The sequence below is a fragment of the Thamnophis elegans genome, chromosome 7, assembly GCF_009769535.1.
Source record: "Thamnophis elegans isolate rThaEle1 chromosome 7, rThaEle1.pri, whole genome shotgun sequence".
NCBI classification, from domain to species: domain Eukaryota; kingdom Metazoa; phylum Chordata; class Lepidosauria; order Squamata; family Colubridae; genus Thamnophis; species Thamnophis elegans.
In genome coordinates, this window is record NC_045547.1 from 73,370,476 (window position 1) to 73,514,654 (window position 144,179).

General features: G+C 43.5%; 1 protein-coding gene and 1 long non-coding RNA gene across 2 annotated transcripts; both read left to right on the plus strand.

The window, feature by feature from the left end:
- The first annotated feature begins 16,494 nt into the window (after positions 1-16,494).
- ATXN10 (ataxin 10) lies at positions 16,495-95,192 on the plus strand. The gene is made up of 11 exons (XM_032221989.1): positions 16,495-16,886; positions 20,836-21,027; positions 25,410-25,492; positions 40,571-40,667; positions 42,825-42,989; positions 44,870-44,950; positions 51,401-51,545; positions 54,781-54,889; positions 63,714-63,880; positions 75,156-75,219; positions 94,908-95,192. Exons 1-11 carry the CDS (start codon positions 16,741-16,743, stop codon positions 95,096-95,098), a joined length of 1,440 nt encoding a protein of 479 aa, XP_032077880.1. The 5' UTR covers positions 16,495-16,740; the 3' UTR covers positions 95,099-95,192.
- Positions 95,193-124,864: 29,672 nt separating this feature from the next.
- Positions 124,865-128,601, plus strand: LOC116511836. The gene is made up of 2 exons (XR_004255777.1): positions 124,865-125,041; positions 128,254-128,601. It is a non-coding gene; the product is annotated as an uncharacterized LOC116511836 (long non-coding RNA).
- The last annotated feature ends 15,578 nt before the right edge of the window (positions 128,602-144,179 follow it).

Genomic DNA, 144,179 nt, shown 5'->3' on the forward strand with positions numbered 1-144,179 from the left:
TACCTATCTTGGAAGGATGGAAGACCGAATCAACCTTGAGCCAGTCAGGATTGAACTCCTGGCAGTGGCAGTGAGTTAGCCTGCAGAACTGCAGTGCAGTACATATCTCGAAAGTTTTCTTGCTGTACACAAATAACATACATCTGTGAGAAGAGAAGTTGATGAAATCAAGAGGCTTACATGGTTTGTGTGCATCAGGAAAGTCAAGATGGTGGCTAGGAACACACAACCCAAACCCCACTCTATGAAAACAAGGAAAGACCTCCATTTATACTGGAATTTCACTTCCAAGTGTAGTGAGCAGGAAATATACTTCCAATAATCCAGTGACATTCCAAATTTCAGGCATAGGATCAGTGGTGGCATAGGATTACCGGGTTTTAAAGCTGTCAGTGTTTCCGTGCACACGCATGGCACATACAGCGCCTGCGCGATGCTCCGCTGAGCAACTGGAGCAACTGGAGCGTCGCAGAGGCTAGCGGAAGCATCATTTGACCTGTGGGTGGCTCCGCGGCCGTTCCAACCATACTGGTTGGAACGGAATCCGGAACCCACCACTGCATAGGATGGCGCTGTTCCAATGTTTCAGAAACCCGCAGAAAGGAACTACACAACGTTTCTCTGTCAGAGACTATTTGCAGAGGCGAGAAAAGATCAAAATGGCCCCATTAAAGACAAGCCAATTCATTACTTCTTCCTTTCCAAACAAAAGGGGGAGAGAAAGGGGGAATGCGTTCTCATGAGAAACTGTATGCTTTTCTTTAAGAGAGAGCACTTTAGATCAAGGATAGACGAAAATCTGTATGATGTACTGGTTACTAAGGCAACGATGCATTTTTATGAATACCTGAGCAAACAGATGAATAAACCTCGGGTCAATCATTAATTCATATTACTATTTTTTGAGTTGGGGTAGAGCGATTTAGATACCAAACTTCCTTTTTATTTGGAATTTCAAATGGCATTATTTGATTTTAAAGTAAACACTCGGCTGCGCTTTTAAAAAGAAAGAAAAAAAAACCGCATTGCCTTTCTTCCCCTGTTACACTTTTCCTTGAAACAGCAAATTATCCATCATAAGGATTGTTTCGAGGAGGGGGCGGTTAAGCCACCCAAAGTGGTCTCTGATTCCACAAGGTAAAGAACGAGAGCGTTCAAATTTCCCCCTAAAATAGACAGAAGGGCCAGGTGTAACGTCAGAATAAATGGAGTCGGCCTCGCTCAGATTCCATTGTGAAGATATGTCCAGTTTTGGAACTGTCCTTTAAGAACGATTCAGACACATTAGCAGGGTTGGGTTGCTGGGCATTCGCAGGGGTTCGGGAGAACCTCTAAGTACGATTCTCCGCAGTTTGGAGAACCCCCCCAAATCCCACTCCTGGCTGGCCCCACCCACCTTGCCCCTCTGATCCCAGGAGGCCCCACACCAGAGGTGGGTTCCTACCAGTTCGCACCTATTCGGTAGAACCGGTTCGTCAAATCTATTGAAGTCCTGGCTGCTCCAGCAGGCCGGGGGGCTTGTGAAACATCCAGCCCCACGGAAATTGTGAATGTTGCGTTTTTAAAGTGTTGTCTGTTGTCTTTGTCTATTTATCCCCCTTCCCTTGTCTATTGTGAGCCGCCCGGAGTCCTTCGGGAGTGGGCGGCATACAAGACAAATAAACTAAACTAAACTAAACTAGAAGAGATTCTACCAGTGGACCCGGAAAGCAGGCCACACCTACAGAAGAGGTTCCAACATTTTTTGAAACCCACCACTGGTCCTTGGATAGGATTATTCTACACTATCATGCTCATATTTATAAAACTCAGTGCCTCTGTGAAAGGTAAGGATGACTACTGCGTTTGTGGTGCAATCAGAACATTGCGTGTGTTGAAGTTGTTTTAACGCAAACCAAAGATGCCTTTTAAAAAACAAGTTTACATCATATTCTTATGCATGCCAGTGCTGTGTGTGAGGTAATTTAAGGTGGTTCCGACAAGTGTCGTCGGCATCTTCATATCCGGTCACATGGGCGGCAAGCCACTCCCATCCGGTCACATGGGCAGCAAGCCACTCCCACAAAGGGGGCCACACCCACAGAGTAGGTTCGAACAATTTTTGAAACCCACCACTGCCCCACACGGCCCGTTTCTTATGCAGGTAAATGCAGGGTGTGCATGGAGGCTTGGGGAGGACAAAAAATGGCCCTACCGTAAGTTCAGGAAAGCTGGAAATGAGCCCGTTTCCAGCCTCCGGAGGGCCTCCAGAGCTGTGGGAGGCCATTTTCGCCCTCCCGGAAGCTTTTTGCCCAGAGAGGGCAAAAACACCCCATCTGGTGCAGGAGGCCAACTAAGCCATGCCCTCCATGGCCACGCCCATTCAGCAACAGGGTAGAGAACCCCTTGCTGAAATTTTTGAAGCCCACCCCTGCACATTAGGGCAGGCTTGGAGCAGGGAGAGCCTGAGGTTTGCCCAAAATCTTATAAGGAATCATTGAGAGATGCAGGCATGTCTTTTCCTCTTAGAGCAGAGCCGACTGAGAACAGTACAGGTAAGTTCTGCACTTGTAACCATCCACTCAAAGTTACAATTTCACTGCAAAAAAAGGAACTGATCACCAGTCTTCGTATTTACTGTATGACCGTTGCAGCCTCTCCAATGTCAGATGATCAAAATTCACATGCTTAGCAGAGTTGGAAGCAACCTTAGAGGTCTTCCAGTCCCGCTCTCTGTTCAGGTAGGGAGCCCTATAAATGGTTGTCCAATCTCTTCTTAAAACTTCCAGTGTTGGAGCATCCATAACTTCTGAAGTCAAGTTGTTCTCACCGTCAGGAAATTTCTCCTTAGTTCTAGGTTGATTCTCTCCTTGATAAGTTTCCATCTACATTTGGGACCTTCTCTTGCCCCAAGAAGAATTGAGGTAGTCTTTGACATAATAGAATAACAGAGTTGGAAGGGACCTTGGAGGTCTTCTAGTCCAACCCCCTGCTTAGGCAGGAAACCCTATACAATTTCAGACAAATGGCTATCCAACATCTTAAAAACGTCCAGTGGTGGAGCATTTACAATTTCTGTAGGCAAGTTGTTCCACTGATTAATTGTTCTAACTGTCAGGAAATTTCTCTTTAGTTCTAAGTTGTGTCTCTCCTTGGTTATTTTCCATCTATTGTTTCTTGTCCTGCCCTCAGGTGCTTTGAAGAATAGTTTGATTCCCTCTTCTTTGTGGCAGCCCCTGAGATATTGGAACACTGCTATCATGTCTCCCCTAGTTCTTCTTTTCATTAAACTAGAGATACCCAGTTCCTGCAACCATTCTTCATATGTTTTAGCCTCCAGTCCCCTAATCATCTTTGTGGCTCTTCTCTGTACTCTTTCTAGAGCCTCTACATCTTTTTTACATTGTGGCAACTAAAACTGAATGGAGTATTCCAAGTAAAGTGGTATTAACACTTCACGTGATCTACTGAATCTTGATAATGAATCTTCCTATCATAGTTGTAAGCCGTAATAATTGAAAAATGCTTTTTAAATGATTTTACAACTTTTTTTTTTTACAAATCTGTTGTTATGCAAGCACGATAGTTCTTAAGTCAACCATTGTTTATAAAATGTGGTCAGCAAGTCAAGGCAAATGGCCATCAATGTAACCGTGTGGCTGAGCATCTGAAATTCGGGCCCAAGATTGTGGTGGGAGCAACCATCAGAACTTCGAATTTGAGTGGTAAAGATAGGTCTGTTGTAACAGTCACTGAACACCTGGTTGTAAGGACTACCTATACAGCAATAAATTAAGTCAGAAATGGATAGATGGACTAGTCCGTATCTCTTAGCCCAACCCATCTCACAGAATTGTTCTTGTGTGTGGGGAAAAAAGAGGAAGGGTTATTATGTATGTTCGGCACCTTGAATCTATCTATATCTTTATATGTATATAAAAATGGCTGTGTGTGTGTATGTTTCAGCATAACTCTGGAACGCGTCAAACAAATTCAACCAAATTTGGTACACAGATGACTTGTTCTTTGGAAAAATATACTGGGTGGGGGAGGTAAGACACCCCTAACCCTCCTCGGTGTGTTTGTTCTGTTAAGATACAGCCTGTTGTGCCTTAAAATGGCTTCTACTGTACAGTGCAATGGAGTTGCCATGATAACGGCTTCACAGTATTCCACAAGGGGGCTCCTCTGGTAAGGGGGAAAATCCAACATTAGAAATTACATGGTCCAAACATTTTCCTCCTATAAATAAATACCCGGGCAATGCCGTTTTATCGGCTACATGATTATAAAAATAAAAAAGGCAGGATAGAAATCTGAGAAATGAAATAAATTAATCATTTAAAAAACATATAAAGTTGATGCACTTCTTGGATCAACACTGCTCATCTTCTGCTTTTGGCTGAGGACCTGGCGACTTTTTTGACAGATCCTTCACTCATCAAGTAAGCAGGTGAGCAAGATTTTACTTGAAACCCTAGACAACGCTGAATATTTCTCGGTGCCGGCAGTTAGAGGAGCCAAGGACAACTTGCCTTTGCTATTCCTAATGTACTGCTTGGACAACATCATCACCAACAGAAGAATAGAGCTTTTCATTTTTTTGCCCCGGTTTGTGATTTCTCTCATTCAAAACTTTTCTGAATATTGAAAATGGATCCAAATAGCAGCTTGTTCCAAAAGAGAGCTTTGTTAAGTGAGAAATTAGAAAGAGATGCCACGTAGTCCCGGACATTCTTAGGTGACCCAATTATCTGGATCACATTTCTCCTGATTTCCTGCAGGAAGAAAGACAGCTGGAGGTCCACTCCATTGGTTTCATACATTGCCGAGTACAATAACTTGCTGCAGAATCTGATATAAGGACCAATTTTGCTCCCAGTTAGATTCCCCCCACCCCGCCCAAAGGTGGTGATGTGGGAAATTGGCTGTACTAGAGAGAGCGTAGGAAGGAACTATACATAGTAAACTGCAGTGACTACCATTTGGCAGAAAGGAAGTCCTTCGTCAAACCTGACGGGCAGGTAACACAATTGCTGCTGTTCTCACCTGCTTTCATTGCCAAGAACTGAGTCCTGTAGGCTAATCCAAGTAGCCCAAGAGGAAGTTTTCAAGCTGCAGGGGGGAAAAAGATTTTATTTGGTGGATAGAGGTAATGAACAGAATCACTGGGGGAGAGGAGGGGAGAGCCTAAAAACCGTCAAGCTAGTGGGTGTGTCCAGGAGGTGAGATTCTATTGGTTCGGACCGCTTCGGGCGAACCGGTAGCTCCGACTATCATCTGGGAGAGAGCCAGTTCACTCTAACTTTGAAGTGGGCCCACCCGCCTGCTGCTATACTCACCTATATTTCCTTTTCCGGAACTCAGTTGATCAGCATAGCAGAGTGGATTGCTGCACCTCAGCTGTTTTCCTCGCCAGCAGTAATGCGGAAGGTGAGTTTTCTGTAAACTGCACACGCATGTGCAGCAAAGTGCGTGAACCAGTCGTTAAACTGGTAGGATCCCACCCCTGGGTGTGTCCACATGCTCAAAGCCCTACCCCCTTTTGATGCTGACTTTTGGAAAGCCCTTGCACTCTCCCCATCTTCAATTCATTGGCACCTGCCTTGAATCTGTGGTGGAAGGAAAGGTAGAGATGGACTCACCAAAGGTGGTTTCCTACTGGTCCAGCCTGGTTTGGCTGAGTAGGTAGTAACTAAGCCGGCCATGCCCCTGAACCGGTTCTATCGGCGACGCCTACAGCACCGCCATCTTCCCTCCGGGAATAGGGCGGCATACAAGTTCAATAAATTGAATTGAAAATTGAATCTTGTTTTTTTTTACCATTGTGGATGTGTGTGAAGCGCGCCTGCGCAGCACATCCCTGAACAAACTGACAGTAACAGAAGCTGGAACCCACCCCTGGGACAAGTGGTGGGTTTCAAAATTTTTTAGAACCTCTTCTGTAGGTGTGGCCTGCTTTGTGGGAGTGTCTTGCCGGTCATGTGACAGGGTGGGAGTGGCCAACTTGTAAAATGTGGTGAAACTCACGTAACAACGCTCTTGCTTAGCAACCAAAATGTTGGCTCAGAAACTCTTGACATTTGAAGCACACAAGTCTTAAAGCTGTCAAGTTACAAGACCCTTGCACCCCCAACCGCAGGGGTGTTCAAACTTGACAGCTTTAAGACTCCCAGAATTCCTCCTCTCGCTCTTCATCTTGATGATGTGCAGACGGGCGGGTGGAGGGAGCTGGAACCGGTTCTAAACGGCACTGTAGATTTGTGGAACCTCTTCTATAGAAGAGGTTAGAACTGGCAGGAACCCACCCCTGCCTGGGACACACCATTAGGACAGGAAAGCTAGGGTGAATTAGAGGTCCAGCAGTCCAAAAACTCTCACTGGGACTGGTGATGTAATCCAGAAGAACACCTGTATCTTTAACAGAATAACTGACCCAAAATCATAATTAATAATTCAGTTGACATAGCCACAAAGGCAATAATAACAGGATAATTATTTTTCGTGGTTAGGAATGTGGTTAGCATCACGAAGCAGGTCACCTGCCTTCTTCTTTTCTACATAAAACTTCCAAGGTGGCTAACACAACATAAACAAGATAAACTTCCAAGGCGGCTGAAACACAACATAAACAATTAAAAATTAAACCTACTTTTATTACCTAGAGAACTTCGTTATTAGTCATTATGTATTACCTTAGAACAGAAAAAAAATGGTTTACTTAACAATGTGGCAAGAAAAGTCGTAAAATGGGGCAACACTCACTTAACAAATTTCTCACTTAGTAACATAAATATGTAGGGCTCAGTTGTAGCCGTAAGTTGAGGACTACCTGTATTGTGATACTTCAGAAATAACCCTGCGGCCTTGAGCTCTTAAATCTCTTAGAATCCTAATGGTTACATGCTGTCAATATGTGATGGGTTTTTTTTTGTCTCTATAACCAAAATCTATACTACTGCATCAGTGTTCCATCATTCAGTTTTGGTTTTTTCTTACAACTATGTAATCACAATACCCCTTTTTTTATTCACAGAGTCAAAAGGCTTCCAGTTGTCGTTCTCTGGGCAGTTAATTTTATTTACAAGAAATTCTGTCTGTCAGTCATCCCTGAACGAGACAAATGCTTTTAGTAAGAGTGCAGCAGGAAGGACAATTCAGTTGCTGTCAACATCTTGATGTGATCCAAGTGTAAATTACTGAGGCCTTACTTTTCAATACACATTATTATGCTGAAGATTCCTTCAAGGAAATGAAACCAAATCCATGTTGTGGAGACATATTTTTGCATCACACTGGCAGGGTACTAATGGCGGTATGCTCCAACCCTGGCCAATGTTTGATTTTCATCAACCTTTGGCAGTAACTTGAGTTCTGAGTTTTGTTTCAGCTTTGACAATGCTTGGATCTCTTTATCTATATCTACAAAAATAGCTATGGGGGGAGGGGAAAGAGGAAAAAGTGTTATGCATATTCGGCATCTTGAATCTATCTATCTATATAAAAATGGTTGTCTGTGTGTGTATGTTCCAACATAACTCTGGAACGCCTTGAGCAATTTCAACCAAACTTGGTACAAAGATGACGTACTCTCTGGAAACAAATACCGTGGGGGTGAGACACCCATAACACCGCTCGGGGGTGTGTGTGTTCTGTTAAGATACAGCCTGTTGTGCCTTAAGATGGCATCTACTGTACAGCACAGTTGCCATGATAATGGCTTCACAGTACTCCACAAGGGACCTCCCTCTGGTAAGTGGAAAATCCAACATTTGGAATTACGTTCGGTTAGGGATTATTTTTGAGGAGAAATGTATGGATTAGGATAAAAAAATACCCGGGCAACGCCAGCTTATCAGCTAGTGGGTTAATAAAATGATGCCTTCCGTGCATGCGCTTTGGCTTGAAAACGTGCTTAAATAGGATGGCATAGAAATGAGGCAGTGAACCAGCAGTAACGCCGACAGCAACCCACCCATCTACCATCCACTGGAGTCCATTGAAGCTCATGCCTTCTGCTTCAGTGACTCCATCCAACCACCTCATTCTCTATCGTCCCTTTCTTCTTTCGTCCTTAAATAGTTCCCAGCATTAGGCTCTTCTCAAGTGAGTCCTTCCTTCTCATTAGGTGGCCAAAATATTTGAGTTTCATCTTCAGGATCTGGCCTTCTAAAGAGCAGTCAGGGCTGATCTCCTCTAGGACTGAACAGTTTGATCGCCTTGCAGTCCAAGGGTCTCACAGGAGTCTTCTCCAGCACCATAGTTCAAAGGCCTCAATTTTTTGGCATTCAGCCTTCTTTACCAGCAGAAAACATTTGCAATTCTATTTGAGAACATAGGTGGAATGGTGAGATTTGGAAACCCGTTAGGCTCAGGCACTTTAGAATAAGATTATTACATGCTGTATACATCACAGAACTTTGAAAGAGGAAATTAAGTGCCACACTTTGGGGGAATAAATGCAGATATAAAGTAAATGAAATAAATATAAATAGAAAACAGTTAAAATGTATAACTCCCTCCCACAATATCTTTCTATTATGAGCAATTTTATACTTTATTTTGTCCAGAAAAGATTATACAGGACATTGCATGCTTTGCAATTTTGCATTTCTATATATTTCTACAGCGCCAACTGCACCTATAATCTAGGGACATAATATATATTGTGCCATAGCTGTCACGTTTTCAATTGTTTCCTCTTTGTGAGGGACATGTGTTTTATTATTTTCAGTTCAAGGAATTAACTGGTAAGGATAAACTGCTTTTTAAAGAAAGCAGAAATACCGTACACTTCAGTAGTGGGGTTCATTTTGTTTTTACTACTGGGGAAGGATACTGTAAAATCTCCATTCCCACCTCACTCCAGGGGAAGGATACTGTAAAATCCCCATTCCCATCCCACTCCAGGGGAAGAATACTGTAAAATCCCCATTCCCTCCCCACTCCAGGGGAAGGTTACTGCAAAATCCCCATTCCCTCCTGATCAGCTGGGACTCAGGAGGCAGAGTATAGATGGGGCGGGGCCAGCCAGAGGTGGTATTGACCAATTCTCCAAACTACTCAAAATTTCCGCTACCGGTTCTCCAGAACTGGCCAGAACCTGCTGAATACCACCTCTGGTACACTTGCAAAGGAACCAATACCATTCATTCGTGAATTTCATTAACTGCATTCAATATAACGGGAAACAAAGAAATGCATTATTAAATGAAACACCTATTCATTTATGATTTGGTGAGCTGCAAGAGTAGGGGTTGAAGAACCTGAACTCTGAGAAATGACTGTCCTACATGTCCTTCACACAATACTAATCCCTGTTCCTCATGTTGATTATGGAAGATTTCCTTTTGCCTGAAGTCATCGTAGCACTTGTCTGTTTACTTAGCTCCGGGTTGATTGAGATCTTGCTTGTTTGTTTAACATTTCTAACAACCAGGCTCCATCTAAAAGCTCTTACAACAGTAGACAGGCTTTTATTTATTTATTTATTTATTGAAGAAAACTGGAATAATCTGAAACAACCACACATTCTTTTCAAAGCTAGAAATATTAAGAGATAACCAAGCTGCAGGAACCAAGTGGGGTTAGGAACAGCAAGTAAATGCCAGACTTTTTTCAGGGATGTAAAAAAAGTATATATTAAAAACGTGTCCTTATTCTAACACATTTAACATGTATTTCTTGGCAGTTCTCCTGTGAATTTAAAAGCTAGATGGCAGGCAGGCATACAATATGTGGCTTTCATATCTTCCCAATACTTCATTAAAGAAATAAATATCCTGTTGTATATATGACAATTATGTCACATTTATTATTTTTGCACCAAGGGCAATACATATTTTGCATTTACTTGGGCTGCACCTGCTTTAACTTTTCTGCATCTGAAATCAGAAAATGAACACATTCCAAAAGAAGGCAGGGGCCAGTGGCTTTTGTAGAAAAAAAAAGCCCAAGAAAACCCCATACTTATGTGTTCACTTACTCACCAGAAACAGAATTTCTCTTAAGAGAAACGTACTAGAGAAATCTGATCGGCTTTTACCCTGTTTTCCCGAATATAAGACTTCCCTGGATAATAAGCCCAATCGGGCTTTTGAGCACTTGCACTAAAATAATCCCTCCCCGAAAATATTGCAACACAGCAGCAGCCATGAAGTGATCTTCTGCTCCTCAAAAATAATAAGACCTCCCCGAATATAAGGCCAAGTGCTTATTTCAGGAGTCAAAAGAAAATAAGATGCTGTCTTATTTTTGGGGAAACACGGTAGTCCACCGGGAGTTTGGTAAAATCCAATACCAGATCAGGTAAAAAACTTGGCGTGTGACTCCTGAGAGCAAAATGGTGCTGTTGACACACTAGGCCAATCACAAAGCAGATATTTAGCCAAAGTCACATAGAGGAGATCCTTCTCTGTCATCTCTTCACATTGCTCTGTGCTAGTCAGGGATGGGCTTCAAAAATTGCGGCAACAGGTTCGCTGCCTTGTTGCTGGGTGGGCGTGGCCTAGTTGGCCTCCTGCACCACGGTGGTGTGTGTGTGTTTCATCCTCCCCAGGCTCCGGAAGCTTTCCTTGAGCCTACGGAAGGGTGCAAATTGCTTCCCCGGGCTCCGGAGGCCAGAAACAGGCCTGTTTCCATACTTCCGTACAGGGGTGGGCATGGCCAGCCAGAAGTGGCATTTGGGAGTTCACTGAACTGGGCACAATCCTAGCTAGAGGATTGCCAGAATCTGTGCGAACCCCCAGCAGCCCACCCCTGCTTCTAGCCCCACCTGCTTTTTAATGTCTAAGAATGGGGAATTTTATAAAAAAGGATGCAATAAATTAAAGGAAAAATTGCAGGGAGCTCACTTTCCCATTTCCTTCAGTAAAAAATATTAAAAAGAAATAGGCAGAGGTACCAGTGGTGAAATTCAATTTTTTAAATTACTGGTTCTGTGGGTGTGGCTTGGTGGGCGTGGCAGGGGAAGGATACTGCAAAATCTCCATTCCCTCCCCACTCCTAGGGGAAAGATAATGCAAAAACTGCATTCCCACCCCACCCTGGGGCCAGCCAGAGGTGGTATTTATCAGTTCTCTGAACTACTCAAAATTTCTCCAGAACCTGTCAGAACTTCCTGAATTTCATCCCTGCGAGGGACTCTGGTGATCATAACAGGCATTTCTGCTGGGCTCTAGAAGGCAAACGACAGCCATGCGCACTTAAGCCAGGCCCCTTTTTTGTACATATGTATAAAAATGAGACTACAGCACAGTGAAGGCTGCCATTATTATTTTTACTTTGCTTCTCTTTCTTGGCCTTTTTAGTGTTTGGTGTTCCATATTATTTCAGAGTGCATTGCTTTTTATTGCATATTGTTATTGCATATTATTACTTTCAGTGGTATAGAATACATGGAATAATTGTAGCGCGATACCGAATGGTTGTGCAAAAGTGTTTGAACTGGCAGCATCATTTCTATCTTACCTGAGAATAAAATGTGCAAGGAATGCAAGATATTTGCATGGATTTTCACCTTAGCAGATCACCCAACCCCCTCCTCTTGAGATTGGAATATTCTTGTTTTAATATATTATTTCACATTGGATATTCCCAGGCTTTTGGCCACTGTTGATCAAGGAAGATTCAACCTAGAAATAAGGAAGAATATTCTGACAGTGAGAACAATCAACCAATGGAACAGCTTCAGAAGTTGTGGCTGCCCTATCACTGGACGCTTTCCAGAAGAGACTGGACTGCCATTTGTCAGAGATGGTATAGGGTCTTCTGCTTGGGTGGCGGGAGTGATGGTATTGGACTAGGTGACCTGCAAATTTCCTTCCAACTGTAGTTCTATTGGGTGCACAGAGGATGGTGCAAGAGGGGTAACTGCTGGCGTCATGAGATGACAACATAACTCAAATAAGCGTCGTATCTAATGTTTTATGGTGAATGTATTTTTACAATGACTATTTCTACCACTATTGTGGTATGTACACTGAGAGCCTATTCACCAATTTCCTTGTGTGCCTAATCACACTTGGCAAATAAAGAATTATGTTTCTATTTCTATTCCTATTCTATTCTGTGCTTGCATTTTGATTGCTAATACTAAATCGGTATCTTTAAATGTCTTCATTTTTGTGCAGTTTTCCATTCTATTCTAGTCTAAATTCTGATTCTAGTCTAGTCTATTTTTTTTATTCTATTCTATTCTTATTCTGTTCTATTCTAAATTCTTATTCTATTCTATATTCTTATTCTATTCTTTTCTTATTCTGTTCTATTCCAAATTCTTATTCTATATTCTTATTCTATTCTTAATTCTTATTCTATTCTATATTATTATTCTATTCTACTCTTATTCTGTTCTATTCCAAATTGTTATTATTTTATTCTAAATTCTTATTCTATATTCTTATTCTATTTTTCTGTTCTAAATTGTTATTCTATTCTATATTCTTATTCTATTCTACTTATTCCGTTCTATTCCAAATTGTTATTATTTTATTCTATATTCTTATTCTATTCTTCTGTTCTATTCCAAATTGTTATTCTATTCTATATTCTTATTCTATTCTACTGTTCTATTCTAAATTAAGGTGACCAGACGTCCCGCTTTTGGCGGGACACCCCCGCTTTTTGATGCATTTTCCCGCGTCCCGCCCGCTTTTTAAAAAGGCACGCTTTTTTTGGCGCTTGCAGCTCCCGCCCATCAGCTGCTGGGCTGGCTCATCGTTCTGTTCTATGCTACCACCTACAAATTTAAGCCAGCCCAGCCTGCCGCTCACTGATTTGATTGGCTGGACTCCAGCCAATCAGTGAGCTGGCCAACCAGCTCACTGATTGGCTGGACTCCTTAGCTGAGGACGCATGCGCGAGTCTCCATTTTATTTCGTCTTTGTTTTGGGCAGCTGCGCTTACTCACTGGTGGTGAGTAAATCATGTTTTGTATTAAATTTGGTACCGTGGGAATCGGGAGGCGCTGGGCTGGGGGAAGGAGACAGCCCCCTTGCGGAGTTCGCAGCCAGCCCCTGTGCTGCGCTGGAACGGGCGGCAAAACCTTTGGAACCACGTGGAAGTTCTCGGGCGACTGCTCCCAGCTCTCCTGCCCCGGAGGGAGCAGCCGCCGGCGGCGGCGGAGGAGGAAGCAGCCCGGTGTCGCTGCTCGCCGCGCGCTCCCTCGCTCGCGGCCAGGCTTTGGTGCTGCCTTTCCCGCTCTGTGCGTGCTGCCCAGACCAGATCTCTCTTCCTTCCGTGGAGTCCGTTCGTGAATCCATGGGATTCGCCGCGGAAGGAAGAGAGGTCGGGGGAGCGGCGCCGCCAGCAGAGAACGTCCTCTGGCTTCTGGGCCTCCCCGCTGCTGTCCCGATCTCTCTTCCTTCCGTGGAGTCCGTTCGTGAATCCATGGGATTCGCTGCGGAAGGAAGAGAGGTCGGGGGAGCGGCAGACGCCAGCAGAGAACGTCCCCTCGCTTCTGGGCCTCCCCGCTGCTGTCCCGATGTCTCTTCCTTCCGTGGAGTCCGTTCGTGAATCCATGGGATTCGCCGCGGAAGGAAGAGAGGTCGGGGGAGCGGCGCCACCAGCAGAGAACGTCCTCTCGCTTCTGGGCCTCTGAGAGCGTGGACGCAGCGGCAGCTGCCCGCAGACAACTTCCACACGCTCCCGGGGCTCCTGTTGCTCGGCAGAAGCTCCTGAAGCGTTTGGAAGTTGTCTGCGGGGCAGCTGCCAGCGCACCCACCTCTCCTCCTGCCTCTTCGTCTATGGGATCGCCGCCTCCGAGAGCGTGGACGCAGCGGCAGCTGCCCGCAGACAACTTCCACACGCTCCCGGGGCTCCTGTTGCTCGGCAGAAGCTCCTGAAGCGTGTGGAAGTTGTCTGCGGGGCAGCTGCCAGCGCACCCACCTCTCCTCCTGCCTCTTCGTCTATGGGATCGCCGCCTCCGAGAGCGTGGACGCAGCGGCAGCTGCCCGCAGACAACTTCCACGCGTTCCCGGGGCTCCTGTTGCTCGGCAGAAGCTCCTGAAGCGTTTGGAAGTTGTCTGCGGGGCAGCTGCCAGCGCACCCACCTCTCCTCCTGCCTCTTCGTCTATGGGATCGCCGCCTCCGAGAGCGTGGACGCAGCGGCAGCTGCCCGCAGACAACTTCCACGCGCTCCCGGGGCTCCTGTTGCTCGGCAGAAGCTCCTGAAGCGTGTGGAAGTTGTCTGCGGGGCAGCTGCCAGCGCACCCACCTCTCCTCCTGCCTCTTCGTCTATGGGATCGCCGCCTCCGAGAGCGTGGACGCAGCGGCAGCTGCCCGCAGACAACTTCCACGCGCTTCCGGAGCTCCTGTTGCTCGGCAGAAGCTCCTGAAGCGTTTGGAAGTTGTCTGCGGGGCAGCTGCCAGCGCACCCACCTCTCCTCCTGCCTCTTCGTCTATGGGATCGCCGCCTCCGAGAGTGTGGACGCAGCGGCAGCTGCCCGCAGACAACTTCCACGCGCTCCCGGGGCTCCTGTTGCTCGGCAGAAGCTCCTGAAGCGTTTGGAAGTTGTCTGCGGGGCAGCTGCCAGCGCACCCACCTCTCCTCCTGCCTCTTCGTCTATGGGATCGCCGCCTCCGAGAGCGTCTCTTTGGTTCCCTTCTCCTCCTCCTCCTCCTCCTCCTCCTCCTTTCTGGCGCCCCTTCCTTAAAGATTTGGTACCAAAGCAATGGCGGTGAGGTCATGAGGAAGTTGTGTCTTTTGGATTTTGCTGCACTGTTGTCTTTTCAATGGTTCTCAGACTGGTTGAACCTTTAGCAGCTGGGGTGATATTCTTTACTGTTAAGGTTACAATTGGATGTGTTGGACGAATCTTAAAAGATGAAACTTTTATTAAAACGTTTGACTTAACTAAAAACGTCTTCCTTTTTCTTCTTCTTCTTAAATATGATTTATTTATTTATTTTTACTTCAGAAGTTTGATGACTGTTGTACAAACTAATCCAACCTAAATGTAGAGGAGGAGAAGAAGGGGGGGGATTTAAAAAGAGCAGAGGAAAAAGAAAAGAAAGCATGAAGAAAACATAAAGAAAACATAAAGAAAGGGATGTGAGGGAGGGAAGGAAGGAAGGCACTTTATGTTGAAACAGAAAATATTATATAAGGAAGAAAATGGAAATAACTTAGGAAGGAAGGAAGGAAGGAAGGAAGGAAGGAATTGCACTTAATATTGAAGGAAAAGAGAATGAAGGAAAAAGTATTGGAAGGATTGAAAGAAGGAAGGAGGAACAAAGAATTACACTTAATATTGAAATGGAAAAGAAAATATAATGAATGAAAGAAGAAGTATAGGAAGGAAGGAGGGAAGGAAGGAAGAAACAAAGACTGTTGAAACAGAAAAGATAATATAAGGAAGAAAATGGAAAGACGTATAGGAAGGAGGGAAGGAAAAAAGGAAGACAATGTTGAAATGGAAAAGAATATAAGGAAGAAAATGGAAAAAATTATAGGAAGAAAGGAAGAAATGTACTTAATATTGAAACAGACAAGGGAATGAAGGAAAAAAATATTGGAAGGATTGAAAGAACAAGGTTTTCCTTGTATGGGATTGATAGTGTCATTCTTAAATTTATTCCCCAAAATTTTTCCCATTTGTCTAGTTCAATGTTATAGCCAAAGTTCTGTGCCCATTTTATCATTGGTTCTTTTACAGTTTCCAATTTCCTCTTCCATTTGATACTTCAAGAGGAATTTGTATATTTTCCCTATCATCTTTCTGTCCAGACTTTGAATAATTTTATTCAATTTGTGTGGTTCTGTTTCAATACCATATATTTTAGTGTCTTTATTGTATTTAGTTTTAATTTGGAGGTAGGTTAGCCAGTCACCTTTCATATTCTGATCTGCCAATTCTTCAATTGTTTTTAAATTTCCCTGTCTGTCAATTAGATCTCTGTATCTTAGAATTTTGTTCCAATCTGTAAAATTTGGGTGTGTCGTTCTTTCTGTTGGTGATAGCCAATTTGGGGTTTTCACATAGTGGATTTTTTTAATTTTGAGCCATTGTTGCAGTAAAGTTCTAATTAAATGATTTTGAAAGTATTTGTGCGTTTTATGTTTGTCATTCATTCCATAAGAAATTATGCCAGCCTGCCTGCAGGTCATGACCATTTTTCACACTTAGCGACCGTTGCGACCATTTTTCACACTTAGCGACCGTTGCAGCATCCTCATGGTCACGTGATCAAAATTTTGTTTGGCAACAGATTCATATTTATGCTGGTTTCAGTGTCCTGGGGTGACCTTTTGACAAAAAATTTTTTTTTTAATCAAGCCCCCCCCCCCCCCCCCGTCCAAGGGCGTCCCTCTTTTCCAATCTGAAAATCTGGTCACCTTATTCTAAATCTATATTATTATTCTATTCTAAATTCTTATTCTATCCTATTCTGTTCTATTCCAAATTCTTATTCTACTCTTCTGTTCTATTCTAAATTCTTATTCTATTTTATATTCTTCTGTTCTATTCTAAATTTATTCTATTCTTAAACGTCTGCAAGAAGTCCACGCATGCGCGTCTTTCACTGCCCAAGCAGGCGAGTTAAGCGTCGCAATGGGCGCAGTTACACCACGGCAACGCGAGGCCACCGCGATTCTCTGCGCATGTGCGGGAGGGAAGACGCACGCGTCGAGAACGAAAGAGAAAGAGGTGCCCGGAGCGCCCCACGGCTTCTCTCCAGGGAACCCTCGTGACCTCTGACCCGAGCACGCAACTCCGAGGGTTGAGACGGACGCCCCCCCCCCCTCCCATTCTCTTCGCCATGACGGCGGCCGGGGAAAATTTGCCCGGGCTGGCGGCGGAGTTGAGGCGCTTTGCAGAACGCGCTTCGGAGCCGGCGATGCTGCCGGACGACGGGCTGGCGACGCTGAAGCGGGCTACGAGCCTCTTCCGGGAGGCGGCAGTAAGGTGAGGACGGCGTCGGCGGGGAGAGGGGTGTGTGTGTGTGTGTCACGTGGGGAGGCGCGCATGCGTGTTGGCGACGGGGGAAGTGGTCGCTACTGGACGGGGTTATATTTCACCCCCCCACCCCAACCACCTCCCCAAGGCAATAGAGGCTGCCTGGGCATTGAGGTCTTCTCATGGACTAGGAATGTTTTTTTTTCTGGTTTGAAGATAAATTGAGTTAATTATGGAATCTTTGGTGCTCTCTGAGCTTTCTTGCAGACATTTCATTACCAAACTAGGTAACATCATCAAAGCTAAAAGACAGAAGGGCTTGTGGAAAGGAGGAGGACGAGGACTGTGGGGTCCTTGGTGCTCTCTCAGCTTGCTTGTTTTCGCGCAGATGTTTCATTATCCAAGCAAGGTAACATCAAAGCTAAAAGGCAGTGGGTTTGTGGAAGGAGGAGGAGGAGGAAGAGGAAGATAACTGTGCGGTCTTTGGTGCTCTCTGAGCTTGCTTGTTTTCTTGCAGATGTTTCATTACCCAAACCAGGTAACATTGTGCTAGTCTGGATGATGTCTTGACTACAGCAAATGCAAATGACGGAGGAGTATAAATCCTTCCGTTTCCCACCATCGAGCTTCTTCGGTGAGAAGCAAAACACCTTCAAAGGAAAAAACAACAAGAAAGCCTAGTTGCCACCTGAAAAAGCACCTGTGGGACAACCATGACCTGGAGGACGGAGAATCTCCACAGCCTTTTGCTGTATAATTTGGGATGAGCACCCTTGGAATGGAGGGGTAGTAGGAATGGATTTTCAGAGGAAAAAAAATTGCACACTACAGGAACTATTATCACTATTCAGGTGATCCTGAGGACACAGCTATGCCTCCCAAGTGCTTCAAGGACCCTCTAAAAGGAAGCAAAGGACCAGCTATCTGCAAGGAATATAAATCATTCCATTCCCCACTGTCCTGTCAGAACTGAAGAAGCTTCTTGGATGAGAAGCGAAACGTTTTCAAAAGAAAAAAAAACAGAAAGTCCAGGTGCCTCCTGAAAAAACACCTTTTGGTCAGCCGTGACCTGGATGGCTGAGAATCTCTACAGACTTTTACCACTGATTATGTTACCTTCTTTGGGTAATGAAATGTCTCTGCAAGAAAAGAAACAAGCTCAAAGAGCACCAAGGACCCCACAGTCGTTGTTGTCATCCTCCTCCTCCTACATCCCACAAAACCTACTGCCTTCTAGTGCTGATGATGTTACATAGTTTGGATAATGAAACGTCTGTCAAGAAAACAAACAAGCTCAGAGCACAAAGGACCCCTCATGTAAATCCCAAGCTACAAATATTCTCCTTTATTAATACTTATCGCCGAGATTCCCTAGCCAGTCCGGCTAGCTGAGAAATCCTGGGTTTTGAAATCCACACATCTATGTGTATTTCTATACATGTCTGTGCGTTCCGGTATTTGACGGGCTGTTAGAAAGTGGAGTGAGACAACTTATTTTCCAAAGCACCCACAGGGCAGGCAAGGAACAACAGATGGAAATGGATCAAGGGAGATTCAGCCTAGAAAGAAGGATACATTTTCTGACAGCGAGAACGATCAACCAGTGGAACAGCTTTCCTTCAGAGGTTGTAGGTGCCTTATCACCGGAGGCTTTTAAGAAGAGACTGGACAGCCACTTGTCTTCCAGTTTCACGTGTGCATGTGTGTGAATACGAGGTGGCTGTACACCACATGTTCATGCTGGAAACTGTAAGATCATCTTCCTGGCACCGGCCAGCTGCTCTTGGCACACACATGCGTGCCAGAAACCGGAAGACCAGCATGGCCAGTGCGCATGCACACACCGAAACCGGAAGGGCAGCCGCCCATGCACACCAGGTGGCTGCTCTTCTGGTTCCGGTGCTCCCGGGTCTGTGAAGAACCCAGAAGAGCAACGGGCAACGGCTCGCGTGCCCGAAGAGATGGCTCTGCATGCCACTTCCGGCACGCGTACCATAAGTTTGCCATCACGGGTATAGGATTTCCTGCTTGAGCAGGGTGGTGGACTAGCAGACTTCCAAGGTCTCTTCTAACTCTGTTGTTCTATAAATTAGGTCTTAAAATTGTCGAGGTTGAACAACACTGATTTAGACTCTGCCTTGTGTTTCCCCCCCCAAACAAGAACTCCGTCAGGTGGGCTAAGTTGAGAGTCATGCCTGGCCCAAAGTCACCAGTCAGCTTTCATATCTAAGAGATGCTTCCAACTTGTGGCCTCCTGGTTAACCAGTATATCAAAATAGGCTCACCTGTTTAGCCTTCTCCATTTTCTACCTGACACCTCTTATTTAAACAATGGTCATATCTTCCCACTGTTTCCCCTTCTCTAGATTTCTCTTTGAGATGAACAAGTTCAAACCTCCAGCTATTTCTTACAAGTCTTTTTCTTGCAGGCCACTTTTCATAGAACAGAGGATAACAGAGTTGGAAGGGACCTCAGAGGTCTTCTACTCCAACCCCACCCTCAATCAAGAGACTCTACAATTTTAGACATGTTCATCTCAATTCCTTTCCTTGAGATAAATTCCAGTTTGGCAATCTCTTTTCCAAAACCAATGGCCATAACGATGTTCTAGGAGCAGTTGAGGAACATCGACTTCTCTCGATCTTGCCAATGTCTTTCTGTCGATGCAACTTAGGGTTTACATTCGATTTATTTTCTTTTGCAGCTTTGCATCACGTCATTGGTTCATACATTCAGATTCACTAAGAGGAATATTGTTATATGAGATTTTGTTCAGTAACACCACCCCTCCCCAAATGAATCTACACATAGATGGGCACCTGAATTAATTTTATTAAAATAAATTTGGAGGACGTGCTGCTTGGATCAGGAGAAGCCAGATTGGGCAGGTTTTGAAACCAAGCACCTAGTAGGCACAGCCTGACTGGATTGGATGAAAATGGGGCCCTTAAATGAAGGCTGGTGGAAAAAAAAATATTCACAACTTTTTGTTCTGCGTCAGGAGATTAGCATAAGATGGCTTTCTGGGAGCCAGTAAGCCTGATATATTTGTCCCAGTTGCACAAAGTGTTCCTACGTGTGGTTATACCACTGTAGATCTCGGTTTACGGTAGATAAAAGGGAAGGTAGATTTAAATCTAGTTTTAAAATCTTATCAGGTGGGCAGAGACTCGTGAATTTCTTCGAATTTCTACATAACTAGAATAGAAACGTCAACCCCATCTCCCCTCCAGAAAAAAAAATCATTTGCTAGATGTCTAAATTTCCCTCTTGACCTTTCCTTCTCCTCAAAATAAGCAATTTTGTTTTGTTTTTTTAAAGCCTTTGGCAAATTTGTTATAGAACAGGGGTGTCAAACTGGATTTCTTCGAGGGCTAGATCAGCTTTGTAGTTTTCTGCGGGCCGGGGGGGGGGGAACAGGGGGAGATTGGACAGACACCTGCAGCATTCTGCTGGCCAAAAACGGGCCACGTGGAGGCTCCTGAAGCCCCTGCACAGCCCGTTTTTGGCCTGCCCAGCTTCCTGCGGTACTCTGCCTCCCTAAAACTGACCACACAGAGGCCCCTGTTTTTGGCAGGCAGAGTGTTACTGAAGGCCCTCAAAAAAGAGGCTGAAAATCTGGGTGCGTCTTATACACTGAATACAGATTTTTTTTGCCTCCCGAAACCCCACCCGCTTCACCAAAATGGCCATGCATTGCCTTTAGGAGGCTTCCAGAGTGTTCTGGAGGCCAGGGAGGCCGAAAACGGGCCGTGTAAGGGTTGCATGGTATCCGTTTTGGCCGGCAGAGGCACTGGGGGCCGGTACTTTGATATTTCCAGGCCAGCTCCATGGGCTGGATTTAAGCACCACCCTACAAGCCAGATCCGGCTTGCGGACCTTGAGTTTCATACCCCTGTTATAGAGGTTTGTTTTGGTAATACCGTTACTTCACTTCGTGTTTGTTTTTCATTTCAGGGAAACAGCGACGGAAAGTGTGTTCCAAGATCTCCTGCAGATTTTGAAAAAAGTTTCACATGAGATTGAAGTGACCTGCCAGGATGCCAGTACATTGGGACATCTGGATTCACGGCTGCAACTGTTATCTGAATGTTTTCGGTGCCTTCGGAATGCTTGCGTGCAGTCTGCAAATAGCCAAAATATTATGAGGTATAGTTTTGGCTCCTGTGAGTGAAGCCTATACATGCATAGCTTTATTTGTAATGCTTAAATTCCATCCTTTGTTCATATTTCTGAGTTTTTATCGGATTTAACTTGGGAAGCTTGCTCTCTTTGAAATCCATCTCTCTCTTTGTTAATTCACTTCATCTTTTGTCTACTCCCAGCATATTAATAGGAGATGATTTGTCTCTGGCATTGGAATGAAACCTTGTGAGTGAATGAATTCATAGGTCAGGCTCACGGACCGATGCATAATATTGTATTTGTTTGACTCTGTTCAAAAGTATTAGATTAGAACTCATTTTGCAATCTTGGTGCCCCCCCCCCTTTGGGTGTTTGGCGGTTATTTTCTTCTTTTATGCCGTCTGAGTATGTTGTACAGTAGAACTATTCAGAGATGGAAGTTCAGTGAACTACCATATTTTTCAGAGTATAAGACGCACCTTTTTCCTCAAAAAAGAGGCTGAAAATCTGGGTGCTTCTTATACACCGAATACAGCATTTTTTGCCTCCTGAAGCCCTGCCCCCATCACCAAAATGGCCGTGCATAGCCTTATGGAGGCTTTCAGACAGCTCCTGGGGGCTAGGGAGGGCAGAAATGAGCAAAAAAGGGTCATTTTTTGCCCCCTGCAGCCCCCAGCAGCACTCTATAAGCCTCCATAAGGCTAAACATGCAATTTTTTTGACAAAAAATGGCCCTGTTTTCACGAAAAATGAGCCCTTTTTTGTTTGTTTTTGCCCCCTTCCCCCAGGAGCACTCTGCAATCCCCCCCCCAAAGCTATTCATGCATTTTTAAAAAACCGGCCCATTTTTGCAAAAAGTGGGCCGTTATTGGGAGGTTTGCAGAGTGCAAAAACTTTTTTTTTCCCTTTTGGGAAGCTCTTTAATTGATTGATGAGAATTAGATAGATAAAGTGCTGTGCCAGCAGAAACAAAGTCTTAGATGCTGCAGATTGTCAGAGATTTCCTTCTCCAGCCCATGACACCTGGAAACATCTACCTGTCTACCTTCTCTCTCTTTCTCTTTACCTTTCTACTGTATTTCTCTCTCTCTCTTCCCCCCTCTATCTATCTATGTACCTACCTACTCTCTCCCTCCCTCCCTATCTACTATATTTCTCTCTCTTCCCCCCTCTATCTACCTATGTACCTATCTATTCTCTCCCTACTATCTACTGTATTTCTCTCTCTCTATTTCTCTCCCTCTCTCTTTCTCCCTTTACCTACCTACCTACCTACTCCCTCTCTCCCTACCTACCTACTGTATTTCTCTCTCTTTCTCTCCCTCTCTATCCCTCTACCTACCTACCTACTTTTTTATTAATTTGCTTCTTCAAAACCTTGGTGCGTCTTATACTCCGGTGCGTCTTATACTCCGAAAAATACGGTATTCATAATTTTGTATTATTTTTATAGTACTTTAGTAGCTATGAACCAGCCAATAATTTATACTGAAAATTATTAGAAGCCTGCCACAGGAGCCTGAGCTATTATCTACCAAAGGCAGATCATTATAATGATTTCATTATGTTACCGTATTTTTCAGGGTATAAGTCGCATCGGAGTATTAAGATGCACCAAGATTTTGAAAAGGCAAATAAAAAAAAAAGTTTTTGCACTCTGCAAACCTCTAAAAAATGGCCTGTTTTTCACGAAAACGGGCCTGTTTCCCCCCAAAAGGCATGAATAGCCTTTAGGAGACTTGCAGAGTGCTCCAGGGGGGTGGGGGTCCCCTAAAACAAGCAAAAAATGGCTCTATTTCACAAAAATGGGCCTGTTTTTGTCAAAAAAAGGCCATGCATAGCCTTTAGGAAACTTATAAAGTGCTCCTGGGGGCTGGGGGGAGCAAAATTGAGCAAAAAATGGCCTGTTTTTGGCTCATTTGTATTCTCCCCAGCCTCCAGGAGCACTCTGGAAGCTTCCTAAAGGCTATGCATGGCCATTTTGGTGAAGGTGGCGGGATTTCGGGAGGCAAAAAATGCTGTATTCAGTGTATAAGACGCACCCAGATTTTCAGCCGCTTTTTGAGGGAAAAAGGTATGTCTTATACTCCAAAAAATACGGTACTTGTTGAAATCTAACAGAAATAACATATTAACCTAAAATATCTGGTTTTCAGGCTACATTTAATTGCCACTGTCTCTCCATTAGGTCTTGTTAAATATGCACAGATACAGTGCACACTTCTGCAAAAACATGATGTGTAGAAGGTACACTGGTGTTTCTCAACCGTAGCAAATTTAAGATGTGTGGACTACAATTCTCAGAATTTTTCAGCCACGCTAAGATTGAGAAGTACTCAGGGGTGAGATTCTACCAGTTCGGGGGTGGGGGTGGGGGTGGTGTTCAGCCTGTTGTGCCTTAAAATGGCTTCTACTGTACTACCGTAAAATGGCTTCTACTGTACAGTGCAGTGTAGTTGCCCTGGTAACGGCTTCACAGTACTCCACAAAGGGGCTCCCTCTGGTAAGGGGGAAAATCCAACATTAGAAATTACATCTGGTCCCCCTATAAATAAATACCCGGACAACCCTAGGTTATCCACTAGTAGCTTATAAAACAGGAATATGTGCCAATATTTGCCACAATGTACTCTTTGTGGTATTACCTAAATTTCACTAAAGAATAGCAATTGTGGAGACCACTTTTATGATCTCTTATTACTACTACTTGTAAAAAAAGATTTCCTAGTTTTCTGCTTCTTTAATAGTTTGTGTAAAAAATATGCAGTGAGTTCTTCATGCAAAGATGATCATGAGATATGGCTCAGCTCAGCTATTTGGATTTACCCACTAGAAAGGATAATAACTTTTTGGAACAGTACAGGCAGTGCCTCATTTGATTCTTTTAATTTAATTTCTTAAAATTCCATTCAATTTAATTTCTTAAAATTCTTACTAAATACCATACCTTAAAAAAAAAAAAGAATATTGTGGTTTTAGAGAGAGGTGAGTTTTATCTAGATATTTTAACATATAAACTCTGGCATTACTGAAAACAATGGGCATGAGCTAGAAGAATTTATTGATGTAATTCATATGTGGCAATAAACTATAATTTGTATTGCCTCATTAATAAACTGAAACAGGCCACAGTTAGGAATTGTATATTTATAATGTTTTGTGGTTGCAGATTTCAGACTTTCTCCATTTTATGGACAGTATTGTTCTCAATTCAGCTGGTGGAAGCCATTTCATTTTAATACCAATAGTACTTCAACCACTGAGAGAGTCTGAAGACTCAAAGTAACATATTTTCTTCAATATTATGAATAGGACCTCATAGTAATACTCATTTTCATAGTGTTGAATGAATCTAGCCATTAGTCAAAGTTGAAATGGCTTGAATGCCTAGAACTGGTTAGGATCTGGATGGAGATGAACAGCTTTAGCTGAATCGTAGCAAAAAGAGTGTTTTGGGGTTTGGAGACCACCAGCAACCAGAAATGGTCCATCCTCCCATATTCAGAGCCATTTGCAATCTGGTGATTCTCAGTGGTGGGATTCACTTAGGTTTACCACTGGTTCGCCACTGTGAACATTCACACACTCGTGTCACGCGTGCCTTCTGTGCATGTGTGTGATCTTCTGCGCATGCACTTTACTCACATGCATGGCATGCACGCATGCGCACAACATCAAGAACGAAGCTACATGGGATGTTTTGAAGAGAAGGCGAGTGGGCCGGCTCACCTGCAGTTTATTGCTACCGGTTCAGTCGAACCAGTCTGAACCGTCTGAATACCACCTCTGATGGTTTTCCTGGTCTCATTGATCCTGCTGGAACAGAGGGAAGAGGCTATCGCCAATTAATCTTAAGCAATTATGTTTTGTACGCCAGTTGCATTCCTTGGTTAGAAAGCGTAACTTGTAGTCATTTGTATACTTGCCATCTCAAGGTTGGACTGTTGCAGTTTGGTCTACCTGGGGCTGCCCTCAAAGACCATCCAAAGGGTTAAACTGGTTCTCTGTGCAGCTGCCTGGCTGCATTTTAAGAATCCAAGTTCAGCACCAATTTGCCATACCGCTGCGCTAAAGAGATATCCTCAATTCTGGATGCTGGCAAGCCCACCTGAGCCAGGAAGCTCACAGGATGATCATATAACACAGGCTATTAGCCTAAGATTTAATAGGTTTGTTGAGAAGGTAATAGAGGCTCATTCAGCCAATTCCTCATTTTCTTCAATTCCATCTTTTTCTGCCAACAACTTGATGCTACCACAAAGGTTAACAGTGGTAGAGGATTGCTTTGCTCTGTGTTTTCTGTTGTAGAGTATATATAATTGTGTTTTCTGAGAGTTTTATAATGTGTCTGTATAATAATGTTGCATATAACGTTAATTTCTCCATTTGTAAATGGACCTTTATAGGAGCCTGGGTCTGATTGATGCATCTATCCATATTATCCAGTTGTTACAGAAATTAGAAAATGATCTGGAATCACGCTTGATAGGTAAGTATTGGGCAACTGTAGTTACTGCACTCTTACCCATCAGCCTCCCCCAAACTTCTCTACTAAAAGCTGTAAAAGCTGCACTCACAATGTTAATTTTGTTGTGGAGGTGGCAGGGAAAAATACTGCCAGCTTCATTTTACAAAAACATTTCTTGGCAGCCTGGGTGGCATTAAGAACTACCAAATCCTCCTCTTAAAATATATTACATTCTTTATGGAACTTTATTAGTGTCCAAAAAGGTGCTTTTTGAAGAGGCAATGGGACTTTCTGGTTTTTCTTTGAAGACGTTTTGCTTCTCGTCCAAGAAGCTTCTTCAGCTCTGAAGTGTCTTGGATGAAAACCGAAATGTCTTCAAAATCCTCCCCAGAAATACACCAAATGAATGAGAGGAAGAGTGGGAAGCAGAGGCGAGAAGAAAGATAGGAAGAGAGGGATAGGAGAGAGGGCAAGAGGAGGAAGATGAGGAGAATAAGGAGGAGTGGAAAGAAGAGAGAGGAGAAGGAGAAAGGAAGGGGAAGTAAAGTAGAAAAGGATGATGGACGGAAGAAAGGAGGTAAGGAGGGGGAGGAGAGAGGCAGAAGAAAGTGGTGTATGGAGAGCAGAAGAGCCAATAATTGGTTTCTATCTTTTTTAGTTTTTTTTTCCGGGAGTTGATGGCATGATGAACTGATGTAATTATTAATTAATACAATATGATATTGGCTATGTATACATGTGATTATATGTTATGAAAATGGAAAATAAAAAAGAATTTTTTAAAAAAAAAAAAACCCAGAGAGTCCAGTTGCCTCTTGAAAAAGCACCTTTGGGACAAGCATGACTTGGATGACTGAGGACCTCCATAGAAATTGTATTAGTGGTAGATTTAAACGCTGTGGCTTGTTATTTACCCTGGTTTCCCGAAAATAAGACCTTCCTGGATAATAAGCCCAATTAGGCTTTTGAGCGCCTGCACTAAAATAAGCCCTCCCTGAAAATACTGCAACACAGCAGCAGCCATGAGGTGACCACACTCGCAGTCTCCTGGACCTCAAAAATAATAAGACCTCCCCGAAAATAAGGCCAAGCGCTTATTTCAGGGGTCAAAAGAAAATAAGATCCTGTCTTATTTTTGGGGAAACGCGGTACCTGTTCTGTAAGAAATATTGAAAAGAACCTTTACACATGTTTTATGTATTTATGGAGGTTCTGATGAAAACCAGGTTCTTCAAAATGGAGATGCTTGTCACTCTGAACTTCCCAATATAAAGAAAGAGAAGACTATTCTCTCCATTCATCCTAAGATAAAAGGAAAGCACTCTCGTTTTTATGTCCAGCACTTCCTTATTCGAAGGCCTGAGCATAATCTACTATGTCCATCCTTCTGTCATCCCTTTGATTTGCTTAAGTGTGAAAAAAGTATTTTTATGTATGCATTTACCTCCCTATTTGCACAGCTGGAGCACCCTCCCTTTGATGCTGTGGGTGCAACCTGCTTGCATTGCTTTCCAGGACATATTATGGGAATGTTTCTTGATTAGGGGTCGTGCTATGAAAATGTCAGTGGCTTCCTCATTGACAGGACATGTCACACGTTGTTCTCTACCAACAAACCAGAAGCTAAATGCCCTCCCTTTCGTGTCCTCACTCTTGCAGAGGCTGTTAGGAGCTGGATGGGGAGCAATTGGTTGAAACTACCATATCTTTCAGAGTATAAGATGCACCCTTTTCTCTCAAAAAAGAGGCTGAAAATCTGGGTGCATCTTATACACTGAATACAGCATTTTTTGCCTGCCGAAACTCTGCCCCCTTCACCAAAATGGCCATGCATAGCTTTTAGGAGGCTTCCAGAGTGCTCCTGGGGGCTGGAGAGGGCAGAAATGAGTGAAAAATGGCCCATTTTTTTGCCCCCGCCAGCAGCACTCTATAAGCTTCTTAAATGCCCTTTTTTTTGCCCCCCCCCCCCCCAGTAACACTCTACAATCCTCCTAAGGGCTATTCATGCCCTTTTTTAAAAAAAAGAAAAGGGCCCATTTTTGCAAAATTGGGCTGTTTTGGGGAGGTTTGCAGAGGGCAAAAACTTTTTTTTTAAAAAATTTCCTCTTCAAAACCTTGCTGCGTCTTATACTCCGAAAAATATGGCAAACCCTTGCAAGACCAAGTGGCTGTGGGTTTGGGGTTCATTGGCTCAGGGAGAATTGCCACCTTTGGTCTTGAATGGGTGGCACTGCCCCAAACAGACCCTGTGCATAATCTAGGGGGCTTCCTGGACTCATGACTCCTCCTGGAAGAGCAGGTGGCGGTCATGGCCAGAAAGTCCTTTGCGCAAATGCGGCTCGCGTGCCAGATATGCCCTTCCCTGGACCAACAGTCCCTACTCACAATCACTCGTGCCTTAGTCACTTCCCGTCTTGACTATTGCAACGCACTCTACATGGCGGCTGATTTTGTCATATTGTGCGGTATTAATTTATTTGATTCTTTTTGTTCGTTTTTAATTGTTTTAAATGTGGTTTTATATTCTGTAAGCCGCTTTGAGTTGCCATGGGTGAATAGGCAGCAATATAAAATAAATAAATGAATAAATAAATCAGGGATGAGCAACGTTAGGGGTTGAAGGGTCCAATTCAGCTTCCCTTCTTCTGGAGGCACCTCAGGAAGTACGGGCATTCCTTTGATTTACAACATTTCACTTTGTGACCGATCAAAGTTACAACGGCATTGAAAAAAAGTGAATTATGACCATTTTCAGACTTGTAGCATCCCCAGGGTCACATGATCAAAATCCAGATACTTGGCATCCAGTTCATATTTATGATAGTTGTAGTATCCTGGGATCATGTGATCTCCTTTTGCGACCTCCTGACAAGCAAAGTCAATGGGGAAACCAGTTTCACAAATTAACAAATGCAATGGTTCACTGACAGCTGTGGCAAGAAGGGTCCCAAAATGGGGCAAACTCACTTAGGAAATGTTTCACTTAGCCGCATAATTTTTCGGCTCTATTGTGGTTGTAACTCAAGGACTGTAATCTAGTGATGTGATGGTGTCATGGGGAAGGGCAGGAATGCTTTTTAAGGTTATTTGTAGGCGGATGATGGGAGCAGTTAGCCTGCCTGAGGTCTACCATTTTTATCATAACACTAGCCGATAACCCGGTGTTATCCAGGTATTTATTTATCGGTGGTGGTGGTGGGGAAATGTCCAGATCAAATGTAATTTCTAATGTTGGATTTTCCCCCTTACCAGAGGGAGCCCCCTTGTGGAGTACTGTGAAGCCGTTACCATGGCAACTCCACTGCGTTGTACAGTAGAATTCATTTTACAGCAGTACAGTAGAAGCCATTTGAAGGCACAGTAGGAATGCTTTTTAAGGTTATTTATAGGAAGAGCCAAAGCAGATGATGGGAGCAGTTAGCCTGCCTGAGGTCTACCATTTTTATCATAACACTAGCCAATAACCCGGTGTTATCCAGGTATTTATTTATCGGGGGGGGGGGGGGGGGGGGAATGTCCAGATCAAATGTAATTTCTAATGTTGGATTTTCCCCCTTACCAGAGGGAGCCCCCTTGTGGAGTACTGTGAAGCCGTTACCATGGCAACTCCACTGCGTTGTACAGTAGAATTCATTTTACAGCTGTACAGTAGAAGCCATTTGAAGGCACAGCTGTATCATAACAGAACCCCCCCCCCCCCGAGGTATGTTATGGGTGTCTTACCCCCCCCATATTTTTTTGCAGAAAGTCATCTGTTATTCTATACAAACTAGAGATGGGCTATATAACTACAGGCAAACATTAAATAATAATTCCATCCAGCATACAAATTATTTTTAAAAAATGCACATTTCATTGGCTGGAGAGAGGAACCCTAAATAGAACTGGGGCATGATAAGAATAATATATTTTCCTTCTCTAGAAAAGGATGATTCTGGAAAAAAAATCTCCTAGGATATTATACTAGTCAATATTTAATTGAGAAGAAATGTTAATTCATTCTGCTAAATTCTTCAAGATATATAATATTTAATGGTCAGCTTTTCCATTGCCGATTTCTGCATTTATTGTATTTAAATTTGAATTGTGCTTTAAATAGTGCATCTTACTAGTCTAAAATTCAGAGCAAATCCTTTTAAAGTAACTAAAGAAAAAACGGATGAAAATTATATTATTGTCATTGTTGTAGACTAAGTCCACAAGTCTTAAAGTTCCCAAATTTGGACACCCCTGTAGTAGACAAAAATAACCAGCAGAGTAACTATAATGTAACCTGTATCATTTTTTTTCTTAGTTACTTAAAAAGGATAGCCCTGAATTTATTTCCAACTTTAGCTTTTGTTCTTTTCTACTTCAAAGGGATTTCTGCCAGTTTTTTAGAATTACGATCAGGGGTGTAATTATATTGTCAAGATGATATTATTAAAGTATTCATTTCTGGGGATAATGGCACATGTGATGAATATATTATACATCAAAATATTGAATAAATGTATGTGTTTTATTTAACTTACTGTTGGATTCATCTTCCAAACTCTTTCAATTTTTTTTTTTTTGCCTCCTGACACTACAAATACTATATAAATTGCCATAAAGTCCACTAATAATAATATTTGGCTTTTGAGTTGCTTGTTTCTTACCTCCCGACCAGGTTATCATTGAATTAGTTGCCAAAATCAGTCATTATCATACTGCACAACTTCAAATGAAAAATAATGTTAGTTATTCCTGGAATCCATGAAAGACTTCCTCTTGAAATTTTATATTTATTATAGGCCTTGAATACCGTCAAATAAAATCTAGCATTATTGGAGCATTTATTAAACAAAGTGATTATTCCAGTGTTTCTCAACCTTGTCAACTTGAAGATGTCTGGAATTCAACTCCCAGAATTCCCCAGCCAGCATTCGCTGGCTGGGGAATTCTGGGAGTTGAATTCCAGACATCTTCAAGTTGACAAGGTTGAGAAACACTGGATTATTCTGTGCACGAGAGGGAAAAGCAAAGGATGAAAACTTGTATTACTGCAATTCTCTTTTTTTTATATTTATACCAGTGACTTAACAGTAGTAAAGAAATGGCCAATTAAGCATAGAAACTATTGCAGTACAGGCAGTGGAACACCTGGCAATAAATGCTTGTTTGACTATAGAAAGAGGAGTGAGTTTTACTGCCAGCATGGAATTGATAGAGAACGTGTTTCTGCCAACCTTGTAACTAACAGGTTTAATAAGATCTCTGAATTGTGCAGTATTGCTTTCAATTGTTCTGTTTTTCACTGATTATCAGCACTTGCATGCGGCGACCAGCTGCTCTTCCGGATTCCATCGCGTGCATGCCTGCTGGCCATGTGCGTGCCAGAACCAAGCAGCAGTCCGGCGCGCAACGGAACCTGGAAGAGCAGCTGGAGATGGCGCACTTGCCCACAGAGAGGGCTCTTTTTTGCAGTTCCAGTTTGTGATGGTGCACTTACAACGCATATTCTGCACGTATGAATGTAGAAGGGTCAAGGAAATAAGCCTTAAAAGCAAGTTTGAAAATAAAATAAAGATAAAATCAAGGTTTTATTCTTATTTAATAAGTGTGCCTTTGCCTGTGCCAAGTTCCATGCAACACACTTAGGTACTAGTTGTGTGTCTCAGGTTTCTTGAGAAATAAATAGACAGGCCTTATTTTAGAGTAAGGGTCAGCAACCCGCAGGTCTGGAGCCACATGTGGCTCTTTCATCCCTCTGCTGCGGCTCCCTGTCACTGGTTGGCTCCACAATTGATAGGGCTTTCGGTTAGGACACGTAGAAGAAAAATGACATTGTATTAGGACACTGTGGTGGGGGAACCGGACTTCCGGTCGCCAAAGGAAAAAGAATGCCACGCTAGGAGGAGACTCTATGGTGGGGGAACTGGACTTCCAGTCACCAGAGGAAAAAGAATGCCACGCTAGGAGGAGACTCTATGGTGGGGGAACCAGACTTCTGGTCTCCAGAGGAAAAAGAACACCACACTAGGAGGAGGCTCTATGGTGGGGGAACTGGACTTCCGGTCGCCAGAGAAAAAAGAATGCCACACTAGGAGGAGACTCTATGGTGGGGGAACCAGACTTCTGGTCTCCAGAGGAAAAAGAACGCCACGCTAGGAGGAGACCCTATGGTGGGGGAACTGGACTTCCGGTCGGCTCCAGAATTGAACGTGTAGCTTCCGGTTAGGACCTTTGTGGCTCTTTGAGTGTTTAAGGTTTCTGAGCCCTGTTTTAGAGGGATATTTGTGGGGACATTTAGAGGGATATTTGTGTGGCGCATAGGATGCAAATGTTCAATCAATTAAAAGGGGATCAAAAGAAAAATAGATAATGGACAGCTCGCTTGGGATAGATTCTTGCTGTTCCATTGCATTATATGAACTCTCTGTGGCTTCAAAAATCGATCAAAGGTGCAAGCAAGTTACGGGCCATGAGGACATTTAACCACAGGCCACAAATATTGTGAACTCAAAACATTCAGCACACCCCGTAGATTAAAACTGGCAAGTGACGGACGACTGCAGTTACCCAGGTTTTGATGAAAACAAAATTTAAATCAAATGTGGTCAACCAACGTTTTGCCCACTGTTCCCCTAACACGATTGCCTCTTGAAATGGCGCAATAAAACCCACAGCCTGGTGTTGGGGGCGGGGGGGGGGGAAGAAAAGGAGTTATTCAGACTGGTGAATGTTTTTTTTCTTCCTTCAGTAGCTCAGTAATTGATCAAAAAGCATAAGATTTCATACCACGATTTTGTAATATACTCTTTGAATGAAATACTAGCAAAAAAAAATCTGATGGGATCACTTTGGGAATACTCCCGAGTGATTGTTTTCATATGTCTCCGCCAATAAATCAAAATTTCTGGTGCGTTGTGCGTCGCAGAAAGTCGCAAACAGCAAGTAAAGCCTTCGAACGGTGCAAAATATTCTGCTGCTTGACAATTAAGTGGCAGGGAATCACGTGCCTCTGCATACATTTCGCTCTAATTGACTCAGGACTTGTTTTACCAGTTAGGATGTTTTTAAAGTATAGTATATTGTTGTATTTGGGTCTTTTCCCGTGTAAGATTGAGATTGTCTTGGCAACGTTTCGGCAAGGTCTCACTCACCATCCTCAGGCTGGTGTTTTTGGCTTAAAGCGTGGTCGGAGCTGCCGTCTTTCTATAAATCTTGGTGGGGGTGTGTGGAGTGCTGGCTTTGTTTCAGTAAGTGGATTGATTGGCTGTGTGGCTGTATCATGATTGGTAGATTGGTGCTGATTGCTGCTGGTTGTGTGTCCGTTGTTGTTTCGTGTTGTAACGGCCTGGGTGGTGGGTGGGGCTCGTTTGTTTACCAGGGCTGGTTTCCAGATGTCTGGCAGGCGGGAGGCATCGTCACGTTTATTCATGTTGTGGCGATACCTCTCGCTTACCAGACATCTGAAACCCAGCCCTGGTAAACAAATGAGCCTCACCCACCACCCAGGCCGTTACAACATAAAACAACAACGGACACACAACCAGCACCAATCTATCAATCATGATACAGCCACACAACCAATCAATCCACTTACTGAAATAAAGCCAGCACTCCACACAACCCCCACCAAGATTTATAGAAAGACGGCAGCTCCGGTCACGCTTTAAGCCAAAAACACCAGTCTGAGGATGGTGAGTGAGACCTCGCCGAAACGTTGCCAAGACAGTCTCAATCTTACACGGGAAAAGACTCAAATACAACAAGACCAGCATACCTACACCCGTGAAAATCTATGAAAACGTATGTATGTATGTATGTATGTATGTATGTATGTATACACACACACACACACACACAGACGCAGAGACACAGTTTCTTTGTGTTCACATGAAAGCAAACTAGTGTACCAGCATTTTAGCTGAAATAGAAATAGGGTTGGACAGCAGATGATATTAATTACAATTCTGTGAAACATGTTCCTGCATACATTATATTATACTTCCCAAAGTTCACCCCTCCTTGTTTCTTTTAAAAGTTTTGTTGGCAAATGAGACCAGATCTGATTATTGTGTCTCCTGGCGGAATGGCACGTGAAGTGGATATTTGTTTGGGTATCTTATTTTTAAGAACCAGCAACAGGCAGATCAAGGATGCTTCTATACGTTTTCGCCTCCCCCTGTCATTGGTGAATTATCCAGCGGCTGTTTCAATAGCTGGGCTGCCAAATCCTTTGCCAGGTATCTTGGGTTTAGAGTGGTGTCTCTCAGCCTTGGCAACTTTTAAGATGCGCGGGCTTCAACTTTCAGAATTGGTCTTAAAAAGTTGCCAAAGTTGAGGATTTACTGATTTACAACAGCTAAAGCCCTATTATACCTGGTGAAATGACCACTGCAAATTCTGCCAAGAACATACAGAGGGAATTTTGCTTCCACAACTTTCTGGGTATGCACAGGTAGTCCTCACAACAGTTCCTTTAGTGAATGTTCAAAGTTACAACACCACTTGGGTGTCCAATTACAGTTGGCCAATAAATAATTCTATTCCATTCCATTCCATTCTAGTCTATTCTAAAATGCGACTTACGTCCGTTTTTCACAGCTACAACCTTTGCAGCTTCCCCATGATCATGGGATCAGAATTCACATGCTCGGCAACTGGTTCACACCTATGACTGTTGCAGTGTACTTTTGCGACCGTCTAACAAGCAAAATCAATGGGGAAGCCAGATTCACTTAACAGCTGGGTTACTAGCTTATCAACTGCAGTGACTCACTGAACCACTATGGCAAGAAAAATTGTAAAGTGGGGCAAAGCTCCCTTAACAAATATCTCGCTCAACAACATAAATTGTGGTCATATGTCAAGGACTACCTGTCTTTTGCCATAAAAGTCAAGCTTTCCATCTGTGTATACGGACAAAAGTAAGGTGGTTGTGTTAAGGAGTTGCCACCAGATGGTGCAATTTACTCCAGAGGACTTTCTCCTATTGGAATGCACCTTGCTATTACATCACATTGTACTGCATTTAAAAATTAGGCGTAAAAGTGACTGTTTCCTTTAAAAATGGTACAAATATTAAAAGAATATAATTCTGAAGAGCTGTTGCAATAATACTGTTTACTTCTACTTGTGACACCTTGATTATAAATCTTAGTTAGGATGTGTGAACTTGCAGATTTCATCACTATCTGAAATGGGGAGATAGCAATGGGAGAACTTGTTCCAGAAGGAAGAGGGAAAGACCCTGATATAACATCGGCATACTTATTTTTAGAGAGATCTGTATTTCCCCCTCCAAATGCCATGCAAACACAGGAGTTGGAACCGAGTCCTTCAACCAAATCAACTTGGTTTGTTTTTGTGTTTGACCCCCAGTTGCCCCACAGGGCCATTTGCCCCATTTACTTTTAAAATGTAGACTTGTCAATTTTATATGGTTTAATGTTGTAGTTTAAAAAAAAAAAAGATTGCATGTCATTGGGACCAGTTGGGAACTTTGGCCACTAGAGGGCACTGTGATATGCTGTTTCAGAACACTCCCCTAAGTTACTATGAATTGTAATTCTGCAGCCCTTTTAACGGGACAGGGTTAAGACGCGATATTTAACTTTTTCTTTTTTAAAAAGAGACCATTTAAAGCAGTTGATCATATTACCCATTCCTCCCACCTTTGTACTGGGATCCATACTCCCTATTATCAACTGAACTGCGGTTAGTTGCAGCTTGTTCTGGAATTGGAAACAAACTGGGTTTTCCCATGCTACTTTTTGTAATCCAGGGTTAGCGATTACCTTCCCCCTGTGATGGTTCTGCTTTCTTAGTCCGATATCTGTATTGAGCAATGAATTTTTAGTTGTAAGGGTTGTTGCCTGATTGAATGTAGGTTCTGGGACAATTCTTCCAAATGAGATTACTTTCTTGGAAAGAAGATTTCTGTAATTTGTTGTATTACTTCTTGGAATACCGCGTTTCCACGAACATAAGACAGGGTCTTATTTTCTTTCGACCCCCGAAATAAGCACTTGGCCTCATTTTCGGGGAGGTCTTATTATTTTTGGGGTGCAGGAGGCGGTGAGCTTGGTCACCTCATGGCTACTGCTGTGCTGCAATATTTTCGGGGAGGGCTTATTTTTGGGGGAGGGCTTATTTTAGCGCATGCACTCAAAAGCCCAATTGGGCTTATTATCCAGGGAGGGCTTATTTTGGGGGAAACAGGGTAAAAACAAGCCATCAGAAGGATAGATCCTCATGAATCTTTTTGTTTCGTAAGAATTCATTTCTCAGTCTTTCAATAATTTCCAGAATGGTTTCAATTAAATAGCATAATTTGTGCTTTGGGGATTATTTAAATTCAGCAAAATTAGGACTAGTTGGTAAAATTGTCTACACAGTGAGCCAATATTCACAAAATGAAAGTTAAGTTAAAATCTATTTGAATATTGACTTTTGCTCAATTTCATACTGCAAGAATATGTGTGAATGTGCATTTTGGAGTCCAAGTGGATAGTCACTTAAATATGAGCCAAGAGTGTGTGGCAACAATCAAAAAAAGCCAATGCAATCCTAGGCTGCATTAACAAAGTTTTTAAGCTAGTAAACTCAGAAAAAAAAAATCAAACTTATAAAAAATGATATATTTGAAAAATACAAAATCAAAATATTTTAAAAGGGGGGGGAGATAATTTGTAGACTAGGAAATCTGGGCAACAATGAACATTGACTATATTCCTTTTATTCAAAGTTTTACTTGTGTAGCTATTTTAAACAGCACACAAATACCCCATAGTTTCTGTGTCTCAAAGCACTTGATTTAAAATGTCTTTACATGGTGCCAAAATATTTTGGGGGGCTCTTATTTGTGAAAGGTAAACAAAATGACTTTATATTGCATATTAAGATGAACACTGATGATGATGTTATCTAGTTTGGGTAATGAAACGTCCACGAGAAAATAAGTTCAGAGAGCACCAAGGACACCTCATATTGTATATTGCTGTTCTTTAGTAAGTAGCCTCCTACTTCTACTTACTCCTTGCCCCCTCTTCCTCTGTCATTTGAATTGAATTGAATTAAATTGAATTTTATTATTTGTATGCCGCCCTTCTCCGGGAGGGACTCAGGGCGGCGAACAACTCAAAAAGGGAAAAGGGGAACATAAAACAGAATACAGATAATTAAAATAAGCAAGAATCACGCCACCACACAAGTCGAGAAGGGAGGGGAACTCATCAACCCCAAGCCTGCCGGCAAAGCCAGGTTTTGACGGCTTTTCGGAAGGCCTGGAGAGAGGTGAGGGTCCGAATCCCTGCGGGGAGTTCGTTCCAGAGGGCCGGAGCTGCCACAGAGAAGGCCCTCCCCCGGGTAGTAGCCAGATGGCATTGGCTAGTAGACGGAACCCGGAGGAGGCCAACCCTGTGAGATCTAATGGGTCTGTGGGAGGTAATTTCTACGACTGTTGGAAGATGGAATCTTCAGCACTGCCTACACTGAGGATTCATTCTTTCCTGCATTCCTCATTCCTCTTGAGAGCTGACTTTAGATGTTTTTAAGGGGCGTCTTCATTCGAAGAAAAACCAAGCCCACAATGGGATCCCTGGTACCCTAATTTTAAATTGTCTTTCTGTTTGCTTCAAGAAGCAAGGTACCCAGGTCCTTCTACTACAACTCTGGCGGCTAACACCTTTTGGAGAATAGGAATTAGAATTAGAATTAGAATAGAATATAATAGAGCTGGAAGGGATCTTGGAAGTCTTCCAGTCCAGCCCCCTGCTTAGGCAGGAAACCCTACACCACTTCAGACAAATGGTTATCCAACATCATCTTCAAAACTTCCACTGTTGGAGCATTTACAACTTCTGGAGGCAAGTTGTTCCACTGGTTAATTGTTCTAACTGTCAGGAAATTTCTCCTCAGTTCTAAGTTGCTTCTCTCCTTGGTTATTTTCCATCTATTGCTTCTTGTCCTGCCCCCAGTTGCTTTGGAGAACAGCTTGATTCCCTCTTCTTTCTGGCAGCCCCTGAGATATTGGAAGACTGCTATCGTGTCTCCCCTAGTCCTTCTTTTCATTAAACTAGACAGACCCAGTTCCTGCAACCGTTCTTCATATGTTTTAGCCTCCAGTCCCCTAATCATCATTGTTGCTCTTCTCTGCACTCTTTATAGAGTCTCAACATTACACTGGATGCAGTATTCCAAGTGTGACCTTACCAAGGCATTATAAATATAATGAGTATATAATACCCATTACAGTTTTCGGGTCCTGGCAATCAACACGTCCAACTGTTTCCCTAATATCTGACTGTCTATATTTTAATAGGTAATTAAATGCCACTCTGAAACAAGGGAGAAACTGAGGATTTATTGATTCCCCCCCCCCCAGCAATGCCCTTTGTGTTAGTGTTGTGGGTGTCTCCAAAGTTTGCTTGTTTGTTTGATTTTTAGAAGTTGTCGTCCTAACTTTAAATCTATTGGCCTTTCATTGATCAAAGCTACTGAATGAACCTTTTTTTAAAAAAAACCGAAAATCAATTTTTTAAAAAAACCCAAATCATACAGAAAGGAAGATTTATATTAATGTATGTAATATCTGAAAGTAGCATACTGGATGCATTTGAAAGAAAGGCAAATTCTGGCGATGGAATATGCGGGCTTCAGTTTTCCCGTATGGAGATCTGAAGGGTGTTGAGTTCCTTGACTGCAAATTGCAGCGGTTTGCCAAACTGTCTAAAAATAAAGAGGGTAGTGAGTGACTTCAATATTTTCCCTTTTAAAATATTGCTTGTTTTACACCATGCAGCCTATAAAGATCCTGTTCCTGCATTGGATTTCTCCTTTCCTTCCATTGTCTATTTGCTCACTTGTCCATGTCACCGTGACTGTCAACGTTCTGTCTTGATTTAAATAATTCGTTGTATCAATTTTTTTATTGGGGGGGGGGAACTTTTAAGAAAATGATAAATTATACAGTGTAGAGACTTCACAATGTTTTGTTGCATGGCTCAACTTGAGAATCCCCCCCCCCAAAAAAGTTTTCCTTTCAAATGAAAAAGGAGTCACTTCTGATGCTGTTTTACAAGTAAAACATATGTTTATAGAATAGAATAACAGAGTTGGAAGGGATTTTTGAGGTCTTCTAGTCTAACCCTCTGCTTAGGCAGAAAACCCTACACCACTTCAGACAAATGGTTATCCAATCTCTTCTTAAAAATTTCCAGTGTTGGAGCATTCACAACTTCTGGAGGCAAGTTGTTCCACTGATGAATTGTTCTAACTGTCAGGAAATTCCTCCTCAGTTCTAAGTTGCTTCTCTCCTTGATTAGTTTCCACCCATTGCTTCTTGTTCTACCCTCAGGTGGCTTGGAGAATAGTTTGACTCCCTCTTCTTTGTGGCAACCCCTGAGATATCGGAACACTGCTATCATGTCTCCCCTGGTCCTTCTTTTCATTAAACTAGATGTCCTGCAACCTAGTCTTGAATTAAGGCAATATCTCTATTAAGATAAATCAGCAGTAATAGCTTCTGCTTAACATAAATTTTAAATAAATCTAGCATTACTTAAATCTGCGTGCACCCATGTGAGAGAGTCACTGTGTTATATGTTATATGCAGTACATGTTTGAAATAGAACAGCTCCAAGTTCTTTCTCTAGGCCAGGAGTGTCAAACTCACGGTGTCATGTTGTCGTCACGTGCTCGTATTGTGACTTTCACCCCGCTTCGCTAAACCGGAGTGGGCGTGGCCAACGCGTGATGCATCTTGCCCACGAGTTTGACAGCCCTGCTCCAGGCATTGAAAAAAGGAGTCATTTAGGATGTATTTTGGGGTCAGCCTGAGCATGAATCAAAACACAGACTTGCAAGGATTGTCTTCTCAAGAAATTCTCATCGTAATCCCACCTAGCTGGGCACTGGTTTTGATGACCCTCCTAGCATTAGCTTTGAATTGTTATAAAAAGTAAAGGTAAAGGTTCCCCTCGCACATATGTGCTAGTCGTTTCTGACTCTAGGGGGCAGGGCTCATCTCCATTTCAAAGCCAAAGAGCCAGCGCTGTCTGAAGACGTCTCCGTGGTCAAGTGGCCGGCATGACTAAACGCCAAAGGTGCACGGAATGCTGTTACCTTCCCACCAAAGATGGTTCCTATTTTTCTACTTGCATTTTTACATGCTTTCGAACTGCTAGGTTGGCAGAAGCTGGGACAAGTAACGGGAGCTCACTCCATTACGTGGCACTAGGGATTGGAACCACCGAACTGCCAACCTTTCTGATCGACAAGCTCAGCATCTTAGCCACTGAGCCAGCACATCCCTTTGTTATAATTATAATTGTTGCAATGGAACCCAATCCTTGACTGCATTCCTATTTTAAAGTGGGTTTGTCCATTATCCCTTTTACTGAGTCCATTCCTCTACTTTCTTTTTCAGGAAGAAAGAAGAAGAGGCAATGAGTTAGTCTGATAAGGACAGACCAATAATTCATGAAGTATAAAAGTGGGTTCTGTGCATTACATACCGTGTTTTTCGGAGTATAAGATGCACCTTTTTCTCCCCAAAAAGAGGGTGAAAATCTGGGTGCGTCTTATATGCTGAAGACAGAATTTTTGGCCTCCTGAAACCCCGCCCCCTTCACAAAAATGGAGGGTTTGTGAGACCTGCAAAATGCTCCTGGGGGCTGCAGAGGGCAAAAATGAGCGAAAAACAGGATGGTTTTTTGCTCATTTTTGCCCCCGCCAGCCCCCAGGAGCACTCTATAAGTCTCCTAAAGGCTATGCATGACCTTTTTTTGACAAAAACAGGCCCATTTTTGTGAAAACTCTCTGCATGCCCTGTTTTTCACAAAAAAATGAGGTGTGCAGAGGGTTTGGAAGACCTGCCGAGTGGAAAAACTTCTTTTTAAAATTTACCTCTTCAAAATCTTGGTGCGTCTTATAGTCTGAAAAATACGGTGGTTGATGAACTTGCTTCTAAGCGTGACAGACCAAAGGCTTGTGGTTGGTAAATGGGGTAAGGTTATTAGGCCAGGCTGTCCTAATAATTCCCTTTTTAATATTAGGGAAGTGCTTAGAATTCCTTAATATAAAAAATTTTCTTCTTTGACACGTATCTTTTTTTCCTCCCTCTTCTAGCTTTTCGTTGTAGCCTCCAATTTCTCGGAAATATTGCAACAGGGAACCGTGAGTCCCAGAATTCAATATGGAAACTTGCTTCCCCGTCTCTTTTCTTGTAAGCATTTGCAGGTGTTGTCTTTTTTTTTCCTCACAAAAAGGGTAGAGTTGCTTGAAGGTGCTTTAATTGCGCTTTATTTTAAGCTTCACTGTCCTCATTGGCAAGTCTTCAATTTTTTTTGGAGAAGAAAAAAAAATTGGGGGAATAAGGGATTTGGGAATATATTCTGTGGCTTTCTTCCTCCACGTTAACTTCGAGAGCTAAAACGAGAGTTTCTGTTTTAGATTGGGTTAAATTGGATTGCAGGACCACGAGCTTTTTCTCTGAGGCTTAAAAGATTTATGTTTAATCAAATTCAGGTAGGTGGTTTCTCCATCTTAGGCAAGATCTGCTTTCTATCATCTGCGGATGCAGAAGTTGAAATTCTTTCAGGTTTGGATGTATCCAGTGAATACCTGGACTAAATAAATAAGTAAAAATGTCAACAGAAAACAGATTTTTTGTTTTAAAAAAAGACTTAATTTGCAAATGAAAAAGGAACAAGTGTACTTGGTTAGCAGGGCCTTTGAGTCAACATTGATTCCGGGCAACAATCTATAGACAAGTCCATGCTGTTTCCCCAGCAACTTTTTCTGAAGTGGGGTTCCCTTGCTTTCTTCCTGGAGCTGAGAGAGAGAGAGAAGGATTGGTTCAACATTGTTCAATTGGCTTCGTTACTAGGGCAGGATTGGAATGCACAGACTCCCAATTTCTAACCCAATGCACTTAATAGCTGTCCCAAGCTGGCATTGAGCAGGTATCTACTCTCCTGTCGCTTCGTTCTCCCACATCCTGCATTCAGGAAGGATAGATGCGGATGACCCATTTCAGATGTTTGAAGAGTGATGAACTGTTACGGCAGGGGTCCTCAAACTTTTAAAATGGGGGCCAATTCACGGCCCCTCAGACAATTTAAGAGCCGAGGTGGCGCAGTGGTTAGGGTGCAGTACTGTAGGCCACTTCAGCTGACTGTGATCTGCAGTTCAGCGGTTCAAATCTCACCGGCTCAAGGTCGACTCAGCCTTCCATCCTTCCGAGGTGGGTGAAATGAGGACCCAGACTGTGGGGGCAAGTTGCTGACTCAATTTGCTAAAAAAAAATCTGTAAACCACTTAGAGAGGGCTGATAGCCCTATGAAGTGGTATATAAGTCTAATAAATAAATAAATAAATAAATAAATAAATAATTTAGCAGTCCATTAAACAATACACCTAAATTAAATGTTGATTTTTTTTTGCTCCTGGTGGAAAGCAGGCAGCAGGGATGTGGCTGCCTGGGGGGTGGGGTGGGGTGAGGGACTTCCTTTTGTGTGTGTATGTGTCTCCCTCTCTCCCTCCCTCTCTCTGTGTCTCTCTGTAGACTGGGGGCCCATTTTTGGCCTCCTGACACCTCCATGCACCCTGTTTTTGGCCTCCTCGGCCTCCAGAAGGCGGGTGGGGGATGGTGGGTAGTTGGGGCAATGTGGGTGTGGCAGCCTCGTGGTCCTGCACGGGTTGGATTAATGGCTTCGGCGGGCCGTATTCAGCCCACGGGCCGTAGTTTGAGGACCCCGGTGTTATGAGGGCTGTTGGGTTTTTAAAAGGCAATTAAAGTGGGTCTTAGAAGCAGAGACGTTGTGAACTATTCCCTCTAATAATTTGGTGGTTGATTGAAACTGAGTTATTTCGTTGATCTCAATTAAATTGTGCTTTGTACTATCGCAGGGGTGTCAAAACTTGCTTCGTCACGGCGTCACGTGATATACACAATTCCCTCCTCTTCGCTAAACTGGGCATGGGCGTGGCCAACTTGTGACGCATCGGGGCCGCGAGTTTGACAGCCCTGTACTATAGTATTCTGTTGTCATTGATATTTGCATATATGTTAACCCTATTTATAAAAGTAGGGTTTGTGAAATACTCAGTGTAGGTATGGATTGGAGCAATGTATAACCCTAGCAAATAGATAAATTGATGTTCATCCCTCAACATTATTTCTTACTGCTAAACTCTCTCACTTCCCCCATTCTCTTCTTGCTGACAATTTCCCAGCCTACAATCATTTTAATTGTCCTTATTTGCATCTCTCTCATTTGGTCAAAACGTTCCATAATAACTTTGGTTGTAAAAATATTATAGTTTAACCACCGCTGCCACCAGTGACTGTCGTTTTTCCTTTCCTTTCTTTCTTTTAAAGGAATTGTTTAAATCATCAAGATGAGAAAATCATTGATTATTGCTCTATGGTTCTTTTCACGTGCCTTAATCAGGAACGAATCAAACAACTCCAGGAACAAAACAACTTGAACATTGCCCTCTCTGTTCTCCGAGCTTCTAGAAGATGCCCAGAATTGGAATGGATGTATGTATTCTGTTCAGCTTTTTCAAAATGGTAACAAGGGATCTTGTTTAGCTTTTGATAACCTGTTCTGACCGAGACTTCCCAAGAGCATGAAGGAATTCCTTCTCCCAACAAAAGCCCCTTTTGTTAATTAACAGTGAATTCTGCTCATTTGCATCCAGCAAAGTCTTTCAAGGGAGGAATTACAGTCACAGACCTTATCTAGCTTGGAGAGCTGCCAGGCCGATATCTGCAAAACTTGGCAAGGAGTCTCGGAGAGTCACAAACTAATTAAGTGAACTAATTGTCTCCTGCAAACTCCACTCCCCTTTCGCTCCTCTCTTATTCCCTCTGGGAGGGGCCATTCATCGTACACCTGTAGCCTTACTCCCAAGTCAACCCCTGTTCTTTAGCTGTTCCCTTTGTCTGGCAACTCTGCGCATGCGCACACTTGGGAACAGGGCTCCAGCTGTTCATCTGCCTCACTGATGTCTGATTCTGAAGGCAGCTGATAACTGTCAGAGGGCCCTGGCCCCCTCTCTGCCTCCGATACAGAGCCCTCATCAGAGCCTTCCCCAGATTCCAGGACTGGCCCATGTTCCTTCTCAACCTCCTCACTGTCCGAACCTACTGCCTGCTTCGCTGGCTGCTGGCAGGCCACAACATAACCTTCCATTCTACAGAGTATAAGTTACAGCTTCTTTTACATTCTTTTTAACCCAGGCACTGTAAAAATGTTATATTGATAGCGTGTAACTGAGTTGCATCCATTCAGCCTCTTTTCATCAACGATAAGACCCCAAATCGCATGTGATATTGGCATTTTCTGACTTTTTATTAGTAGCGCCTGGCTACGCTGCTCCCAGGTGCTTCTGTTGTTCTTCCCTGTCCCGCCAACTGCAGACACGGGTATGGGGAGGAGGAAGAAAACACGGAGAAGCACTTTGCTTCATGGAAGAGCTATTTTACTTATCTGAAAGGAAGCTGGATTCTAATGATGGAGCTTATGATCAGAAATGCGATTCAGATTAAGGGCCAATTTTTGAATTACACCAATGAGGCTTCATCGGAACCATCAAGTGTCCCCAAAAGTCTAAAAAAGTGTTATAGCCAAGTGATGGTATTCAGGCAGTTTGGGGTAAACCGGTAGTGGCGATCTGTGGGTAGTGGTACACTATGCTGTCCTATTTAGCCACATTTTCTAAGCCACATGCATGCTTGCAAGCCGTGCGCGAGCAAAGTGCTTGCATGGAAGGTTATGCGCATGAGCAGAAGGTGCAAACACATGCTCACAGTTTTTGGCGCACAGCGAACCGGTGGTAAAATAACGTGAAGCCCACCTCTGGTTATAGCCCAAGCGATGTAGTTTATTCACTTTACAAATTTTGGAGTGGCTTTTCAGACTCCAAAATATTGGACCCGTCTTAAGGCACATATTCGGGAGAGTGAGAAATTCCCTGAGAATAGACTCCAGCATGAGTCCGAAAGCTTGGAATAATAAATCTCTGGTCCTGGTGATCGACTCGGATTGGATCCTGTAACATCTTAAAGCTTTGACCATCGCACAGCTTGGGTTTGGGTTTGGGGGTTCTGTTCTATCCCTCTGTTTATGCAGCCTAGAACTGTGTTGGCTTTTTTAGCAGCTGCTGCACACGGCTGGCTCATATTTAAATGGTTGTCCACTAGGACTCCCAAGATACCCTTCACAGTCACTACTATTGAGCAAGGTACCACCTATACTGTACCTGTGCATTTCGTTTTTGTTGCCTAAATATAGCACCTTACTCTTGACTGCTATCAGTGTAAACTACATTAATACAGTGGAGAGGTGTTAACTATGTTGTTTATTTATAACCAACAACAATATGTCCTACTTTTTGTGCGCTTTTTCCTCATTCCAGGACCTTGATTGTTACCAACCATTTGCTGAAGTGCCCCGAGTTGGTCAAAGCCCTCTATGCCAAACTGAGCGATCCAGAAAGGTAACCCCAAAAACCAGTGTGGGTTTTAGTAGTTAGCATACCATCTAGAGTATCCTGTTCACGTGGTATTTTTTTTTTTGGGGGGGGGGGGAGAGAAAAAAACGGTGTGGTTTTATAGTTGGCACGGAATCCCTAAATACATGTTTCTGTGTCAGTAATGGTTTTAAATTGGTTGGTTAACATTACAAACCAGCCGCAACTGGCAAGGATGTGGATAGGAGTCGCAGGATTCAGGTTGGCGCCCTGACTTTCTAAAGAAATGCGCAGGCTGGGGATAAACGAAGAGAAGATTTCATGCTTGGGCCCTGATTTCATAAGAGTATCGTTCCCTGCTGCATCGAATGATTCAACCCAACCTCTCATTTCGTAGCTAGAGTGGAACACCCCCCCCCCAAAATAAGACACAATAAAGTGTGTATCTGCCAAATCGTTTCAGATACCTTCAACCCTCCAGCCAAATGAAGAGCAAGGTAAATCTCCCCCCCCCCCCCCCCACTTGCCATCAGCAATATCTCCTTACAAACAAGCTGGCACATGAAATGAAATTTGAGAGGATATATTAGCAAAGTAAAAGAAATATCAAATAGGATGTTTTGGGTATCAGTAATGTACATACTCACTGGAGAAGAGCCTAATGCTGGGAAAGATTGAGGGCAAAAGAAAAAGGGGACGACAGAGAATGAGGTGGCTGGATGGAGTCACCGAAGCAGTCGGTGTAAGCTTCCTGTCCTCTACCATCCTCTGGACAGGAAGGCCTGGAGGAACATTGTCCATGGGGTTGCGATGGGTCAGACACCACTTCACAACTAACAACAACAATGTGCATGCTTTGCTAATGTGATTGTATTTTTCTCTGACTAGCTCCATCGCAAAAAACAGATTTAGTAAAAACCATGATAGGGATCCTTCTCCTTATCCATCAGTATTTCGTAATTATAGTTTGAAGGAATTAAATGGAAATCGCGATTTTGGTTCAATAAGTGTGCACAGATTTTAACTAGGATTATTAGCGCATACTGTGGGATAGCATGAACCGAATAATAAATAAAAGCATCATAACCTAACTTAGCCAGTCATTAGCTTCTAACCAGGGTTTGCAAACTGTCCAGATGCTGGTTTCACTTCTAGTTCATGCAAATGGTGATATGTAACTTTAACTGTGGTTAAAAACACGGGAATCCCAAACGATGCATGTTAATTAGGAAATACTTTTAAAAACATTAACCATCCAGAGAATTAAAATTTAAAATACAGTTATTGTTAGTTGCAAAGTTATGTCTGATCTATTGCGACCCCTTGGACAATGCTCCTCCAGGCCTTCCTGTCCTCTGTCAACCTCTGGACTCCATTTAAGCCCACACCGACTGCTTCAGTGACTCCATCCAACCACCTCATTCTCTGTTGTCCCCTTCTTCTTTTGCCCTCCATCGTTCCCAGCATGAGGCTCTTCTCCAGTGAGAAGATACGGTAAGAGAAATATGGTATGACAATCTATAACGTATATTTGTTCCTTGGTCTACGCAACTGTACCGTGTGATACATTGGGGATAACCTGAGCACAGCTCCAGGTGTGGGGTCTTATTTTCAAAATCCTGCAACGCTTGGACTAGAAGACCTAAGCGCTTCCATGGTCACGTTGCCAAGCCCATTCATGACCATCTTAACCTGAGGCAGGGGTCGGCAACCTTAAACACTCAAAAGAGCCACAAAGGTTGTAACCAAAAGCCCCCTGTTCAATTCTGGAGCTGACCAGAAGTCCGGTTCCTTCACCATAGAGTCTCTTCCTAGCGCGGCATCCTTTTTTCTCTACCTGTCCTAACCAAAAAGCCCTATCAATTGTGGAGCTGAACTGGTGACAGGGAGCCGCAGCCGAGGGATGAAAGAGCCACATGCGGCTCCAGAGCCATAGGTTGCTGATACCCAAAAGTAGTCAGAAAGCCTTCCTACCTAGGACTGTTTGTGTGGAAATCATTGATGCATGCTCTGTGTTTGTGGGTGGGGAGCCCATCATATACGTTCTCCTCTCCCCTGGCTTTCTGCAGAGGGTTGCAACCTCCCTCGTTTACTCTGATGCCAAGTCTGTGTGCAGACCTCCTTACCTCTGCAAGATTCAACCCTGGTTAATGTTTCTACAAAAAGGAAATTGGGACTAATGGTGTGGGCGGACCGGGATTGGCTCTGGAGCAACATGCCCCATCCCCTGATGTGCTCCTAATGATAAAGCAGGAGTTGTATGCTAGTTCTGCAGCTGGTGCACTCCTGTCGCTTGCAGTGAAAGGGAAAAAAATATTTCCGCAAACAAATCGAAACATAAAAGACGGGATGGAAAATACTAGTTTTCCTTTCTTTGTGCCAGCACAAACCCAGAAGGGCCTTTGATGGAATGGTTTGTTCACTTCACATCTCCCTACTGTGCTCAGTAGGATTGCTCTTGTTAAAATATTTATTCTGATTTCTTTTTTTAAAAAAAGAATCAGCATTCTCTGAATATTGGGAACTTTTTAACCACCACAGAAATTTCATCATTTTTATATTAGTGGTAGCTCTGCGCCTTTCACGATGAATGCTGTAGTCCAGTGTTTCTCAACCTTGGTGACTTTAAGTCCTGTGGACTTCAACTCCCAGATTTCCCCAGCCAGCTATGCTGGCTGGGGGATTCTCGGAGTTGAAGTCCATAGGACTTAAAGTCACCAAGGTTGAGAAACACTGCTGTAGTCCACAACCTTAACATCTCGTTTAATGGAATCCTTGATGGTCTCTGACCTTGCTTGGTTCGTTACAGACTAGGTACATAGAATCATAGGGTTGAAAGGGATCTTGGAGGTCTTCTAGTCCAACCCCTTTGCCCACGACGGGAGATCTTAGACTATTCTGGACAAAATGGCTCTCCCATCTCTTCTTGAAAACCTCCATTGATGGAGCACCCACAATTTCCATAGGCGATTTTAATTTAATTTCATTAAAACATTAAAAACTTACTCTGCTAATTGCTTTTTTTTGGTAGCTTGAGTAATATTTATACCTCCTTCTGGTTACAGTAGCAAACAAGGGCTACCTGTATTATCAAATTCCTCCGTACCTCTTGTCAAAGGTATACAATAGTGGCCAAAATTGTGGAAATCTTTTGGGAAAAGTGTATTTTTGATGTTTGATGGCTAATAACACACTTTTCTTTGGAGTAGTACCATAAAATTATATATCAATGGAAAGATAAGTTAATCAACAATGTAATGCAACAAAGTCTGTTCAATTATCTGTATTCTATAAAAAGGTATAGCCAAATATAGCCAGCAACAAAACCCAGTCAATCATTCAATCTTGATTTCACATTATAACAGCTGAAGAACTAAAAGATTTGGTTCACTCCATGGGAAGATGTTGTAAGGCCATAATTCATGCGAAAGGTTACCCAACTAAGTATTAACTGACATGCTGATAATTTTTGCATATCTCGTTTTTTTCTATGGTGATAATTTTTGTTTATATCATTTTTTTCTAGGTGTTTCACTTTTCTTCTTTATAGCTGCTATTCTAATAGCAAATCCTTCATAAAAGTTGTTGGATTACATTCTTGATTAAATTATCTTTCCATTGATATATAATTTTACGGTACTACTTGCAAACAAAGTGGTGCTATTAGCCATCAAACCACAAAAATACTGTACACTTTTCCCAAAAGGCTTCCACAATATGGGCCACTAGTATATACACCAGCCTGCCTATTAAGCTTTTGATAACAGCAGAATAGTTCTTCTTTCATCATATAAAAGCTTAACAGTTTCTGTTTTGAAGAATGATTGTTTCAAAAGTTAACAATTTTAACAATATGACTCCTCGAAACTACCAGACAGTGCAAATAGACATTTCCCTAAAGTCATAATAATATATTTTTTTAAATTTATATCTTACCTGACTCCCAGCATTATTTTAATACAATGATTATTTTGGATTAGAAAGTTTATATTTTTATTCCGCGAGTTCCAAAAAACATGAAATTCTCTTAAGTGCTTATTATAAACTGAAGCTGCCGAACATTCATCCGCTACTTTTCAGATCCCACCACTGACATCTCCCAGGGTACATTCACAATTTCTTTGTGGGCAGAAGGTTAGGTTGGAAAGAGCAGCTGGAAGGAGTGCATGTTAAAAAAAATGATATCATGTAATAGACACAAATGTTTGCAAGAATAAGAGGTTTTCTTAAGTCTAGACTAAAAGTATAAGTATAATCTTTATTGTCATTGTACTTAAATGCAACGAAATTGGTTTTAACCTCACTGGTGCAAAATTATAGCAGAAATGAAAAAAGAAAGAAAAAAAAAAAAAACTAGTGTGTGCATGGAGTGATTGTGCTTGTATTTAAAAGTCTCACAGCCCAAGGATAGAAACGATCTTTAAACCTGTTTGTTCGACTGGCTATACTTTGATGCCTTCTGCCTGATGGTAGAAGTGCAAAGAGACACTGACCCGGGTGGGAATCATCTCTGAGTATCTTCCTTGCTCTGCTAAAGCAGTGAGATCTGGCGATGTCATCCAGTGGTGTCAGAGGGCTACCAATGGTTTCTTGTGCCGAATTGATCACTCTCTGTAGTGCCTTCCTGTCCGCAGCTGTTAAACCAGAATACCATACTGTAACACAATATGTGAGGACACTTTCTATGGTGGATCGATAGAAAGAGGTCATCAGCCGTTGTTCCACCTGATTTTTTCGCAGGACTCTAAGGAAATTAAGTCTCTGTTGGGCCTTTCCAATCACCAGAGACGTGTTGTTTTTCCAGGTGAGATCTTGACTAGTAAACACTCCCAAGAATTTAAAAGAGGAAACCCTTGCCACACAGCCCCCCTCGATCTACAATGGGGCAGGTTCCTTTTTAGTCTTTAAAAAGACTAAAAGTCTAAAAGACTAGACTAAAAAAGACCATAATTTATTCTTAATGTAAATTGGAACTGAGGTTGTATATCCCCTCCCAGGTATGCTTAGATTAATACAGCCCTCTGAGTCTTGCTGTAACTGCTGATCAGCTCCCAGTTCTACCAGCATCAAGTTTTCTCTCTTACTCCTAACTATGGAACTGATATCCATTCTGCTTGATGGCAGGAATTGTTGTTAGGGATTCATGTCTTTCTTTCCTGGGGCCTTAGCAATAGTAATAGCATTTAGACTTACGTACCGCACCAGAATGCTTGTTTTGACCGAGGCTTCCCAAGAGCATGAAACAAACTTCTTTTCCTGGCAAAAAACTCTTTTATTAATTTACCGGGAGTTCTGCTCATTCACAGCTGACAAACCTTATCTGGCTTGGAGAGCTGCCAGGCCGATATCTGCAAAACTTGGCAAGGAATCTCGGAGAGTCACGAACCAATTAAGTGAACTAATTGCCTCCTGCAAACTCCACTCCCCCTTTGCGCCTCTTTTATTTCCTCTGGGAGGGGCCATTCATCGTCCGCCTGTGACCATACTCACAAGTCGACTTCTGTTCTTTAGTTGTTCCCTTCGTCTGGCAACTTTGTGCATGCGCACACTGGGAATACGCTCCAGCTGTTCTTCTGCCTCACTGATGTCTGATTCTGAAGGCAACTGATAACTAGCATACGGCTCTGGCCCCCTCTCTGCCTCCGACACAGAGACCTCATCAGAGCCTTCCCCAGACTCCAGGACTGGCCCACGTACCTCTCCAACCTCCCCACTGTCTGAATCTGCTGAGGGTGAAAATCTGGGTGCGTCTTATACATTGAATACAGCATTTTTTGCCTTTTGAAACCCCGCCCCCTTTGCAAAAATGGCCATGCATAGCCTTTAAGAGACTTCCAGAGTGCTCCTGGGGGCTGGGGAGGGCAAAAATGAGCGAAAAATGGCCCGTTTTTCACTCATTCCCCCCCTCCCCAGCTCCCAGGAGCACTCTATAAGCCTCCTAAAGGCTATGCATGCCCTTTTTTTCCCACAGGTCTGTTTTCGCAAAAAATGGACTGTTTTGGGGAGGTCTGCAGAGTGCAAAAACTTTTTTTAAAAAAATCGCCTCTTCAAAATCTTGGTGCGTCTTATACTTTAAAAATATGGTAATTGGTGCAGCGTGAGGGGCTGGAGGGAGGATGCAGAGATGGGAGAGATTCAATCCAATGATTTGTGATCTTTCCTGCTGGCTTCCTCATTGGCCTTTGGGGAAGGCCATCAGGGATGTTTGCAGATAGGATCCCATGATCGTGGGGCGCTTGGCAACCGATCGTCCGTGCAAACAGATCGCCAAGCACCCAGATCATGATCACATGACGATGAGAGTGCGTGGATGGCTGGAACTCTGAAGTCCAGCTATAACAACCATTTCTTCAGTACCATTGCAACTAGGAATGATAGCTGACCGAATGGTCATAGACTGAGGACGATCCAAATCGACTTTGTACCTCAGGCTCTGTAACTCTTTATCAGCAACACTTCCCTTTTTTTGTTCCCTAGGACTTTCTTGTTAGAACTCATCCTGTCAGAAATGAAGGAAAGTAATGTCCCCATCGATGAAGAGATGGCCATGTTCCTTGCAGTGTCTTTTGAAAAGAAGTGTCAGTCGGTGCTAACATTGGTTTCTGCCACAAATGATGAAGAGGTAAATGTCTCCACTCTTACATTGTGTTCTGACCTTGGCTTCCTGATACAGTAAAAAGCACACGCTTAGTCCCCAAAACCCTCTTTTTATTTCAAAGGCTGTGAATTATGTTCACGCACAGCCTTTAATGAGTCACTAATAGTTTGTAAAGAGTCCAACAGAAGTCTGCCACGGTCCTTCGGGATAAGGCTGATAAGCACCCACCTTTATCTCCCTTGAAACACTGCCAAAGATATAATTGGCAATGAGCTTGGCAAGGCCACACGGAGCACAGAGTCAAAGTGGAGCTTCAGAATGTAAGCCGAACAGAACGAACAAAGTTGCTTCCTGCAAAGACTCCCGTGCCTTTGCTCCTCCTTTATGTCTTATGGGAGGGGCCAATCACCTCCAAGCCTTACTCCGGAGCCGTCCCTTTTGTCTTACCTGTTCTTGCCCTCTGGCAGCTTTGCGCATGCACGCACTGGGAACAGGGGGAGCCTGTTTCTCTGCCTCGCTGATGTCTGACTCTGGAGGCAGCACATAACTCCCAGATGGCCCTGGCCCCTTCTCTTCCTCCGACACAGAGCCCTCATCCGTTGTTCCTCCTCAACCCCAACACATTGAAAGGCGAATTGTAAAATATAGCCTGAACTTCTACTTGGGACACCTGCCCAAATTCTGGCAGCGTGACGGGCCCACATAGCAAAGGGGCAGCCCTTCATTCACATCGTTATGCCTGCCATCTTATGGATTTTGACCCTAACCCCCTAAGACCACCTCTGACTTTGTGGCAGTTCAGAACTACCCCTTGCACCAGCCACACTTCGGTGGATAAATATTTCACCAGTTTTCTCTTCCCTCAGAGCTCTCTTGGAATGTGAAGAGGTTAGACAAACGTTCTTTGCACATATTTACCTACTTACAATACGGTGTCTAAGCCATCATGTGTCTGGTGTGGGGGAAAAAAAGTCCTCTAGTGAGAGTTTTTCTGTACAATCAAATTTGTGTGATCAATTTGCTCAGTCAGTTAAATTGAATTAAAAATTAAATTTGCTCACGCCAACTCAAGTCACAAAGTAACGCACATCAATTGCAAAGATGTTGATGTTTACTGCAAGAAATGGGAAATTGCTTTGTTTTCTTGCTTTCTAGCGAGGAGGCCCTGAAACCAAGGAAAAGATTAGAAGACTCACATTTTTTGAGGTGGGGGTACGACAAAAATGCAGGTGTGACTGCCTGATACAAGGCCTGACACTTTGTTGTCTAGGACTCATAAAAAAAGAGTGGCAATCTGGTTGTGTGATCATGGCTGCCATCTTGACATCTCCCCCAAGCAGTGGTGGAATTCATTTTTTTTACTACCGTTTCTGTGGCCGTGGCTTGGTGGGTGTGGTGTAGCTTGCTGGGCGTGGCTTGGTGGCGTGACAAGGGAAGAATACTGTAAAATCTCCATTTCCTCCTGATCAGCTGGACTCGGGAGGCAGAGAATTGATGTGGATGGGACCGGTCAGAGGTGATATTTACTGGTTCTTTGAACTACTCAAAAATTCTGTTACTGGTTCTCCAGAACTGGTCAGAACCTGCTGAATACCAACTCTGCACCCAAGTCCCCTTGGATAGCATTGCTAGGGAGGCCAAAATTTGTAACTTTGTTTGCTGTCTGTATGCTTAAATGGGTGTAGTTTAGCAATAATTTAATCAAATCACATGCTAGCTGCATAACGTGCCTTCTTTGGTTAAAAAAAAAATGTTGGACCGAACTTTTTTTTAGTTACTAGCTAATCAGTCCCAAGCTAATTCTTAGAATATTAAATAACAAAAGTCCTTAATAATTAGATAAAATTGGATAAAAGCTGTACTGTGGCATAAGCCTGTGCAAATTCAGCCTTTATTTTTAAAAGTCTTTTTTTCCCCCTGCAAATGATAATTTGGCAATTGATAGAATTGGCATATTTTAGTCCAGGTGTGGTTAGGCAATGCCAAGAATGATTTAGCAGTTGCATAAATAAATAAGAATTTATCCTGTTTCCTATATTCTAACACTGGTTAGACAGAAATATTTTTTTAAAAGCCTTCTCATTCAAAAATACTCTTCAACATACCAATTGAATAGTTATTAGAAGCCTAATATAAATTATGGTAGTTCAGCTATACAGATTCTTAATGATCATAAACTGTGATCTTGGATCTGTGGGTTATCTTAACGAGAATTCCAGTATATTATCTTAGAAACAATTTAGTGTCTATATTAAATTCTTGCTGATTTTTTTTAAAAATAAATTTATTTATAGGCCGCCCTTTTCCCTGAGGGGACTCAGGGCGGCTTACAACGTATAGGGAAGGGAGTACACACAATGACATATAAAAACAGTACGTAATTAAAATAGAAGCAACATTCATTCATCATTCGGGAGGGGACGGATTATAATCTTTAACCCCAGACCTGACGGGATAGCCAGATCTTGAGGGCTGTGCGGAAGGTCTGGAGGGTGGTGAGGGTACGAATCTCCACGGGGAGATCGTTCCAAAGGGTCGGAGCTACTACTGAAAAGGCTCTCCTCCGCGTAGTTGCCAGTCGACACTGACTGGCGGATGGAACTCGGAGAAGGCCTAATCTGTGTGATCTAATAGGTCGCAAGGAGGTAATTGGCAGGAGGTGGTCTCTCAAGTACCCAGATCCACTACCATGGAGGGCTTTATGGATGGTAAGTAGCACCTTGAAGCGCACCCGGAGATCAACAGGTAGCCAGCGCAGCTCGCGGAGGATAGGTGTTATGTGGGCGAACCGAGGTGCACCCACAATCACTCACGCAGCCGCATTCTGTACTAGCTGAAGTTGCCGGATGCTCTTCAAGGGCAGCCCCATGTAGAGCACGTTGCAGTATTCCAGCCTGGAGGTCACAAGGGCACGAGTGACTGTTGTGAGAGCCTCCCGGTTCAGGTAGGGTCGCAACTGGCGCACCAGGCAAACCTGGGCAAATGCCCCCCTGGTCACAGCCGACAGATGATGATCAAAGGTCAGCTGTGGGTCCAGGAGGACTCCCAAGTTGCGAACCCTGTCTGAGGGGTATAATATTTGGCCCCCCAGCCTGAGTGATGGAACACTAGCCAAATTATTGGGAGGGAAACACAACAGCCACTCGGTCTTTTCCGGGTTGAGTACAAGCTTGAATTTAAATATCAAAGAGGAGTTAAAGCAGATAATTTAATCATAAGTGCATTATCTGGTTTCAAACCTATTGCCTCTTTTCTGTAGGAAGCCCTAGTTGCAATTCGTCTCCTCGATGTTCTTTGTGAAGCGACATCAAATCCTGGAGATTTGCAGCCTTTCCAAGCTTGTCCCGATTTGCTTGAAGTAGCTATCAGTAAGTGGGATTTTTTTATTTCTTAATGATTTCAAAACAGTGTCATTGAAAGGGAACATTTGTTTTTAATTTTGCTGGAAAATAAAAGTTGTACCATTGCTAAGTAAGTAAATACCGATAGTCCTCGACTTACAACAGTTCATTTAGTAACCATTCAAAGTTACAGCAGGACTGAAAAAGGCGACTTAGGACCATTTTTCACTCTTACGACCATTGCAGCATCCCCATGGTCATGTGATTTACGTTTGGATCAGAACAGAGCTGGAAGGAAACTTGGAGGTTTGTTTGTTTGTTTGTTTATTGGATTTATATGCCGCCCTTCTCCCAAAGGACTCAGGGCGCCGTACAAAATTTAAAAAACAAACACATATTACAAAAGTTAAAAAAAAATTAGAGTATCCAAAAAACAAACCCAATTAAGATTAACAGTAACATTTAAAAAATTCGATTAAAATGAACAATAATCAATCATTTATTTTATTTTGTTCAGGCCAGGCCGGCTTGCTGGAAAAGCCAACTTTTTAGGGCGCGTCGGAAGGACCGGAGTTCGGGGATTATGCGAAGCTCCGGGGGGCAGCTCATTCCAGAGGGAAGGCGCTCCCACAGAGAAGGGTCTCCCCCTGGGGGTCGCTAGCCGACACTGCCTGGCCAACGGCACCCTGAGGAGGCCAACTCTGTGGGATCGCACTGGACGGTGGGAGGCAACCGGTGGCAGTAGGTGGTCTCGCAGGTACCCTGGGCCTAAGCCATGGAGCCCTTTAAAGGTCATAATTAGTACCTTGAATCGCACCCGGAAGACAACCGGCAACCAGTGCAGGCCGCCTAAAAGGGGCGCAACATGGAAGCACCTAGGTACCCCCATGATAACCCGCGCAGCCGCATTCTGGACCAGTTGAAGCCTCCGGGTGCTCTTCAAGGGCAGCCCCATGTAGAGAGGACTTCTAGTCCAGCCCCCTGCTCAAGCAGGAGACCCTATACCATTTCAGAAAAGTGATTATCCAGTCTCTTCTTAAAAACCTCTTGTGATGGAGCACCCACGATTTCTGGAGGCAACTTCTGTTCCACTGGTTGATTGGCCTCACTGTTAGGAAGTTTCTCTTTAATTCCAGATTGCTTCTCTCCTTGCTTAGTTTTCATCCATCGTTTCTTGTCTTGCCTTCTGGTGCTTTGGAAAATAAGTTAACCCCCGCTTCTTTGTGGCAGCCCCTCAAATACTGGAATACTGCTACCATGTCAACCCTAGTCCTTCTTTTCTTTAGACTCCTGCAGTGATTTGCTTAACATACGTGGCAAGAGAAGTCGTAAAATTGGGCAAAACTCACTCAACACACTTCTCCCTTAGCAGTATGAATTTTGGGCTCAATCGTGGTTGTAAGTCAAAGATAATCTGTACTGAGCAATAGCAGGGGGCATTATTTCTGCCCCTTCATTTACAAGACCTTTGAACATTTTTTTGAACACGCTATAAAGAGTTGCATTTTATGTCTGCAGGAGACTTTCTTAAATGGGAGCCTGTTAGGGGTATCTCCGTTGGGAGACAGAAAGTTGTGCAGCGTAATGTACAGCTAGAGAGAAGGAACGTTGCTAGTAGAAGAAACACACGAATAGAGTCTCAGACACTGCTAGTAAAAACAAGTAGCTTTACTACTACTAATAGCTTCACAAGCAGTGATAGTAGGTATTTGTCCAAACACAATTCAAAGAACAAACAATTGCTTACAGTCGCAGTTCACGTTCCAGTCATCAGTCGAGCAAGTAGTTATCAAGCATAGGACAAGCAGAGAGAGAGAGAGAGCTTTCCTGACTCCCTCTTATTGCAAAGTTAATTACATTTGATTGTAAAGTTAATTACCCATTTAAAGCAACATCGACCATTTGGTATTGTATATGAAGCTATATTGCCTACCCAACACTAGGAGTATACTCCCAACAGAGCCTGTTACTTGTGGTCAAAAGTAGTTAGAATACAAAAAGCATGGGGAAGGGTCACTGTGAGTCAGCATCCTAGAATCTCTGCTTTTCAGCCTTTCACCAGGGATACCTGGCTCTTCCCACAGGGAAGACTTGGAGTGTATGAGTACCTTTGAGTTCATCTTGGCTCCTGAGGATTACCTAGACTAGTCCTGTTCTGACCTAGGCTCCCTGAGAAAGCATAAATCCCCCAAACCCTCTTTTATTTAAACAGCTGTGAATCATGGCCATTCACAGCCCATCATGATTCACATTTAATCTGTAAACAGTCCGACAGATGTCTGCTCGGGTTGCCGCAGTCATTCAGGGTAATGTTAGTAAGCACCCACCTTTCTCTCCCTTGAAACACTGCCAGAGACCTAATTGCCAATTAGTTTCGCGAGACCAAACGTAGCACAGAGTCAAACAGGACTTCTCAGAGCTTGAACAGACTAGATGAACTGATTGCTTCCTGCAAAGGTCCACGTCCGTTTGCTCCTCTTTTATGTCTTATGGGAGGGGCCAATCACCTCCAAGCCTTATTCCTGAGTCGCCCTTTTTGTCTTAACTGTTCTTCTGGCAGCTCTTGCGCATGCGCACACTGGGAACAGGCTCACACTGTTCTTCTGCCTCACTGAGTGTTAAGTATTGGTTAATTATTCTTGCTGTCAGTAACACCCTCTGGCTCTCTGATTGGCTGAGGGCTCCAGAGGGTGTTGCCGACGTAATGTTATTGTTGATTGGCCGAGGGACTGACGTCAGCTGTTGCTGTCTCGTCCCTGGCCGGTGATTGGTTTAAAAATAGTATAAATACCTTGGCGCGAGTTTTCGTTCTTTGAATCGCCTGTACTGAATAAAGAGTTCTGTTAAGTTGAACCCTGGCTTCGCGTCGTCCCTCCGTCAATACTTAAAACTGGCGACGAGGTGGGATTCGGCGATTCCACGCAAGCCTAGGTTAAGAACAGAGAAATTATTTCAGCTAGCTGCTGTAAGTCGCTGTCCGCGCCAGCACCGAACGCTGAGGGAAAAATTTCCTGTCACGATCTCAGTCACTCCGCTCCTCACAAGTGAGCTTAATATGAATCCATTACCGCCTTTCGCTCCTTTCGGCTCCGCCGGTGAATCCTGGGAAGGATTCATGGAGCGCTTTGAAACTTATTTAATCGCTACCAAAAATCAGGCTCAAACGGATGAGGAGAAGTGCAGCTTCTTTTTATCATGCTGCGAACCCTCAATGTTTGCCTCAGCCCGAGCTATGGCTGCTCCCAGACCCGCATACAAATTGGGCTGGGACAACTTGATGGCGAAATTGAAGGGGCACTATGCCCCAACACCGTCCAAAATTGCCCGCAGCTTCGCGTTCAGGAGACGAGTACAGAAGCCCGGGGAGACTATCAGTCAATTTTTGGAAGCGCTGCGCACTGTGGCGGCCCAGTGCGATTTTTCGAACCTAGAAGAAAATCTAGTCGAACAGTTTGTGTGCGGAGTGCGGGATGTACACTTAAGAAGCCGCATGTTCCGCCATCACGACATTACACTTCTCCAGGCAGTCGAGATCGCCAGAGCAGCTGAGCTCTCTGAGCAATCAACAGCAGATTTGGAGAGGCTACAGCTGTCAACTAACCCGGCACCGGCCTCACAAGTGCATGACATTGACTATGATGATTTTACACCTTGTGAGGTCCGGGAGCAAGACAACATCGACCAAGTCCGTGCCCAACCACGGCGGAAGCCACCTGCTCTATCTACAGCCGCACCGCGAAACGCCAGGGTGCCTTGCCTTAGCTGCGGAGGCCGCCACGACCGCCAAACTTGCCAATTCAAAAACGCAATCTGCCGCCGTTGTCAGAGGCAGGGGCACCTCGCCCAAGTGTGCCGAGCCTCTTTGCCGGCCCCTGCATTCTTCCAAGCTACTGAGAGAACCAAGCAGCAACAGCGCCGCCAGCAGCCCACGAAACCAGCTCGCAGAGGAGATGACTGCCACACTGTTTCCGAACCGCAGGAAGTGGAGACTTCCATCAATCAGGCCTCTTCAGGCAACCGAAAAATTACAGCCAATGTCCACCTGGCAGGTCAGCCTTGCCAGATGGAGGTGGACTCTGGCTCCTCCCGATCGTTATTGTCATGGGACATGTTCTCCTATCTCTGCCCTACAGTTTCCCAAAATAAGTTAGCCCCCTCCCGGGTACTCTTAAGGGATTACCAAGGAAAGTTGATCCCAGTTCTGGGATCCTTTCCTATTCCCGTTAGGTATGGCAAGTTTGAGGGAGAGCTGCCAATCATCATTGTTAAAAATGATTTGCCGGCTCTTCTTGGCCTTGACTGGTTTGAGGCACTGGGACTGTCCATTGGGGGGGTACACCAAGTAAAAAATTCAACAATTGAGGACGTCCTACAGGAGTTCTCTGATGTGTTTGATGGACAGCTTGGGTGTTATAAGGGAACCCCCATCTCCCTTAGCTTAGATCCTCAGATTGCTCCTATTAGGCTGAAAGCCCGCAGGGTGCCTTTTGCCTTAAGGGCCAAGGTTGACGCCGAACTTGACAAATTGTTGGCGCAGGGTGTCATCGAGCCAGTCGATCATGCTCCATGGGAGACACCCATAGTTCTTCCGGTCAAGCCGGATGGCTCGGTGAGAATCTGCGCCGACTACAAGTCGACGATCAACTTGGCCCTTCAGGCAAACCCCTATCCAGTCCCTGTAGTGCAACACCTGCTCCATTCCCTGGGGCAGGGTTGCATATTTGCCAAACTGGATATGGCGCAAGCCTATCAACAGCTCCCGGTGGATGACGATGCGGCGGCTGCCCAGACCATCGTCACCCATCGTGGGGCTTTTCGTTGTCGCCGCCTACAATTCGGCGTATCCGTGGCCCCGGGGATCTTCCAAAGTCTCATGGAGCGCCTGCTCCATGGACTTCCGGGGGTAGTTCCATATTTCGATGACGTTCTGATCGCTGCTACGAGCCGCTCAGAACTCATCGAAGTATTAAGGAAGGTCCTCTGTCGTTTCAGGGGCGCGGGATTAAAATTAAAAAGCAGCAAATGCTCATTTGCTGTCCCTAGGGTAGAATTCTTGGGCTTCTTAATAGATGCCCAAGGCATTCACCCTACACCCTCTAAAATTGCCGCCATTAAGAACGCCCCTGCTCCCACCTCCAGGGCGGAGCTACAGGCGTTCCTAGGGCTGCTCAATTTTTACGCCCCCTTCATTCCTCACAAGGCGTCACTAGCCGAGCCGCTGCATCGGTTACTCGACCGATCCGCGGCCTGGCGCTGGGGAAGCCGCGAAGCGCATGCGTTCGCGGCTGTCAAAGAGACACTGACGTCATCGGCAGTCCTCATTCAATATCATGATGGGATGCCTCTGACGTTGGCGTGTGACGCCTCCCCATTCGGAGTAGGGGCTGTCCTGAGCCATATCCTCCCTAATGGCTCAGAAGCCCCTGTGGCCTTTTATTCCCGGACACTCTCCTCGGCGGAGCGCAATTACAGTCAGATCGACAAGGAGGCTCTGGCTGCAGTGTCCGGGATTAAGAGGTTCCACGACTACCTCTACGGTCGGCACTTTACCCTTGTCACCGACCATAAGCCACTCCTTGGGCTTTTGGCGGGGGACAAGCCGACCCCCTCCATCCTATCTCCCCGCATGACTCGCTGGACGGAGTTCCTCGCAGCGTATTCTTATACGCTGCTGTACCGTCCGGGCAAACAGTTAGGGCATGCAGATGCCCTCAGCCGTTGCCCACTCCCGGAGACGGACACCGCCCCCGTTCCCTCTCTCTCTGTCCTATCCATTGCCGACTCCGGGTTCCCACTCTCTGCCGCGGACGTAGCGGCCCACACAAAGGCCGATCCGATCTTGTCCCAGGTCTCTTCCTGGGTTCTAAGAGGATGGCCAACGGACAAAGTGGCAGAGGGCTTCCAGCCCTTTAAACATCGCCAGGCGGAGATCTCCCTCCACGGGGGATGTCTCATCTGGGGGGATCGGGTGCTGATCCCCACAGCACTCCGGCCACTAGTTCTGGATCTGCTCCACAAGGACCACCCGGGCATAGCACGGATGAAGGCATTGGCCCGTAGCTATGTCTGGTGGCCCTTGCTGGACACAGAGATAGCGGCCCATGTAGGCCGCTGCACGACCTGTCAATTATCCAGGCCCAACCCACCAGCCGGGCCTGCTCGTGAGTGGGAGGCTCCGAGAGGCCCATGGTCTCGCCTCCACATCGATTTCGCCGGTCCTTTCCACGGCCAGAATTTCCTAGTAGTGGTGGATGCCTACTCTCGGTGGGTGGAGCTAGTCCTCATGGGCTCTACCACAGCCGAGAGTACGGTCAGGGCCCTGCGGAAAATGTTCGCAACCCATGGGTTGCCGGACGTGGTGGTCTCGGACAATGGGCCCCAGTTCACATCCACCACTTTCCAGGAATTTTTGGCCGAGCAAGGGATCCGGCATGCGCCCATAGCCCCGTATCACCCGGCCAGCAATGGCCGGGCAGAACGGGCGGTCCGCTCAGCTAAGGAGGCACTGAGCCGCATGGACCGGGGCGACTGGCAGGCAAGGGTGGCGGCTTACCTGCTAAGCCAACATTCCACCCCCTGCCCAACTACCAACAAAAGCCCCGCGGAGCTGTTGATGGGCAGGCGTCTGCGGACTCCCCTGGATAGGCTTCATCCGCTCTATTCAGGGGATCAGCCGAGCAATCTGGGGGTCCTCCCTCCCCGGTCCTTTAAGCTAGGGGATCTAGTGTGGGCTCGGTCTTTTACGGGGGAACCAAAATGGGTGCCTGGTGCTATCGTTGCCCTGACCGGCCCCTGTTCTTTCAGGGTCCAATTGGCTGATGGATCCCAATGGAGACGCCACCTGGATCAATTGAGGAGGCGTCTCCCGTCGCAGGCTAGTGGCCGCGAACCCCTGAGCGACAACACTGCAGCACCGGGGTTGCAATGTGAAGCCTTCGCCACTCCAGGCCTTAATCCGCACCAAGCACAAAGCCCTCAATCCGAGAGACCACAGCCATGGGCCTTTGCCACACCAGGCCCCCTCCTGCTTCAACAACAACAGCGTTCTCAAACCGGCGGTCCGCAAACGAGGGCCTTCGCCACACCAGGCCCTGCTTACCCAAGCGCCACCCAAAGGGACGCCAGCCCAACAGCTCAATCCGAGGAAGTTGCCCAGAGGATTCCCCCCACGACAAGTGACGCGCCCCCACGGCTACACCTACCGTTGCAGTTGAGCCCGCCTTCTGGGCCTTTCCGAAAGGGCGTGCCTCGGAGCTACACTCCCTTCGGGGAGGAGCTACCACGAGGAGGTCCTCCTCCGCCGACGACTTTCCCTGCAATGAGAAGATCTGGGCGGGTCCGGCGCCGCCCTGCGTACCTTAAGGACTACGCATGCTCCGTTTCGGGCATGCGCAGAACTGGGGGGAAGGGGTGTTAAGTATTGGTTAATTATTCTTGCTGTCAGTAACACCCTCTGGCTCTCTGATTGGCTGAGGGCTCCAGAGGGTGTTGCCGACGTAATGTTATTGTTGATTGGCCGAGGGACTGACGTCAGCTGTTGCTGTCTCGTCCCTGGCCGGTGATTGGTTTAAAAATAGTATAAATACCTTGGCGCGAGTTTTCGTTCTTTGAATCGCCTGTACTGAATAAAGAGTTCTGTTAAGTTGAACCCTGGCTTCGCGTCGTCCCTCCGTCAATACTTAAAACTGAGGTCAGACTCGGGAGAGTCTGGAGGCAGCACGTACCTACCAGATTTCCCTGGCCCCCTCTTTGCGTCCGAGGCAGAGCCCTTGTCCGAGCCTCCCCCAGACTCCAAGACTCGCCCATCTTCCTCCCCAACCTTCTCACTGTCAGTTGCTGCCAGCTCCGCAGGTTGCCGGTGGACCACAATGAGTCTCTACAGTTTTCTTGGCTAGATTTTGGCTGTGGTTTGTCGTTGCCTTCTTCCTTGGGCTATCAGAGAGGGACTGGCCCAAAGGCGCTCATCTGGCCCAAAGCAGAACTAGAACTCATGGCCCCCTGCTGTCATGAAACTAGTTCTACAAATAGATGCTTCATGTTGAGGAGAATCGAAATACATTTAATTGATTGAGTGTGTTTTCATTTTCTATTTCTTACTTTCTATCTTGTTTTGTATTATTATGTTGTTGGGTTGTTGATTTTTGACTTCTGAAGTGACACGCCGGAGAACTTGGCCTCTCCTTTTTGACAAGGCCACTTGTCGAGTTCAAAATATGTAATCTTATAAAGCCCTCCATGGTTTTGGACCTGGGTACTTGAGAGACCGCCTGCTGCCAATCACCTCCACTAGACCGATTAGATCCCACAGATTAGGCCTCCTCCGAATTCCATCAGCCGGCCAGTGCCGACTGGCGACTACCCGGAGGAGAGCCTTCTCTGTGGCTGCCCCGACCCTCTGGAACGAACTCCCCGTGGAGATTCAAACCCTCACCACCCTCCAGGCCTTCCGCAAAGCCCTTAAAACCTGGCTGTTCCGACAGGCCTGGGGCTAAAGAGCTGTTGCCCCCGTCTCGAATTGGTATGACTGTTGTGTGTTTTTAAATTATGTATTGTTATGTTTTGTCTTTTATTTTCTGTCTGTACCCCCCTTCCCTGATTTGAATTGTGAGCCGCCCTGAGTCCCCTTCGGGGGAAAAGGGCGGCATATAAATATAATCAAATCAAATCAAATCAAACAATCTTCTTCCTTGATTGAGGCAAATCATTCCGGAACCCCAGATTCTTTCCCTTCTCCTTCCCCCCCCCCCCCGCCCCTTGAAACAGACTATTTCAGTGTTCCTTTGAATTGTAAGGGGAGCCAGATTGATTTTCTTTGATGTTACTACCTGCAAAAATCACCTTCTTTGTTTAGGCCTTTTGAAGCTTGTACAACTTGCTGGGAAGCAGACCACAAATATCTTCACCGTCACTTATTCCAGAGAGCAGGAAGAAATTTCCCATCCAGCTGTGGGCTTTAAATCACATCTGATTCGTCTGATTGGAAATTTATGCTACAGGAATAAGGGTAACCAAGACAAGGTAAGCTAAGAGAATCGAAACACCTTGGAGGGCCAATGACACCTGAAATATATAATGACACTATACCAATATGATGTTCTTCCTCATTCCCAAAAGGCTTCAAACCAGAACTAGGTTGCACATTTAATTACCACTGATTCACCATGTTCGCATCCACCCGCTTCACACACACGCGCCTTCCGCGCATGCACCCATTCAAAAAGGTGCCTAAATAGGACAGCATAGAGCTGGAATGGGTGAACGGGCCCACCCGCCATTTCCACTACCAGTTTCGGTGAACCGGTCCGAACCAGCTGAATACCACCTTTGCTTCAAACCATTTAATCTTCTGCTATCCAAGGTGGGATTTGGAGCACTTTTTTAAAACTGCTGTTTTATGGTAATAATCATCCAGTAGGTTTCACAATATTCATTTGTGTTTATATATCATTGAATAATGAAAGATTCTTTACATGGTTTTCATGCCATATCGTAAGATGTATGAATGTAAACCAAACATAAAACAGAATAAAAATAGCAGAAGAACAACCATGAAGTTCTTCTGGCATCAAAATGGGAATAGTGTCCTGTTCTTCGAGATTATTATTATTTTTTTACTTAATCCCTTGTATTTTTCATAGTTTTTCATCCCCACCTTTCAGGATTGCTCCTCCTTAACTTTCTGAGATCAGACAAAGTTGGCTTTGATGCTGCTAACTGCTGAAAGTGGTCCTCATTCCCCCGAAAGGAACATCTTCAGGACTCAGTAAGGCATGGGAAAAGGTTCACCCACAAATGCGCACCCGACAAATGCACGCCGACAAAACCGCCGTGACAAAACGGCGCCGACAAAATGGCGCCGACTAAAGCACGCCGACAAAAGCGCGCCATCGAAAACAACGCAAAAACAATGGTAACAACATTAACAATCCTAACCTAAAAACCCTAATCGCGGTTTTGTCGGCGCGGTTTTGTCGCGGCGGTTTTGTCATGGCGGTTTTGTCGGCGCACATTTGTCGGGCACGCATTTGTCGGGTCACGATGGGAAAATATATTTTTCTGAATGGGACTTTTGCAGCAGACCCCAAAGGTCGGTTCCTACCGGTTCAGGCTGTTTCAGGCCAGTAGGTAGTAACTTGGACGGCCAAGCCCCTGAACCGGTTCTATTTGCCGCCATATTGTTTTTTGCTTCTGTTCATGCACAAAAGCAATTTTTTTACTGCTGCGCATGCACATGTAACGCATCCCTGAGCGAACTGGCAGTAACAGAAGCCGGAACCCACTCCTGGACAGACACCCCCCCCCCCATTTGATGAGGGAGCCGGCCATATCCTCTGGTGGATGGAATGGGACAACTTGCAAACAATGGCTTCCACCAGGGCTCTATGACAATTTGCCGTGGCCAAATCACCACGGCCAACTCACTGCAGGACAATTTAACAATTCTATCTAATTATTTGAAATAAATTATTCTTTTTTTAATTTTTGCCATTCCCATTTCATTCTGTCCCTCCTTTTGCATCTTTTCTTTAATGAGTCTAGTCCACAATTTCTTTGATATTAGTGTGGTTTTTGTTCTGCAGTGAGTTGTCTTGTGACAGGTAGGCCATGGCTAGTTGTCCCTGGCGAATTGTCATAGACCCCTGGTGGAAGCCATTGTGTTAAGGTCATTGACTTAACACTAGCCCAGAAGCTATATGACCCCTTGAATCCCTGGGAGAGGGACCATTAATATTTAAGGTTATAATGGGATGAAAAGCCATTAATGGTATATTGTCCATAGGATAATGAGATGTGTTTCTTGATGAACGGCAGCTTGGTGGTTTCACGCTGATCGGGAGTTTCCTCATAATACAGATACTAGTTGCAGGAGAAGAAGGACTTTTAGTTATTAACCTTATTAATTCATGTTCCTTCCTAGTCCCATTTCAAATACTTTGGGGATTACACGCAAAGAAGCCTTTAATGTCCCATTTAGTTTGGACCCTACATGTCAGCTAACTCCTAGAGGTTAGCATGACCTCGCCTTCTGAATGTCGAAAACCATTAGTCACTGTTGTGTTTGTTCTTTTAGTTTTCAAAGACAGGCTGCTAAGTAGGCAGTTTTAGGATAAAGCTTAATCGGGCACGAAGAGTCACAACTGTGGCTGGAATATTGTCCCTGGGTCTGAAAAACCTACCAAGAAGGAATTGGACATCTATGATTATTCAGAATTCCTTTCTGGAGATCCTAGTTGGTGGAAACAGAGGGCAGGACCAATGTATAATACTGCATTTTTCACCAGCAGTGTCGTTAGCATCCTCCAGTTTGGATTGCAAATTTAACAGGGGAAGCAAATACTTGTAGTCCTCTTAGGACCAAGCGGGGGAGTGTGTCTGATTTCGTGATCCTAGAGCAATAGCAATAGCAGTTAGACTTATATACCGCTTCATAGGGCTTTCAGCCCTCTCTAAGCGGTTTACAGAGTCAGCATATTGCCCCCACAATCTGGGTCCTCATTTCACCCACCTTGGAAGGATGGAAGGCTGAGTCAACCTTGAGCCGGTGAGATTTGAACTGCCGAACTGCAGATAGCAGTCAGCTGAAGTGGCCTGCAGTACTGCACTCTAACCACTGCGCCACCTCGGCTCTAGAGCAGTGATGTCGAGTGCCCATACTGGAATACGTGTGCATGTGTGTGCACATGTGCATGTTGGAGAGCCGGAAACCTGAAGATCACCTGGACAGTGTGAGCATACCTGTTGTTTGGACGTTTTCTGGCTGTTATTTGGGCCATTTTCAGCCTCAGAAAACGGTCTGAAAAGGGCCTGGAAAACAGCCTGAAAATACCCCCAAAAATGTTCTGTTTTTTTTGCTGTTCTTTGGGCCATTTTCAGGCCATTTTCCGGAACTCCGGCACCCACGAAGACCAGCTGGCCAATGTGCACGTTCTCGCTGGAAACCAGAAGACCAGCTGGTGACGGCATGCGTGCCCACAGAGAGGGCTGTGGCTGCCCTCTCTGGCATGTCTGCCATAGGTTCGCCATCAGGGTCCTAGAGTACCTTATTTGCATTTTTTGGTTGCTGCCCAGAGTTTCTTAGCTAGATGGACAGCCATATAAAGTGAGTTGGATGTAGGGATGGATCGAGGGATGGACAGATGAATTGATGGGACTAGATTTACATATCTCGCCGTGTCTTGGTGTGCTTAAGCATGGTTTCTAAATTTAAGTCAAAGATTCCTGGTTCTCACAGATCATTGTTTATGAATCACGGTGGCTAAATTCTCCTAGTTATAAGTCAAAAACAGTTGAACCCTCCTACAGTTTGGGACCATGTATGAACCTGGTGGGCCCCACCCTATCCTTTGCCGGAAGTCAGACGTTGGAAAAGAAAAATATTTAAGTAGATCAGAATTATTTTGAATTGTTTGGTAATTATCCCAAATGGAAAAAAAAACTTTAAAAAGCCCTATGGAGTTTAATGATATGCTAAATAATTGCTAATAAACTTGCTCCCATATTTTCTGTCTAAACAGAATGCTCTTATCCCCTATGGATATATTTTATTTTATTTTTTGCTTTTATTTTGCTGTGTTTGCTTGTTGCTAAGCACTGAACTATCTGGAGGAAGCAAGTATATCTTTAAGCCTTGCTTGCTTTAATTGTGACTGCAGAAAGCACTATGAAATCTCATGATAGGTTGCTTCATGTATTATCTTGTTGAGAGACACCTGAGGCAGAATTCATCTCTGCCAGATACATACTTTGGTTCTTATAGGTCTTTTACACAGTAACTGTATGCTTTTTCTTGGACACTTGATTCAGAATGGCAAATTGCAGCCTTCCACAAAATTTACTAGTCTTAGCAATCCAGCCTAAAAGGTCTATTGAATTAAGAAATAATTCAACTAAGATTCATGAAATTGAATTTAGTATCTAGAACAGTGTTGGTGAACCGGAAGACTAGGTGCCGGCGCATGTCGGAGACCGGAAGATTATCTTTGTAGCGCTTGCATGCGCCCCGGCCACCTGGTCTTCCGGTTTTGGGCGCTCCCACGCGTGTGAAGACCAGCTAACAGCACGCCGGATCCCGGAAGAGCAACAAGCGATGGCTCATGTGCCTGGAGAGATGGCTCTGCGTTCCAATTCTGGCACGTGTGCCATAGGGTTTCGGCATCACGGATCTAGAATTTCTAAAGATTAATTAGTAGTAGTTTCTAGAAAAGAGCAGGCTGAGGAGAAACTGAGGCAGCTTCTCTCTTTCCCATGTGGAATAATCATGGCAATTTGATACCTATTGTAGAACATGACTTCTTAAAAATCTTAAAATGTGTATTGATAAGTTTGTCATTGCTAGACACCAATAAATGTGCTTTGGTCATTTTTTTCATAAATTGGATTAATTTCCCAATAGATTTGTTATTTGTTGGGGGGGGGAATAATTCATTTTTTAACTTTCACTTTCATTAGACATTTTAAGAACAAAGATGAAAAATAACGTAAACTAATAAATTGTAAGGAAGAAAAATCAAAAGCAGAGCTAGCAGTTCAAGAAAGAAATGAAACAAAAAAGATACAAAGAAGTGATGTCCATTCTTCTTTATTGCAATTGTAAGAACATTTGTATATTTACCTCTTTCTCTAAATTTTCATTGTGACCCCCTCTTTCCATATTCTAGTGTATCTAATTACAAAAACCATAAATTATAAGTTTACTTTTTTCCTGATGGAAGTCCATAAGCGGTTTCCAGTTACCAGAAAACATAGGTATCGTATTTTATTTGATCAAACAAGTCAAATTGGTCATCTCACCAAATTTTTCACCAACCATTCGTGCATTGAAGGTATTGTGAAATCTTTCCATCTTTGTACATACAAATAACCTTGCTGCCATTATATTTGTCCATCAGTCCTAAGTGGAAGATTTCTTGCCTCAAGATTTCTTGGGAAAATTATTGAAGATGTAGCCCATCAGTTCTTCACGGTGGAGCATTGGGGGTGTTGGTATGAATGTTTACTCTTCAGTTGTCAAAAGAGATATTTTGAGGAGTTGGTTGGGTTTAGATGCTAGATGGGTTTCCGTGAATTGTTTATGGAAACTGAAATTATAATTGGGATAGGATGTAGGGTGTGTCATTCTGGGAAATTGCCACTACTTGGGAGGTTGTGGTACCCAACTCTGAACCCTGGGAATTACAATCTCAGCATGAGATGGAGTTCTTCTTAGACATAAGTCATCAGTACTGACCATTTGATCTACTATTATGAGTACCCTTCTGGAGATTATTTTAACTTTCCTCATCTTTACATAGTGTAAATAAATTACAGCACATTATTTTTAATGTATTTTGAAGACAGAAATCCAGTTCTCCTCAGAAGACTGAATAAAAGTTCAAAGTATATGAGAGGTTAATTCTTTAAAGTTGTCTGGACAATATCATTGTCTACCCAAAACAGCTATCTGGGTGAAGTCCCATTCATTTATTATCAGTAGCCAGTTCCCTCGAAATTCAAGTAGCATCTTCAGAGACATGATTTCCCACCCACCCCCATCCCAGAAGAAAATGATCCTGTGTTGATTTCTTCTTCTCTCCACTCGTGATTTTAACAGTGTTTTTGGATTGCCCAAATCAGTTAGTCGGATGGCAAAAGTCCTAATGATATTAAGGCAATTACAGTCATGTTTAGATGGGCCCTGGGCCAAGCTGATGTCATAGCTAGAAACTGGTCTTAAAATCAGACACATCATGATTTATGATTGAAATTTACTGGTTCCTTTGGGGAAATCAGTCATTCTCCACCAATTCAACTTTACAGAATTGATTTGACAATAAGCTTGGGGAAAGAGCAACAAAGATGATTAGGAGACTGGAGGCTAAAACATGAAGAATGGTTGCAGGAACTGGGTATGTCTAGTTTAATGGAAAGAAGGACTAGGGGAGACATGATAACAGTGTTCAAATATCTCCAGGGGTTGCCACAAAGAAGAGGGAGCCAAACTATATTCTCCAAAGCATCCGAGGGTAGGACAAGAAGCAATGGGTGGAAAGTAATCAAGGAGAGAAGCAACTTAGAACTAAGGAGAAATTTCCTGACAGCGAGAACAATTAATCAGTGGAACAACTTGCCTCCAGAAGTTGTGACTGCCCCAACACTGGAAGTCTTTAAGAAGATGTTGGATAGCCATTTGTCTGTAGTGCTGTAGGGTTTCCTGCCTAAGCAGGAGGTTCGACTAGAAGACCTCCAAGATCCCTCCCAACTCTGTTATTCTATTTCTAAAATGTAGAATTAAAAACGAATGTGAACATTGCATGGAGAAGCCAATCTGGTAAGGTACCTGGGAATTTGAACTGAGTAGTGGAAGGCTGATTATCTCATTAAAACCCTCGCAAAAAAAAATTAAAACGAAGCATTGATTACATAAGATAGGAGAAAACCCGATCTTTGCCCTGAGCCGTCTTACAAGTCTAATATGTGATGATGTTCTATTTAGGGAGATCGCTTAGGTGGGTGATGTGGTCTTTAGAAATCAATAGGGTAATGATAGGCTGCTTTGAATCTGTGGGCCCTGTGTGGAAAGCAAGGGTTTAATGGGAAGGTTTAATGCTGTGGGTCACATCTTTACTCTCCCAGCAGACGTCAGGGGAAAGGAGCCTCCTTCCATAAATTTTCAGCAGATTTGCAGGATGTGGTGGTTTCTGATAATAGACATTTTGCCACAACCACAGTTCCATCTTTTACAAGCCAAAGTGCCTATAGCAATGGCACCGAGATCTGCGTTAAGAGAATGCATGAGCCTTCTTCCTCTCGATTTACCAGAAAAACCAGATGGAAATTTGCACCTTGCTTTGAGAGAGATCGAGAGCCAACTTAAAAAAAAAAATTAACTCCAGCTGCCTTCCTCCCTCTTAAGTAGGTGGGGTTATTTTTTTTGTGGGGGGGGGATTCAGACTTGTTCTCATGACAAGCAACGACAGCTTGGGCTAATTTATCAGTAGCTGACTTGCAAATCCCAAAGAAGTTTCTATTAAGATACTTCGTTGCAATTTTTAAAAACCCAAGTAAGGATACAGTCCTCAACCTCCTGAATTTCTCAGTAACCTAAATGCCAGAAATAAGACCTTAATTCAGTATCGTTCAGGTAGACAAGGGAAATTGGAGATGGTGCAGGTTCATGAGATGTTCTCCTATCCTTTTCCTTTTCTCAGAATCACCTCCTCCCCTGAACAGACCATTCTTACCTGGGGAGAATTTCTGAATGCTGGGATTGTGCAGGCTGGCCCAGCAACATGATGGTGCTCAAACGTGTTCCAGTTTTGAACATTGTAGGAGCTCCCTTCTTTTGATGGAAGCAACGATTAGGGAGGTGTCTGAAGGTGGGATGTAGGGGGTAGTACTTAGATGGTCAACAATCAAGTGGGCTTTGGTAAGGGGGAAATTTTGGAATGATTTGCTCTTTCAGGTGTGCCTTTGTTGTTGTTAGTTGCGAAGTCGTGTCCGACCCATCGTGACCCCATGGACAACATTCCTCCAGGCCTTCCTGTCCTCTACCATCCTCTGGAGTCCATTTAAGCTCATGCCTATTGCTTTAGTGACTCCATCCAGCCACCTCATTATCTGTGGCCTCCTTCTTTTGCCCTCAATCTTTCCCAGCCTTAGGCTCTTCTACAGTGAGTCCTTCCTTTTCATTATGTGTTTGAGTTTCTACTTCAGGATTTGGCCTTCTAAAGAGCAGTCAGGGTTGATCTCCTCTAGGACTGACCAGTTTGATCCCCTTGCACTCCAAGGGACTCGCAGGAGTCTTCTCCAGCACCATAGTTCTAAGGCCTCAATTCTTTGATGCTCGGCCTTTCTTATGGTCCAACTTTCACAGCCATACATTGCAACTGGGAAACCATAGCCTTGACTATACGCCCTTTTGTTGGCAGGGTGAGGTCTCTGCTTTTTAGTATGCTGTCTAGATTTGCCATAGCTTTCCTCCCCAGGAGCAAGCATCTTTTAATTTCTTGGCTGCAGTCCCCATCTGTGGTGGTCTTGGAACCCAGGAAAATAAAATCTGTCACTACCTCCATTTCTTCCCCATCTATTTGCCAGGAATTGAGCGGGCCAGATGCCATGATCTTAGTTTTCTTAATGTTAAGTTTCAAGCCAACTTGAATTAAAGGTGTGAGTTAACTCTCCTTATTTCTTTGAGGCTCTATCAAAAATTATAGTTGCCTCTTGAAAAAGCACCTGTGGGACATCTGTGGGCTTCACAACATTTGGACACTTTTAACTGTCCAGTAGGGATGACCAGGGGGCATATCATCATCTTCCCAACCTGTTCAACTCTACCGACTTGCTCCCTTAACATTGCTCTTGACCATTCCAGTCTCTCCTTAAAAGCATTTCCACCTCTAGAAATGAAACTTAACTTCGCCATCCCATAATGTGTGTGTGTGTGTGTGTGTGTGTGTGTGTAGAAAAGTTCTGAAGCCAAGAACTAGTCTCTGACATTAGACTCCCAATGAATTTATGTAGAGATGACACTGGAGCGGTAAGTCCAGCGTTTAATCAATATTACTGTGATAATACGAATCAGAAAATATTATATGGGAGGGAAGAGACAGATAAGAGTTGACTTGGTTTCCTGAACGCCATCACTCTGCTAAACAAATAATTCCCTCACCACTCTCAAACGATTCACTAAGGCTGTCTTACTATTACTATTAGTCTTCTCATCATTCCTATCACCCATCTCCTCCCACTTAGGACTGCATGACTATAATTTTGTTGCTTGTATCCTTACGATTTATATTGATATTGATCGTTTCCTGATTGCTTATTTGTACCCAATGAGCTATCGTTAAGTGTTGTACCTTATGATTCTTCATGAGTGCATCTTTACTTTTTATGTACACTGAGAGCATAATGCACCAAAGACAAATTCCTTGTGTGTCCAATCACACTTGGCCAATAAAGAATTCTATTCTATTCTATTGGTTACTCAGCTATAACTCAGCAGTGAAGAACAGGGAGTAGCCAATGGTTTTTCTTTTTGAATTAAAGCCGATGTTACTTGCCGAGCTGAATACTTCAGTTGGGAAGTATATCCAATATTAGCAGTACTCACTTTTCCATTGTTGCTGAAGTTGCTGCCAAAAATTGACTGATTTCTCATGTATGCCTTCTGGAATGAAAACTGTCAGAATCAGTAATTACGTTGTCACAGCAAGAGCTTTTACGCCGAGCGTTTGCATGTCTGGACATACCCGAACATTTAAAACCAATATGTGACTATTCTTTACTTTTGGGAGGGGGGGGGGAGAAGGAAGAAAGTGACTTTAGCTCTTGACTCGTGATGTAATTGTACTCAGTTGCAAGGTAAGTTTTTGTTGCAACAAAAGATCATTTTGGTTCCAGGAACCTGGCTTGGCCGGAACTCAATTCATTTGCACAACAAAGAATAATTGACATCTTATGATTAATGCAAAATCCGTTATATAAAATGGGTGATGTATTTCCATTCTTATCGTTAATAATATAATTAAAAAATAAGTTCTGAAAGAAGTTGTCGTGAGATTGCTATTCCAGAAATGCACTTTTGGAAAGCCTGTATCCGTACCTTGAGGGCAATCTGTACTGTGATTTTGCGAAACGGAATTAATTAATCTGAAAGGCAACGAGAAAGGCATTGAAATATATTCAAATATATTTCCTCCGAGGATGCTCAGCCAAATGCGCGACTGAATCTATAATGTAATGTTTCCTCAATCTTGGCAAATTTAAGGTGTGTGAAGAATTCTGGCAGGGAATGACCGGTTCATGACAAGGCACTGAGGACAATACCCCCAAGTCCAAATCCTGTCTCCACTGTTCCAAATCAAAAACCAAATCTACTATATGACCCTCTCGCTGTGAGTGGGGCCTTCAGTAACCTGGACCAGGGCCATTCTGGACTTGAACATCAAGGAAAGCAGGAGTATAGGCCTGGGGAATTCTACTGGCAAACCAGCCACAGACTCAGCAGCTCAGGCAGGGAAGCTGCTAGGAACCAGGAGTTGAGTGGAAATGGGAAAGAGGAAGAATGGAATGGGAAAGAGAAAGAATAGGATGGGATAGAATGGAATGGAAAGGAATAGAGAAGATGAAAGATGCAGGGGTGGGCTGCCATGGGTTTGTCCCGGTTCAGGAGAACCCGTAGCTAACCTTATGGCCGGTTCCGAGATCCGGCCATAAATCCCACCCCGCTCCTCCCACCCGGCTTCTCCCAGGAGTCTCCACGCAGCCCATTTTGGATGCGAAGTAAGTGCAGGGCCCGCACTGAGATTCAGGGTGAGGGAAATACAGGGCTTCCGGATGACTGGAAACGGGCCCGTTTCCGGTCTCCGGAGGGCTTCCGGAGCCTGGGGAAGCAGTTTTCGCCCTCCCAAAGGCTCAAGGAAAGCCTCCAGAGCCTGGAGAAATAAAAAATGCCTCCCCCTCCCCACCGTGGTGCGGGAGGCCCATTTCTTGAAGGATGGGATGAAATGGGGAAGAGGAAGAATGGGATGGGATGAGACGGGATAGAATGGAAATGTATGCAATGGAATGGGGAAGAGGAAGAATGGGATGGGATGGGATAGAATGAAATGAAATGGAGAAGAGGGTGGGATGGGATACAATGGAAACTTGCCTGGACGATATTACGTTTTAGAGAAATGTTTTACAGAGTGTTTGCTTGAAGAAACTCCAGCCTGATTCCACCTTTCATCTAGAGAAATTCTGTTGAGGGAACTGCCCCATTGGGTGGTTGATGGTGTTGGGGCAAGACGTCAGTCCATCTTGGTAACAGCCATTCTGAAGTACTCCTGTACTTGGCTTCTTTTCTTTAGCAATAGCACTTAGACTTATATCCCGCTTCATAGTTCTTTACATCCCGCTCTAAGCAGTTTACAGAATCAGCATATTGCCCCCCAAATCTGGCTCCTCATTTTACCAACCTTGGAACGATGGAAGGCTGAGTCAGCCTCGAGACGGTCAGGATCAAACTGCTGGCAGTTGGCAGAATTTAGCCTGCAATACTGCATTCTAGACACTGCTCCACCGGAACTCTTAGGAAGACCCTTAAAATTGCTTTATTGTGATTACTTTGATCCACGATATGGTTGTTGGACATCACTGCTTGTTTTATTTTATGACTGCATCCATGATTATTTTATAATAGTCATATAATAATTTTTCTTTTGTAGTTTTGACTGTTGCACATTACCCAGAGTCTTAATGAATAGGAACATCTAAATATTGTAAATCAATTCAAATTGTATTAAATACGCCTTTTTTTTTCTTCACCTAGGTGTATGAGTTAAATGGCATCCCATTGATCCTGGATAACTGCAGCATTGATGACAACAATCCTTGTATCCTTTTTATTAGCATCATAATTTTAAGCTAAATATTATGTATTCATTAGTGGGGCTCAGATCTTTGGGAATAATACAGAATTGTTCTGTTGCCTTGAAAAGTGTTGTAAAACCCCTTTCTCAATAAAGATCAATGAAAAGGCGTAAGGGAGGAGGAAGGTATGTATGTTACTGCCTTATTTGTAAAAGTAATAAAGGTGGGATACAAACAAATAAAATATTTTGATCTACTCTTTTAATAATTGAAAGTAACTCCATTTCCTACTGGCGTTAAAGCTGTTTTTTAATGTGGTGAGTTGCACTATTTCAGAATTTTCCTCCATCTTTATTATTATTTTTTACTCACAAGAAAGTAACAATACATTTTCAACACAAGGTATTAATTTTCCGCTTTGCTTTTTATTCTGGGTTATAATTTCTTTACAGTAAAAGAAGGTGCTGGAAAACAGCAAGAGGTAAGATTTCACACAATCTCTTTCAGAAAAGTTAAAAAATAAATTGTAGTTCCTTTCTCCCTCCCTATATTCTACTTGACCGAGTTTTGAATCTCTTATGCTGGGATGGCCTTATCTCTTTTGATGGGTAACAATCAAAGAGAGAAACTATATCTTTTTGGACAGCTTTTAAAGAAAAGAGTTCAGTTGTAGCTCATTATATTTTGTTCTCTTAACTTTCTGAATATCCTAGGTTCATTGTTGTCACATGAAATTAGGATTAGTAATCTTACCTAACCAAATTTGGTCATTGCAGTTCATCCTGGATTTTTTTTGCATCAGCTAACATCAGATCGGTCATCTGAACCAAATAGGTTAGCCCGCATACTTTATTACATTTGACTAGTGAAATATATATTTAATATAAACATCTGGTATTTTTTGATTTTTTTTTTAAGGAAAGGTTTTTGTTAATCAAAGTAAGAGGGTTTGAATGGAAAGCTCCACAGGAACATATGTGTTTTCTAAAGTGTTTGCGATAAATGTGCCAATGCTCCAGAAGAGACAAGGTAAAGGTAAACCCTGATAGGAGATGAGCATGTGGTCCTTTAGATCTTAGGTGATCTTATTCCTGAGAACTGGAGAATCTATGCGTCTGGATCCTGATTTCACACCTCTTGGGCTGAAGGAATCTTAGCATGCCCTCAAAAAATCAGAGTACTGGGGGTGATTACTTAGTGATTACCACCAAGAAAGACTTACCTCTAAGCTTCATGTCTTCTTATTAAATGAGAACCAACTGGGGCCTCCTTGAACCAGTTTTATTTTGATGTTGGTTTGAAAGCATTTTGTGTTACAAAAAAAAAAATAGTAAACATTCTAATATAAAATAATTCATTTTAATTTAGTTGGATTCAGCTTTTATCCCCAAAATGGAAAAACGAAGTGTGTATTTTTGGAAGAAATGTCCTTCTGGGTTAAGTTCCAAGTGAGGAAAAAGACCATGGATTCATGGAATTTGCTTGGAAAGAAGATTTATTGATGATGGGCAGGACCACGTGGTTTGAGGTCCTGGGGAAAAAGGGAAGAGATGCTGAGAGTGCCCTGGTTTTATGCCCTCTCTGGGCTTCTGAATTTGAGCTTGCATTCTGATTGGTTGTCAGACTCCCATGGGGCCATGCAGGGGCAGCTCTGCAGGCTGTCCTAAGTCCCAGGCTTGGTTGAGCCTTTGCTGGGTGATGATGTAATGAGAGGGCTTTAAACTATTTAAACTATTATGGCTCTGCCTGAAGGAGGTGGATCTTTGTTATGTAGAATAGACTGGCTCAGGCCTTAATGGCCCATTGACAAAGGTGGGTGGGGGCTGTTTCTGCCTCCCTTTTAGGGGAAATATTCTGCCCTTTTAATATTCCCTAAATTATTTCATTTTTCTAGGAGAGGGGTGGGTGCTAACTTCCTACAGTATGTGGCAAGATAAACTGAATTAGAGCTGGAATAAGGTCCATTTAGCCTCATACATGGTTGTCCGTTAGAAGCCCCTTCAATGTCATTGTGCCATGAAGTCATTTGTGTGGTGATTTCGTGGTGCCCATGACATCATTCCTCCTTTGAACACCTGTGGCCTCTATTCTGTTCCCCTACTGGCCAACAAGGTCCCATCTTCCACCGATCTTTCCACCTAAGTAGCCTTGAGCCATTTATCGCCCCCCCCAAACATGATCTGGGGGATTTAGAGCTTATTCTTTTAACAACTGTTTTATATTCCCTTGACAGTAAAATTGGGAGGAATGGCGTCTTAAGATATGAAGGAAGGGAGCGATAGCTAGGAGGCAGCCATGAATAACCTCAATGAATTTGTCTAATCCCCTTTTAAAGCTCTCTCAGTTGGTGGTCATCCCTCCATTGTTTGATGATGTGTTAATTATGGACTTTTCTCTCTGCTCAGCGATTCGGCTTCTCTTGAGTTAGAGAAAGGGACAGAATTTGCCTCCCCGATCTTCCAGATCTGCCTGCAGGGTTTTTAACATCCGTTTCAAGGCAAAAGGGGTTAGTGAGGCAGGGTTAACCTTGATTTGTCTGCATAAGACCCTCGTATTTTTTTCTTGAATAAAGCTTTTGAGTCAATGACCTCTCAGCTTGATTTTTGAAAACTTAATATAATTCATATTATTATATTATTTTATATGCAAACACATGCACACACACACACATATAATGTTATGTCAAAGCACTTGGTATGCCCAAATATGGGAGGGAGAATACTGCTTCCCTTTTGCCTTTCAGCTCCACCTTAGGAACTTTCCAGGCAGAAAAACATTTTTGTGTTGCATTTGTGCTGATAAATAAGGGAAGCAGTGTGTTCCTTCCCATATTTGGGCATACCAAGTGCTTTGACATAACACTTAATCATTTCCTTGGCTCAACTGATAAGGGAGGAGAGCTTGTGGCTTAGAGGCTAATACAACTGCCTAATGTAAAAACAGTCCAAGTTCGAATCCCAGTAAGGGTATGGCTAGCTGATGACAGTTAAATACTGTAGCTTGAAATAGATCTATTCTAGTCTCCCTTTATTTATTTATCAGCATAAATTATATTTGTGTGTGTGTGTGTGTGTGTGTGTATGCAGGTCTTGGTGTATTCGGGTCTTTTCCCGTGTAAGATTGAGAGTATCTTGGCGACGAGGTCCCACTTGCCATCTTCAGGCTGGTGCCTTCGGCTTTGTGCTTGTGCAAGCAAAGCGTGATCGGAGCTGCCGTCTTCCTATAAATATTGGTGTGTGTGTGTGGAGTGCTGGCTTTGTTGCTGTAAGCAGGTTGGTTGGCTGTGTTGTTACATCTTGATTACTTGATGGAGTTGATGTATGCAGATTAGTCAGCTGTTTTGTAACATATTTATAGAAAGACGGCAGCTCTAATCACGCTTTGCTCGAACGAGCCGAAGGCACCAGTCTGAAGATGGCGAGTGGGACCTATATATATAATACACACACACACACACACACACACACACACACACACACACGCACACACACACACACATGCACACAGCATACATACATACAATTTTCAGTCCTCTTCTACCACAGTCTAACCTAGTTTAGTTTACTTCATTGCACATCATACAATGAAATTAAATGCCATCTTCAGTGTATATTATAGCTATAAAAACAAAAACATCCTTCACATCAGGGATAAAATTCAGCAGTTCCAACAGATTCTGGAGAACCAGTAGCAGAAATTTTGAGTGGTTTGGAGAACTGGCAAATATCACCTCTGGCTGGCCCCAGAGTGGAGTGGGAATGGAGATTTTGTAGTATCCTTCCCTTGCCATGCCCACATAATCGGTAGTAAAAAAATTTGAATTTCACTACTGTTTCACATGCTATATAATTGAAATTGAAAACCCAAGATTGCATTAATATTGCACTACCGTCGAATTCAATATAGTTACTTCCCTTGGATAGAAGCTGTTTTTCAGCCTATTTGTCCTTGTTTTTATTATCTTAGGAACTAAGGATGTTTTACATGGTTTTTTATAGGAAGATCAAGGACTTCTTCGTTTCTAAAAAGCTTTGAATCTCAATCATCTGGATCTATTGATATGATTGTTTTTGATCAATTTGTCATCACTAATTACAGCCAGTGATCATAATGTAAGTAACTAAAGGGGAGGCTTTTATTTATGTGTTCAAAACACTCGAAAGCTTTCAGATCTCCCCAGCCCACCCCCAAAGCAGGGGAACCTTCAAAGATAGTCAAAGATATGAGAAATCTTCCCCAAATCATGCAAAAATCACATCAATACTTCACTCGGATACACAAAGGGCCATGAGCCCTCCCACCTTTCACCATTCCTCTTTAGCTCGCTCCCTGACCTGGAGGGCAGGTCAGAAGAGTAACCTACTTGTATCTATCCTGAAGAAGCTACCTATGGCATAGATCCATAGGAGGCTTCTTCAGGGTAGATAGGGGTGTCAAACTCAAGGCTTGTGGGCCAGATCCGGCCGCAGGGTGCTTAGATGTGGCCCATGGGGCCGCCCAGGAAACAGCAAAGGACCTGCCCGTGGAGCCTCTTTTACTGAAAACTGAGCTCTGTTTTCAGCCGTGACAGCCTCCTGCAGCCCTCTGCCAGTGAAAATGGGGCAAATCAAACTAAAAACAAAACAAAAGGAGAAGTGTTTCCCCTTGAGCACGCAAGAAGGGACAGGAAAGGGGAAAGACAAAGAAAAAGAAGGGAAGATGGGAAGAGAGCAAGGAAGGAAAAATAAGGAAAGAGGGGAAGGAAGAAGAAAGGAGAATGAAAAAGGAAGAAAGGAAGGAGATTATAATGAGAGTGTGGGAGGGTCTGAGGGAAGTCCTGCCTTAGCACTTGGCCACCACAGGTGTCCCCAACACAAGTGGCATTGAGCTGGCTATGCCCACCGTGGCCACCTCCCACCCCCCCAAGGTCAAACGCAACCTTGATGCGGCCCTCAATGAAATAAGATTTGACACCCCTGCACTAGGCAGTAACTGTTCCTCTTCTCCAGTCCCCCCCCCCCCCCCCCATAACTCATAAGACCTTTATCCTATTCCAAATAGTAATTTTTAAGAATCGGTAACTTAAACTGACGCATATGCATTAAAAAGTTGAGATAGACATTTTTACATCAAGTCAGTTTCTGTCCAATTTATGGGCCTTGTAACAAAACCTTTCCTTACAATCCGATAATTTCCTTCCTCGATTCCTCGTCCTGAAAAAGAAAATCTGTTCTGCATTAGCTGGGAAAAAGAGGATCCCCTTACTGTAGAGTAGTCACCCGCCATCTCTGGAACTACTTCGGAATAAGTGGATTCAGGATTTCAGCCAGGATGATCTTCCATAACTGCCTTCAGTTTTTGCACACATGGTTTTGGGTTAGCTGGTAGCAGACAATTCGGATGATAGACAGTTTAATGTCTGGTTGATTGAAAGGAAGTGGCTTCTGACCTGTAGTAAAAGCTTCTGTGTTGTGTTAACATCAGTTGGCCAACTGTCCCGCAACTGAAATATTGGGAATACTTAAAAGAGGAGAAATGGGGCTGTCTTCTCGGAGCGATCAGACTGCTGGCTACCTAAGAAGCAACCAAAATTGATAGCATTTGCACAAGGAAAACCTGTGGTTTTTTCCCTTCTGCATTGGTTATCGGAGATCAGCACACCGACGGTTTCCCCTTGGAGAGAATGCTGAAAATCTATTTTAAAAGCTAATTTTGCAGATCTCCATTTGAAGAGCGTTTCCCGTCATTTTATTCCATCTGCCAATCATCTCGGAGATGGAAGCGAAACACTTTTGACCTCATGGCAGTGATTAGTATAATTGTGGTTTGTGAAACCTCAGGTTAAATCTAAGAGAAATCAAGTAGCTGCGGTGCACAACAATGGCAGGTTATTTTGTGTTGTGCCAGGAAAGACTTCCCTGGGGAAAGCAACCCGTTTTTCATAGATCGTTATAGTACAGCTATGTGTGGGGAAATCTGCTGTGGCCCGCCAGCGGCCAGTGGAGCTGGCAGCAGATTCGGACAGTGAGGAGGTTGGGGAGGAACATGGGCCAGTCCTAGAGTCTGGGGAAGGCTCTGATGAGGGCTCTGTGTCGGAGGCAGAGAGGGGGCCAGAGCCGTCTGACAGTTATCGCCTCCAGAGTCAGACATCAGTGAGGCAGATGAACAGCTAGAGCCTTTTCCCAGTGTGTGCATGCGCAGCGTTGCCAGACGAACAGGGGTCGACTTGGGAGTAAGGCCACAGGTAGATGGTGAATGACCCCTCCCAGAGGAAATTATAGAGGAGCGAAAGGGGAGTGGAGTTTGCAGGAGACAATTAGTTCGCTTAATTGGTTTGTGACTCTCCGAGACTCCTTGCCAAGTTTTGCAGATATCGGCCTGCATCTCTCCAAGCCAGATAAGGTCTGTGACCGTAAATCCTCCCTTGAAAGACTTTGCTGGGTGTGAATGAGCAGAATTCACAGTCAATTAATAAAAGGGTTTTTTGTCGGAACAGGAAGTTTGCTTCATACTCTTGGGAAGCCTTGGTCAGAACAAAATCCATCTGGGCCAATGAAAAGGAAAACACAGGTGTGTTATATTTTAAAGGTGTGAATGCCTTTTGCGGTCTTTCTATTTAGTACAGTGGAATAATTTCAAAACAACAATCAGGTGCTGATGTTGGAAGTCAGACACACCATCGTAGCAAGAGACAACACAGCATGTTACACATTTCTGGGATCCAAATATTCAAAATGGATTTGAATAAAAAAGGCAAATAACAGCAAAATTAAAATGTCATCGATAAGAAATAAAGTAACTTGTCTGTACCAAAGCAAGTTGAATACGTGGAAATTGTTGTGATACTTACATTGCCTGGCAGAGTTTGCCTGTTGCAAAATACGGTTCCACCACAAAATCGCGTTCGACTAAAGCACGCTCGACGAAACCGCGTAGCTGACGTCATCACAGGGCGACAACAGCGCGGAGACAGAAGCACGCTGTAAACGCTAAACCTAAAATTAACACCTAAACCTAAACCTAACCCCCCTAAACCTAATCCTAATCCTAAACCTAACCCTTAACCTAACCCTAAACCTAATCCTAACCCTTAACCTAACCCTAAACCTAACCCTTAACCTAACCCTAACCCTAAACCTAACCCTAAACCTAACCCTAAACCTAACCCTTACCTTAACTTGAATCGGCTTGCTTTCAAAGCGCTGTTTAAAGCGCCCTTCTTTCTCCACGCTCGCTCTTGTCGCCCTGTTGATGACGTCAGCGACGCGGTTTCATCAGGCGCGCTTTAGTCGAGCGCGGTTTTGTCGTGCCACGCAAAATACACCGATGGAGCTTCGGGAGTAGTTCACAAATTCTCCTGATCTGATCTGAAAAGGATAACAGGAATGGAGAACAGCCACATGCGAGAATGGGTTAAACCTGTCTCAATTGAAAGAATGTTTCAGTTGCTGAGTCATTTGTCTTTTTACCAGTTAATTAATAAAATGAATAAAAAATTAAAATACAATGTTAGTTTAATCATAAAGTATAGGATTTCAGGGCAGCTCTTTATTGGCGAAATGGTCTTGCCATTTGAGAAAATGAAGAGGTGCTGACATTTCCAGCAAATATTCAGCTGTGTTCATTGTCTCAGGCAGAATCACCCAGAAACCATTTTACCAACCATTTTGCTTTATTTATTCAGGGTCACGGTGTTACTATGACAGCATTTTTCAAATACAGGGACTGCATTATTTTTTTTGGGGGGGGCAGGGGGGAATAGTTAGGGTTGCAATTTACTAATTAAAAGGCTACCAAGGCCATATTATAGCAATAGCAATAGCAGTTAGACTTATATACCACTTCATAGGGCTTTCATCCCTCTCTAAGCAGTTTACAGAGTCAGCATATCGCCCCCACAGTCTGGGTCCTCATTTTACCCACCTCGGAAGGATGGAAGGCTGAGTCAACCCTGAGCCGGTGAGATTTGAACAGCCGAACTGCAGAACTGCAGTCAGCTGAAGTAGCCTGCAGTGCTGCATTTTAACCACCTCAGCTCTTTTATTATAGGGTCGCGGTGGCTAAGGTGCTGAGCTTGTCAATCAGAAAGGTTGGCAGTTTGGCGGTTTGAATCCCCAGCGCCGCGTAACGGAGCGAGCTCCCGTTACTTGTCCCAGCTTCTGCCAACCTGGCAGTTCGAAAGCACGTAAAAAAATGCAAGTAGAAAAATAGGGACCACCTTTGGTGGGAAGGTAACAGTGCTCCGTGCGGCTTTGGCATTTAGTCATGCCGGCCACATGACCATGGAGACGTCTTCCGACAGCACTAGCTATTCGGCTTGGAAACGGAGATGAGCACCGCCCCCTAGAGCTGGAGACGTCTAGCACACATGTGCGGGCAAACTTTTACCTTTACCTATCTTACAGCTGGGATACAGTTGTTTCTTATCCTTGGTAAAGATATAAGAAAATACAGCAAGAGTCAAGTTAAGAGAACTCTTAACTCTTAATAGCTTATTGACTTTGGAAGAATCCATTTCTTTGTTAGCTGGAAAATGAAGGCAGCGCTTCTTTTTTGGTGGAAGAGGCATGAATGTATGGCCTTCGTTTGGTGGTCCTTCTTGTTGAATCATTTTAGCTTCAGATGATAAACAAATGCCTCTTGGCACTCAAAAGATTTAGTCCCTGAGACTTCATGGTAGCTCCAGTATTATCAGTCCCTGCTTCAGACAATATATAGCAGTTAGACTTATATATTGCTCCATAGGGCTTTCAGCCCTCTCTAAGCGGTTTACAAAGTCAGCATATCGCCCCCACAGTCTGGGTCCTCATTTCACCCACCTCGGAAGGATGGAAGGCTGAGTCAACCCTGAGCTGGTGAGATTTGAAACGCTGAACTGCAGATAGCAGTCAGCTGAAGTGGCCTGCAGTACTGCACCCTAACCACTGCGCCACCTCGGCTCTCTTATATGTGACTATCCACTCAGGGCTAGGCTGTCACCAAGGTTTGGAGAGGGTTTTTTAAATTAAGTACTTTATATTATTTTTGTTTTATTGTTCAGCTTATTTTTACACAGTTAAGAATAGAATAACAAGAGTTGGAAGGGACCTTGGAGGTCTTCTAGTCCAACCCCTTGCTTAGTCAGGAAATCCTATACCACTTCAGACAAATGGTTATTCAGCATCTTCTTAAAAACTTCCAGTGTTGGAGCATTCACAACTTCTGCAGGCAAGTTGTTCCACTGGTTAATTGTTCTGACTGTCAGGAAATTTCTCCTTAGTTCTAAGTTGCTTCTGTCCTTGATTAGTTTTCACCCATTGCTTCTTGCCCTGCCCTCAGGCGCTTTGGAGAATAGCTTGACTCCCTCTTCTCTGTGGCAGCCCCTGAGATATTGGAGCACTGCTATCATGTCTCCCCTTGTCCTTCTCACACAATTAGTAGTGTGAGATCTTTGGATTAAGTACGTTTTTTCCACTGAAGCTGCATCATGCAAAGTTAATAATGTTAATATTCTAAAAAAAAAAATTACAGTTTGAAAAAAGAAACCACTAAGAACATTGAAAAGGACAGATTTACATCCATGTTGAGGTCCTTTCTGAAAGTAGAGAAGGAATAAAATGCACTTCCAAGAGGGATATGTATTAGAAGGCCAATACATTTGTCGTTCGGCCAAGCAGCCATTTCTGAAACTGCATCTGCAGAATAATAATGCTAATTAAATCCAATCAACCCCGAGGCATATAGTATTAAACAATACAAAAATTAGAAAAACTAACATCCAAAGGTCAGTTGTAATCTGCACATTGCCTTCATAACTTTGCAGATATTTCCCCCAAAGAATCTGTATTGCAGAAGATTCTCTTGTATTCCTTTGCCTTTTATTAAATCATCTTGGGCCATTATTTTTGTTCTGGCAGTATTGAAATGCCTAAAACACTTGCTTGATATCATGACAGTCATTTGAAACAGTTTTGTTCCTAGCCCATCTGTCTGGGCAGGCAACTATTTAACATGTAACAAGGGACAGTTCTGATGCTTTCCCACAGAATTTGAAAAAATGTATTTGAAATCTGGGTTTATGTCAGGGGTCGGCAACCTTAAACACTCGAAGAGCCACAAAGGTCCTAACTGGAAAGCCCCCCTTTCATTTCTGGAGCCAGCCAGAAGTCTGGATCCCCCACCACAGAGTCTCTTTCTAGCGCTTCTTTTTCCTCTGCATGTCCTAACTGAAAGCCCCATCAATTGTGGAGCCCACCGTTGACAGGGAGCCGCAGCAGAGGGATGAAAGAGCCACATGCGGCTCCAGAGCCGCGAGTTCGTGACCCCTGGTTTAGGTTAATGTTATAGTACAGAAAGAACAGCCCAGTCGGAGTTGTGTCTATCTGGGAAGTGTGAACAAAAGGGGCACGTAGGATCTTGCTGGATCTGGAGATAGCCATGTTGCATTAGCTGGCATTTCAATGCCATTTTACATCATTATGTTTTTTAAGTGTTGCATTTCAGATGGTTAAGCAATAATAGTTGAAGGGTGTTTTCTTTTATTGAAAAATGTAGCAATGTGCAGAATTTTTGGTAGCAGAACCTATCTGGGCACAGTCCTCCAGAACATTAAAGAAGGGCTGGTTGAAATAAAAATAGCTTTTAAAACTGAATATCATAGGCATGGAATGTTTGGCTTTATATGGTCCAAGAGTGTGATTTTTCTTCCCTATTTTTAAACGCAAAGGATTTTCAGTTACATATAAATTATAGGTTTCGATTAAAAATGTCACTTGAAAATATGGGCAGCTGCTGCGGCAAGATAGTATGTGCACCATTTTTTTGGTTTTAAGCTAGCATTATAGGCTTGACTTTCCTCTTAAAAGTTACAAATTTGACAGAGCTTCAAAGAAACCTCTTCATATCTAAAGTTGCCTTCATCTAGGAGATGAAAAACAATTAATTGTTCTGAACTATCACGATGAATCATTCTTTCCAAGTGTTCGGTTAACCTCGAATTATTATTAACATCACTCTTTCCAAATTGAAATAACCCTAACTGAACCAAAGACATAAACCTAGATTATCCTTATAGATGATATACCCTTGTTGAAAGCCACATGCAGTTTCTGTGTGAGCAGTCAGGTGTTATTTTTTGGGTGGTGATGAGAGGCATCACGACAGAAACCCAATATTTTTACTGTTGCCTTTGTTACACATTTTGTGTTATATTTGTGCTGATAAATAAATAAAGGGAGACTAGTATAGATCTATTTCAAGCTATTTAGCTCTCATCAGCTAGCCATACCCTTACTGGGATTCGAACCTGTGTTATATTACATCTTAGGCAAATGTCTTAGCCATTAAGCCACAAGTTCTCCTCCTTATCAGCTGAAGCCAGGGAAGAAGGTATATATTTAGTGTCACAACCCCTGGCAACGGTAAAAATATTGGGTTTCTGTCGTGATGGACTCTTGTGAGGAGCCGATTGACAGATAATGGAAGCTGTTAGCTTCGTCCCATAATTGGGGCTTACCAGGGGTTGTGACACTAAATATATACCTTCTTCCCTGGCTTCAGCTTAAACTCCGCTGAAGATGTTACCTAGCCTGGTATCAAAACGTATGAAAACCAACCCACAAGGTTGGAGAACAAACCTTCACCCTCCTCTAGACCGATTAGATCCCACAGATTAGGCCTCCTCCAAATTCCATCCGCCGGCCAGTGTCGACTGGCGACTACCCGGAGGAGAGCCTTCTCTGTGGCCGCTCCGACCCTCTGGAATGAACTCCCCGTGGAGATTCGAATCCTCACCACCCTCCAGGCCTTCCGCAAAGCCCTTAAAACCTGGCTATTCCGATAGGCCTGGGGCTAAAAAGCTTCTGCCCCCTTCTCGAATGGTATGACTCTTGTGTGTTTTAAATTATGTATTGTTGCGTGTCGTTTTAATTTTTGTCTGTATCTCTCTCCCTTGGTTGAGTTGTGAGCCGCCCTGAGTCCCCTTCGGGGGGAAAGGGCGGCATATAAATAAAACATTCAACATTCAACATTTCTAGCCTTGTGTCCTGTTCCACAGGACTTATAAAGGTGACAGAAGGATCATAAGAAAAAGCAATTGCCCCTGAGCCTGGAAAAGGAGAAAGACATCTCTTTTAAAGCTGCTGCCACCTCTGTGTCTATCAAGATGTCTGATGGTACCAAAACCCCAAAGTAGCTTTGACCAGAAGCAGAGCTATTACATGTATTAGTTCTAAATCTTGGCTGAGCCATGAGAAAAGGAGACCAATTTTCCTTAAACTTCTCTATAACTTTCCTCTTGTGCTCTTTTTTTCTGAGTTAAATGGGTTTTTACAGAGGAGCCCTTATAATCTGATAGTTTGGGATCCATTTTTTGTTTTCTCCAGGATTGGACATGCTCCGAGTGATTGATTGATTGATTGATTATATTTGTATGCTGCCCTTTTCCCCCGAAGGGGACTCAGGGCGGCTCACAATTCAAATCAGGGAAGAGGGGTACAGACAAAAAACAAATCTAATCAGTCTAGTGGAGGTGATTGGCAGCAGGCAGTCTCTCAAGTACCCAGGTCCAATACCATGAAGGGCTTTATAAGTGACGACTAGCGCCTTGAAGCGTATCCGGAGACCACCTATAACTTCTGTAAAATAGGAAAGTATTTGCCGTTCTATTTTTTCCATCTTTCTTGTAATATTTGTATTTATTAGTTTGTCAAACATGTACAAGATAACAGGTATTAATATAAACATGGATATAAATGAAAGAAATGAGTATAAATAAATGGGGGAGAGTAGGACAGGTATGTTAGGCACGCTTATGCGCTTACGCACGCCTCCTTTACGGACCTCTCAGGAATGGGGTGAGGTCCACGGTAGACAATTTAAGGTTAAAGTTATGGAGGTTTGAGGATGTCACAACGGAGTCAGGTAGAGCATTCCAGGCATCGACCACTCTGTTGCTGAAGTCGTATTTTCTGCAATCGAGTTTGGAGCGGTTTACTTTGAGTTTGTATCGATTGTTTGCCCGCGTATACTGAGGTTGAAGTTGTAGATGTCATTGACAGGTAAGACGTGATAGCAGACAATTTTGTGTACTGTGCTTAGATCAGTGATCCCCAACCCCCGGTCCGCGGACCGGTGCCGGGCCGTGGAGTACCTGGCACCGGGCCGCGCAGCGGCCGGGGGCCATGATCGCTGCAGCGGCCGGGGGCCATGATCGCTGCAGCAGCCGGGGGCCATGATCGCTGCAGCGGCTGGGGGCCATAGTTTCTTTCTGTATGCAAATTAGGGCTAACTGGCACAAGGGGTGTTACTGGACCGCTGGTGGCACTCTGACGTCACCAGAGGCCCACCACCCCCCTGTGTCCAGCGCTGCCCTTCTTATTCCTTTTCAGCGCTTCAGCGCTGGCCGATTCCTGAAAAAAACCTAAGAGCGCCTGCGCAGCTACGTAGGGCTAGCGTAGACAGCGCTAGTAGCGTAGCCTTGCACTTTATATTTATGTAATTGTATTTTATTTTGTAAGGCATGTTTAAATACAATAAAATAAAAGTTGTTTAATCAAAACAATCTGATATATAAACAATCAATGTGTCGTCGCGAACAACGCCCCCACACCCCTGCGCGCGCTCAGCGGGCCACGGTAAAATTATCGAAGGCTGACTGGTCCGCGGCGATAAAAAGGTTGGGGACCACTGGCTTAGATCATACCGTAGGCGGCACGGTTCCAGATTGTCCAAGCCCGAAATTTCAAGCCTGGTGGCATAGGGAATGCTATTGCGAATAGAGGAGTGGAGGACTCTTCTCGTGAAGTACCTCTGGGCCCGCTCAATCATATTAATGTCCGATGTACGGCGTGTATTCGAGAATTGGTCTGGCAAAGGTTTTGTATGATCGGCAGTTTTGCCTTTTCTGTAATTGCTTTGCCACACTTAATAATGATTTCTTCTCCCCAAGTTTTGAGTTGGCCAGACATACAGAGGCTGAAAGTTTTTTTCTAGCTTACTTTAAGTAAGGAAAATACAATCCTAAGAAACAATTAAAAAAAATACCAAAAGGGTTCTTTTGAATGGTGCAAATTAGCATTACATTTCACTCTACGGTATTATTAAGATTGTAGTTTAAGCCAGAGACATGAATTTGGGCTGCCTTCTCTCCTGTATTTGCAGAGAGCATCCAGTATTTTTTTTGGGGGGGGGAACAGTCAGTTTATCATACCATTAAACAGGTTCATCGTAATTCTGCATTGTGTTCCTGTTTTTTAAGGAACCCAAAGCGAATGGGTCAAATTGGAGCTACAGTGATTGCCATGTTTTATTTTCTTTTGTTGCATTTGGCAACAAACAGGCTCCTGTTTGTCGTAACTATGGAAACTTCAGAAGCACCCTTTTAAATGCAGCATATACAATAAAGGGCTTAAAGTGTTGGTTGGATTATAGACTTCAGAATATGTCCAATCTTCTATCTCTCTTTTGAAAAAGAACAAGAGGGTAATGTGAATATTAACCGAGGGCTTTGTTTAATCTCCTGTGACACTTGTGTCTTATGTGCCATCCAGAGGTCTCTGGCTCACGGCTCACGCAGTGGATTAAGGAAAACCATGCATATTCATGGCATTGAATTGGAAAGTTGCACAAGAAAAGAAAGAATGAAAGCTATAAACCCACTACAACACCCCAATCCTTTTTTTTAAAAAAAGAAACTTGGCAAATTTCTTTGGCGTAAGCTAAAGAGAATATAACATGAACAGATAGCCTATTCCCTACGTTTTCTATTGTTAGCATCTATATTATTTCACAATATTACTCACAGTGCCCTTGAGTTAGGATTTCGGGCTTTACAAATATTCAGAAGGTTTTTCTTAATTATAGGACTAGTTTACACGGGTTATTTTTACTTTATGCTGTGTAGTGGCAATATATGGCGTTTTGCAATTTCTGGCTAAATGATGGCACTTTGAGTGATTGTTATGAAGAAGGATCAATTCATGTATATCTAAAACTGATTTATAATCCAATTTTAAGTGTAATTGAAATAATATGCTCCTCATTATGATGCTCCTTGTATGCCTTTTTAAGTAGGATCTAAGTCGACATTGAAGCAGTAAGAGCCTATATTAGATGTTGGTGAGAGATTTATCTCTTATTTCTTGTTTAATAATCATTGACGTTATATAAATGGAAATTCAGTGTGCATTAAATCACCTGTTTGACATATACCTTATTATCTCGGCTAATGTTCTCTCATTTTAAATTAAAGATGACAGTACTAATATTGCAACTATTGTCAATAGTGACTTGTTGAAAAAGTCACAATAAAAGATCATTCTGAAAGCTGTACTCAAGCCAGTGAAATAATGGCAGTGAATGCTCAGAGGATTAGTAGTAACTGTGAGAGGGATCTTGGAGTCCTGGTGGAGCTAGCCGTGTGCAGCAGCTGCCAAAAAAGCCAACACAGTTCTAGGCTACATAAACAGAGGGGTAGAATCAAGATCACGTGAAGTGTTAATACCACTTTATAAGGCCTTGATAAGGCCACACTTGGAATACTGCATCCAGTTTTGGTCACCGCGATGTAGAAAAGATGTAGAAACTCTAGAAAGAGTGCAGAGAAGAGCAACAAAGATGATTAGGGGACTGGAGTCTAAAACACATGAAGAACGGTTGCAGGAACTGGGTATGCCTAGTTTAATGAAAAGAAGGACTAGGGGAGACATGATAACAGTGTTCCAATATCTCAGGGGCTGACACAAAGAAGAGGGAGTCAAGCTATTCTCCAAAGCATCTGAGGGCAGGACAAGAAGCAATGGATGGAAACTAATCAAGGAGAGAAGCAACTTAGAACTGAGGAGAAATTTCCTGACAGTTAGAATAATTAATCAGGGGAACAATTTGCCTCCAGAAGTTGTGAATGCCCCAACACTGGAAGTCTTTAAGAAGATGTTGGATAGCCATTTGTCTGAAATGGTATAGGGTTTCCTGCCTAGGCAGGGGGTTAGACTAGAAGACCTCCAAGGTCCCTTCCAACTCTGCTATTGTATTGATTAGGATTGAAATATGTGGGAGTCTAGAAGAGAGTATTTGTAGCTCAGAGTTGAACTCTGGGTCCTTGGTACACTCTGAGCTTGGTTGTTTTTTTTACAGACGTTTCATTACCCAACTAGGTAACACCATCAGTATTAAGGTAATGAAATGCTTGCAAGAAAACAGCCAAGCTCAGAGAGTACCCAAATTGGACTCTTTCCCCCATCTTGGATTTCAGTGATGACTCTTTCTTGAAAATCTATCTCATCATCAAATCTTTATTATGGTCATGGACCAGCACAAATAAATTTATTTAAAAACTCTTCCTCTGAATTGCTAAATGATTTGCCGAGCTATTCTTAAATTATGTTAGACATAATCACTGAAATGCAATTGACTTTCTCTCAAGTGATTTCTCATCCATTCTATTTTTTTTTTACTATGTGCCACATCAGATTGGCGTTATTCAGTTTTTAAGGTGAACTGCATTCTCAATTTATTGCAAGAAATGGTGCTAATCTCTCACGACCAAACCAAAAGCCCTTGTGCCACTTTTAAAAAAAATCTATCTAAAAAAATTAGATAGATTAATAGCTCAACATTAAAGTTTTGAAGGCGCTAAAAACTATTTCTCTTTGTCTGTAAACAAATTATTTATATTTCACTGATATTCTGCTCTTGGAATACAGGAAACAAACCCAATAAATAAATAGTCTCATTCGTTCAAAGATCCAACTTTGTTCTAACTTGGATTTGTCAGATTTACAAGCAACATTCACCATCCACGTTCTCCAAAATTTCTATAGGTTTTATCCTAATTTTAGTTGGCATTCTTGCCCCACCCAGGCAGCCTTGCTTTCCTAAGTCTCCCTGCGGGCAAATGGCCATATGAAACTTTGCAAGAAAATATGAAGGCTCCGAGTGAATTATGCATAGCTTTCTCCTAGATGTGAAGCTACACGTAGCAAATAATTGGTGCCCTACAGGCATTGTGCTTTGTGAGTCAGAATTCCTTCTTCTGTCGGTGCATTGAGAGCAATTATATTTTGTGACATAACATTTCCCCTTCCAGCGTTTCCGTAAGTAGTTTTAATGGATATGTTCAGAAAATAGTTTCTATCGATGATAATGGAAATGATTAAACCTCTGTCTAATGTTTGCCTTCAACTTTGCTCAGAGGGGACCACCATGAAAGGATTGTTCAAGGCTATCTTGCTTCTTAGCATCCTGAGTCTTGATATTAAAAAAAAAACCACTCATATTTTACATATTTTATTTTACAGGAATATGTTTCAAGCTATAACTAAGCATTCATACAAAGTAGAACCAATGTAATAAACAGAGGCTTAGAATCCAAATCACGTGAAGTATTAGTATCGTGGGTACTAAGGGATGCGGTGGCTCAGGGGCTAAGATGCTGAGTGTGTCGATCAGAAGGTCAGCAGTTCAGCGGTTCGCATCCCTAATGCCGCGTAACAGACGGAGCTCCCATTACTTTTCCCAGCTTCTGCCAACCTAGCAGTTCGAAAGCATGTAAAAATGCAAGTAGAAAAATAGGGACCACCTTAGTGGGAAGGTAACAGCATTCCGTGAGCCTTCGGCGTTGAGTCATGCTGGCCACATGATCACGGAGACGTCTTCGGAGAGCGCTGGCTCTTTGACTTTGAAATGGAGATGAGCACCCTACGTAAAGTTGGGAACGACTAGCACATACATGAGAGGGGAACCTTTACCTTTATATATCCTTAGTAAGACCATACCTAGAATACAGCACCCAGTTTTGGTTACCACATTACAAAAAAGATGTTGAGACTTTGGAAAAAGTGCAGAGAAGAAGAACTAAGATGATTAAGGGCCTGGAGACTAAAACTTATGAAGAACGGTTGCAGGAATTGGGTCTGGCCAGTAAGAGAGAAAAGAAGGACTAGGGTTGACATGATGGAAGCATTCCAGTATTTGAGGGGCTGCTACATAGAAGAGGGGGACAGTTTATTTTTCAAAGCACCAGAAGGCAAGACAAACAACGGATGGAAACTAATCAAGGAGAGAAGCAACCTTGAATTAAAGAGAAACTTCCTAACAGTGAGGACAGTTAACCATTGGAATAGCTTGCCTTCAGATGTTGTGGGTGCTTTTTAAGAAAAGACTGGACAGTCAACTGTCTGAAAAGGGATAGGGTCTCCTGATTAAACAAGAGGTTTGACTAGAAGACCTCCAAGGTTCCTTCCAGCTCTATTCTGATTGAAATGATGCAGAGTAAGAGGAAAAAGCCATTAAATTTTAAGAGGAAAAAACACTTATCTACATCTGGGTTTATTGTTCTGCAGCTGTGATCTTGCAGACATTTAAAGTAAATCGTGTTTAAGTAGAGTGGTGTTTACATTTCTGTTGACATATATAGGATCATGCTCTAAAGTCTCTCTTCATTTTGGGCTCTGGAGGGTTAGCATAAACTTTGACATCCTTCTAGTAGCTTGTGCTTAAATCGATCCTTTAAAGATACGGAGGGATTCCTGTTTCCTAAAGGTTTTCTTTTATGGCTACATATATGTATATATAAATATATGATATTGATCTGAATTCTGCAATGCACCTTTTCAGAGCTGGCCTACCTGTGCTCAAATCAGCCTCTAATTCTAACCTTTTGGGGTGTCCCCCCCCCAACACAAGCGAATGAGTTTTTAAAAAAAACAGTTGAAATAAATAATACTTGCTTTCTATTATTCTACTCTGCATTTTCTATTGTGGGAAAATGGGATTCGGGTTAATGTCAGGGTTCCAAATAGCATCCAAAATTAAATCAGAGTCCGAGGCAAAGTATTGCTCAAAGTTCCAATTTATTAAGAGAGCCATGTTGGCACATCTGGGAAAACCCAAATCTGAAAGCTTCCCGGTTTTCCCCACCCAGTTGAAAGTTCATGATCTTGCCCCCACACCCACAAGCCCATCCCATGGTCCAATCTCCCACTGCCATGCTGGCAGTTCCACCCATCCAGTTCTGGTCAGGTGCAGAGGTGCAGAGATAAAGGATGACCTTGACATTCTAGAAAATATAAAGCCCTTCATGGTATTGGACCTGGGTACTTGAGAGACCGCCTGCTGCCAATTACCTCCAATAGACCGATTAGATCCCACAGATTAGGCCTCCTCCGAATTCCATCCGCCGGCCAGTGTCGACTGGCGACTACCCGGAGGAGAGCCTTCTCTGTGGCTGCTCCGACCCTCTGGAACGAACTCCCCGTGGAGATTCGAACCCTCACCACCCTCCAGGCCTTCCGCAAAGCCCTTAAAACCTGGCTGTTCCGACAGGCCTGGGGCTAAAGAGCTGTTGCCCCCGTCTCGAATGGTATGACTGTTGTGTGTTTTAAATTATGCATTGTTATGTGTCGTTTTTTAATTTTTTGTCTGTATCCCCCTTCCCTGGTTTGAGTTGTGAGCCGCCCTGAGTCCCCTTCGGGGGAAAAGGGCGGCATATAAATATAATAAACAAACAAATATAATAAACAAACAAAGAATTTTGTTGTAGCTACATAGCATCTAACTCCGTACAATCCCCCCTCACATTTTCCCACAATAGAAAATGCAGAGTAGAATAATAGAAAGTGTGGCAGGCCAAAGATCCAAAAGAAAAGATGGCTGCAGGCCTGTCAGGGTGCATGTATTTTATTCTTTCCTCCATATTTAGACTTCAGCTTACACCAAAATGAGCTTACAGAAATTCCTTGACACTGTTGAACAGTTATAAACCAGTGGGCGGTTTACGCCATCCGTAACCTGACAGAAGAAAACGAGAGGAACCAGGAATTCATTGCCCGGATGGAACAGCACGGCCCTGCGGATAATCCGGTCCTTGAGAGCCTGGGGCTGAAAATCGAGTCGAGAGATCAGAAGCTGATTCTAAAATCTGTGAAACAGATGCCAGATCCATAAGTTGCTACCTGCAAAAGACTTTTCCTCTCCCGTAAAGGAAACATATTTTGTTCTAGATGCGAGATCAATAAAAGATCAAACGAATTTTTAAATAGTGTTTTGGGGCCTTTTTTTTGTTTAAAAAATAAATCAAAAAGAATCCATTGGTATTATGGGAGTCTTGGAGTCAAGAAACATGGAAATTGCGGTTTGCTTCTGAAACATCTATTTGCAACTATAGGCTTTACAGCGTCCATCACTCAGTCGTTTTCTGTAGTCAGGAGAGATTCTATTGGTAACACAATACAATTTGTGATTGATGTGGTGCTTGCAACTCCATAACCACTCTCTTCTTTCCCTTCCTTTCCCCTCTTCCCTCTTCTCAAATTAATCCTACATTGGCTGAGACACACTGTGCTTCCAATGAAGGGAGCTGCAACTTTCTAAGGCTTCTGCCTTTTAATAAAATGTGTTATTGGCTGCAATTTTGGCTGCAAGAGATTAACTCTGCTGTACTCCTACAATCGGGACACGGTCGCTTAATGGCTAAGATGTTGACCTTGTCGATCAGAAAGGTCGGCAGTTGGGTGGTTCGAATCCCTGGCGCCGCGTAATGGAGTGAGCTCCCGTTACTTGTCCCAGCTTCTGCCAACCTAGCAGTTCGAAAGCATGTAAAAATGCAAGTAGAAAAATAGGAACCATCTTTAGTGGGAAGGTAACAGCGTTCCATGCACCTTCGGCATTGAGTCATCCCGGCCACATGACCGTGGAGACATCTTCGGACAGCGCTGGCTCTTCGGCTTTGAAAGGGAGATGAACACTACCCCCTACAGTGGGGAACAGCTAGCACATATGTGCAAGGGGAACCTTTACCTTTTACTCCTACAGTGCTCACTCAGTGAGGGAGAAATATGGACACAAATGAAGACCTCTTCATCTCTTCCAGTGTGAACAAAGTTACACCTAAATGAAAATTGTACCAGATCTACAAGTGTTTGTGGCCTGCATTTAAGTACTTGCTCGAGAAAAATATTTGCATTTAACTCCTATGTAAGTTTCCCCCAAGTCTTTTTTGAGCGAATGGGAGACCCTACATGCCCAAAACACAAGCTCTCATTTTGCAAAAGATTTAGAAACAGAAATAAAGGCCATTAGATTCACTCATCGATTTTTTTCTTTCGTGGCCATTTGGACGAGTCGAAAAAGCGGCTGCCCGAAGGGATGAAATACGCTCTGGTTCCTTTTGCCGCCAACTATTTCTCAGTACTTGTTTGACAAATGCAAAAAAAGCGTATTTTTTTAAAAAAAGACAGAACAGCAATAAGTACCACTTGCATTTGGGGAGCATTATTTATCTTTTCCGAAGGGAATTAAGTGCCGAAACTGTGTTGCGGCAGGCAGGCAGCTTGGGGGCCTTATCTGTTTTTTAGAGAACTGGATGCTTGTTTGAATTTTATTAGTTTCCTTGGTAAGGAAGCCCACTTCCCCTTTTCTTAATTTTTGCTTCTCATGGGCTGTTTCTGAACTCTGGAAGTCTTAAGTGGTAGTTTCTCACTGTGATTAATTCTACCCGTTTCTTTTCGCCCCCTGCCTTTCCAAAACATTGACAAAACCCATTTCCAGTTAATTAATTCAAGAGAGCTAGAAGAATGGAAGCTGCCCCTTTCTTAGTTTGGAGACCCTCCTGTATTGTTACTGAACTGAGCCACTTTGGAAGGAGGGGTGGTGGTGGAAATGAATTGGGGTGAGAGAGGCAGCAGTCAATTAACTTCCCATGCCCCCAAACTGTTTGCCTCTAGAGTTTTGTGTATATGTGTGTGTGTTGCTTTTGATTTTAACTGATTTCATATATCCAATTTTGTGATTTTCATATATCCAATTGTGTTGCTCAAAATACAGGAGGTCAAGTCTTATTCAAGATAAGGGTTATTTCAAGACACTAGTTTTTCTCCGTTGTCCTCATTCTATCTAAACTAGGATGGACATACACGTTATAAAACATAGTTCCTTTTAAATGGATACACTGCTGGTTTAAAATTGTCCTCTTGCAAATATTCCTTCACTCCCCTAAGTAAAACAGAAAAGAAATCTGGTTTAACAAAATAGATGTACATTTCTTGAAGAATGGTGCGTTTTCAAAGAAATGAGTGGTAGAATGAAATTTGGAGTATGTGCAACAAATGATAAATTAACAACGGAAATTAAATTTAAAAGGATGATTAAGGCAAACAATTATAATGAAATGTGGGGGGAGGATTTTATAAAATCAGTGTTGGTGGAAGGCAGAGGGAATAAACCTACTCAAGAATATATGTTGTTTTGGAGGGGTTAAGGACACGATTGGAATATATTGTATATCTTTTAGTTGTTATAGACGAAGAAATATGAAGGGGGAAAAACGGTGGGGGTGCACTGTAATATTAAGGTTTTTTTTCCTTTTTCTTTCTTTCTTTTTGTATTTAGATGTATATGGCTATGTTTGTGTTATTTGCATTAAAAAAGAAAAAGGAACGGTGCGTTTTGCAGGATTATTTTTATGCATGCCACATCGATATAAATATATTGATATAAATATAAATACGTTTGATAACGTTCTAAATCTAAAGACAATATTGGGTGTTGTCTGTGCTCTTAAATTCTTCATGACTTTGGGCCCAACTCCACTGAGGGAATAACTTACCACGCTAACAGCTTTGATAGCTACCAGTTCAAAACCCTTTGTATTTGAAGATACCTTCCTGCTCAAGTCAGTTCTGAAGGCTGAAATCAAAATGCAAAGTATTAAAATGATGCACGTAATGTCTGCCCGGCTTAAGAAGAATGTTGAAAATCTGTTTTCCTCTTTCGAAAGAGATTTCAAGGAAGGAGTAAAGCAGTAATAAGTGAATGGAGGAGGTGGGGGCTGGCGGGTGGGGGTGGGTGGGAGAGGTACTGTTTTTGTGTTCTGGCTTGTATTGATTTGGTTATTTGTTGATGATTGTAATGGATAAGAGGTGAGATCTGAAAGGGTGACCTGAGGCTTTCATAGTGGAAAACATGCTGATTACTGTATTGAGAGGAGCTGCCTTTTGATTTCCCCAGAATGGGCGAATTCTCTCAGCACAACAGTTCCCCTGTCTCTCCTTAGTGAGGTTGTGTGTTGAAAGGGCTGTGTTTTCCATGCTAGGGGATTAAAACTGGCCATCCGTGGGTGAGTCTGAAAAGCTTCCCCCCCCCCCCCGCCCCAGCGTAGTTGGCTCAAGTCTTGTGGCAATCTGATGGCTTTCAAGAGCATGTAAACAAAAGCGCTCCCCTTTTTTCTTGAAGCCTCAATGAGGGTCAGATTTTCATGACAATGGCTGCGGAATTCTCCCGGGCGCAAGCTTTAATTTGCCAAGAGGAAGGTATGAATCCATTCCAGTTGAATTGGATGCTGTGCTTTTTAGTTGCTCATGAATTGCGCTGGCTTTTGTGCGGGTCGTAGACCAAGCAGCTCTGTCTCGCCAGTAGAGAAACGTTAGGGACACCCTGCTGATAGATTTCTGGTTGGTTGGGTTACATCCACTTCGTCTCTCAACCTTGGCAGCTTAAAGATGCGTGGACTTCAAGTCCCAGAATTCCTCAGCTAACATTGGTGAAGGTTGTATCTTCACTAAAACCAGAATGAACTGTTCAGTGAAGGTTAAGTCTTGTTTTTAGTATTATTATTATTTTGAAATATTTTTATTTCCATTTTCATAACATACAATCACATGTATACTACACATAGCCAGTATCATATAGTATTAAATAATAATTACATCAGTTCCTCTTGTCAACAATGCCCAGAAAAATAAAAACCCATTATAGCTCTTCTGCTCTCCATACACCTCTTTCTTCTACCTCTCTCCAACTACCTCTATCTTCACTCCATCATCCTTTCCTACTCTACTTCCCCTTCCTTTCTCCTTCTCCTCTCTCTACACTCCACTCCTCCTTATCCTCATCCTCCTCATCTTCCCCCCTTACCCTCTCTCCTATCCGTCTCTTCCCATCTTTCCCTAGTGAAGATTAAGTCTTGATCACAACTGCTTTTATTCGTTTTTATGTCAGTTTCTCTAACTCTATTCTACATGGATTGTATCTGAACCAGAGGTGGTATTCAGCAAGTTCTGATCAGTTTTGGAGAACCGGTAGTGGAAATTTTGAGTAGTTCAGAGAACCGGTAAATACCACCTCTGAATGGCTCTGCCCTCATCTATACTCTGCCTTCCGATTCCCAGCTGATCGGGAGGGAATGGGGATTTTGCAGTATCCTTCCCCTGGAGTGGGGAGGGAATGGGGATATTACAATATAGCAATAGCAGTTAGACTTATATACCGCTTCATAGGGCTTTCAGCCCTCTCTAAGCGGTTTACAGAGTCAGCATATTGCCCCCACAATCTGGGTCCTCATTTTACCCACCTCGGAAGGATGGAAGGCTGAGTCAACCCTGAGCCGGTGAGATTTGAACAGCCGAACTGCAGAACTGCAGTCAGCTGAAGTAGCCTGTAGTGCTGCATTTAACCACTGTGCCACCTCGGCTCCTTCCTCTGCCACGGCCACCAAGCCTTGCCAGGCCCACCAAGCCATACCCACCAAAAAAAAAAAAAAAAACCCTGAATCACACCACTGATTTGAACTCTAGGTTTCATTAAGTAAATGAAACCTAAGCCACTAAGATAAAAATGAATAGGTTTTCACATTATGGATCCAAGGTTTGGATAGACTTTAAAAATTACTGTATCTTTGGGAAACCATTTCTTTTCTTGGAAACTTTCTCTTCACAACAAAGGTGTGATAAATTGGGGGATTGATTGATTGACTGATTACATGTTGTCAAGTTGATGTTAACTCTTAGCAAACAGAGTAACAGACTTCAAAGGGACCTTGGAGATCTTCTAATCCAACCCCCTGCTCAAGCAGGTGACCTTACCATTCCCATCAAATGGCTGTCAGGAATGGTATAAGGCAGGGGTTGGCAACCTTAAACACTCAAAGAGCCACAAAGATCCTAACCAGAAGCCCCCCCCGATCAATTCTGTAGCCAACCGGAAGTCCGGTTCCCTCACTATAAAGTCCCCGCCTAGTGCAGCATCCTTTTCCTCTCTGACTGGAAGTCCAGTTGTTCCACCATAGCGTCTCCTCCTAGCGTAGTGTCCTTTTTCCCTAACCAAAAGCCCTATCAATTGTGGAGCAGGCGACAAGGAGCCGCAGCAGAGGAATGAAAGAGCCACATGTGGCTCCAGAGCCGCAGGTTGCCGACCCCTGCTATAGGGTCTCCTTCACATGGATAGAATCTTCAGGACTTCCAAAATCAGCCCTATAACCAAATCCACCCATCTTGCTGCTGTCATCCCCTTTTCTCCTCTTCCACCTTTCCCATCATTACAGCCTGCTCCAGGGAGTGAGTCCTTGACATCAGGTGTCCCAAAAATAACTCGAGTTTTGTCATTTGTGCCTCAAGTGACGGCTCTGGATTGATTCTCCCCTGTTAGGGGTATCTCCGTTGGGAGACAGAAAGTAGCGCAGCGGAATGTACAGCTAGAGAGAAGGAACGTTGCTAGTAGAAGAAAAAACACACGAATAGAGTCTCAGACACTGCCAGTAAAAGCAAGTAGTTTTACTACTAATAATAGCTTCACAAGCAGTGATAGTAGATATTCATCCAAACACAATTCAAAAAACAAACAATTGCTTACAGTCGCAGTTCACCTTCCAGTCATCAAGAGAGCAAGTAGTTATCAAATATAGGACAAGCAGAGAGAAAGAGAGAGAGAGCTTTCCTGATTCCTTCTTATTGCAAAGTTAATTACAGCTGATAAGTACATTCACCCATTTAAAGCAACATTAACCATTTGGTATTGTATATGCATCTATATTGCCTACCCAACACTAGGAGTTAGGGACATCCCCACCACAATGACCTCTTTTGCTTCTTTTTCTTGGCTGCCCCTGTTATTCTCAGGGGTCTTTTCCAACACCAAAGTTGAAAAGTATCAATAATTCAGTACAACACTCTAATATCAGTATGTTTTTTTCCCTCCAAAAATCAAATTAGGGTAATTGCACAAAATTATACAAGGTCATACAACTAATCAGGAGACTGTCTCATATCCCATCCTTTTTTTCCTGTTTATATTTAAAATTAGGGAAGGACCTGTATTTGCAAGGCTTGAAAATTAAAGATTTTTTTTAAAAAAAATAAGACCATAATTGACGGTTGTTAAAGTCCTGGGTTGGATCTAAACTGATGTTTGTGAAATGAAGGGATCTTTAAAATCTGGATCCAATCCCTTTCCCCCCATATAGATAGTATAGTATATATAGAACTTTAATTGTCATTGTACACCATGTATACAACGAAATTGGTTTTAGCCTCGGTGGTGCAATCCATGACAAAAAATACAAACAACATAAAAAAGTATAAAGAATAATCCCTATGCAAGTAATTAGGAAAAAAGAAAAACTAGTCATTCATTTCCGCGTGTGCATGGAGTGATTGTGGTTGTGTTTAAGAGTCTGACAGGCCCAAGGATAAAAACTATTTTTAAACCTATTTTGTTTTTAAAAAAATAGGTGGCTATGCTCCGATGTCTTCTGCCCGATGGTAGAAGTGCGAAGAGACACCGACTGTATAAACACGTATGGATTTACACATATTGGAAGTTTAAGCGACATCCTTTCCTTCTGGAGCATAATGGATAATGCAGGAATTCTTGGTTAAAATGTCTTTTTCAATAAGAAGAACAAGTTCTTGTTTATTTTCTGTTTTTCTTCCTCCCTCCCTCTCTGCTTAGGACCTCTCAAGCGCTTATGAGGGGAGCCCGAACAGGTGCCCGCTCTGCATAGGGCCTTGTTCCGCCTTCAGTGGCCTTCTGAACTCCTCCTTCCCCCTCAATAATTTTTTATGAATGATAGCTTTTCAACACCCTGGGAACAGCTTGTTGGGAAAAAGACTCTTCACAGGGTGCAGTCAAATCCTACACAGTTCATCAAGAGATCTTATGAAAGGAGGAATATTGAGGCTACAGGTGTGACGTATTCTTCAGCTCCTCCTGCCTCACTTTGAAGGCCAACGTCTAAATATGCTTCTTTCTAATTATTTGTTCCATTGGGACGGCTTTTCTCTTTCTGCGTGGGCTCCTCAATTAAACTCTTGGTTTGTTTAAAAACTTGAGCCTTGTTTAGCCGATCTCCTGGGGAGATTCCAAGAATCGGTAGTAAAAGAGAGAGCCCAGAGCCAAGCGGGTTGCATTGTGACTGACTGGTTCTTCAGTGAGGAAAGGTTAATGTCATCCCACAGAAGACCCAATGTTGGTCCCAGCCTGCCTTTCTCTCTTTTTGGAGGAATTGATATTCTTTTTGTCTTCCTTGTCTGTCCTCGAACAATCACACTGTGTGTTCAAATGCCCCTTTCATTATGGCTAACAGAAGGAGGTTTGCTCTCCAATTCACCGCAAACGGTTGGATGGCTTATTCATGAACGCTGTTTCCATATGCTTGGAGCCATCGGATAAATTTTTACCTCGCAAATCACTTTCCTCCACCTAGTTGATTTATTAATTCGCATCTGCATGCTGCACAGATTTTACGTGATTTACTGTACTTCAGTGTATTAAATAGTATTAATAATTGTGAAATACTGGAATTTTGAGATCAAAACTGAATCTGTATGCAAAAACAAATCTGCCGTTATGCCAGTTGTGACTGGAACTTTTGGAACAATACCAAAAAGGACTCCAATATTTAGAAATTTTGAATTTATCAACCCTGAACACATACTTTTACAAAAATAAATAAAAATAAACCCTGCTTTGAACTTTCTATATCCACAGACACTACTTTAATGTTTCTTAGATCTTTGATTAGAACCTGAATTATTAAGTTTTCACTATTCTTTGTGAATTGATTGTAAATTACCCATATAATAATAATAATAATAAAGCAAACTTGTATGCGACTCAAACTCAGCGCGTAACTTACAACAATCAAAAGAAATTACAGTAAAATGAATAAAAAAGCAAAGATAAAAAAGACAGGTTGAAATGACAAATATTTTGTACTGAATAGATTACGGAAGATATATTAATCTATATATCTAGATTAATAGATATATATCTAAGCTTTAGTCTAAAGGTTAGACCTAATAGGAAACAAGAAATTTTTGAAATGACTAAGTACATCAATGCAGCATTTCTTCACTGAACGTAGTCATTTCAAAAAATTCTTATTTCCTATTTAGTCTAACACTTATAGACTAAAACAAATTAATTTGAAAAAAAAACCTAGCTGAAATCTCAGAATTAGAGTTGCTGTATCACTGAGATGGAAGGGATAGATATTTAATAAATAGGTAAATAAAAGGCTCGAAGTTTCAGAAGCGGCGGGTGAAAACATCTTCAGATCTTAAGTTGTGAAGAGAGCATTTTAATAATGGAATGTTCTGTTTTGGCAGAATCATGGAGCAGAAGGAACCTGAATCTCAAACTGCATTGGAAATAAATGGAATTTAAAAAACCATTTCAAGGTGGTTTTTTTTTTGCAATTTTTTTAATTTATTTTTAAACATAAAAAACATAAAAAAAATTCTCATCCATTACATACAACATGTCATTTGGTTACAAGTGTTTTTGAATCCATATTCTCAATTACATATACAATCACAGATTTTCCGTCTAATATAACTAAATACCTCACTTTCTTTATCCAACATATATTCAATTACAATTAATATTTCTTTCTTTTCAATAAACCCAATTCCCTTCCATTCTTCATTGCCTGTTTAATAACAATATACCTTTATATAATCACTTATCCCATTCTGAATATTTTTACAATATAATTTTTTTAACCAACTATTTATATTTGTATATCACTTTTTTCAATTATGTATAATCCCACCAATCATCTATCAAGTATGCTCATGTTCATTATTGTCCTTGTACATCATACATTCAAACAAAGATGTTATTCCTTCATTTTTCAACAAGGTATTCTAAACATTCATACATATACTGATTTTTGATTACTTCCTTATTAAAATTATTTACCAACAACAGGATATCTTTATAATATATACTTAGAGTTATATATTATATCACCAATCCTCTATCAAATATACATAAATTCGTTATTATCCTTATCCATTTTAAAACAAAAAGTTCTAAATTATTCAATTCATATACATATACATATACATATACATATACATATACATATACATATACATATACATATACATATACATATACATATACATACATACATACATACATACATACATACATACATATATATATATATATATATATATATCAGTCTTTCATTGTATCATTATTAATCTATTTAAAAACATAATTGTATTATCACTTAACTCCTTCAATTAAAACATAAGTAAAACATTTTTCATTTCCAGGGGTTTTTTTTCCATTTCAAAACCATTTCAAGTTTTGAAGACTGTGTTTCAGTCAGTCTCTCTGAGACAATATTTGAATGAATGTTGATTTTACCTGCAATTAAGATCCTTCTTGAATTGTCTTCAGACATGGGGCTAATACTATGAAAGTATAGAAAGTGTTTCTTGGAAAATATTTGAGTAAAATAGAAAAATAATCTGATTAAATTGTGGTGGGGTTACTTAGCTGTCAAATAAATTTGCTTTTTGAATTGAATGCCATTTTCTGGGAATAGTCTTATGCATCTGTACTATAGTTTGGAAAGCTAAAGTACTTCCTACATATTTCCTAGTCCTTTTGGAGTTAGGTTCCAAAAATATTTACTTATAAGACTATTATTGCAGATCAGGTTACTATCTCTTGCTATGTATATATTCAGCCATTTTGGCACAATACACACTGAAGAAATTACTTGGCAAAAAATGATTAGTCTGTTTGGTGATAATGTATACAAATATTGACAGGGAGATGTTATAATTTCTGTCCAACTTTGTCCCCTTAATTTCAACTGGACTTACATGAGGAGATAATTCTTGTTGATGAGGTCATAAAAGGCATCTTAACATCTTTAGAAGGCTCAAATCTGTGACTTTCAATATTAGTGGTGGCCTATAAAATAGTTCAGCAAATGTGGCTTATCAAAAACATTTTTTTTAATACAAATGATGAATAGACCCTTGAGGAAGACTTTCTCCTGAATATATCAAGCTTATTTGGAATAACAGTTTTTTTTTAAAAAAAAGATTGATCATGATTTCTGATTTGAGCCTGTTGAATATAATCTCTGAATTGATCCTAAAATGCATGGATTGCAGAGGTGGGTTGCTCTTGGTTCAGCCCAGATCGGACGAACCGGTAGTAATGGTGGCGGGAGGCTCTGTCCACCCCTGCATACGCAGAAGCATCGTGTGTGGGCACAAGTGGTTAGGAACCTACCACTGATGGATTGGTAACATTTATGGACAGATATAAGTTGGACTATACCCCACAAAAGCTTGTGTAATTAATGTCCCAAAGTCCAGTTGGAAAGTCCAGTTGAAAAAAACACCTTTGGGACAACCATGACCTGGCTGACTGAGAATCTCCATAGACCTATATAACTAAATTGATGATTAGTACCATATTTTTTGGAGTATAAGACACACCTTTTTTTCCCCTCAAAAAAGAGGCTGAAAATCTGGGTGCATCTTATACACTGAATACAGCATTTTTGGCTTCCCGAAACCCTGCCCCTTCACCAAAATAGCCGTGCATAGTCTTTAGGAGGCTTGCAGAGTGCTCCTGGGGGCTGGGGAGGGCAGAAATGAGCAAAAAACGGGCCATTTTTTGCTTGTTTTTGCCCCCCCCCAGCCCCCAGGAGCACTCTATAAGCCTCCTAAAGATTATGCATGCTCTTTTTTGGACAAAAACCCAGCCCATTTATGTGAAAAATGGGCCATTTTGGGGAGGTCTGCAGAGTGCAAACCCTTTTTTTAAAAAAATTGCCTCTTCAAAATCTTTGTGTGTCTTATACTCCAGTGCGTCTTATACTTTGAAAAATATAGGAATTAATGGAGTCAAAGACTTCAGGGGCTGGTAACATTCACAGTGATTTGCATGAGAAAATGTCCCCCTCAACATCCTAATATTGCTGGAAGTCCTAGAACTGGATGCCTCCATCCATTGATCTGCTGAGCATAGGAATCCAAGCAAGCATTCCAGAGTGGGCTGCCAAACTGAGAGAGATGTGATGGGAGCCAGCAGTTCCCAGGACAGCAATGGTCATAATATAAATAATTAGGGGTCTGGAGAATAAAACATATGAAGAACGGTTGCAGGAACTGGGCATGTCTAGTTTAAGAGAAAGAAGGACTAGGGGAGACATGATAGCAGTCTTCCGATATCTCAGGGGTTGCCACAAAGAGTCAAACTATTCTCCAAGGCACCTGAGGGTAGAACAAGAAAAATGGGTGGAAACTAATCAAGGAGAGAAGCAACTTAGAACTGAGGAGAAATAGCAGAGTTGGAAGGGACATTGGAGGTCTTCTAGTCCAACCCCCTGCCTAGGAAGGAAACCCTATACTGTTTCAGACAGATGGCTATCCAACATCTTCTTAAAGACTTGCAGTGTTGGGGCATTCACAACTTCTGGAGGCAAGTTGCTCCACTGATTAATTGTTCTAACTGTCAAGAAATTCCTCCTCAGTTCTAAGTTGCTTCTCTCCTTAATTAGTTTCCACCCATTGCTTCTTGTTGTGCCCTCAGGTGCCTTGGAGAATAGTTTGACTCCTCTTCTTTGTGGCAACCCCTAAAATATTGGAACACTGCTATCATGTCTCCCCTAGTCCTTCTTTTCATTAAACTAGACATACCCAGTTCCTGCAACCTTTCTTCATATGTTTTAGTCTCCAGTCCCCTAATTATCTTTGTTGCTCTTCTCTGCACTCTTTCTAGAGTCTCCACATCTTTTCTACATCATGACGACCAAAACTGAATGCAGTATTCCAAGTGTGACCTTACCAAGGCCTTGTAAAGTGGTATTAACATTTCACGTGATCTTGACTGTCATCGTTTCCAGTGTTCAACAGCTCTTTCTGTTTTTCTAATGATCAGTCCTGATCTGCCATCTCTGACTGATCTTTTCATTTTTCTCTCTCAGAGAGGATGAGGGAGGTGGGCGAGGTTGTACCGAAGAGAACCTGTTTTTATAGAAGAAAAGAATTGTGGAATAGAAAGGACCACAAGAATCATCTGATCTAACCCTTTACAGCAGGGGTGTCAAACTCAAAGCGTGCGGGCCGGATCTGACCCACAGGTGCTGAGGTCTGGGCCATGGGGCTGGCCCATGGGGCTGCCCTGGAAACAGCGAAGGACCAGCCGGGGATGCCTCTGCCAGTGAAAACAGAGCTGGGCAAGGCTGCAGGCGGCCCTCCCAACTTCCGTTGTTACCGGCAGAGGGTTGCAGGAAACCATCGCAGCTGAAAATGGAGCTCAGGAGCCCATTTTCTCTAACAGAGCCCTCAGGCCTCCACAGGCACCACCAACACGAGTGATCTTGAGCTGGCCATCCCCACCCTGGCCACACTCACCCTGCCCCCCCCTCCAGGTCAAACACAACCCCGATGTGTCCCTCAATTAAATCAAGTTTAACACCCCTGTTTTACAGGGAGCAGGAGAACTATTTGCCTCGACCTCCAAGAAGTGATTGCCCAACCTCTCCTGTTAATGTTCCTTCTACATTTCCAAGTCTTGCAGGATTTAACGATGACGATTAAATAGGGCAGCTCTGCTTCATCTTTGACTTAACTAGGCCACTATGAGCAAAGGTGCACATAATCTAGATATTTTTTATGATCAAGATAAAGGAGTAAAAGCACATTTCTTACAGATTAGGTTTGTTTGCCAGAGCTATCATGCCCCTCTCCTGGTGGTAAACACCCTTACTTTGGTATTAGAGATCTTGTGTGTGGGGGGAAATGTTTTATACTTTTGTTCTTAATAACTATTCCCCTAGGCTTCTTTGCCTTGGACGTTTGATACTTCAAGGGGCAAGAAAGCAGATGAGAACCAATGAATGCCATATTGTTCTGGGCAGATAATGTTTATTTCTTATAACTTGCTGGGGTGGGGTGGGGAATACATTTTCCCATTTTGTCCAGGTGGGTCAACAATTTGGTTGTCTTTCTCCAATCTTGATTGCAGAGCCAATTGTACCGCAAAGAAATCTGCTTTGCTTTTTAGAACCAGCATAAAGAAAAATCCTTAAGACATCTTCTCTGACCCTTTTCTGTAGTTTTGTTGCATTCTTTTCTTGGCAACTGATTTTATGGCTTGCCTCTGTTTAGAGAAACTTTTATATCTCCTGTCAATGACAGCTATTGTCCTAAGGAAGAGGAGGAGCCCACGGTAGCTGCAAATAAGAAGTATTCTGAGTCTTTAAAGTAATGTTCTTTCAAGTTCCAACCATAAAACACTGGCATAAATATAATAGCATTGATAGAATTCTTGCCCATTGCCCTCGTTCTTTGATGTATTTCTTTGGCACTGTCTTCATAGAGGAGAAAAATCCTGCATCTCTCTCCCTTTTGCTACCTTTGAAATTTCTGCAGCCTGCCAAACTGCAGTCATCAGAGAATTGGCCTCCCTGACTATCACAAGAAATGAAGAATCTTCACATTCAGCTCTTCTCCACATGTCCTGTAAGCCTTAATTAACTTTAGAGCCATTTTGCGACCCCGGAGCGTTGCAAAACACAATACGCGTTACGACAAAAATCTTAAATTTTTCATTAATCTTAAAAGTGAACGATGTTGTGAAGCAGTAGTGGAATGCAACCGGTTTAACAACCAGTACATGGAGCACATGCATGTGCACTTTGCACACGTGTGCCCCTAATGTGTGCTTTGCGCGCTCGCATTCAAAAACCGTCCATTTAAAAAACTTGCATTCTACGTCAGTGCCGGTGAGTAAAACAGCTGACGCAAGGCAATCCACTGTGCCACACAAATCAGCTAAGCTAAAAAACAGGGAAATATAGGACAGGAAAAAGTAGGGGCAGGTGGGTGGGGCCAATTGCTCACCGGAACTACGGGTTTGCCCGAATCGGTCTGAACCGGCTGAATCTCACTCCTGTTGTGAAGGTTTTGCATTTTGTGAGTCCTCGTGGTTATTGGAACAATAGAAGGACTCAAAATCCTCACCCAATTAAAATGAAAGTACAATGAACCAGCAACAGCAGCCTTAGATTACAGTATATCCTCGTGAGCCTTACTTTTTAATTGTTTAGGGCACCTGGGTAAAAACTGAAGTCCTGATTTCAGTCTGTAAAGCTTCTTTATTATAGGTTACTAGCTGATAACCCTGCATTGCCCGGGTATTTATTTATAGGGGGGAAATGTCCAGACCAAACATAATTTCTAATGTTGGAGGGAGCCCCCTTGTGGAATACTGTGAAGCCATTACCACAGCAACTCCACTGTGCTGCACAATAGCAGCCATTTTACAGCAGTACAGTAGAAGCCGTTTTACAGCACAACATGCTATATCTTAACAGAATACACACTCCAAGGGGTTTTAGTAGTAGTCTTACCCTACAGTATTTGTTTTCAAAAAGTAAGCCATCTGTGTATCAAGTTTGGTTGAAATTGCTGGAGGCATTCCAGAGTTATGCTGGGAAAAAAGCACATGCATGCACACAGCCATTTTTATATATTGTATATAGACTACTTTTTCCTTCTCATTTCTATCCAAGAGAAGGCAGCCATTGACAGGGATGGGCTTCAGGATCTGTCTGGGATCTCCTGAATTCATCTTGTTTGACAGTCTGTTAAATTTATCCCAGACAAGTAGTTTGGTGTAGTGGTTAAGACCCCAGACTAGAAATCAGGAGGCCATAACTTCTAATCCCCCCACTCTTGGGCGCAAGACTAGCTGGGTGACCTTGGGCCAGTCACATTCTCTCAGCCCTAAGGAAGAGGCAATAACAAGCCACTTGTGAAAAACCTTGCCAAGAAAACAGCAGGGACTTGCCCAGGTATTCTCTGAGAATTGGACATGATTAAATGAAAGAAAGAGAGAGAGAAAAAATCCCAAACAATTCACTCCAGTTATTCTTATTCTATCTTAATGTGGCTTAGTACTTAGTAATAGCATGTACACTTATAGACCTCTTCACAGTGCTTTTACAGCCCTCTCTAAGCGGTTTACAGAGTCAGCCTATCGCCCCCAACAATCTCGGTCCCCATTTTACCCACCTCGGAAGGATAGAAGGCTGAGTCAACCTTGAGCTGGTGAGAATCGAACTGTCGGACTGCTGGCAGCCGGTGATCAGCAGAAGTAGCCTGCAATACTGCACTCTAACCACTGCTCCAGCACGGCTCTTATTGATGCCTTATTGTCAGCAGTATGAAGTACATCAGATTATGAAACTGACCTTCATAAGTAGGATGAATAGACTCTCTTGAGCTTGGCTTTACGAAGAGTGTTGCAAATATGGCTTGTGTTTTAACTGCCCTCCCTTTTATACTTCCTTGAACCAGAAAGAAGGAGCCTGAACTGCTTCTTAACACCCTCTCCTCTCCTGGGGCTCAATAGGAAATAGCACTTAGGCTTATATACCGCTTCACAAGGCTTCACAGCCTTCTCTAAGCAGTTTACAGAGTCGCCCCAATGATCTGGATCCTCATTTTACCAAACCCGGAAAAATGAGTCAACCTTGATGAGGTGAGAATTGAACTCCTGGAATGAGCAGTGGGTTAGCCTGCAGTCCTAACCACTGCACCACCACGGCTCTCTCACTCAAGGAGCGTTTCTACCTTTGTTCTTTCTGTAATAGCTTCTAAATATTCCCTTTTTTCATGGCTGTCTGTTCTACTGGGAATTGTGCATGAATCTGGCCACTTCTCTAAAGATCTTGTGGATTTTGATCAGTTAGAAAACATTATGAGGCATCCATGCCTTAGGTGGCTCTCTCACAACGTGGGACATTTTCTGTATAGTCCAGATGGGACCATTCATGGGGGAAGGATGTTAAAGAAGTCAAAATGGTGACTCTAGTCATATGATCAAAACCTCACCCATTGTTATATCTATCAAGGTGAATAAAAAGGGATAGGGCTGTTCTGATCTAGGCTTCCCAAGAGCATGAAGCAAACTCCTTGTCCCGACAAAAACCCCTTTTATTAATTGACTGTGAATTCTGCTCATTCACATCCAGCAAAGTCTTTCAAGGGAGGATTTACAGTCACAGACCTCATCTGGCTTGGAGAGCTGCCAGGCCGATATCTGCAAAACCTGGCAAGGAGTCTCGGAGGGTCACAAACCAATTAAGCGAACTAATTGTCTCCTGCAAACTCCAGTCCCCTTTTGCTCCTCTTTTATTTCCTCTGGGAGGGGCCATTCAGTGTCCACCTGTGGCCTTACTCTCAAGTCGACCCCTGTTCTTTAGCTGTTCCCTTCGTCTGGCAACTCTGCACATGCGCACACTGGGAACAGGCTCCAGCTGTTCATCTGCCTCACTGATGTCTGACTTTGAAGGTAGCTGATAACTGGCATATGGCCCTGGCCTCCCCTCTGTCTCCAACACAGAGCCCCCATCAGAGCCTTTCCCAGACTCCAGGACTGGCCCATGTTCCTCCCCAACCTCCTCACTGTCCGAATCTGCTGCCAGCTCTGCTGGCTGCTGGCAGGCCACAACAAGGGCTTTGATGCACACAGTCACAATCACCTTGACTTTTTGTCCTCCTTGGTGTATCCGCTGGCCCAGAGATCTCTATAAATTATTTGGGGCAAGATCCCCGGTCCCATGCACCTACCTAGCTAGGCAGCACCAATCATTACTTTTAAAGCCCTACATGGTATCGGAACTGGTTACCTGAGAGACCGCCTCCTGCCATTTACCTCCCAGAGACCTATAAGATCGCACAGATTAGGCCTCCTCCAGATTCCATCTGTCGGTCAATGTCGGCTGGCGACCCCCCGGGGGAGGGCCTTCTCTGTTGCTGCTCCGGCCCTATGGAGCGATCTTCCCGTTGAGATCCGGACCCTTACTACCCTTTCGGCCTTCCACAAAGCAACTAAGACCTGGCTGTTCTGGCAGGCCTGGGGCTGTTGAATTATCCAGCTCCATCCTATGTTATGACTGTTGCTGAATTTTTAACTGTTGTTTTTATTTTTGTACCCCCCTTCCCTTCTTATTGTTAGCTGCCCTGAGTCTCCCGGGAGTAGGGCGGCATACAAGCTCAATAAAACTCAAACGCAAACTCAAAGAAAACCTTCCGCTTGAAGCAGAGCATAAATTGTAAAGCAACCCTGCCTTTACTCCCTTGCACAGCAGGGATGAGCCTTGATGGTTTGTTCAAGAATAAGAAGGAAACCTGCCCTCCAGTGTCTCATCCCAGCAGCAACCTCCATTGGGAGCCAAGGGGAGAAATACAATGAATAGGTTTCCAAGACAAACAGGTTGGAGGCCATGACTAACTGTTTATAATGAGCCAGGAAAGAGTCTCGATGCATAAGAAGCCTAAGAGAGGTCAGGCTAGACTTCTTCTCCATGATGTGGGACTTTTGACTTGCTTTCCCCACCCCCCCTCGGTCCTGTTCTGAAATAGCCATTCCAGCTGTGCTTAATCACCTTTCTCCTCACAGCTTTCTCTCAGTGGGGGAAAAGCCAGCCACATTATTCCTTACTCCCTTCAACATCTTCAGTCTGTGGGTATCTTCCAGTCCAGCGCCCTGCTGGTCCCCGAAAACTTTGAGCAACTTCTGGAGAACTCCAAAAGCCTTCCTTCTGCAGCTAGACAGAAAGCTCCTTTTGGTGGTTAGGGCAAGGCTGTTTCATACTCCTTACCACACCACAACAGTTGGGGTAAGGGACAAGATGGGGAAACCCATAGTTGGGAGTGGAGGGGACGAGCGTTGGAGATGAGGAGGAGGCTGAGGGAAATTTTACCCTGTTGGGGGTTTTGGGTTCCTGAATTTCAACGAGGGCCTTTATTGGAAACATCACTGGCTTTTCAAGTGGTTTGGGCTTTCTCCTCCTCCTCCTCCTCCTCTGCTCCACATGTTTGTGTTATTTAGTTTGCCTTTGTTTATGTTGAAGCTAAGTTAGGGCGATACGATATTTTCCTTTTCGACGTGCTCTCTGCAGTTGCCTTCTTGACATGGTGGGGAAGGCTTTGCCAGCTGGAAATGTGTGGGTCATGCTGGGGACAGGAGTTTCTCAAGGGCGTGTGCGTGCTTGGTGTAGGAGGAGGAGGAGGTGAAAGCTGCTGTGGAGACCAGCTTGAAGATTGAGTTGGCCACTTTCACATTGTCTCCTTACTCTTCTCGGCTTTCCAAGCCACTAATGTATGATCTGTGCTCATTTCCCCCCCGCTTTGAAGTTCTGCAGGGGAAAGAGTAGAACCTGCAGGCATGGATGTATATACATATTTCTGGGTCTCTGCAAGGTGTAGATACAGTAACTTGGCCAAGGAAGAAGCAGAATCCAGGATTATGTGGCCCTCGTGAGGTTGGTGATCGGATTCAAAATGGCTGAGGCCACTATCACTGCAAGTGAACATTGCCATGATTTTGAAGGCTAGAATCAAGTGGTCTGATTCAGCTGGTTTGCATCGGTTCAACCGAACCGGTTGTTAAATCTCTCTCTCTCCCCCCCTCCCCTCTCTCTCACACACACTATCAGTGTGTATGTGTGGGGGGCGCTGCGCTGCAATGGAGAAACGGGCAACAGAGTGGCTGGCATAAGGAAAGGAGAAGGCCGCTTTCCGGTGGTGTAATCTAATTTTTTTTTTGGCCACAGATTCTGTGGGCGTGGCCTGCCACAGGTTCTGGGGTCATGTGACCAGGTGGCCATGGCCAACTTTTTTCCACTTTTTAATGAATTTTTTTCCTGCCGGTTCAAATAGGGAGGAATAAATGCTTTACAAAGTGAAGGAAAAAAAGAGAGGTTTCAACGATCATGCGGATCAGCACTTTTTAAAACATTTTTTCCTGCCGGATTGGGACAATGTTCCAACCCCATGGACAATGTTCCTCCAGGGCTTCCTGTCCTCTACCATCCTCTGGGGTCCATTTAAGCTCACGCCGACTGCTTTGGTGACTCCATCCAGCCACCTGGATGTCGCCTGGCTGTGTCGGCAGGCCTGGGGTTGATGAGTTCCCTTCCCCTCTCGATCTGTGTGGCTGTTGGTTATTTTTTAAATGCTTGTATTTGTACTTTTTGTGTTTCCCTTTTCCCCCTTGGGTTTGTGCGCCGCCCTGAGTCCCGCTGGGAATAGGGTGGCATATAAATAAAACGAAACCTAAACCTAAACCTCCTTCTCTGCCATCCCCTTTTTCTTTTGCCATCCCTCTTTCCCAGCATTAGGCTCTTCTCCAGCGAGTCTTTCCTTCTCATTAGGTGGCCAAAGCATTTGAGTTTCATCTTCAGGATCTGGCCTTCTAAAGAGCAGTCAGGGTTGATCTTCTCTAAGACTGACGGGTTTGATTGCATTGCAGTCCAAGGGACTCAATGCAGGAGTCTTCTCCAGCACCAGAGTTCAAAGGCCTCCATTCTTTGGCGCTCAGCCTTTTTTATGGTCCAACCTTCACAGCCATCCATTGCAACTAGGAAAACCATAGCCTTGACTATACGCCCTTTTGTTGGCAGGGTGATGTCTCTGCTTTTTGGTATGCTGTCTAGATTTGCCATAGCTTTCCTCCCCAGGAGCAAGCGTCTTTTAATTTCTTAGCTGCAGTCCCCATCTGTGGTGATCTTGGAGCCCAGGAAAATAAAATTTGTCACTACCTCCATTTCTTCCCCATCTGTGTGCCGGGAAATGTGGGCCAGATGCCATGATCTTAGTTTTCTTAATGTTGAGTTTCAAGCCAACTTTTGCACTCTCCTTCTTTACCCACAGGTGAGGCTTTTTAGTTCCTCTTCACTTTCTGCTATTAGAGTGGTATCACCTGCATATCTGAGGTTGTTGATATTTCTCCCGGCAATCTAAATTCCAACTTTTGATTCATCTAGCCCCGCCTTTCTCATGATGTGCTCTGCATAAAAGTTAAATAGACAGGGCGAAAATATTCAGCTTTGCTGGACTCCTTTCCCAATTTTGAACCAATCAGTGGTTCCGTGTCCAGTTCTCACTGTTGCTTCTTGACCCGCATATAGGTTTCTCGAGAGAGAAATAAGATGGTCTGGTACTCCCATCTCTTTAAGAACTTGTCTTGTTAGTCTATGATAGCCAAAAATCAGGAGGAATCTGTTATCGTCTTTTCAAACTAACACATTTCATTAAAAGGCGTAAACTTGGCTACATCAGTTGTGGCTTATGCCTCTTAATGTAACACCTTCTTGGCTTCTATTCCCAAAAAGAAAGAAAGAGAGAGTGAGAGAGAGAGACAGAGAGAGAGAGGGGGGGAGAGAGAGATGGAGAGAGAGAGATGGAGAGAGAGGGAGAGACAGAGAGAGAGAGAGACGGAGAGAGAGAGAGAGAGAGACGGAAAGAGAGAGAGGGAGGGAGGGAGAGAGAGAGAGGGAGGGAGGGAGAGAGAGAGAGAGAGAGAGATGGAGACAGAATGACTTTTTATTTTTGAAATTTGTCACCCCACCCCTGTAATCCTCTGACACCTGGCAGCTTACAATACAAATGGATCCATTAAAACATCTACAAACCTAATAACACTAAAATAAAGGTAAATCTTGGGGAAGAAAAGCCCATCACAAAATGCATGAAAAGCAACAACCAATTATGACATGAGTAGCTGGCAACAACCACAGTTCACATACACTCTTACATAACGCTGCTTTGAACCATTTGTGAAAAGGTAATAAATGGGGAGAGATGGTAAAGGCAGTTCCACAAACAAGCCCAGCCACGGAGAAGTCACACCTGTCAGCTTCCATTCTCTTGACCCTGTGAAAGTGTACAAAATTATCCTGGCTTATCCACATTCCACTAGGTGAGACTGGCTAGAGGAAACGGATCTGAAGATACCTACCAAGGAAGGGGTCCAGAAGCCAAAAACAGCCTTTGAAGCACATTTGGAAAGCAACAGGCAAGCAATGGAGTATCTGGAGCAAAGCTGTGACAGGCTCACGTTGGTGTGTACTAGCAAAAACAGAATAGAATTAAATAAACAGAGTTGGAAAGGACCTTGGAGGTCTTCTAGTCCAGCCCCCTCTTCAAGCAGGAGAACCTGTACTATTTCAGATATACCACTGCCCAGTCTCTTCTTAAAAACTTCCAGTGATGGAGCGCCTACGATTTCTGAAGGTCAGCTGTTCCACTGGTTAACTGTCCTCACTGTTAGGAAGTTTCTCCTTAATTCCAGGTTGATTCTCTCTTTAGTTAGTTACTAACCATTATTTCTTGTCCTGCCCTCTGGTGCTTTGCAGAATAATTCGCCCCCCTTTTCTTTGTGGCAGCCCTTCAAATACTGGAATACTCCTATCATGTCACCCCTAATTCTTCTTTTCTTTAGACTAGCCAAATCCACATCCTGTAACCGTTCTTCATATAGCCTAGTCTCCAGATGTTGGTATGTAGCAGCCAAAAGATGGCCTGCTGAATTCTGGACTAGTTGAAGATTCCTATCTCTTTTTTTAAAGGGAAGTCCTATGGAGAATACCTTGCAGTAGTCCAAATGAATTGTGATAAGTCATTGTAATGAGATCATTTCATTTCTGGTAAAGCTATAGCTGGTTCACATCACCGTAACCTTTATCTTCCAACTAGTGGCAGAGTAGCCAGAAGTCCAGGAAGATCATCAAGCCACGAACCTGTTCCTTCCAGCCACTCCATCAAGAGAAAACCCAGAAGATATCAGGAACTTACAATGGACGAACACTAACTGTTTACTTGGATTCAATTTTATTCTCTTTTATCCCATTGGCTCTGGGACAAATACATGGTTTAACTTTGCCTACTGTAGGTGTTGGGACAGGACCCTGGTTGCCATGAAGCCATGAACCTCTACCTGAACTATAGAGAGGAGGGGTCAAGCTATTTTCCAAAGCACCAGACAAGGAATAATGGATGGAAACTGAACAAGGAGAGATTCAACCTAGAAACAGGGAGGAACTTTCTGACAGTGAGAACAATCAACCAATGGGATAGAAGTTGCCTTCAGAAGTTGTGGGAGCTTCATGACTTGAGACTTTCAAGACTGGACTGCCATCTGTCCGAAATGGTGTAGGGTCCCCTGCTCTCTGTTACTCTTTTAATCTGAACCAATTCTGGGAGGATGGATATTGGAGTCACCCTACACGGGAAGGCAAGGTGACTAACCTCAAGACTACCACAAGGAAGGATTGAGTAGCAGAATGCCTCGTCTGAACCTTCAGCTCAATTTAACATCAAAGCATTGTTATCTCAGGCTGTCTCAGGGCCAGTTTCTGGTCATAGGTAACATTAACACAGCCGCATTCCATCCCCAGCCACAACATTTAGACTGTTGAAGGATCCAAACCTGGAAAGTCAAATCTTTGAGAGAACAATGCCACCCTCTAGGTCAGGGGTGTCAACCTCGATTTCATTGAGGGATGTATCAGGGTTGTGTTTGACCTTGAGGGGTGGGGGAGCTGGTGGCCGTGGCTGGGGTGTGTGTGGCCAGCTCAACATCACTCATGTTGGGGATGCTTTTAGTGGGCCGAGTGCTCTGCCAGCGAAAACGGGCTCCCGAGCTCTATTTTCGGCTGTGACGGCCTCCTGCAACCCTCTGCCATCAAAATCGGAGCTCGGGAGGACTGAATGCGGCCTTTGTGAGCTCCGTTTTTGCTGGCAGAGGCACTGCGGGCCGGTCCTTCACTGTTTCCAGAGCAGCCCCATGAGCCAGATCTAAGCACCCCATGGGCAAGATCCCACCCCCGGGCCTTGAGTTTGACACCCCTGATCTAGGTCTTAGTAGACAGGTCAGATCTGCATGTTTTATCCAGTATCAAACTCCAGATCTGGAGTTTAGCATCATTGAACCTAATAAAGAAGACACGGCACATCTTAAAAGCGTAAGACTTTGCCTGCCTTACCACTGAATTTAGAATGACCTTTTCTTTCCAACAGAAAGGCGGTGAGGAGTGTCATCTTTTGGAAAGCCAGCCAGCGTGCCTCAGAATCCTCATTTGTATGGTTTGAGGCGGCTTGTTCTTCTCTCCAGATGCACCATCTGGCACATTACCCCGTTCTTTTCTGAGGAAACCAATGATTTTGCCATGTAATGCAAAACACCAGTGGAATCACTACACAAGCAAAATGCCAGCGAGGTACAGCGGTTCAGCCACAAGAGATGGCATGTTAATTTGGTTTGGATTTTTTTTTTCCAGTCCGTCATCTTGAGTTGTTCTTGGCAGCCCATCTTAAAAGGGCATTTTCCCTCTTCCCTCTTTCTCATTACTAAGGATAATCCAAGGATGAGGGCAATTGCTAATTTTGTTAATGATTCCATTTCACATTTTGGCCTCCCAAAGAAATCTTTGAAAACTAGATAACTGCTTCATTCTGCTTGCTTTTTCTTGTCTTTTCGGCTGCCAATCCCAGATCCAGATGATTTCTCCAAAATGTATAAAATGACATAAATGATACCCAGAGAATCAAGGCTGAGGAGAAAAAAAATATCAAGTCCAGCAAATCTAATACACAAAAGCTGTACAAGCAACCTGATTTCAGTGACACCCGTTTCCTAAATCAGACAGTTTTATGCCTTCATCTAAAGCAGCTGTCTCAAAATGAAGCTTGGGGACTGCTGAACCACTTTGGAGATTTATCTGGAAGTGGCGCAGTTTGCAGATCGGTAAAACTATGGTCAACCATCCATTCGCCCGTATTTTCCAACATGATGGATACGTGGCACGACAAAACCGCGCTCGTCAAAATAGCGGTGATAAAACCGCGTCGCTAAAGCCGCGACGTCATCACCGTGTGTCATCACCGCCACGACAACAGCGCGGCGACAGAAGGGTGCTTTAAAACAGCGCGGCGGCAGAAAGCCGATTTAAATTAAGGTAAGGGTTAGGATTAGGGTTAGGTTTAGGGTTAGGTTTAGGGTTAGGTTTAGGGTTAGGTTTAGGGTTAGGTTTAGGGCAGGGGTGGGTTTCTTGCCCCGTTCCAACCGGTTCGGTTGGAACGGGGCCGGCGGCGTCCTCGTGCACGCGCGCAGCACACGCATGCGTACTAGCGTCTGTGCGATGCTCCAGCTGCTCCTGGAGGATCGCGCAGGCGCTGTATGCGTCCTGCGCATGCGTGGAAGCGCAGAACTCGTCAAAACCGGGTAAGGAACGCGGGCGGGCGGGTGGGCCCTTCGCCGTTCCCGGAAGTTACTTACTTCCGGGTTCGCCGACCAACCGGTTCGCGGGGACCACCGCGAACCGGTTGAAACCCACCCCTGGTTTAGGGTGCTAAGTGCTTCGGAAGGGGCGGATTTGCCCTCCGCGGTTATGTTATCGCGGTAGGGTCGCGTTTTCCTTAGCGCTTCGGATGGCGCGGATTTGCCTCCGCACTTATGTCGGCGCGGATAAGGGCTTCACGGTTTTGTGGTGGAACCGATGGATATGCCCCATTGTGACAGTAAAATTTTTTTTTTAAAGACAAATACTAAATGTGGAAGATAAAATAAATAAATGACACTATAATCCAGTGATGGCTAACCTGTGCATTCACGAGCGACACCCCCCCCACGGGCATGGGCACGCAAACCCTGCACGCACGTGTTTTCACCCTCCCCAGGAAAGCCTCCAGAGTTTGGGAAGTGCAAAAAACAGCCCAACCGGAAGTTCAGAAACAAACTTCCGGTTTGCCCGTTGGGCCGTTTTTTTGCCCTCCCCAAGCTTCAGGAAAGCCTCCAGAGCCTAGAGAGGGCGAAAAACAGGCCCAGCGGGCCAACTGGAAGTTCGAAAATCAGCTGGCCGTCACGCACATGGGCACTGGAGCTGAGGGCTGCCATGGCAGCAAATATGGCTCTGTGTACCACCTGTGGCATGTATGCCATAGGTTTGCCATCAAGGCTATAGTCAATCAAATTTTTATTACAGTCATAGCCGCCGTAATTGGAATACAAACAATAATTAGGTTTTACCCTTTTTAAGGGTTTTAAAAGACTTTTTAACTGTGTATATGAGCGATGTGGTGGCCTAGTGGGAAAGACACTTGCCTCCCACCTGGAAAGCTGAGAGTTCAATCCTAGGCAACGACAGATGTTTCTGTATCAGGGCACAAAGAAAAAATATCTGCTGTCAACTCTTGGTAGGTGTCAGAAAGGGCAACCAGCCAGTAAATGCTCAGCGACATTTAATTGCCCTAACTCTAAAGGGAGTTACATGTCAGGGTTCCAAGTAACAGACCCAACAAAATCAAAACTCTGAGGCCTGGCATTTCCTCAAAGTAAAATTTTATTGGGAATAGCCATTACTGGGTTGTAAAAAAAAAGTGTGTTTGTGTGTGCTTTTAAAAATGTTTTTAAATTACTAGTTGTTTGCATTTCATCCTTCTTATGCTGGTCCATGACCATAAGAAATATTTGATTGATAGATATCATAAAAATTAATGCAAAAATAAGTGCATTTCCACTGAAACAGGATTTATTCTTCAGTGAGAGAGTTTAAAATGAAACGGAAATAAATCCCAACAAGTGAATGGAAAGCAGTAGAAAAAAAGATTTTTTTGAAGCTCAGCCTTTATGCAGACAAGGATGAATGGGTCCTAATCTTGCAGTGAGGTGATTTTGTATTCCTGCTATGTTTTGAAGTGTTCACATGTGTGGCTCCCTTGCTTCAAAAAATGTGGAATGTCAGCTTTGCTAAATTTGAGGGCCTTCTTCTCTGTCTGTCAAGTCAGATGCTGGGCCTCTGTCCTGTAGATCCCACCTGTGTGGCCCCACACTGGTTGACAACCACACACCCAGGAGCAGGATTCCTCCCCAGCATCAAGTAAAAATGTGGACTTATCTATGTGGAACTGGCTGTCTAAAATTAGATGTTAAATCAGGAGAAAACTAGATTAGCAGGTTTAACATTGTAGCAACTACTTGAGCTCCAATAGTCCATATGTTTATGAACAAAGGAATAATATTCCTATTTATGAACAAAGCTGCAATATTCTCCCTTTCTACCCCCTCCCCAATTTTCTTGTACATTTAGATGGCAACCACATGAAGAATGTGTGCTTCTTATCCAGTGGTGGGTTTCAAAAAATTTTCGAACCTACTCTGTGGGTGTGGCCTCCTTTGTGGGAGTGGCTTGCCGACCATGTGACCTGGTGGGAGTGCCTTGCCAGCCATGTGTTCTCTCTCTCTCTCTCTCTTTCTTTCCTTCCTTTTGTCTCTCTGTCCCTTTTTCCTTTTTTTCTTTCATCTCTCTCTCACTTTTTCTTTTTTTCTTTATTCCTTTCTTCCTTTCTTTCTCTTTCTCTCTCTGTGTGAGCCTGTGTGTGTGTGTGTGTGTGTATGTGTGTGTTTGTGTGTGTGGTGGGTTTCAAAAATTTTGGAACCTCTTCTGTAGGTGTGGCCTGCTTTCCGGGTCCACTGGTGGAACCTCTTCTAACCCGTTTGGTAGATTTGACGAACCAGTTCTACCGAATAGGTGCGAACTGGTAGGAACCCACCTCTGATGTCCTCAATGGAAGGCAGGCTGGTTGCAGTTGTTTTTTTTCTGCAGTCCTAACTCTGAAATCTGTGTTTGTCTTGTTGGGTTGCAGAATCAAACCAAGCAGTTTTAGAGGTACAGATGACAGACTCAATCATTCCTCTGTAGAACTGAATCAGCAGGTCTTTAGGCTGTCTGAGCTTTCTGAGTTGGTGCAAGAAGGACATTCTTTGCTGTGCTTTTTTGATAACATTTTTGGGGCTAGGTGTCTATTTTATGTCTGGAGAAGAAGCTAGAAACTTGAAGCTCTTTACTATTGATACCGTGTTGTCTAGTATTGGAAGAGGTGGTAGAATAGGAGTTGGAACAGCTAGAATAGAAATTAAAAAGAACATTTACTTTTTTCCCCTTAAAAAAAGTGGCTAAAACAATCTCAAAATCAACTTACTCCGCGTTGTGAAAAAGAAACAATTGGTTTGGATTGAAACCTCAGGGGTGCTCATCGTTCCAGATGTTTACAGCAGCTGCCGGGGACATGTCATCAGCAAAATGAATCCATGACTAATATTTGCAAATGTCTGAAAATGCCTGGATTCTGCCTGCAGAGAAGGTACTTTGGAATCAGCCCAGAACAGAGACCAAATTAAGGACCATGTCTTATGTTAGACAGAGTTGATCAAAATGTAACTGTCAGTATAAGTTTACTAAAGGTTGAAGTTGTGGGGGAGCTGAGTTGAGAAGTTAAGAAGTTAAGAAATTCTCAAGCTTTTGCTGTTCTCAAGACATTGGACAGGTGTACCATAACTTAGCTTGCCCTTGAAGATGATTTTGAAGCTGCAGGAGATGCAAATGTTGGGTTTTCTCTTTTGGAGACCAGATCATCATCAACACTGCCTACAAACCACCATTTGGACTTCAAAATGTAATCCTAGTTTAGGATGCCAATATTTGAAGAATGCCTCAAAGCTCTTTGGGATGGGAGGCCCTCAGAAGCTTATAGCTAGGAAGAATATATAATGTAAAAGGGACTTTTCTGTTATAGTATAGTATTTTTCGGAGTATAAGACCCTCCGAGGTATAAGACACATCTAGCTTTTGGGGATGAAAACAAGGGAAAAATATCTGCCCCTGTGTCTCACCAATTTGCTTCCTTGCAACAAACAGCAAACAATACAGACAATATACACTGTTTGTAGTATTACATTTCAGATGCTGTTAAAATTGATGTGCTTTCTGGAAGTATAGTTATTCTCTGCTATTTAAAAGAAGATACAATAACACTATAGCAATAGCAATAGTAGTTAGACTTATATACCGCTTCATAGGGCTTTTAGCCCTCTCTAAGCAGTTTACAGAGTCAGCATATTGCCCCCACAATCTGGGTCCTCATTTTACCCACTTCGGAAGGATGGAAGGCTGAGTCAACCTTGAGCCGGTGAGATTTGAACTGCCGAACTGCAGCTAGCAGTCAGCTGAAGTAGCCTGCAGTACTGCACTCTAACCACTGCGCCACACTGGGTCTCTTCAGATCAAGCATTTATTTTAAAAAAGCTTCTTCATTTTGTTAAGCTGTCTAGAACAATAATAAAGCAGTCTTTAAAAAGTAAGTCTAATAATTTGAACATTCTATAGGCATTTATAATTATTGACTTGCCTCCTTGCAGCAAACAGCCTGCCTAGCCTCCCAGCAATTTGCCTGGTAAAGCAAAGAGCAAGTTTCACTTTCAATTTCTCCCGATCATCAACTGCAGGGATTGCTACAGCCTATTGCAGCCTCAGCAAGCCCCTGTTTGCTGCAAGGAGGTAAATTGCTGAGAGGCAGAGGCCAAAGGGTTGGGGCAGTGGCTAGGGGGATGGGTACATTTAGTGTATAAGACACACCCTAATTTTCAGCCTTTTTTAGAGCGTGGCACAACAAAACCGCGGTCCACTAAAGCGCGCCCGATTAAAGCGCGTCGCTGACGTCATCAGTAGCGCGACAACAGCGACCGCGGAGAAAAAAGGGCGCTTTAAAAAGCACTTTGAAAGCAAGCCGATTCACATTAAGGTAAGGGTTAGGGTTAGGGTAAGGGTTAGGGTTAGGTTAAGGGTTAGGGTTAGGGTTAGGGTTAGGGTTAGGGTTAGGGTTAGGGTTAGGTTAAGTGTTAGGGTTAGGTTTAGGGTTAGGTTAAGGGTTAGCATTAGGTTTAGCGTTAGGTTAAGGGTTAGGTTTAGGGTTAGGTTTAGGGTTAGGTTAAGGGTTAGGGTTAGGGTTAGGTTTAGGGTTAGGTTTTGGGGGTTAGGTTTAGGTGTTAATTTTAGCTTTATGCGCTCAGAGCGTGCTTTTTTCGTCGCGCTGTGATGACGTCAGGTACGCGGTTTCGTCGAGCGCGCTTTAGTCGACCGCGGTTTTGTGGTGGAACCTTTTAGAGAGGAAAAGGGTGTGTCTTATACTCCAAAAATTTTGGTATTTAATTTTGAAATACCTTTCCCCCAGAAGCTGGGGTGGCCGCAGTACTGCTGGTTTTCATCCCCAGGAAAAGATCCTCATGCTGGCATTCAGACATATTGGGGAGCTGCAATACTCTTATTGCTGCTTAAATTCTTTACGGCAGGGGTGTCAAACTCAAGACCCACGGGCCTAATGTGGTCGGAACTGGCCAGGGTGACTTTTGCCCAGTCTACCCAATGTGAAGAGGAAAGATCAGGCCAGCGTAGCTTCAGCCCAGTCTACCCAATGCGAAGAGGACACATGACAGCAGTTTGGGGAGTGGTGTCAAACTGGCCAAACCAACCTGGTTGGCCATGCCCACCAAGCTGGCCACACCCACCCAGTCGCGCCCCACCCACCTCCCGAGGTCAACTCCAGCCCTGATGCAACCCTCAATGAGATTGAGTTTGACACCCCTGCTTTAGGGTATATTCCTTGTTTTATCTGTTATGTATTTTATGGACCATGGCTCATCCCCTCAGATCCTTACGTTTATTTATTTTATTTATTTATTTGTACGATTTATAGGCCGCCCAATCCCGGAGGACTCCGGGCGGCTTACAACGAAGGAAAAAAGAAATAATAAAAATGAAAAATAAAAACAGGTTAAAATCAACACACATACATTCATTATGATCGGGGCTGGACCTCAACAATGAGGTCAACGTTAGTGGAATTGCTGTGAATTTAGTAATAAATCTCCAGGAACAAAAGTTATTGTATAATGAAAGGGCACCGGCTTAAAATATTTGTTTGTTTACACTATGCACACAGTTTTAACTTTGTGTTCTGGGGTCAGTCGTCCATCTTTCACCATCACGAAGCTGCTTTGGCCAATGACCCTGGAAATCTTCCTGGCAACAGAACTGCCCTGTGATTGGGGGGTAACGGAACACCCATAGGCCTGAAAAAAAATATGTGAATTCCGTTTCCGTGTGAAAGTGAGCGACCGCTACAGACAGAGGACACTGAGGTCGGTTTGATCTGGTCGAGCGAATGGGTGAGGATTGAATTTCAAAACAAATATATCAGGGAAGAGCAAGGGGAAGGCTGCGGTTGGATGGAGTTGAGATCCTCAAACAGGAAGAGGTGAAAAGTTGAGGGGGATAAAAGCCGGTCAGTGTCTTTTGTATGGAAGTGATGAAAGCAAGAATGGTTTGTAAGGTCGGAAGGCTGTCGTGATTGGGGTTGGAGTGAGTAACGATACGATGAGGTGGAATGGATGGGAGGGGAAAACCAATGTGGTCTAAAGGGGAAGGGTGGGCCCAACAGCAGTAAGACCAAGTCCAAGGTCAGCTGTGACCAACTCTTCCCTTTCAGCCTCACTAAGCACTCAGAATTGTTGATGTGGGAATAAAATGGAGGCAGATTTGCTCTAGAAGCCACTGTGACAGGATAGCATCTAGCCAGTTATCTAGGCGTGGCTTTTATTTTCTTCCCTTAGTTGCCTCTTGTCTCTAATTTTTCTGCATTTTCCTAACACAGGTATGCATTAGGAATACAGGTATGCGTGTTGACAGCAGTTCCGATCCAATGCCGTAATTTGTAACAAAATTGGGGTTTCCTTCTTTCTCTCTGCCCCTCTGTCCCTCCCTTTTTCTTTCTTCTCTAGTCAGAACTTTGACCAAAGAGGACATATATTCTCAACCCACAGAGTCAGATTGTTCTTTCCTTTCTGACATGTTCAAGTACTTTGCGGATTTCAGATCGTGTGGGTGGGGCATTTGAAAGCTGGCAAGGCCTCCAAAAATCCTGCCCTCCCCAGATTAGATCCAGCTTTTATCACAGGTGCACCAGGGCTGATCGCTGAAGAGATTTGCCTTAACTATTAGTAGTTCGGATTCTTGTAAAAAATATGAGTTTGCAATAAACCTTTATACTCATATAAAGTTGCATTGTATTCTCCCGGTTGCAATGTATGGCAAGTTGGACCATAAGAAAGTTGGATCATAAGGAAGGCTGAGGGCCAAAGAATGGAGGCCTTTGAACTCTGGTGCTGGAAAAGACTCCTGCGAGTCCCTTGCACTGTAAGGCAATCCAACCGGTCAGTCCTAGAGGAGATCAACCTTGAGTGCTCTTTAGGAGGCCAGATCCTGAAGATGAAACTCCAATACTTTGGCCACCTAATGAGAAGGAAGGACTCACTGGAGAAGAGCCTAATGCTGGGAACGATTGAGGGCAAAAGAAGAAGGGGACAACAGAGAATGAGGTGGCTGGATGGAGTCACTGAAGCAGTCGGCGTGAGCTTAAATGGACTCCAGAGGATGGTAGAGGACAGGAAGGCCTGGAGGAACGTTGTCCATGGGTCGCGATGGGTCGGACATGACTTTGCAACTAACAACAATAACAACATTCATTTGAACTGCCTGGACTTCCAATTTTCCATGCTTGACAGATGTCCCAAGTCACACAGTCGCGGTAACTTCTAATCTCACAATTCATTTGAAGACTCCTCTTTTGAAAGCAACATACAATAGGGCAAAATATGAAAACAGTAATTTCCTCAACCTGCAGAAACAAGAGATAACAAGTGCCCTAAAATGAAAAATTAGCAGGGCTGGTATTGCTGCATTGATGCTTGTCTGCAAAGATTAAAGCGGGATATTTATGCTCATGAAAAATACATGGGAAGAGGAGAGTTGCCTTAGCGCAGGATATGTCTGGAATTCATGCCACAAAAGAAGCATGATTTCATTCTTAGGTCAAATTAAGGCAGAATTGGTAGATGAAAAACTCTGAATTCAAAGCAGGAGATCCTGAGTTCAAGTCCTGCCTTAACCATGAAAGCCAGCTGGGTGACACTAGGCCAGGTACCCCCTCTTAGCCCAATCCACCTCACAGGGTTATCGTTTTGGGGGTAAAATAGAAGGAGGAAGGTGCACTAGATGTGTTTGCCCCCTTGAGTAATTTGTAAAAACAATAAAGGTGGGATGCAAATAAAATAAAATAAAAAATTTAGGGACACGGTGGCTCAGAGGCTAAGAAGATGCTGAGCTTGTCGATCAGAAAGGTCGGCAGTTTGGCGGTTTGAATCCCTAGCACCACGTAACAGAGTGAGCTCCCGTTACTTGTCCCAGCTTCTGCCAACTTAGCAGTTCAAAAGCATGTAAAAATGGAAGTAGAAAAATAGGGAGCATCTTTGGTGGGAAGGTAACAGCGTTCCATGCACCTTCGGCATTGAGTCATCCCGGCCACATGACTATGGAGACATCTTCGGACAGCGCTGGCTCTTCGGCTTTGAAAGGGAGATGAACATTGCCCCCTAGAGTCGGGAACAGCTAGGACATATGTGCGAGGGGAACCTTTACCTTTACAAATAAAATAAACATTGATTTGGTGATGTAATCTTAAAGAAGGAGGTTACATTATAAATTTATTTGTAACTGCTGTAAAAGATCAGAATCCGCTTCTTTATATTTTCTCTCTCTCTTTCTCTTCCCCCCACCTTTTTCCCACTAATTTAATTTACTCTTAGTTTTTTTTCTGGATAAAATGGGGCTTTGTAGGACAAACCTTTTTCAACCAGAGTACCTCAAATGTGCAAACTTACAGAATGGTTCAAAAAACCAGAACCCATGAACTTCTGTGGAATTGAAATTTGGCAAATTTTATCAAACATTTTATGACCTAAAAATTATCATAAAGCATGGACTCCTTATATTTAACTATGCTGTTAGTTCAACTTGGACCACTTCCAAGGCAGATGTATCTCTGAATATTACCTTGAGTTTTTAAGAACTTTTCCATTCAAGTTGTTCCACTGATTAATTGTTCTCACTGCCAGGAAAATTCTCCTTAGTTCTGGTTTGCTTCTCTCTTTGATTAGTGTCCATCCATTGGTCCTTGCCTTGCCTTGAGGTGCTTTGGAGAAGGTGAAGGACCAACCTATTCTCCAAAGCACCTGAGGGCAGGACAAGAAGCAATGGATGGATACTAATCAAGGAGAGAAGCAACCTAAAACTAAGGAGAATTTTCCTGACTGTGAGAACAATTAATCAGTGGAACAACTTGCCTCCAGAAGTTGTGTGTGTTCCAACACTGGACGTTTTTAAGATGATGTTGGATAACCATTTGTCTGAAATGCTATAGGGTTTCCTGCCTGAGCAGGGGGTTGGGCTAGATGACCTCCAAGGTTCCTTCCAATTCTGTTCTTCTGCCTTTTGTTCCTTGGATTTGGTGCCCCGTACATCTTGCTCTCTTCTCTTCCTACAGTTCTCCTATCAGCCTGCAATACGGAAAGTCCTGATTCTACACCAAGATTCTTCATGGCGGAAGCATTCGGGGGCCCTTTCCCACTCTATTCCCATGCCCCTTTTTGTTAAGAACAGCATCTAAAGCTTGCGAGTTGGGTGGGGAGAGAAAGACCCAACACGTTCCCATTTCCACCCATTTGGGCTACGTTTGATTCAACTCGGCTTAAGAACTGGAGTCCATGCTCCCCCCACCCCACCCCGGCTTAATATCTCTTCTTCCTTGCCACCCCAAAGGCTTCTCTTTGCTTTCATGAAGAGCCAACTGAAAGCCGTATCAGCAGAATCTCAGCTGCCACTGCGGCTTCCACCACAGAATGAATTGATTTAAAAGCAAGGTTCAGTTTTAAAGATGGGGTTTACAGTGTGTCCGTATGACTAATGAGGGTTTGGAAGACATCTAGGCACACATCAGGCTAACCTCAGTGCAACCCAACCATAGCAACTGGTCCCTTGTGTGATTCCTTGCCATACCCAAGGCCCAGGCATCCGTCTCTGTGTGCATCCAAGGGAAGGAAGCTGACCTTGCTTTGAAATGCTGACGTCTATTTACACCAAAAAAAAATGTTGAATGCATTAGCAAGCGGGAGAGTTAAATCCCGAGGAAGCAAACACGGACAGTCGAAAGCAATGCGAATCATAAGAACATGGGCAGTGCCTAGTAGATTAGGCCAAGGGCTCGCCTCATTCAACAACCAGCTTCCTGATTTGGCCATGCAGATGCTGACAAGAGAGCACAAAGTCAACACTACTTCCTGCTTTCTGTTTATTTCCCAGAAACTCCGGTCTGAAGGCTTATTCTTATTAAGTGGCGCAGTGGTTAGAGTTTGGGGTAGGCTGCTATGGGTTTGCCCAGGTTCCGTAGCTGTTGTGGCCCAGCAGGAGCCGTTGGAGCTGCCGATGGACTCCGATAGCGAGGATCCCTATGAGTCTGCTATGGAAGATGTGGAGGACCCTGGACAGACTCAGAGCAGGGACCAGAGAGGCTCTTTGGCCACTAGGAGGCACCTGAGGCATGGAGCAATGGGGAAGATGAAAGGGAGTTTGTCCCTGACGCCAGGCAATGGAGGGCGGAGAAACGGAAGCAGCAGTTACGGAGACAGGCTCCTAAGAGATAACCAAGCCCAGGTGGTTGTGGCTTGGCCCCTCCCAAGAGAGTATATAAGAAGAGACTTTGGGAGGAGTCCTTTGGTAGAACACAACCATTCATACTAATCTGGAGAACTCCTTGTCGGGTCTGCCTTGTGTTCCCATGTCTGTTGAAGTCTGGGTTGCTGCCAATGTCTTACCAGTGAGTCGCTTTCAGCCAACAGGATTATAATTGCTGTGAATAAAGAGTGGCAAACAGCTAAGCCTGTGTCTGCATTCATTACCAGACGGAGGGTGGCCAGAACATGTAGCTAACGTTATGGCCAGTTCAGAGAACCTCCAAATTCCACCCCTGGCTGGCCCTACCCCTCCCACTCCTCCCCTCCCAGGAGTCTCCATGCAGCCCGTTTTGGATGCAAGGTAAGTGGTGGGCCCGCACGGAGGCTCCAGAAGGCCTCTGGAGCATGGGAAAGGTGAAAACTCCCCCCCCCCCCCATGGTGCAGAAGGCTGACTATGCCACACCCACCATGGCCACGTCCACCCAGCAACAAGGCAGAGAACCCATTGCTGACATTTTTGAAGCCCACCCCTCGTTAGAGTGCAGTACTGCAGGTTACTTCGGCTGCCTGCAGTTTGGCAGTTCAAATCCCACCAGGCTCAAGGTTGACTCAGCCTTCCATCCTTCCATGGTGGGTAAAATGAGGACCCAGATTGTTGGGGGAAATATGCTGACTCCATAAAACCGCTTAGAGAGGGCTGTAAAGCACTGGAAAGCGGTATATAAGTCTAAGTGCTATTGCTATTGCTGCTATTCTGTTTGAATGTGAAGCTTGGTTAACATAGGTAATAGTGGCTGGCCAAACCTTTATGCAAACCAGTGTCTACCATAATTGTGGCTTCCCCAACTTGTCCCTCTCCCAATAAGTTGGGACTCCAACTCCCAGAATTCTCTGGGAGGCCAGTGGATTTGCCAGTGGTTTATGCTAGCTGAGAATTTCGGCATTTGCATTTCCCAGAGGGGGAAAAGCGAATTTGAATTTTTAAAAATGGATTTATAGTATTGGATTTATAGGGCTCCTATATATGTTTCTAATCTGAGACCCAGGAACATTTTCTGATACTTCTCATAACCAAATGGCAGATGGATTTGAATTTCTCTCATCTGCCATGGTCAGATTGTGCCTAGAATCATGAATGCAGTTCTCGGGACGTCTAGAACAGAGGTGGGTTCCTACCAGTTCGCACCTATTCGGTAGAACCGGTTCGTCAAATCTACCGAACCGGTTAGAAGAGGTTCCACCAGTGGACCCGGAAAGCAGGCTACACCTACAGAAGAGCTTCCAAAATTTTTTGAAACCCACCACTGGTCCTTGGATATGATTATTCTACACTATCATGCTCATATTTATAAAACTCAGTGCCTCTGTGAAAGGTAAGGATGACTACTGCGTTTGTGGTGCAATCAGAACATTGCGTGTGTTGAAGTTGTTTTAACGCAAACCAAAGATGCCTTTTAAAAAACAAGTTGACATCCTATTCTTATGCATGCCAGTGCTGTGTGTGAGGTAATTTAAGGTGGTTCTGACAAGTGTTGTCGGCATCTTCATATCCGGTCACATGGGCGGCAAGCCACTCCCACAAAGGAGGCCACACCCACAGAGTAGGTTCAAACAATTTTTGAAACCCACCACTGGTCTAGAAGTCTAGAGGAAAGCAACCACGATAAAAAAGAAGGCAGGGGAGGCAAAACTTCAAAAGGAATATTTGAAGATGCTGGGTGTATTTTGTCCAGAAAAGAGAAGACCATGGGGAGATAAGCTTGCTGTCTTCAGAAGGGCTTTCATAAAGAAAATGGACAGAATTGTTCAGAGAAAATTGTCCAAAGAATCGGACAAGAAATAGTATCTCAAATTATAAGGACTCAGATCTTGGGAGTCTATGATGACTCACTGCAGCCAGGTGGGCAGTGGTGGGTTTCAAAATTTTTTCGAACCTACTCTGTGGGTGTGGCCTCCTTTGTGGGAGTGGCTTGCCAATCATGTGACCTGGTGGGAGTGGCTTGCCGGCCATGTGTTCTCTCTCTCTCTCTCTCTCTTTCCTTCCTTTTGTCTCTCTGTCCCTTTTTCCTTTTTTCTTTCATCACTTTTTCTTTCTTTTTTCTTTTTTTATTTCTTTCTTTCTTCCTTTCTCTTTCTCTTTCTCTCTCTGTGTGAGTCTGTGTGTGTGTGTGTGTGTGTGTGGTGAGTTTCAAAATTTTTTGGAACCTCTTCTGTAGGTGTGGCCTGCTTTCCGGGTCCACTGGTGGAACCTCTTCTAACCGGTTCGGTAGATTTGACGAACCGGTTCTACCGAACTGGTAGGAACCCACCTCTGCAGGTGGGTGTAACCCAGTGGGTATGGCCATCTGAGTGCTGCTAGGTGGGCATGGGTGGGTAAGCATGGCCAGGTCAACCTGAAGCATCTGTATTCAGAAGAGTCTCTTAAGGGGCTGAGTAGAGTGGAGCAAACCATTTCAGGAAAGAGGTGGTAAAACATCAGGAATTCCATAGAGTGTGGAGTACCTATGATGAACAGGGTGTTAGATGTAAATGATCCAACGTAGGGCATTAATCAATTTGCAGCAGCAAACCAAAGTTGTTTCCATGGTTTTCCTCCAGCTGTGCACTTGGCTCAATCAGGTTGTTGGGTGTAAGCAGGGTAAGAAGAAACGTGGGGATCAGGATACCTTCAAAATTCTGATGTTAAACTATCAGTACTCAAGTGCCACATTAAAAAAACAACAATAATAATAAAGACCCAGAAGAGGACAAAGCAAAAAATAAAGCCATTTCCACTCTGCACCTGTCTCTTGTTAATGCTATCTCGGCAACAGGATGAAATGTTTTTGCTGAACTCCATTAAGAATAATTTTTTTTTAAAAAATCCAAATTTTGGATGCAGCTCAGGGCATTCCGTGGTTTCTATCCTGGTAGCCTCTGTTCAGGAAGCGCTCTTTGATATATTTATGTCTTTCGGAGAAAGGGAAGTTTGACGGTGGGCCAGAAAACAGCCTTCTGGCTTGGCCTTTGACTAGTTATGCACCAATATCCTTGCTCTGTAGGAAAGATTTGTATGGACTCAGAAGCCCCTGGTGATGAGTCAACCCCTGTTTGGTTGCTGAATGCCCAGGCATAGGAAGACATATAAATGATTCCATGCAAAAGGTGCCGATCTCTGAATCACCTCGCCAGCCCTGGACAATCCTAAAGTGGATTCACACCTCACATGGCATCTGCTGGGATTTGCTGTACAAATCTAGATATATATTAAAAATGTATGTATGGGTGGGTGTATGTTCCAACACAACTCTGGAACACCTTGAGCAATTTTAACCAAACTTGGTACATAGATGACTTACTCTCTTGAAAAAAATACTGTGGGGGTAAGGCACCCCTAACACACCCCAGCGTGTGTGTTCGGTGAAGATACAGCCTGTTTTACCTTAAAATGGCTTCTACTGTAACTGTCGGAAAATGGCTTCTACTGTACAGCGCAGTGGAGTTTCCATGGTAATGGCTTCACAGTACTCCACAAGGGGCTCCCTCTGGTAAGCGGGAAAATCCAACATTAGAAATTATGTTTGTTCCGGACCTTTCCCTCCCTATAAATAAATACCCAGGCAACGCCAGGTTATCACCTAGTAGGGTATAATTGTCACTGTGGGGTCCCACATTAAATTGTAGATCACATTGTGACTGGCTGTATGCCAAGAGCATCACTGGACCAGTTTCTGATTTCTTCGAGGTAAACAATGCTGCACTTCAGTGGTTAGATGGCCTAGACATTGAATATAGTTTTTTCTAATATTCATATTTTATTGTGTTTTTAACTTAGGTGAAACATTAATATGCATTGCAAATCTACTTATGTTATGCCATACACGAAATCAAAAACCTGTTGGAGGAAGACATTACATGGTTTCCTCCAACAGATTATTGATCTAGTACATGGGTGTCAAACTTGATCACATCACATGACGGTTCCACCACAAAACCGCGAAGCCCTTATCTGCACCGACATAAGTGCGGAGGGCAAATCCGCACCGTCCGAAGCGCTAAGGAAAAATGTGACCCTACCACGATGACATAACCGCGGAGGGCAAATCCGTGCCTTCCGAAGCACTCACCACCCTAAACCTAACCCTAAACCTAACCCTAACCCTAAACCTAACCCTAACCCTAACCCTAACCCTAACCCCAACCCCAAACCTAAACCTAACCTAACCCTAACCCTAACCCTAAAGCAAACCCCTAAACCTAATCCTAACCTTAATTTAAATCGGCTTTCTGCCGCCGCGCTGTTTTAAAGCGCCCTTCAGTTGCCACGCTGTTGTCATGGCGGTGATGACGCGCGATGATGACGTCGCGGCTTTAGCGACGCGGTTTTATCACCGCACGGTTTTGTCGTGCCACGTCACATGACGTCACTCGACATTTTTTGCCTTTGTGGCACTGGGGTAGGCGTGGCCTGTGCGTGATGCATCCAGCTTGCGGGCTGCAGTTTGACACCCCTGATCTATTACATGGCATGCTGGCTGAGGAATTCTGGGAGTTGAAGTCCACACTTCTTCAAATGGCTGGGGTTCACCCAAAAGTGCTGAAGACGAAAAACCAGAAAATCCAGTTGCCTCTTGAAAAAGCACCTTTGGGACAACCAGGACCTGGATGACTGAGAATCTCTGTAGACCTTTGGCTGAGGCTGAGGAACACTGCTTTACCAACAAGATCTTTGCTTCTTAACCACAAGTGTCTCCAGTGGAAAGTTGGTCTTTGGCTTTGATTCCCTGAAAGGAAGAGATTGTGCTGCTATGGAGTTTTACGCCCTGCATAAATCAAGTTCACTGTGAGGAATTCAGGATTTTGGCATCTGTCTTTTACGTGCTTTGCAGAACTTATAGACATCTACCAAAGGTTGACAAAAACAGCAGGACTAAACAGAGCAGCAAACAATCAAAGCAAACATCTAGCTTTGTAGATAAGGTACTAATCCTACTACACTCCAAGAGGAATGGACTTAACTCCAAGTGGACAAATAAATCAAGACGGTTCTTTTTCCACATTAAAAACATCTGTGCATGACAGTGACATGTTGGCTTGTGCAATTGCAAAGAACCAAGCATTGCAGAAAGGAGGGGGAATGGTGGCTTAACTGAGGTAGGAGTCCAGGGTAGGATGTTAATTGTTCAATGGAACCACTCCTGTGCCTCAAAGGTTATTCTGTATTGCACAGAGGCGACCCCCATCTACCTTGATGTATTTCCTGCTCAAATCTTCTTTTCTCTTAGTTCCTATGAACTAAGTTCTATGAGTGTGAGACTCTTCACACATACAGTTTTTTCCTTCAGCTGAAAGTATCTCCTTTTAGATATGGGTACAATAAAAACCAGAATGGTCAGCTTTTGCATCAACTCAAGTTCCTATTTTCTTATTCTGTGCAGGTTTTAACAATATTAAATATCTTGTGGTATTTATTTGTCCTTTAGTTGAGCCAAATAATTCATTTAATGAATGTTTGCATATGTACTGTGTACGGCAGACACCTTGATGTCCCACATGATATTATTCCCTTTTGTAAGGGGTAAGCAACAGGGGTGAAATTCAGCAGGTTCTGACAGGTTCTGGAGAACCGGTAGCAGAAATTTTGAGTAGTTCGGAGAACCGGCATATACCATCTCTGGCTGGACCCCGAGTGGGATGGGAATGGAGATTTTGCAATATCCTTCCCCCAGGAGTATGGAGGGAATGGGGATTTTGCAGTATCCTTCCCCTGCCACGCCCTCTAAGCTACGCCCACAGAACCGGTAGTTAAAAAAAAATTGAATTTCACCACTGGTAAGCAACCTTGTGTAAAATTGAAAAAGAGAGAGAAATCAGGAATATATTTCAGTAGAACAGGGGTGTCAAACTCAATTTCATTGAGGGCTGCATCAGGGTTGTGTTTGACCTCGGGGGCTGTGGTGGGCATGGCCAGCTTGACATCACTTGTGTCAGGGGTCTCCGGTGGCCTGAGTGCTCTGCCAATGAAAACGGGCTCCTGAGCTCCGTTTTCAGCTGCGACGGCCTCCTGCTGCCCTCTGTTAGCAAAAATGGAGCTTGGGCTGACAGAGGGCAGCAAAAGGCTGTTGCGGCTGAAAACAGAGCCTGGGAGGGCTGCACGTGGCCCTCCCAAGCGCCATTTTCACTGACAGAGGCACCGCGGGCCGGTCCTTTGCTGTTTCTAGAGTGGCCCCAGTGGCAAGATCTAAGTACCCCGCAGGCAAGATGTGGCCCCCAGGTCTTGAGTTTGACACCACTGCAGTAGAATATGCTTTACAAGTTTATAAGGAGAAAACGTTGACCCATTCAGATACGTGACCCAACAAATGCGCACATGACAAAAGCGCACCGACAAAACCGTGACGCTAAAACCGCGACGTCATCAACGTGTCGACAACAGCACGCTGACAACAGCGCCCCGACAGAAGCACGATTTAAGTTAAGGTAAGGGTTAGGTTTAGGTTCAGGTTTAGGGTTAGGGTTAGGGTTAGGGTTAGATTTAGAGCGCGCTTCTGTCAGCACGCTGTTGTTGGTGCGCTTCAGCGCTCATTCGTCGGCGTGGTTTAGAACTCGCGGTTTTGTCACAGCGGTTTAGTCGGGCATGCTTTTGTCGGTCACCCTCTTGTCGGTTGCCCTTTTGTCGGTGAACCATTCAGATACCCATTAAAGGCTTTCAAAGTCAATAAAAATACAGTGGAAGGAAAAATGCTCTTGAATATTCGTATCCTGCTTCATTCTGTGATAAAAGCGAGGCTCTGCTTCCCAAAATCCAGAGCTTAATACTGCAACTTTTACTTACGACAGCCATGGGTGACTGGTGGAAGTGTGCCCAGAAGGAAAGACGCAAGAGGAAGATTTTTAGAGATCACAGCTTGTGGTTGTTAGTATTCCCCTGCCACAAAACCCAACATCTCTTTGCAAGAACTCATCATGGTGTATTATCTTTGGACAGCTGCCTCATTGTAGTAAGGGCCGAAGCAGCTCCCCGGCTTCAGAATACCAGATCCTGAGGAGAACCAGGTGAAAGCTATCTTAGGCTTCCTCGCTCTGCCTCCTGAGTCCCAGCTGATTGGGAGGAAATGGGGATTTTGCAGTATCCTTCCCCTGGAGTGGGCTGGGAATGGGGATTTTGCAGTATCCTTCCCCTGGAGTGGGGAGGGAATGGAGATTTTACAGTATCCTTCCCCTGGAGTGGGGAAGGAATGGAGATTTTGCAGTGTCCTTCCCCTGGAGTGGGGAGGGAATGGAGATTTTATAGTATCCTTCCCCTGGAGTGGGGAAGGAATGGAGATTTTGCAGTGTCCTTCCCCTGGAGTGGGGTGGGAATGGAGATTTTACAGTATCCTTCCCCTGCCACGCCCACCAAGCCACACCCACAGAACCGGTAGCAAAAAATAATAATGAATTTCATCACTGATGTATTCCTTTGTTTTCCAAGACTTCTAAACCTTCCAAACTGAAACTGGCACTTTATTACTCAGTTCAATTGAAACATAAATTGAATTTTTGTTCTGGTCCCATCCGCTGCTTGTTTTTCACAATGTGTTTGTAAGCCAAACATTTTCCACCTGGAAAAAGTCTGTTTCTTGTGTTGGGTTTAGCAATCCCACAATGTTGTGGTGTACACCATAGTTCAAGAAACTAGGCTTGGCTTGCAAAATGTGCAAACCAGGTTCCAGACATGATGTCATCCTGTTTATTCTTTAAGCAGTAAGGGTATTTGAATTAAAAAATATATATCTCGCCGAGGGTTCAATCACAGCAGATAAGGGAGGGAGAAGGTTGGATAGAGGTAAGTCTTTTCCAGATCTTCCTGCTGAATTCAAAACTGGCAAATATTTATTGCAGCCCTGATTGTAAATCTTACAGTTTTAGAAGAACAAATTACATTCCTTTAGTATTATCATAACTCTGGTTGCTGAAAAAGATGCAACAGCAAGACACAATCAATGTTATTGGTGGGCAGGAACACACATGGATGGCCAAATGTGAGTGTTTAACAAGCACCTTGCTGTCATTGTGACTCATTTGTGCAAAACCCATTTGTCTGCTACAACGTCCTACCTGTCAACAACTACTTCAGCTTCTACCTCAATAATACTCGGGCAAACAATAGATACAAACTCAAGATAAACAGCCCCAAACACAATTGCAGAAAATATGACTTCAGCAACAGAGTGGTCAACGCCTGGAATGCTCTACCTGACACCATTGTTGCATCCTCAAGCATAATAAGTGCACAAGCGTGTCCTACTCACCCCCAATTATTTGTACTCATTTCCTTTGTTCATGTCCATATTTATACTTATACTGTTATCTTGTACGTGTTTGACAAACTAAATAAAAAAACCCTCATTTCCGATGGTACCTTACCCTCAGTGGTGGGGTTCAATTTTTTTTTACTAATGGTTCTGTGGGCGTGGCTTGGTGGACATGGCACGGCTTGGTGGGCGTGGCTTGGTGGGCATGGCAGGGGAAGGATACTGCATAATCCCCATTCCCTCCCAATCAACTGGGACTTGGGAAGCAGAGAATAGATGGGGGCGAGGCCAGCCAGAGGTGGTATTTACTGGTTCTCTGAACTACTCAAAATTTCTGCTACCGGTTCTCCAGAACTGGTCAGAACCTGCTGAATACCACCTCTGCCTACTCTTCGAAGCCATGAAGAATGTAATTGATGAGATTGGCTTTGTTTTTTGACTCCTTGTGACTTTCTTGGTGCCATCCAAGCTTGGTCTCACCTCGATCCTATGATCATGAGCAACCTTTCCAGAGCACTGCGACCAGAAGCAAAAATTCCTTCCGCTTGTTTATTAAATGGGACGCCTGGAAGAAAAGGTCAGGGGTGTGGCTGCAGGCTCTGAAAAAACATTGGGAAAAAGAGAGCACTCTTGCCTGAAATAGCCTCCGATTTTGAAGGTTGCAGGTTCTGGCCAATAAAAATACAAATCAGATCCAAAGCCAACAGGAAGATGTTGCATCTAAGACAGACAGGGGAAAACAGGGCGTAGAAGATGGAGAAGGGGAGGGGAGAGACTGAGGGGAATAACAGCCGATGATGTCATCAGATGATCAGAGAAGAGAAACACCACAGGACTGTTCAGTGCTTAGGAAAAGGCCTCGAGAAGCCGTCTTTTAAGTATTTCCATTCTTTTTGCAATTCAGTTTTCAAAAGCTTTGCAGCAGGGAAAAAGAAGAAATGCCTCTGCCTTAGTTATGCTTCCAATGTTGGGTTTCAAAAGGCTGGCAGTAGTGGGGGGGGGGGGGGAGGGGAGAGGATGCTTAGATATTTTATTAACTGATTTCTTTGTTACAATATGTCACAAGATGTAATATTACAGGAGGTTTATTGAAATTGCTAATAAATGCCAGTAGGTAGTTATGTTTTATAAATACAAAGGGTTTCAGATAAAAAGCACGTTTAAATAATTTTAGTTGAATGAGAATTGTGGTACATTGATAGTAGTAAAATACATGAAGATTTCAGATGTAAATTGTACAAGTCGATATGAAGGAAGTATGTGTAATGATTGTGGTAGAAATGCACGAAAACTATTTGTAACCAATCGACATGCTTTCTACAAGATGCAATGAAAGATGATTCTTTTTTTTTATTTTGTTCAATTAAAACAATAAAAAACTTTTTCTAAAGAAAACAGATTTAAAAAAAGGCCGCTTGGACTGTGTAAAAGCAATTCAATTTATTGATTTATTTTATCGATTGATTGAGATTGAGAGCCGAGGTGGCGCAGTGGTTAGAGTGCAGTACTGCAGGCCACTTCAGCTGACTGTTATCTGCAGTTCAGCGGTTCTAATCTCACCGGCTCAAGGTTGACTCAGCCTTCCATCCTTCCGAGGTGGGTGAAATGAGGACCCAGACTGTGGGGGCGATATGCTGACTCTGTAAACCGCTTAGAGAGGGCTGAAAGCCCTATGAAGAGGTATATAAGTCTAACTACTATTGCTATTGCTATTGATTTGTTTGTCAACAAGTACAAAGAAACACATAAAGCAAGAAAAAATGGCAGAAATAAATGGATATAAATAAGCAAAATATAGCCATAAACACATAAAAACAGTACATATAAATGTGGATAGTAGGACACAGGATGGTAGGCATTCTGGTGCGCTTATGCACACCCCCTTAGGGACCTCTTAAGCAATGCGTAAGGTCCAAGGTAGACAGCTTAAAGTAAAGGGGTTAGAGGAACTAACAATAGGATCGGGTAGGGTGTTCCACACATTTCCCAACCCTTCTCTTAATTCTGTTTTTAAATACATTCATTTAATTTGAATTTGATCCCATGTGGTCCTCTTGAGTTGGCTGAAAAATAGAAGGCACATCAAGCATGGCTGAGAATCTGTAAATATTTGCAATTAATCGCCCCCCCTCCAGATCATATGAATGTAAATTTGATGGACGTTGCATGTTTAAAATCTATATTAGATAAATGAGGATTGTAGGCTACCTTAAACTGGGTTTTTATTTTATTTATTTGTTTGTTTATTAGTTTGTCAAACATGTACAAGATAGCAGGTGTAAGTATGAACATGGACATGAACAAAGGAAATAAAAAGAGATAAATGGGAACAGTAAGACAGGGATGGAAGGCACGCTGGTGCGCGTATGCAAGCCCCCTTTTACGGACCTCTTAAGAATGGGGTGAGATCCACAGTAGACAGTTTGAGGTTGAAGCTATGCAGTTTTGACCAAGCAGTTGGGTAGAGCATTCCAGGCATTGACCACTTTGTTGCTGAAGTCGTATTTTCTGCAATCGAGTTTGGAGCAGTTTCCCTTGAGTTTGTATTTATTGTTTGCCTGTGTATTGTTGAGGTTGAAGCTGAAGTAGTCATTGACAGGTAGGATGCTGTAGCAGACAATTTTGTGTACTATGCTTAGGTCAGTCTGTAGACGGCGTATTTCCAGATTGTCCAAGCCCAAAATTTAGAGCCTGGTGGCATAAGGGATTCTGTTGTGAGCAGAGGAGTGGAAGACTCTTCTCGTGAAATACCCCTGGACCCGTTCAATTGTATTAATATCTGATATACGGACAGACGAGCTGTATTCGAGAATTGGTCTGGCAAAGGTTTTGTATGCCCTGGTTAAGCAGTACAATGTTACCGGAGAAGAAGCTTCACAAAATTAGGTTAATAACTCTTAGTGCCTTTTTGGCAATGCTGTTACAGTGAGCTCTAGGGCTTAGATCGTTTGAGATGAGTACTCCTAAGTCCTTGACAGAGTGAGGGTCGTCTATGAGATTGTTTCCGCCCAACTTGTATTTGGTGTTCTGATTCTCTGAGATTTCATCTTTTTATTTTATAAATTAAAGGAATCCCATTGATTCTAATTATATTTTCAGTTTTTTTAAAGAAGCTCTAGCACAGCTTCAGATAATTTCTAGGTTTACTAAAACTGAACACACCAAATTTGTATTAAATAATATTTAATATATATTAATATTAATTTATTTATAGCTAGATGGATGGATGGGTAGGCTGGTCTAAGTGCTATTGCTATTCCTTCCTTCCTCCCTTCCTCCCTCCCTCCCTCCCTCCTTCCCTCCCTCCCTCCTTTCCTTCCTTTCCTTCCTTCCTTCCTTCCCTTCCTTCCTTCCTTCCTTCCTTCCTTCCTTCCTTCTCTCCTTCCTGGTGGCACAGTGGTTGGAATACATTATTGCAAGCTAATTCTGCTGACTGCCAGCAGTTCAATTCTTATTGGCTCAAGGTTGACTCAGCCTTCCATCCTTCCGAGGTGGATCAAATGAGGACCCAGATTGTTGGGGCCAATAGGCTGACTCTATAAACTGTTTAGAGAGGGCTGAAAAGCACTGTGAAGCGGTATATAAGTCTAAGTGCTATTGTTATTGCTATCTTGAAAACACCACTGTAGCAAAACCAATTGGGAACAACTGACCTTTGTGTCTTCAGAACATTTTCTTTTTAAACACTATAGGGAATATTGTATGGAAAGCTGGACTATAATGCTACTTGCAATTTTTTTATTGCAGCCATTTTGTGATTGGAGTTTGCACAGCCAACTATGGAATTTCTAAATACAGACCGCGATAAATGAATTGGAGTCGTTCTCTTATTGTTACCAATATTATTAAAATAGTAAATATTTTTAGTATTACCAGGCCTCGGGGAACTAAAATATTCTGAGTTCTTCCCTTGTTTTAATGTGAAAATTTTAAGGATTATGACATTCATCATCAGAAGTTGACTTTACAGCATTTAAAGGAATAGTTTAAAAGGTGACCAAGTTATTTGCACAGCTTTTAAACACACCATGATGCAATTACAAATTTGCCAAGAACCCAGCCACCAGTCAGACGTGTTTATGGCCATCAAACATTTTTGTTGGACTTTTGAGTTGGGGAGAAGTCAGCCAGAGTGTCTAAAAACCTGGATCCTTTGAGCAGCAGCCAAAAGTTAGTTTGAAAAATTACACATGATATATACAAAAATCAGATCCTCAGTACAATAAAAGCAGAAAAACCAACAAAAAATAGAATACTTTCCATTTATACCTTGAAAAGTATTTTAAAAAATTCAACTTTAAAAACATAAACATTTACCATATTTTTCGGAGTATAAGACGCACCCTTTTCCCTCAAAAAAGAGGCTGAAAATCTGGGTGCGTCTTATACACTGAATACAGCATTTTTTTAGCCTCCCACAACCCTACTCCCTTCACCAAAATGGTCATGCATAGCCTTTAGGAGGATTCCAGAGTGCTCCTGTGGGCTGGAGAGGGCAAAAATGAGTGAAAAACAGGCCAGTTTTGCCCCCCAGTCCCCAGGAGCACTCTATAAGCCTCCTAAAGGCTATGCATGCCCTTTTTTGACAAAAAACGGGCCCATTTTCATGAAAAACAGGCCATTTTGGGGAGATCTGCAGAGTGTAAAAACTTTTTTGAAAAATTTGCCTCTTTAAAATCTTGGTGCATCTTATACTCCAGTGCATCTTATACTCTGAAAAATACAGTAATTGAAATGTCAGGATGGATAGACATTTTTCAGCTGTTGCTTTCAGCACATGAATTTAGACTGTCTTATAGCAGTGTTTCTCAAATTTGGCAACTTTAAGATGGGTGGACTTTAACTCCCAGAATTCCCCAGGCAGGTACGCTGACTAGGAAATTCTATTGAAGTCCACCATCTTAAAACTGCCAAGGTTGAGACACACTGGATATAAGAAGATATATCTCAATGTGGCGACGTATTAGAACTTTCTTTTTTGTAGACAGTTTAAAAAGAGGGCACACAATTTTCAATCGTCCTAGCTGAGTCCACAATTTTCATATGTTGCAAATACCTCTGACAATGTTTGTAGAGAAGGATGATACAGCAAGAACATACCCCAAGCCAGTGGTGGGATTCAATTTTTTTTACTGATGGGTCTATGGGCATGGCATTGCTTGGTGGGCATGGCAGGGGAAGGATACTGTAAAATCTCCCTTCCCTTCCCACCCCACTCCAGATAAAGGATACTGTAAAATCTCCTTTCCCACTCCACTCCTGGAGGAAGGATACTGCAAATTCGCTCACCACTGTCAAACTATTCACTAAGGTTGCATTACTATTACTATTATTCTTCTCATCTTTGCTATTATCCATCTCCTCCCACTTATGACTACAGGACTGTAACTTTGTTGCTTGTATCCTTACGATTTATATTTATATTGATTGTTTCCTGATTGCTTATTTGTACCCTATGACTATCATTAAGTGTTGTACCTTATGATTCTTGACAAATGTATCTTGTCATTTTATGTACACTGAGAGCAAATGCACCAAAGACAAATTCCTTGTGTGTCCAATCACACTTGGCCATTCCCCATTCCCTCCCCACTCCTGGGGGAAGGTTACTGTAAAATCTCCCTTCCTTCCCCACCCCACTGACCAGTTTTCCAGCTCCGTTCTCCTGTGCAGGGCAACAGAAGAAGACTCAGCCAATCAGCTGGGACTCCAATCAACTGGGACTCAGGAGGCAGCGAATAGATGGGGCGGGGCCAGTCGGAGATGGTATATGCCGGTTCTCCAAATGACTCAAAATTTCCGCTACCTGTTCGCCAGAACCAGTCAGAACTGGCTGAATACCACCTCTGCCCCAAGCATGTGAGGGTTTACCACCAAGGTGAAGTGAGTTCATGGCAACTTATAGACTTCTTGAGGCATCTGAAAAAAAATAAAGCAGACACCTCCTTTGGAAGGCTTGCTAGCATATTAGTCAACCCATGGGAATTCTTGAACTTGGAAATGATGGCGTTGGTCTTTCAAAAGAGGCGGCTGTTTTAATGGGTCAAGGACAGGTGTCTCACCCTTCTTTCCAATGTTTTGCTGAACCCTAATATCCTCCATCAAGGAATTGAATCACTACAGGCCAGTTGCTCTAACGTCTGTAGTTACGAAACCTTTGAAAGACTAGTGTTCTCCCACTTGAAAACCATCACAGATCCGCTGTTAGACACCCCCCCCTGCAATTTGCATACCGAGCAAATAGATCAACAGATAATGCACCGCACTACATCCTACAACATCTTGAATCTCCAAAGACCGACGCAAGGGCCCTCTCTGTGGACTCTAGTTCAGCATTCAATACCATCATACACTCTTCTAACTAAACTAAATCAGCTAGCGGGAGCTGAACATACTTGTAAGTGGATCACAAGCTTCCTAACAGACAGGAAGCAGCAGGTGAAGCTAGGCAAAACCACATCAG

What these genes read in the sequence shown, in the direction of transcription:
- ATXN10 (XM_032221989.1), top strand. Translation starts at nt 16,741, where the DNA reads ATGACGGCGGCCGGGGAAAATTTGCCCGGGCTGGCGGCGGAGTTGAGG. An exon ending in CTGCCACAAATGATGAAGAG is followed by an intron (nt 51,546 to 54,780) that starts GTAAATGTCTCC and finishes TCTTTTCTGTAG; the next exon opens with GAAGCCCTAGTTGCAATTCG. An exon ending in CATTGATGACAACAATCCTT is followed by an intron (nt 75,220 to 94,907) that starts GTATCCTTTTTA and finishes ACTGTTGAACAG; the next exon opens with TTATAAACCAGTGGGCGGTT.